General features: G+C 36.2%; 12 protein-coding genes, 1 long non-coding RNA gene, 1 other non-coding gene and 1 pseudogene across 22 annotated transcripts; 6 read left to right on the forward strand and 9 right to left on the reverse strand.

Annotated features, from left to right (window-relative positions):
* Positions 1-12,565: 12,565 nt before the first annotated feature.
* Positions 12,566-13,135, forward strand: LOC145002303 (uncharacterized). Its single transcript, XM_078961602.1, has one exon. It carries the CDS (start codon positions 12,566-12,568, stop codon positions 13,133-13,135), a length of 570 nt encoding a protein of 189 aa, XP_078817728.1.
* A 4,876-nt stretch (positions 13,136-18,011) lies between these two features.
* ACR3 (ACT domain repeat 3) lies at positions 18,012-21,732 on the forward strand. 8 transcript variants are annotated; one of them, XM_078991894.1, is made up of 8 exons: positions 18,012-18,311; positions 19,569-19,605; positions 19,682-19,831; positions 19,917-20,031; positions 20,125-20,192; positions 20,274-20,891; positions 20,977-21,081; positions 21,151-21,732. In XM_078991894.1, exons 3-8 carry the CDS (start codon positions 19,715-19,717, stop codon positions 21,481-21,483), a joined length of 1,356 nt encoding a protein of 451 aa, XP_078848020.1. In that variant the 5' UTR covers positions 18,012-18,311; positions 19,569-19,605; positions 19,682-19,714; the 3' UTR covers positions 21,484-21,732. The 8 variants fall into 8 exon arrangements, with proteins under 8 accessions (XP_078848020.1, XP_078848225.1, XP_078848095.1 ...); XM_078992099.1 differs by having other exon boundaries at positions 18,012-18,232; XM_078992027.1 differs by lacking the exon at positions 18,012-18,311 and adding an exon at positions 18,318-18,453.
* Positions 21,733-22,595: 863 nt separating this feature from the next.
* LOC145043547 (F-box protein SKP2A-like) lies at positions 22,596-24,874 on the forward strand. 2 transcript variants are annotated; one of them, XM_078992346.1, is made up of 5 exons: positions 22,596-22,919; positions 23,098-23,362; positions 23,519-23,867; positions 24,050-24,191; positions 24,381-24,874. In XM_078992346.1, the coding sequence occupies exons 2-5, from the start codon at positions 23,151-23,153 to the stop codon at positions 24,764-24,766; spliced, it is 1,089 nt and encodes a 362-aa protein (XP_078848472.1). In that variant the 5' UTR covers positions 22,596-22,919; positions 23,098-23,150; the 3' UTR covers positions 24,767-24,874. The 2 variants fall into 2 exon arrangements, with proteins under 2 accessions (XP_078848472.1, XP_078848399.1); XM_078992273.1 differs by having other exon boundaries at positions 22,597-22,975.
* A 3,364-nt stretch (positions 24,875-28,238) lies between these two features.
* LOC145002309 (uncharacterized) lies at positions 28,239-30,105 on the reverse strand. The gene is made up of 2 exons (XM_078961609.1): positions 28,342-30,105; positions 28,239-28,286 (listed from the first exon to the last, which is right to left on the reverse strand). Exons 1-2 carry the CDS (start codon positions 30,103-30,105, stop codon positions 28,239-28,241), a joined length of 1,812 nt encoding a protein of 603 aa, XP_078817735.1.
* Positions 30,106-49,918: 19,813 nt separating this feature from the next.
* LOC145047995 (histone H3.2-like) lies at positions 49,919-50,424 on the forward strand (annotated as a pseudogene).
* A 1,315-nt stretch (positions 50,425-51,739) lies between these two features.
* Positions 51,740-53,631, reverse strand: MEF21 (mitochondrial editing factor 21). The gene has a single exon (XM_078996387.1). It carries the CDS (start codon positions 53,498-53,500, stop codon positions 51,914-51,916), a length of 1,587 nt encoding a protein of 528 aa, XP_078852513.1. The 5' UTR covers positions 53,501-53,631; the 3' UTR covers positions 51,740-51,913.
* Positions 53,632-57,644: 4,013 nt separating this feature from the next.
* LOC145043689 (Protein phosphatase 2C family protein) lies at positions 57,645-61,307 on the reverse strand. Its single transcript, XM_078992447.1, has 9 exons — positions 60,888-61,307; positions 60,199-60,341; positions 60,004-60,102; positions 59,760-59,918; positions 58,766-58,852; positions 58,469-58,560; positions 58,281-58,352; positions 57,838-57,990; positions 57,645-57,791 (listed from the first exon to the last, which is right to left on the reverse strand). The coding sequence occupies exons 1-8, from the start codon at positions 61,121-61,123 to the stop codon at positions 57,862-57,864; spliced, it is 1,017 nt and encodes a 338-aa protein (XP_078848573.1). The 5' UTR covers positions 61,124-61,307; the 3' UTR covers positions 57,645-57,791; positions 57,838-57,861.
* Positions 61,308-70,446: 9,139 nt separating this feature from the next.
* On the forward strand, positions 70,447-71,459 carry LOC145043770 (uncharacterized). Its single transcript, XR_013681149.1, has 3 exons — positions 70,447-70,623; positions 70,717-70,871; positions 71,069-71,459. It is a non-coding gene; the product is annotated as an uncharacterized LOC145043770 (long non-coding RNA).
* A 1,563-nt stretch (positions 71,460-73,022) lies between these two features.
* On the reverse strand, positions 73,023-76,059 carry LOC145002316 (uncharacterized). The gene is made up of 6 exons (XM_078961615.1): positions 75,708-76,059; positions 75,273-75,611; positions 74,577-74,918; positions 73,887-73,981; positions 73,592-73,790; positions 73,023-73,411 (listed from the first exon to the last, which is right to left on the reverse strand). Exons 1-6 carry the CDS (start codon positions 76,057-76,059, stop codon positions 73,023-73,025), a joined length of 1,716 nt encoding a protein of 571 aa, XP_078817741.1.
* Positions 76,060-77,542: 1,483 nt separating this feature from the next.
* Positions 77,543-80,113, forward strand: LOC145043826 (proteasome subunit beta type-4-like). The gene is made up of 8 exons (XM_078992624.1): positions 77,543-77,683; positions 78,057-78,104; positions 78,691-78,737; positions 78,845-78,921; positions 79,043-79,172; positions 79,274-79,433; positions 79,523-79,708; positions 79,805-80,113. The coding sequence occupies exons 3-8, from the start codon at positions 78,694-78,696 to the stop codon at positions 79,916-79,918; spliced, it is 711 nt and encodes a 236-aa protein (XP_078848750.1). The 5' UTR covers positions 77,543-77,683; positions 78,057-78,104; positions 78,691-78,693; the 3' UTR covers positions 79,919-80,113.
* A 609-nt stretch (positions 80,114-80,722) lies between these two features.
* Positions 80,723-81,739, reverse strand: LOC145002322 (uncharacterized). Its single transcript, XM_078961622.1, has one exon. The coding sequence runs from the start codon at positions 81,737-81,739 to the stop codon at positions 80,723-80,725; it is 1,017 nt and encodes a 338-aa protein (XP_078817748.1).
* A 638-nt stretch (positions 81,740-82,377) lies between these two features.
* On the reverse strand, positions 82,378-82,462 carry TRNAY-GUA (transfer RNA tyrosine (anticodon GUA)). Its single transcript is given in 2 exon segments — positions 82,378-82,413; positions 82,426-82,462. It is a non-coding gene; the product is annotated as a tRNA-Tyr (tRNA).
* Positions 82,463-82,600: 138 nt separating this feature from the next.
* On the reverse strand, positions 82,601-83,116 carry LOC145002329 (basic blue protein-like). Its single transcript, XM_078961627.1, has 2 exons — positions 82,924-83,116; positions 82,601-82,803 (listed from the first exon to the last, which is right to left on the reverse strand). Exons 1-2 carry the CDS (start codon positions 83,114-83,116, stop codon positions 82,601-82,603), a joined length of 396 nt encoding a protein of 131 aa, XP_078817753.1.
* Positions 83,117-83,937: 821 nt separating this feature from the next.
* On the reverse strand, positions 83,938-85,841 carry LOC145043920 (Ubiquitin carboxyl-terminal hydrolase family protein). Its single transcript, XM_078992731.1, has one exon. It carries the CDS (start codon positions 85,794-85,796, stop codon positions 84,093-84,095), a length of 1,704 nt encoding a protein of 567 aa, XP_078848857.1. The 5' UTR covers positions 85,797-85,841; the 3' UTR covers positions 83,938-84,092.
* A 15,392-nt stretch (positions 85,842-101,233) lies between these two features.
* Positions 101,234-103,297, reverse strand: LOC145044003 (uncharacterized). Its single transcript, XM_078992838.1, has 2 exons — positions 102,907-103,297; positions 101,234-102,184 (listed from the first exon to the last, which is right to left on the reverse strand). The coding sequence occupies exons 1-2, from the start codon at positions 103,061-103,063 to the stop codon at positions 101,361-101,363; spliced, it is 981 nt and encodes a 326-aa protein (XP_078848964.1). The 5' UTR covers positions 103,064-103,297; the 3' UTR covers positions 101,234-101,360.
* Between the last annotated feature and the right edge of the window lie 40,882 nt (positions 103,298-144,179).

Below are 144,179 nucleotides of genomic sequence, written 5' to 3' on the forward strand. Positions count from 1 at the left end.
AAAAAAACAGATTTTCACATAAAAATCTTATTTTTTCTATATAAAAACTTTTTTGTATATGAAATATCTAATTATAAAAATAGGTTTGGATTATTTGTGTGATTTCTCTTAAAAAATCAATTAAGAAATTAAAAGTAACCCTAAATTATACTATTAAAATATAGTTTGTTAAAAACTAGTTACACTCATTTTAATATTATTTATTTGTTCTTTAATCACATTTATAGGAAAAGTTTAAATAATAGAAGATGCTACATATTGAAAACTTTATATTTTTTGTTTCTCACTGAATACATGTTCATACATATAGTTCATCATCACTTTGGATTTCTTTATTTAAACTTCTTTGTAAAATCGGATTCATGTGTGAATTTTGTTTGTTGTAATAACAAAAAATAACTATCTAGAATGGAGCAATTGTCATTTGTCGATAAGGAGGTTTTTGACAGAAAATAGCATTTAACAAATGTAAAAAAATATTACAAACGTTGATAGTTACAACTCCTACTGAAATCAATATGGATTGTCATATATGAGGTTAGAACAACTTTACATACCTTTTGTCATGTATATGTGATCGAAGGTATGATTTAATTTACGAAGATGCAATAGATTGAAAAATACATATAAACAACTATATTAAAATCTCATAGAAAAAAGAATACACACTAAATAGAACACATATTAAAATATCTATATTAATAGTATAACTTAGGGTTACTTTTAATTTAGAGTAACTAGTGTAACTAGTTTTTGACAAACTATAATTTAATAGTATAATTTAGGGTTACTTTTAATTTCTTAATTGATTTTTTTAGAGAAATCACACAAATAATCTAAACCTATTTTTATAATTAGATATTTCATATAAAAAAAGTTTTTAAAAAAAGTTTTTATATAAAAAAAAATAAGAGTTTTATGGGAAAATATGTTTTTTTTATATAAATATGAGTTTTAAAGAAAGAAAACATAATAGAAACAAACTTTAGAGAAAAAAGTTGTAAAAAGACTAAAGTTAGGATGAATTCATAATAAAATTCTAAATTTTGGGCAAAAATGGTAAATTTTGGACCAAATTTATAAAAAAAAATTTAAAATTTGGGTCAAAAATGTAAAATTTGGACCAAATTTGTAATAAATTTTGAAATCTGGACCGAAAATGTAATTTTTGAAAGTTGGATGACCTGTTGACCGGGTCAAAGGGTTAAATTGAATACGATTACCGGTATTTGGGACTTAATTGAATAAAAAAATATAATTACTAAATCGATTATGAGGTCAATATATAAGGACTTTATTGTAGTTTTTCCTTAAATTTATTACCAAAATGTGCAATATTTTAATCGGAACTACTTTTTTTCATTATATCATGTGAATGCATAAGTTAAGAAATGTTGTTCAATAATAAATGGTAGGTAATATCGTTTTAAGTATATGTGCAACTAAAGAGGCTTGAGTTTAATTATATAGTCATATTTCATGGGGTTAAATATTTGAGCATATAGTTAAGAAAAGAGTAAATTACACAAATGGTCCCTATAGTTTAGTGTAATTTGAGCGTTTGGTCCTTAACTTATTTTTTTTAATTCGGAAGGTCCCATTGTTTGTTTTTGTTACGCGTTTGGTCACTGTCTTATCTAAAAAGACAATTTTATCCTTTATTTTTTAATTTATTTAAATAAACACACCTCCAACCTCACCCTTTCACCTTACCTTACATACCCCACAATTTTTTTCCTATTTAAATAATAGTCTTTTTAGGTAAGACAAGGACCAAGCGTTTAACAAAAACAAACAATGGGGACCTAGCGTTTAACAAAAACAAACAGTAAGAACCTTTCGAGTTAAAAATATAAGTTAGGGGCCAAATGTGCAAAGTATCTCAAATAATAGGGACCATTCGTGTAATTTACTCTTAAGAAAATCCAAATATATGGCAGAAGAAGTTAAAAGCAAGTCACTATTTCATCCCTTTTTCGATAAAACAACACTTATAAGAGCATACGATGTGGGTCGTGTTGTTTCTTGTTGTGGTTGAGTTGGCAGCCCATAATGCCGTTATAACATCAAAAACATTGCCCCCCCCCCCTTCTTTGTTGCATCTTGTTATGGTGCTTCTTGTTGTCTTCATGACAAGAAGAAACGTGATCACTTATTAGCTGTCAAATTATCTCTCTCTATCTCTCTCCTCTTAACATGGTGTTATAACACCATGAACACTATCCCCTCATCTTATTGCTTCTTGTTATAACACCACTTCAAGTTGCCCATACCATATGCTCTAATGTAAAAATTACTAGTATAAGATAAATTTGAGAAAACTTAGAGATCATAATTAAATTCATTATAACTTCATATACTTTTTCGTTCGAGAAAAAAAAAAACAGTGTACGACTTAGAACATATTTTGATAAGTGTATATAAATGAATATAACTTACATTAGATTCATGTTAATTCACCAAAAAAAACATATTAGATTCATATATGGTATCTTTCTATTCTAATAAAAAAAATAGTTTTATTCTCTTTTTATCATGTTGTCGTGTTTGTAAATATGTAATGTCTCATTTTTCATAACCAAAACTTTTCATTTTTATTAAGATAAAACTTCTCTGTTTATAAATCCATTATTAAGAAAATCGTTTATTCCAAATTACATTTATTAAAAATCAGAGTATCATAGAAAACGCGGAATCCTCAATGCTGCTGATGAGTGTGTACAATATTGTCTTCGCCTTCCCATAGCTATTAATGATACCTGAAACAATAAATAATTGGGCAAGCATAAAGCTTAGTGAGTTTCCCCCAAAATATCTTATATGATAAACATACAAGCATGCATAATGACCCACAACCTCCAGGTTGGAATGTCTAGGCCCAATCAGTCCCTTAGACTGAAATTCCAACATGTAACAGATCTAATCAGCCATCGGGCTGGAATATTTAGGGTTTGTTGGCCTACCGCCTCAACCCAACTACTTTTCTAGAGTCTCCGTGCCTATGACTTACAGCCGGACCGCACCGGGTATCTTGGCCTACAGCACACATCAGTACTGCCTCAACCCACCACTACCATATGTCGACATATAAACAAACAAGGATCAAGTAGGTACATAATACGGTCAAACATCAAACATACAGCTCACTACCGCCTACAAGACCTCTCACAGCATACAATCCTGTTACCAGCCATCCTCCATGAAATGTGTAACCATAAGTAACCATAGGTGAGATAGCCACCCGAACAGATGATCCTATTCTAGAGCCACAACCAAAAAAATAACAGGCAAGAAAGCCTAGATCAAGAGTTCTCATGCTATCCTACATGACCACAAGCAGTCCCTAGGGAACTCCACCAGAGGATAACCAATAAGTATAAATAACACACGGTTCTATAGATCATTATGGCAATGCAACATACTCGATACCAGGATACATATCTAACAGATCACTATAGGATATCAGCATACTCGATACCAGGATACCGATCTAACGGATCACTACAGTATAACAACATACTCGATACCAGTATACAAATCTAACAAATCACTACAGCATAGCAACATACTCGATACCGGGATACAAATCTAATAAATCACTACAGCATAACAACATACTTAATACCAAGATACAGATCTAACAAATCACTACAACATAGCAATATACTAAATATCAAAATCCAAGGAATGCATGACCGTATATATCATAGGGTGAGACAGCCACCCAGATAGGTGGTCCTACTTTAGAACCACAACCAAACAAGGAACAGGTAAGAGAGCATAGACCAAGATTCCTCATTCTATCCTACATGACTATGTACAGTGCGTAAGACATCCTTCTAATAACAGATAACCAAAACTAGAGGGTCGGCATTGGTGCCTTCGATCCACGGTACAATGAGGCGAAACTCACCTGAAATGAAGAAACCTGAAAGCATCGCGATACGCTCCCTACTATAATGCTTGCTCCTATGGATCCACTAACATCAGAAGCAATAAAATCTTAATCACCAGTCAAAACCCTCAAGTTTGACATAAAGTCAAACTTGGTCAAAAAGTCAATACTCAACGGAGTCAACAAAAGTCGAAGTCCAAGGTTGATTGAGTACGCCCCTCTACAGGTCACCTATACAACGGATAGAGACCACAACTTAATTATGGATCAAAATAACCAAAATGCTCTCAAGTCAAGCTTAATCAAAAGTCACACTTGGTTAACGTTGCTGAGTACACACAACGTACTCAACTCGTACACGAGTGTTGACCGAAATTACGGGTTGGTTGACTCAGTACCCCCGGTGTGCTCGAGTTACGCCCAGTGTACGCTGCTTGTACTCATTCATCCATTAATAGCTTATTCCTTAAGCCTTTTGCTCACATTCCAGATCCAACCTTAAACTGACGCCCTTATGTAACACCCTAATTTGGTATGTCTTGGATACCCTCAAGATTTCATTTATGAGCGTATTTGGTCCCTAGAGTACGCTGGGTGTACCTAGGTGTACGCTTAGCATACTCTGCATGATTGATCGCGGAGGAGCCTCACGTACGTTGGGCGTACGTAAGGGTACGACGAGCGTACGTGTCAGAGAGCCAAAACCCTAATCTTCGGACATGAGGCCTATTTAAACGATCTTAAGTCCCTTGGAATTAACCCTATAGAGCCTCCATAGCCTTAGAGCGTCCTTGTACCCCCATAGAACCTTGTGAGATCATTCTTGAGATTACAAGAGTGCATTTGTGACCTTTTAGTCTTCATTGCAAGAAGAAGAAGTGGTCAAACAAGATTGGATCGTATAGGTGCTTCAAGATCCTGCACCAAACTCACCTTACAAAGCTTCTGGAGGTAAAAAGCTTGCACCTTTCCATCTAAATCCTTAGATCTAGCTAGGGATTTCTACTTTTGCCCATTTGGTTGGTTTTGGACCTCTTTTGGTGAGTTAAGCTACTCCATAAGATGAGGATGACATATCTGAGGTCCCTTGGTCGTTTAGAAGCATAAAAATGGGATCTTGATGGATGTTTAGGCCTCATATATGCAAGGATTAAGAACCTTGAAAAGGTCTTAATGGAAGTTTTGGACGATTTTGAGGCATGCAAGGGCATAAACTTTGCAACTTTATGCCTTAGGACGTTTTAACAGACATATATCTGACTTTTGGTCGTAAGGAAGCCAAGCATTAAGCACTTAATGGAGAAAGTGTTTAAACTAGGTGTACGTTGGGCATAACCACTTGTACGCGGCGCGTAGCCCCAAACCCTCAATACGCTGCACGTACTAAGATGGTACGTTGGGCGTACACAGCAATAGTTGGGCCTTAATCTGTTTTGAGCCTTTAAGACTGTAGACCTCATTTGGGTATATGGATTAGTTGTATTCTGTGAATTATGGAATTCTTCATCTGTATGGGCCGTGGATGCAATGGTTAGGCCTTATTGGGCCAGGAGGCCCATGAAGGATATTGGACTTAGACTTTGGGACCCATTAGTAAGAAAAGGGTATTTGGGCCTTGGGGAGGGATTTGGAGGTTGGTTTCCCCTTGGTTAATTTAAAGTTCTAATATTGATTATATTTCCTATTATTGTCCAGCCCGGGGGATTGTGGACTGTTAGGAGGGCAGTGTTTGTATTCAGTGGATTGAGGTGAGTCTCCTCACCATACCAATGGGTCTAAGGCACCAAGGTCGGCCCATCCCGTGATAATGATGCATATGTTAGACATTTTGTGATTGGGTGTGCTATGTGATTTTGTTTGTGGGTAAGACCTCGGGGGGGTTCCCGAGGCACTTAGGTGTAAGACCCTAGAAGGTTTCCTTGCATCCTAGGTCAAAGACCTTGGGGGGGTTCCCGAGGAACTAGACTAAGACCATGTGGGGGTTCCCATGGCACCCGGAGTAAGACCATGAAAATTTGCTTTGTAAAAATTTGGGTTGTTACAAGTTGGTATCAGAGCCTTGGTTTGAGGGATTGGGGCACACTTTCGGGTGTGTCAGGACTCAAACTGAGGAAATGGTAAAAATTGTTTTCAAAAGTAACTTAAAAGAGTTTTCAAAAGGAAGATAAATATGAGAGTGCAACGTGCGTGATCATCCGCGCCAAGTAAGTAGTTCCTTAATATGTCCTAATATGTTAAGCCATGTTATACTGATAATTGAGCCTTATTGATTATATAGAACATGTTATGTGTATGTTTTTAAAATTGTATACGGTCAGGAGCTTATAGCCTCAGAATGATTGATTTGGCCTTATTTCTTGTTCGTTGTTTGGTTGTGGTTCTAAGGTAGAGTCTCTTATTCGAAAGCCTATTTGATCCTTTTCTGTGTACAATTTGCATGCATAAGAGCAACCTGTTATGATTGGTCTAGTTGATATGAATACAAAAAATCTTAGGTCAGCCTGAGATGAGTATGCGGGGTAGTTGTGGAATATGGTTTGGTGGAGGGACGAATTGGAGTTATTGGGTAGAGCAGTAGGGAAAGGTACAGGTAGGTGTGGAAGGTAGTATTGGTCTCGTAGTACTGGAAGCACAGGACCTACCTGAACCAATGTTGGATCTGATGACTTCAAGGAGGAACAGCGTGGGAAGACCCCTTATATAGTAATCCTGATCACCTCAATTTATTATTATTTTTTTCAGTTTAGCATGGTGGTGACACGATTTGGAGCTAGGGGATCAGGATCGGGATCTAGATCCGGGACAGGATCAGGAGACACTACTGATGTCATTTATGAGAGGCTGCATGAGCTCATTATTGCCGAGGTTACCAGGGGCATCCTTGACGCGAACCCAATCATCTTCGGGATGGTCAAGGAGGGTATTATGGATCTCAAGGAGGAGAGATTCTGATCATTAAGGGCTGAGATTAGTGCGGGCCAGGTCAGGCCCAAACTCCCTCGTTCCGGAGTTCAAGACATGCGTGGCGCCAGAGTTTTTCGGGGTCAGAGACCCCATATTCAGTCGGTGTTGGATAGTGGATATCGAGAATGCCCAGCACACGAGTTCCTGCTCGGATGCGGCAAAGGTTGGGTTTGCTTCTTGTATGCTGAGGGATAGGGCCCGATATTGGTGGGGCGAGCTTCCTAGTCAGGAGAGGCTAGCTGAAGTGGCCGAGATGTCATGGGTCGAGTTTGTACGACGATTTGATTTGGAGTTTACACCACCCATTGAGGTGCAACGATTGGTGCGGGAGTTTCATGGGTTCCAGCAGACCACCGAGACTGTGGCGGAGATCACCGCCAAGTTTCGGGAGCGAGTTTTATTGATTCCACAGTATGCTACCAATGAGGAGATGAGGCGGACCCGATATCATTCCATGTTGAGGGATGATATTTGGGAGTTCGTGAGCTTTACAGGGTGCAAAACCTTGAATGATATGGTGGAGAAGGCCTGTAAGAGGGAGATGGAGTTGGAGTCTCGCACGAAGCGGAAGACTGAGCAGGTACAGGCAGTAGGGGCTCAGGATAAGAAGCCTAAAATCTCTAATTCTTCGGGTATGGACCAGCAAGGTCGGGGCTGGTGTTCCAAGTGTGGGAGATCACATGGAGGAGTATGTAAGGGTCAGGACACGGTATGTTATACATGTGGTCAGTCAGGCCACGTGAGCAGGGACTGTCCCAAAAGGGCTTGATATGTTTTCATTGCAACCAGACCGGCCACAAGCGGGCCAAATGTCCTAGGTTGCAGGGAGGAGGAGGAGCAGTGGCGGCACCCACGCCCGCCACACTGAGGATCATTGATGGCCGTCCTACTAAGGCAGAAGCTCCAGCGGTGAAGAGCCACGCATTTCAGCTGACTACCGAGGAGGTTTGGGCGGTGAGGGTATATCGGGGTTGTGTTTTGAATGTGTTGGGCGAGAGGTTTCGTGTATATCTAGTTCTGATACCGTTACGAGGACTGAAGGTGATTGTCGTAATGGACTGGTTGGGGGCCAATGGGACCATGATTGATTGTGAGCGCCAACTAGTCAGGGTTCGAACCCCAAGTGGGGGAGAGCTAGTTATTCATGGTGAGAGGGCCTCGCAGGGACCAACCTTCTATTCGGCTGCGAGGGCAATGAGGTTTCTACAGCAAGGTTGCTCAGGATTTTTGGCTTATGTTTCAAATACGAGAACGGAGATTGTGTCGAATGTGGATAGTGTACCAGTTGTATGGGATTATCGGGATGTTTTTCCCTAAGAGTTACCGAGACTGCCTCCGGAGAGGCAGGTGGAGTTTTGCGTTAATTTAGTGCCATCTGCGACTCTGATAGCCAAGACATCGTATCGGTTGGCACCACCTGAGATGCAGGAGTTATCCATGCAGCTCCAGGAACTACTAGACCAAGGGTTTATCCGTCCGAGCAACTCTCCATGGGGAGCACCATCCTTTTCGTGAAAAAGAAGGATGGATCGCACGGGATGTGCATTGATTATAGGTAACTAAACAAAGTGACGGTGAAGAACCATTATCCCTTGCCAATGATCAATGACCTATTCGACCAGCTTCAGGGTGCCTCTTGGTTCTCCAAGATTGATCTTCGGTTCGGGTATCATCAGATGAGGATTTGGGAGGAGGATATACAGAAGACGACTTTCAAGACTAGATATGGGCATTATGAGTTTGTGGTGATGCCGTTTGGGCTCACCAATGCCCCAACAACCTTCATGGATCTCATGAACCGTATATGTAGATCGATGTTGGATCAGTCAGTGATCGTTTTTATTGATGATATACCGGTCTACTCTAAGACCAGGGAGCAACATGAGCAGCATTGGAGGGAGGTATTGAAGACCCTAAGGGCGGAGAAACTTTATGCAAAGTTCTCCAAATGTGATTTTTGGCTACAGGAAGTACAATTTTTGGGGCATGTCATTAATCAGGAGGGAATTTCGGTCGACCCAGCCAAGGTGGAGGCGGTGATGCGATAGGAGGTACCGAGGAATACCTTAAAAATTCGTAGTTTCTTGGGTTTAGCAGGCTACTATCGGAGATTTATCTAGGATTTCTCCAAGATCGTTGTGCCATTGACCCGCTTAACCAAGAAGAATGTGACCTTTCGGTGGGGTGAGGATCAACAGATGGCGTTTGAGACCCTGAGACGGAGGTTATGCAAGCCTCCAATTCTAGTACTACCTGATGGGTTGGATGATTTAGTGGTGTACTGTGATGCATCAATTTCAGGGTTGGGTGCGGTATTGATGCAGAGGGGGTATGTGATTGTTTATTCCTCAAGGTATTTGAATCCTTACGAGGCGAATTACCCCACACATGACTTGGAGTTGGGGGCGGTAGTGTTTGCCCTCAAGACCTGGAGGCACTATTTGTATGGCGTGCAGTTCACAATTTATACGGATCACAAGAGTCTCAAGTATTTAATGGATCAACAGACCTCAATATGCGGTAGAGGAGATGGTTGGTTGTTCTGAAGGATTATGACTGCGAGATCTTATACCATCCAGGGAAGGCCAACGTGGTGGCCTATGCTTTGAGCCGAAAGATGGGGGGTCCCCGATTAAGGACATTTGTATGAGGATGATTGTGATTTCGCATTTATTAGATATGATCAAGGGGGCTCAGGTTGAGGGGTGAAGAGGGAAAATTGGAAAATAGAGAAAATTTGGGGACAGTATCTTTGTTTGTCAAGGATAGTCGCGACCTTTTAACTCAGTGTGGCCAAGTGTGGGTGTAACGACCCAAAATTTAAGACCAAAAATTTCTTTAATAAATCATTACTTAAAGTAACATCATCATCCAAAACATAATATGAGTATAAGTTTTCAAAACATATGTTCGTTATCAGAGTAAACATCCCCAGGCTGTCTAATCTATGGTGTGTGCCATGCGATCACCCCGAGCTCTTCCCTCCGCTACCGGAAGTACCTGAAACCAAAACTGAAAACCGTAAGCACGAAGCTTAGTGAGTTCCCCACCCTACCACATACCATGCATAACCACATACTGCACATACTGGGCCACGCCCCCTATCTTGGGCCTCGCCCCTTACCACGGGCCTCGCCCGCTACAACGGCCCCGCCGCTCCAGGCCCCGCCTGGCTTCGAGCCCCGCTCGGATACAGATCTGTTTTACTTAGGCCTCGCCTGTCACAGGGCCTCGCCCGTCAACAAATAATAACACATAAACATTCATAACACATAACTAACACATGCAACTGGTTCTGTCCTAAGGCCTCGCCTTCCCTGGGCCTCGCCCATGTCCTGCTACTGAGGAGTCATGGAACCCTATCCATGCTCCTAATGGTAGTGAGGTACGGGCCTAGCCCACTCCCACTCCTGTTCTAATTCGGGCCTCGCCCCTAATCTGCTACTAGTGAGATATGGAACCCCATCCACACTCTGCTATTGGTGAGATACGGGACCTCGCCCACACTCACCTCCCTACCAGGTACATACATGTATCACACAGACAACAAGTATAAACTATCATATATAAACAATTCCTTGGGCGCCCGCCCGCTATTACTGGACCTCGTACTGCAAACAATGCTAGCATACTGTGCCTAGGGCTAACCCCCAGGTCTTCTACTCATAACTACATGGGCCGGAATTATGGCCTTAGACCCATTCACACAAAAGGGAAACTCACCTGAACTGGCTGAACATGCTGATGATCTCACTAGCTGCTTCCCGACAACTCACGGAACTCCTGTTCCCCTTGCTCCCCGAACTACCAATATCAATGCAACAATGAGTCTAACTGACCCCCGAAAGACAATCAAGTCCACCCTGGTCCAAAGTCAAAGTCCTGGTCAAAGTCAACCTTCCAGGTCAACCCTACTCGCCGAGTCACCCTACTGACTCGCCGAGTTCAAAATGATTAGATTCCTTTCATTCGCGACTCGACTCGCCGAGTCAGTCCATGACTCGCCGAGTCTACCGATTTCTGAGTCCAGACCTGCTCAACTCACTGAGTCTCCACCCGACTCACTGATTCGAGTCACGACTCGAAGGGTTTGGGGTTTTGCGACCTGACTCGCCGAGTCCAAGAACAGACTCGCCGAGTCCAAGGCAATCTTCATACGACTCGACGAGTTGTTCATCCCACTCGTCGAGTTTCTCCAAAACTTCATGCTACTCGCCGAGTCCACTCAAAGGACTCGTCGAGTCCCTTCAGATCTCCTTACATGCAGAGGATTTTTGAGTCATGCATGGACTCCAAACTATAGATCCACCCTTCCCAAGCCCATTCCACACATAAAGTTGCAAACTTTACGTGTAGAGAAGGAGATCTAGGCAAGATACGCCATTAACTAGGGTGTAAGGCCAAGGGACTTCAAAATCGACTCAATGGCTGATACTTTATGCTCCTCCAGGCCCTAAAACACTTGAATCTGAAGTAGCAACTCCAGATCCGGCTTCTAATCCAAAATAATAACATTATGGCAAAAGAGCCCCAACAACCACACATAGATCTAGGTGCAAAAAGAGTCCAGGAACTAGTTTATTACCTCCAAGTGCTCAGAATGAACTCACAATCCCAGATCTATAGCTCCTTCTTGCTCCTCCAAGTTCCTTCTTCCTTTTCCCAAGCTTAAATGCACCTTCCAAGGCTCAACTAGGAGATATGACGGCTAGGGTTTGATATCCAGGGCTAAAGAGGCAGTAAGGGACCCTAGGAAGAAGATTAAGACATTTATATAGGACCCAAGTCCCGAATTTAGGGTTTTCCACGCACAGACCAGACTCGCCGAGTCGGTCGCTTACACCTCGACCCGGATCCCGCTCGGACTCGCCGAGTCCCTCCTTGGACTCGCCGAGTCGGCCCTTTAATTAGGGCTTTTCTTTCCTTTCATGGCTTTTGAAACTTTGGGTGTTACAGTGGGTACCAATCGCAAGGGGAGTGAGGCAGAAGTTATTAGATGACGCGCACAAGTCCAAGTTCTCTATTCACCCGGGAGCTACAAAAATGTATAAAGACTTGAGACTGAGTTATTGACGGCCCTGCATGAAGCGGGAGATTGCCTGGTTTGTGGAGCGGTGCTTGACCTGCAGGAAGGTCAAGGCCGAGCATCAGCGACATCATGGCAAGTTTCAGCCACTACCTATTCCATTGTGGAAGTGGGAGGAGATCACTATGGACTTCGTTACAAATCTTCCGAGGACGGAAAGGGGTATGGATGTCATATGGGTTATCGTGGACAGACTGTCAAAGAGTGCCCATTTCATTCCAATTTTTGAGAGTATATCCGTAGAGAAATTGACAGACATTTATGTTTGTGAAGTGGTGGCTAGACACGGGGTGCCCGTGTCTGTGGTCTCCGATAAGGATGTCCGGTTTACCTCTAGGTTTTGGAAGAAGTTCCAAGAGGAATTAGGCACACAACTACATTTCAGTACAGCATATCACCCTCAGACTGACGGTTAGAGTGAGAGGACGATCCATAAATTGGAAGACATGCTCCATGCATGCATTTTGGATTTTGGAGGAAGTTGGGACACATACCTCCCACTGGCAGAGTTTTCGTACAATAACAGTTATCACGCCAGTATTGACCGTGCTCCATTCGAAATGTTATATGGGCGAAGGTGCAGGACCCCGTTGTGTTGGGACGAGGTTGGGCATTGGATCATGGGGAGCACTGAGGTAGTGCTCAAGACTATCGGGTCGATTCAGCAGGTGCGCGACCGGTTTCGAGTCATGCAGAGCCGCCAGAAGAGCTATGTTGATCAACGACAATCAGCTCTCAAGTTTCAAGTGGGGGATTTTGTCTTATTGAAAGTGTCGCCCTGGAAAGGGATTATCAGGTTTCGCAAGAAAGGCAAGTTAAGGCCTCGGTTCATAGGCCCGTTTAGGATCACGGCCCCGGTGGGCAAGGTAGCCTATCGTTTAGAGTTTCCCGAGGAGCTTAGTCAAATTCACAATACATTCCATGTGTCTCAGCTTCGGAAGTGTATTGCTGAAAAGACCACAGTTGTTTCCTTGGACGACATTCAGGTGGATGGGAGTCTGAATTATGTCGAGAAGCCGGTTACCATCCTAGATAGGAAGACAAAGGGTCATCGCAACAAAGAATTGAAGTTGGTAAAGGTGCAATGGCAGCACCGGAAGGGCTCCGAATGGACGTGTGAGCTGGAAGAGGAAATGCGGGAGCATTACCCTGATCTGTTAACCGCTACGGATTTCGGGGACGAAGTCTAATCCGAGTGGGGGAGAGTTGTAACACGCTAATCTGGTATGTCTTGGAAACCTTCAAGATTTCATTTATGATCGTATTTGGTCCCTCGAGTACGTTGGCGTACCTAGGTGTACGCTTAGCGTACTCTGCATGATTGATCACGGAGGTAACTCACATACGTTGGGCGTACGTAAGGGTATGTCGGGCGTACGTGTCAGAGATCCAAAACCCTAATCTTCGGACATGAGGCCTATTTAAACGATCTTAAGTCCCTTGGAATTAACCCCAGAGAGCCTCCATAGCCTTAGAGCGTCCTTGTATCCCTAGAGAACCTTGTGGGATCATTCTTGAGCTTAAAAGAGTGCATTTGTGACCTTTTAGTGTTCATTGCAATAAGAAGAAGTGGTCAAGAAAGCTTGGATCATATATGTGCTTCAAGATCCTGCACCAAAATCACCTTACAAAGCTTCTGGAGGTAAAAATCTTGCACCTTTCCATCTAAATCCTTAGATCTAGCTAGGGCTTTCTACTTTTGCCCATTTGGTTGGTTTTGGACCTCTTTTGGTGAGTTAAGCAACTCCATAAGACGAGGATGACAGATCTGAGGTCCCTTGGTCATTTAGAAGCATAAAAATGGGATCTTGATGGATGTTTAGGCCTCATGCATGGATTAAGAACCTTTAAAAGGTCTTAATGGAAGTGTTGGACGATTTTGAGGCATGCAAGTGCATAAAGTTGGCAACTTTATGCCTTATGACGTTTTAACAGACATAGATCTGACTTTTGGTCGTAAGGAAACCAAGCATTAAGCACTTAATGGAGCAAGTGTTTAAACTGGGTGTACGTTGCGTGTAACCACTTGTACACGACGCGTAGCCCCAAACCCTCAGTACGATGTGCGTACCAAGATGGTACGTTGGGCGTACACAGCAACAGTTGGGCCTTAATCTGTTTTGGATTTTTAAGACTGTGTGCCTCATTTGGGTATATGGATTGGTTGTATTCTGTGAATTGTGGGATTCTTCATCTGTATGGGTCATGGATGCAATGGTTTGGCCTTATTGGGCCAAGAGGCCCATGAAGGATATTGGACTTAGACTATGGGACCCATTAGTAAGAAAAGGGTATTTGGGCCTTAGGGAGGGGTTTGGAGGTTGGTTTCCCCTTGGTTAATTTAAAGTTCTAATATTGATTATATTACCTATTATTGTCCAGCCCGGGGGATTGTGGACTGTTAGGAGGGTAGTGTTTGTATTCAGCAGATTGAGGTGAGTCTCTTCACCATACCAATGGGTCTAAAGCACCAAGGTCAGCCCATTCCGTAATAATGATGCATATGTTAGATATTTTGTGATTGGGTGTGCTATGTGATTTTGTTTATGTGTAAGACCTTAGGGGGTTCCCGAGGCACTTAGGTGTAAGACCCTGGAGGGTTTCCTTGGCATCCTAGGTCAAAGACCTCGATGGGGTTCCCGAGGCACTGGACTAAGACCATGTGGGGGTTCCCATGGCACCCGCAGTAAGACCTTGGAGGGTTTACAGGGCTTCCTTATGTGATTTTCATATATGGTTTATGTGTCTTGGATAACTGTTTAGCTAGTATGATATGCTATACGCGATTGTGTGTAGGTGTGCTCTGGGGAACTCACTAAACTTTCAAGCTTACCGTTTGTGAATTTGTTTCAGGTATATCTGAGCCCAAGGGCAAGGGCAAGGCGTTATGACGCAACATGCACTCTATCTCTCCTTTATTAATGTGTTTCGGGACACTCTGATGTTTTAAAAGAAGATAATGATGTATTGAACGTGAATTTGAAAACAAATGTTTTCCGAAATTTATGGTTTATGCAAATGGTTTGATTATTGAAAAATGAAAATTTTTCTTTGTAAAAATTTGGGTTGTTAAACCTTAACCATAAAGTTTCCAACTTTATGGTCTTGCATGGCTAATAAGAGTTTAATGTCCAAAACCCTATGTTCTTAACCCGCTAAGACCCTCTGACACATGCATGTGCTAAATATCACCTTCAATATCACATTTTTATGCTTCAAGGAACCCCCAAACGTCTGAAAGGACAGCTCAAAAGGATTAGAGCACCACATACTCAAAATACCAACCTTATGGGACCAAAATAACCACAAATCTAAGGTTAACAAGATCTAAATGAAATCAACATCAAGTTCATAACTTTATACCTCCAAAGGGTGTCAAAAGATGATGGAATCCTGGATCCAAAGTATTCCACTCTTCAAGGATGATCTTCTCTTCCAACTTGTTCCTTCAAGGACACCAAAACATACACCAAAGCTTAAAAATGCACTAGAGAGGATTGGGGTTGGCTAAGGAATGATTTTCTAGATGGAGGCTGAACGGTGAATGAGAAATGAGAAGTTAATGTTGTATATATCAAACAAACCCTAAAAATTAGGGTTTGAGGATCCACCACATACGCAGAGTATGCCCAGCGTACTAAGCTCCACCCAAATACGACCAACATACATAACGTACGCCCCGCGTACTAAGTCCTTAGCTAAAATCACCAAAACACCACCAAGGGCCAAAATGCAAACAATTATCATACTAAGGGGGTTAAAAGAAAAATACTTGATAATCAGGATGTTATAGTGTCACTTGTCAACCTATTGATTCTTCATTTCAAATTTTAAATTCTAAAATTGTCATTCTAATTACATTAAATTGATAACAATCGAATAAAAAATAAAATAAAATTAATACAAATTATAAGGTAATATAATTTTACGTATTTAATTAAATCAACGATTATAATTTTATATAACTAATAAATATAATTTGTTGATTAATAATTTTGAGTTTTTTTTACTATGAAAATTTAATTAATATTATAACTGTGGTTTCTACAAGTTATAAACTAATATTATTATATATGAAACTTTAAAAGAACCAAATACTCATAACTCATAAATGGATAATAATGACGCTATTACCCACAAATGGATAAGAGTTTCAATATATCAATTTCGGTAGTTACAAACGATTAATGGCCAGTTATGGTCGGTCCACACTTTCAACTTCCTAACATATCATATTCTAGAAGTTAGTCCCAAACTACCAACATTACTTGGTCGGTTTAAATCATAAAGTGACTTGATCGGTTTAAATCATAAATTTAGTTGGTTAGTTTGTAGATGATACGTAGCAAAAAAACTAATTTTTCCATGTTGTATCCAAATTTCCTTGAATTTGTTTGGGTACTACCCTTTAAATCTTAAAGGAATTTTCCCTTTAACCTTGTTAGAATGTGACCTCTCTATCCTTGGTATTTATTGGTTCATGATCTAATTATCCTTGCACAAATATGCACTCCACATAATTTGTGTTAGATCATAATCAACATTTGCAAGATATATGTGGAGCTTTATATTAACTTTTTTAAAAGTCATTATGTAGAAAGAGGAGGCTACAACATATAATACAGACATAAGTGTGTCATAATGATGTGTGATATACTAATATTTTACCTTAGAAATATAAGCTCGATTAGGTTAGACAAGAATGCGTTAAGTCATATGGGTGTAGATGTTGGCTCTCGCATCATATAAAATATGTGTGGAGTCTCATGTTAATTATCACAGAGAGAGAGAGAGAGACTTCAACATGTATAAAAACAAAAGAAAACATCCCATAACTATGTAGATACACTAATGAAATCTAAAAACAAAAGAAAACATCTCATAACTATGTGGATACACTAATAAAATATTTTTTGATCCTTGTAAAAAAACAATTACTTAAAATGACTTGATAATGTTAAAAACATCAACCTACATGAAATACTTTTTTACAAAATAAAAACATATTTTACGATTTTCCTAATTCATCTATGGATATGTACTTAATTTCATTAATTCAGTGCATTTTGCATTAGTTACTACATGGGGAAATTCCTTATCACGAGTCTTTACGACTAAAGACTTATACGGAGCACGAAATGAAATCAAGTGGCATAGTTCTTAGGCTAGTGGGAGTGGTGTTGCGGGTGCCGACTCCTCCTCAGCCTTCTCCCTTGCCAAGTCTTTGTTGATGAGAGAAAACTTTTGGGTGTCGATGATAGAGAAATGAGAGCATTCACATTGATATATTTCTTATCAACTTTCATATTATCTTTGTCATGCTCTTACCGTTCTCATTCCTACTACCCTTACGAGTTTCACATTTTATTTTTATTCAAACTTGGAAGATATCATAAAGTCCAATATACTATAACTATTAAAAAAATTAATTTTGCAAAAAGTTGGAGTATTTTTCATGAGATTATTTTATTTTTACAAACGGTTCTTATCGAAGGAATTTTAGATAAGATTCTATATCGATATAAATTAAAATGAATGTTTGAATGATTTTTTTTTAAAGAACTGATATTGATATGGAATTTTAGATAAGATTCTATATCGATATAAATTAAAATGAATGTTTGAATGATTTTTTTTTAAAGAACTGATATTGATATTTTCATATAACGTATATAACTCATTCTTAATAAGTTATAAATTTCTAACTTATCAAAAGCTTCCAAACATTTCGTTATAATACATTTATAAACCAATAAATTAAAAACTTCTTATAGTTTTAATTAAACACCTAAAATCTTCAAATTTTATAAACAAAATAAAATTTACCGATGAAACATAAAGATACCCTAAATAACATATAAATGTTCAAGACCGTTGAAATATAATTTCATAGAATTAAAAGTAATCCTCAAAAGGATGTTGTAAAATACCTTATTATCTCATAATAATTTTGATCATTCGTTAGCCCTAGTTATTTTGTACCAAAAGATAATAATCATCAAGAAAAATCTTAAAATAAGGTTAACGAAAGCAGGGCTAATATTTCTGTTCTTCATTTTCCTCCAAACTCGCGCCAAGGCCACCTGCAATCGATAAATACGTTACACACATGTGTGTTTGTTTACCTCTCTCTCTATATATACACACATGATATGTATACATATAGAGAGAGAGAAAGAGAAACGCATACATGAGAACCTTCTAGTGAGAGAAAGAGGAGATAGAGAGAGTGGGAGGGGCACTGGTATAAATTAAGTGCTCGTCCGACGTCGAAAGCACAAGAATTTGTGAGTGTCTTTTTCACTTTATCATTACTCTCATGTGCTTCTACTTGATTCTGCTAATGGGGGTGGCCATACAGTAAAGGTTCGTCCTATTTTGATTGATTTTACAGTACACGATAAATTTTTCTGCGCGATTGATTTCGGTTGTGTGCTTCTCGTTGTTTTTTATGCTTTCAATTGAATAACACAATTGGAAATCGTTTGGTTTCTCCAATCTTCTTTCGGTAATAGTTAATTTTGTGTTAGATCAATAGAATGTTTAATAATTTATCGATTTCGTGCTTTGTATTGGTTCACCTTCATGATTTGGTTTGATGAAATTTAAAGGTTGGGCAGTGTTTATGCTTTCTATAATTTATCCAATTAGCGGATTGCATAATTTGTTATCGGTTTGTTCGTTGAGATTAGTACCGAAAGGGTTTCATTGAAGGTACCTCTTAAACTGCTAATGAAACAAGTATGGATGTGTGCTTCAACTGCCATGGTGAAAATTTCAGCAAGAAGTCAAACATATCTTTTAGGCCCTCAAAATTTTACTAGCAAATAGGGGGTATTTACTGCTTAGATGTATATTTAAGCTGATTACTGCATTAAATTACTTAGGTTCAAGGGTTTCAGTCAAATTGATTATGATTCTGGATTTCCTATCATCTAGGGTCAAGAGTTGGAGTGGTAGTTATGAAATTGCTGTAAAAAATTGATAGAGATTGAAATAAAATGTAAAATTACCTACCTATCCCTAGCTGTAAGCAACTACTTATCTGATAGATTGATAGGTTCTGATTCTGATTCTTCAAGTTGCAACAATCGTTTTACTACACATCTAATGTTATGTTTCCGAATTAGGAATGAGCATCTTGATGTTGTATTTCAAGAAATATTTTTAGTTAATCACAAAGATTTCACCAGAAACTACGCATGAGGCAAATTCCAATATTCTCCTTTTATATTCTTATATAGTTAGGTTAAAACTAAAGCTATAAACTCTATGTTTTCATTTCGGGTTGTTCTCCAACTGTAAGTGTGTTTTTAATCTCCATATCTAGTCCTGAAGTTCAGTTCTTGCATGAGAAAGGTCTTTGCTTTGACTTAAGGACAAGTGTTCAGCAAATATGATTATGTTAATATTAGGGTCCTTTTTTTATGTGCATGTCCTATATATCTGTTGTACCATATTCTACTACACTTATCTTTTTCCATTTACGTATATTAACTATTCATGATCTTTTTGACATTTTGTGTTTGGGGTTGCATGCTTTAATAGTTAAACTGTTGATGACATTAATGATAGATACAGATAATTATCATTGTTTATGATACTCCCAAGTCTTTGTCTCAGGGGTGCAAGGGTATTCACAGGGCAACCAAACCATCATGTGATATGCTGTTCATGAAATACCTTATTTCACATATTCAGAAACCAAAACTAATGTAATTATTAAAAATGTACAGAGGGTGACATCTCCTTACATTACACCCTCATCAATGGCCCCAGGTGGATTGCCTTACTTTGACCCTGAGTATGAGAGCTTAAGCATCCGAATAAACCCTCCAAGGGTTTCTGTAGATAACCATAGTTGTGGTGAATGTACTTTAGTCAAGGTAACCTTTCTACCCTTTTATCACATAACAAATATACCAACTTTTCAACAAATAATTGGATTTATTTTTTGTATGTGTTTGATAGGTTGACAGTGTAAACAAACCAGGAATACTACTGGAAGTGGTCCAAATCTTAGCAGACCTGGATCTCATTATTACTAAAGCTTACATCTCCTCTGATGGTGGATGGTTCATGGATGGTATGTTTATATTTATTAATTATTACATGAACATAAATATATTAAATAAAAATACGAGTTTAGTTACTAGTTCTTCCTGTTTTTCTTCTACAGTGTTTCATGTCACTGACCAACAAGGAAACAAAATAACAGACAGAATGACGATTGATTACATAGAAAAGGTATATGTTTTTTTTTTTTTAATAAAAAAAAATTATATATATTTGTATCTAAATGACTAAATCTTGCAAATTTTTGTTTAGGCTCTTGGTCCGAAAGGGCACACGTCAGACGAAAGCAAGACATGGCCCGCAAAGAGAGTCGGGGTCCACTCAATGGGAGACTACACGGCCATTGAGCTTGTTGGTAGGGACCGCCCGGGTCTGTTATCCGAAATCTCAGCCGTAATTGCAAACCTTAAATTTAATGTAGCAGCTGCTGAGGTATGGACCCACAACACAAAAATAGCATGTGTTGTTTATTTAAACGATGATACGACTGCTGGAGGCGTAGATGATCCGACTCGATTGTCAGCCATGGAAGAACAGCTCAAGAACATACTTCGTGTCTGTGGAGATGATGATAAAGTGGCTCATACTAATTTCTCAATGGGTTTGACTCATATTGACCGAAGGTTACACCAGATGTTGTTTGCTGAAATGGATTATGAAGGGAAAGGGTTGAGAGATGAGGCTGATTGTGCTGCGTTTTTGGAGTTGAAGATTTCGGTTGATCGGTGTCTGGAGAAGGGATACTCCGTGGTGACTGTGCGCTGTAGGGATCGGCCTAAACTTATGTTTGATATCGTCTGTACCCTTACAGACATGAAATATGTTGTCTTTCATGCCACAATCTCATCAGATACCCCCTATGCAACACAGGTATTCCATTTACCAATACATAAAAGCCACTAACATTTTTGTTATATTTCATTGACGAAACTGAAGATGGTTTTTAAAAATTCAGGAGTACTATATTCGTCATGCGGATGGCACCCCTGTGAACACTGAAGGAGAGGAGGAAAGGGTTGTTAGGTGTATCAAGGCTGCAATTCTGCGTAGAGTAAGCGAGGTAAGGAAGATTAATTCTAAGGGCATTTTTGGTATTTGAATGTTAAAAAGAGATGTTTTTGTAATGAAGGGTCTTAGCCTAGAGCTGTGTGGAAAAGACCGAATAGGATTGCTTTCGGAAGTGACACGTGTCCTTCGGGAAAACGGGCTTTCAGTGTCGAGAGCGGGTGTGACAACTGTTGGGGAGCAAGCAGTGAACATTTTTTATGTAAGAGATGCTTCTGGTTCTGGGAATCCAGTAGACATGAAAACCATTGAAAGGTTGAGAAAAGAAGTAGGCCAAACAATGATGCTTAATGTTAAAAAACCCCCTTCAACTTTAACGTCAACTTCAAAACAACCACAACCAACAAATAAAACGAGCTTCTCATTTGGGAGCTTGTTGGAACGCTTCTTGCCTTGAGGCTTGAAAACTGTAAGTCAAGTTTGTGTTTGATGTTTGTATAGAATAATTTTGGCGTACGATAGCTTTGTTTGAGCAAGGCCATGTTCACTTTTTTTTTTTTTTTTTTTTTCTTTTTTCGTGAATATTGTGTCTTGTTTTGTTTTATGATTGTAAAATTAAGATGTATGTTTATGTTTAAGAACTAATAAGTCTCTCCTCTTATTGGTAAGTAAATAAGAGACTAGAGCATTGGAGTGCAATTTGACTTGTTTGGTCTCTTTGCTTGTAATATAATTTGTTGTTATTCTTTTATGAAAACAGAAATGTTATAGATTAGTATTTACAATAATCTAGAAAAGGGAACAACAATATGTGATACGTTGATACATGCATTATTATGGTCAAGAGGTGGAAAATGATTGCATAAACATGTATTTGATTTTTTTTTTTTTATCAAACTATATTAACAATCCACCACCAAAAAAAAAAGAATTTTATCACTGGTTGATACATAATTAATCTATTGTTCTGTGGTCACAATTGCATCAAGAAAAACCTTACCCGAGATTTAGTTCTCAAGTGTAAAATGAATTTTTCAAAAATTATGTTTGTCTTCAATTGTTTGACAGTTAATTAACAAAGCAAATTATACTAGAAATCACTTTACGCTGGCTTACTTACATGAAGCGTTTGAAGTGAACTTCGGAAATATTTAATAAGGATTTCCTTATATCTCGTTTTTGGCATGTTTTTGGATATTGGTCTCTCACAGGTTAATGAAATCATTGTGATCTTCACGTTTAATATTTAAGCATAGTTTTAGTTTTTAAAACTCGCAAACACTTGGAAAACGATTGACATAATGTGTTAAACCGATATAATTAATATCTTGTATAATGTGATTAGTAAAATACATAAAATATGAAAATGACAAAATATTTTTACCATAGGAAATGAAAGGGAAATTTTGGTAGCAAGAAAATTTAAAATTTAAAACAGTACCCTTTTGTTAGGCACGTGGGACCATGATCTCTCCCAGGCACACACAACCATCGATCCCTTACACGTGGCTTCGTACGTGTCACCCGTTTCTTTCATTTCGTCACGCTTCCCCTCCTCGATAAACCTCTCCTCGTGATCTTGGAAGGAACAGCTTTTTAGACGAAGAAAATACAACAAAAGTATCTTCATTTACGCCATACACATATCAATAATCCACGATAACTAAAACTACCTTCTCTTTATTCCATCCATACTTGTAATTTAGTGTTCACAGCAGTTGAGCCACTTGTTAAAATCCGGAAAACACCGCTTTCTTGTTACCAATTTTGGAATTACTTGCAATTTTGGAGCACTAGATGCTTCCGCTCGATGTCTAGTTTCATCCGAATCCATATTTCCCTCATTTCTCTTCCGCAAAGAAAACCCAGTTCTTTTTTATTTGAAGAATTAGGGTACGTTTACTTTCTCGTCTCCGTGTTCTGCGCTTCTTCACATTCTCCGTAGTTAGGTATTTCATCTTTACTCAACTTCATGTATCATCAAAGCCTCCTCCCAGCTTCTTGACAGTTGTATTGCTTTAATTCTTGTCTTTCCTACTGTTTCTCATCGCCCTTTTCTTTATGATCACAGAAACAAGGCGTTTTATCTAAGGGTGTCGTTTGGATATTTATCGAATATCAACGATGCAAACCGATGAATTGAACATGTATTTCAATAACATGATGGTCCTTGGGAGTGTGGGTAGGGTTATTACTGAGTGGAAGGACATTCCGATGGAACTTTTGATGAGGATTGTATCTCTGTTGGATGATCGGACGGTCATAGTTGCTTCTGGTGTCTGTAGTGGATGGAGGGATGCTATTTGTTGGGGACTTACTCAATTTTCACTCTCATGGTATCTTCTCCCTTTTCGTTTCACCCTTTACTTTTATGCTTATGTTTTTGGATTAATTTTTGTGGATTCTGCATAAAACACAAGCTTTTCAGTTAAACAGAGTCGTTTTCTTGGATATGGATTTGGTATTGTCTGATTGGTTAATTTTTTATGTAGGTGCAAAAACAACATGAACGACATGGTGCTTTCTCTTGCTCCTAAATTCACAAAATTAAGGGTTTTGACCCTTCGGCAAAGTAAACCACAGCTTGATGATCATGCAGTTGAGACAATTGCTGCAAACTGCCATGAGTTGGAGGATCTTGATCTGAGCAAGAGCTTTAAATTAAGTGATTGGTCCCTTTATGCCTTGGCTCGTGGTTGTCCAGATCTTATCAAGCTCAATATCAGTGGCTGCTCTGCTTTTAGTGATGCAGGTCTTGTGTATCTCAGTGGCTACTGCAGGAAATTGAAGATTTTGAACCTTTGTGGATGTGTAAAAGCTGCATCCGACAATGCCCTCAAGGTAAAAACCAAGATTTTGAACCTTCAGTTGATGTTTAAAAAATATTTGAGAACAAAAAAAAAAAAAAACTATAGCTCTTGTGAATTAAGTCAAAGAAACAGTATGCTACATTTGCGTGATTCAAGTCTTGAAATGTATAAGCGAATCTATTTGAAAATTTTGGAGGGTTGAAATGCATGCAGGCTATAGGGTACAAGTGTCAACAACTTCAGTCGATAAATCTTGGTTGGTGTGAAGGAGTTAGTGATGTTGGAGTAATGAGTTTGGCTTATGGGTGTCCGGATCTTCGTGCTATTGACTTGTGTGGGTGTGTTCTTATAACAGGTAGTAATCGATTTTCTGAATCTCAAACCTAAATAATTTCTTATTCAAATTGTCTTGACTTTTGATGACATTGTTTTGTATTTGAATTTGGATGACATTTTTGTAGGAAGAAATGGTAAAATAGGATGCTACAATATACAAAAAGCATGTTGCTATGTCTTGCATTTAACCCTTAACATTGTTTTGCAGATGAGAGTGTGATAGCTTTAGCAAACAACTGCTTACACCTTCGGTCTCTGGGGCTATACTACTGTCAGAACATAACAGACAGAGCAATTTACGCTTTAGCCCACAGCCGAGTGAAAAACAAGCAGGAAGTATGGGAGTCGGTGAAAAGCAGGTATTATGAAAAAAAGGAGGAAGAAGAAGAAGAAGAAGGGCTCATAAATCTGAACATCAGCCAATGCACCGCCCTAACACCGCCAGCTGTGCAAGCACTTTGTGACTCGTTCCCTGCACTACACACATGTGCGGGCAGGCATTCTCTTATAATAAGCGGTTGTCTGAACCTCACCTCCGTCCACTGTGCTTGTGCCTTTCAATCACACCGTGCCCTTGCATCACTGTCTCATTGACCCGACCCGTTTGTTGTCATATCATGTGATGTGATGTTTGTATAGTTGGTGTTGGTATGTTAATGTTATGTTGGGACTTTTTATATATTCTGGACAATTTTATTCGCATCTTTTGCTTTTTCTGACGAGTCATAAATTAAACCAGATATGAAGACCTATATAATATTTTATATACATCTAATCCGTATTGTGTACCGAGACTGCTTGTGAAATGTTGATTAATGAATGGTGTATATAGAGGATCATTACTCTCATGAATGTTATAGAGTAATGATTATGCAATCAATCATACTTGAGACCAACTTATAATCAGTTGCAAATAATCAAACTTGTAACATTTCAATATTATTAAATAAATTGAATAATAGTGTCCCGAATCCAAACTAATATCAGGTCAAAAGGTTTACTGAGACAGAATCCAAAGTGAAAAGGGTCAAAATGATATTTTGATACAACATAAATATCAAATGATCAATAATCTCAACAATGGTTTTAAGAGCCGAAAAGTCAAAATCAACATCGGAATCAATGACAAGTTCAAAAGGGTTTAGTCATTAATGATTCCAAAGTTAAAAGTTAATCATAATCAAATAAATCAATCGAGTCGGTATAAGCTAACATTAGGTAGCTGACAATATCAATAATATTTAAAAGTTTCAGTAAAATCCAATGGGAATTTAATCGACATATAAAATTTAATCTCACAATAGTCCAAACTCTAAATTGTAACCCATGAAATATCTATATGCAGTTGGAATAACGGCAAAACCTATAAATGAAATATCTCAATCCGGCTGAAGTAATTGCATAACCCGTGAAAGGGATACCTCAAACCCATCGAGGGAATATCTCAAGTTCAAATTGGGTGTTTGGGTCTCTCAGTCTCGAATATCATCCTAAGTAAATGCGCATAAGGATGTTCTAAAACACTTCTAAAAACAAAACATAGGTTTTATCTCTTAATAAGATATAACTCTCAAAGATAATTCGCATGAATGTTATAGTACGCATATAGATTCAAAGATATATCATATCAAAACTAAATCCAAAAACATAACATAGGCATAGGGACATGCATTTCTCATAAACTCACATCAATTAGCATTGTATGTTATTCCACCTTCTTCCAAGTCGTCTTACTTCTTAATCTCCATATATTGATCATAATCAAATGATAACGAAATGACCAAAATAACCTCATAAGTTGCTTAACTCATTTTAGGTCCTAAATACCATCTTTACTCTAACTCGAAGTTATAAAAGCAACTAGAGGTCGTCTGGACAAAGCCAAAATTATATTACAACATTTTTGAATTAGCTCAAAATGTTTGACTCATCTGGTTTTACATCTATTGGGTGTGAACATGCACTAGTTTACTTTAGCCCAATAAGTGCTGAAAAAGTGATTTTTTCTCCTTTATGCCTTGTACTTTTGTGTTTGACCTCTAATCTTTCTAACAACTTAACCAATGATTAATAATGGTTGAATTAAGTCGTACTAACCTTCTTTGATATAAATTATTATATTTCAAATATGACTTAATAGGTTAAGAACTTAATGTCAAAGTTCTTAATATGTTATGGATTTAAGGCTTCCACAAAGATATCAATCGTATATTTTATGTCTTAAAACATTTTTGACTTCAGTGTGTTATTAATCACTTACATATGAACATATCATCATTAAAATCATTCGAACCATAACTTGATCATTATCCAAGATTCATATTCCAATTCAAGATTATAATTCCAACCTTCCGGTGTGATTCCAAACAACAATTATAACGTTGCGATGTTCAAATCCTTTATCATTGTTGTAACCTCATGGAAGCCACTATAAAGTCCTAAAAAATATATAAATCTGGTATGTGCAACTCATTTCCAAGTTTGATTAATATTTAATGAAGTTTAAAGATATTTGAAACCTCTTTATTCAATTCCAAGGGTGAATCACCATTAAAATCTCCAATTCCAATTACAAACTTCATTGGAACAATGGAATCACGTCCATGAATCATAATTTTATTTTATTTCCATATCAGTTAACTTAGATGCTTCGAAGTAGGATCCAATGGTGATTCTATAATCAAGTGTACATGTTAGCATAAACTCATTTCAAATTGTTATGGACTTATTGTTACAATTAACCTAATTCCACCATTTAAGGTGAGATTTGGCCATTCATTAGTTGGGTAACAAACCCCTTGATGATATAGATAATGTATTAAGCACTTGAATCAACTAAACATCATCAGTTTACTAACAAAACTGGATTTGGTGAAATTACCAAACACTAGATTAAGATTTGAGTTAAATATGAGAAGGTTATACCTCAATTGCATTGATAACGATCTGTAGCTTCAACACACCACAAGGAAAAAGGCCATTACCGGCGACAAAAGTCGCCGGTAAAAGTCCCAAATGTCGCCGGTACTGATAATAGCGGCGACGCGTCGCCGGTAATGAGTCGCTGGTACTGCCTCGTCGCTATTGATCAGTTTGTCGCCGCTAAAGATAATAGTCGCCGCTATTAGGATGTCGCCGCTACTGACAATTGTCGCCGCTAATAATGTTGTCGCCGGGAATGACATTTGTCGCCGGTAATAGTGTCGCCGGCAAAAGTGTCGCCGGTAATAGTGTCGCCGGCAAAAGTGTCGCCGGTAATGATAACTGTCGCCGGTAAAAGTGTTGCCGGTAATTTGTTTTCAATTTTTTTTTTAAAATAACGATTTTCGTTGCCGGTGATAATATCGCAGGTAAAAGTGTTGCCGGTGATAATATCGCAGGTAAAAGTATCGCCGGTAATAACAATATTCGATTAAATATCAAAACCAATAGTGTCGACGCTAATTACAAAACAAACATCCTATTAAATATCAAACATAATAGTGTCAAACAAACATCCTATTACAAACAAACATCCAATATACAATTAAATATCAAAAGTCATACTATCCGAGTAGCAAAACAAAATTTTTTTTATATTCTACTAAGTAGCAAAACGAGACAACATATGCAAATAAAACTCATTCTTTACATACCCTCATCGCCGTTCCCATCGTTTCCTTGATTGTTTTGGGATTGAAAAAACGAATAAAGCTCATCCCTACATGCCGGGTCGGCGAGCATTGCACGAAGATTTTCCAACTACATAATTAATAACAATATATATAACATTATAAGTTAGATCGTCAAACATAAACAAAGTACATTGCTATATTTTCCAACTACATAATTAATAACAAAAACTATCAAAATACATTGTTATTTTTAAAGTAAGATAGAAAACCAAAGTACATTGCTATATTTTGCACTTGGGACAAAAACTAAATTACCAAACTTTTTAGCAAATAACCACCACAAAACCAAAACTACCAAATCAACATGCATTTTACGATGCTAAAGTAGATTGCTATTTTACCTGTGATGGTTGTGATGGTGGTTGTGATGGTTGCGAAGGCTGTGGAATCGTTCACTTTCTTACTAATGTTAGAACCAAACCCATCCGGCAGCTTAACCTCTTTTATAAATTGACAAAAGAGTTGTCGACTAGATTTCGTGAAAGAGTATCTTGCCTGGGGTCTATGAAACTTGTCACCATTTTTTTGCAACCATTCATTTCTCTGAATGTTTAGAATTCTCAAGTCCTCTCGTGCATTTGATGTGTCTTTGCTTTTATCGTTCATTAGGAGAGTACCTAACAAACTCTCATCCACATTTTTCTGGACATGCATGACATCTATGTTGTGTTTCAACTGTAGAGAAGACCAATACTCTAGTTCGAAGAAAATGCTTCGCTTCGACCAGTTCAACTCATAATCTTGCCGCTTTGGCTCCCCGCCTCCATGCTCAGGATGTTTACCCGGTTTACGAGTTAGTAGACGACCTAGTTGCTCTTGTATGTCATCATTATTAAAGTGTCTCGGAGCGGGTCTTGTCTCTTCCATCCCATTAAAGTCCAACCTCTTTCTTAACGGATCATTAGCATCTAGGAAACGACGATGACCGATGTATACGACTTTGTTTGTTGCACGGTACGAAGGAGTGTCTTCATTGCAAGTAGCACATGCTCTATACCCTTGCCCACTCCAACCCGATAAACTACTACGAACTGGCCAATCGTTTATTGTCCACAACAACATAGCTCTCATCGTGAAGAATGTGTTTGTCGCCACATCTTTAATACGTACGCCTGAGTTCCACAAATGTTTAAGCTCTTCCACCAACGGTCTAAGGAAAACATCCATATCCTTACCTGGAGCTTTCGGTCCTGGAATCAACAAAGTCAACATGAATGATGACTCTTTCATACAAAGCCAGGGTGGCAGATTGTATGTGGTGAGTATGACCGGCCATGTGCTATGTGGATTACACATGTTTCCAAATGGATTGAAACCGTCAGCTGAAAGACCTAGGCGTACGTTACGGGGTTCACTCGAGAAGTCGGGGTATTTTTTATCAAAATCTTGCCAATGTTCCCCATCAACATGATGAATCATCACACCATCTTCTGAACGTCTGGTACTATGCCAAATCATATTTTTGGCAGTGTGCCTCGAACAATATAAACGTCGTAGTCTAGGGGTCACAGGAAAGTACCGTAACACCTTATGAGGTACTTTCTTACCCTTTGTGTTTTTATCGATCCATCGGCTCTCTTTACAAACGGGACAAACTTGCAATGAATCATGTTCTTTCCAAAAGAGACAACAATCGTTTTTACACACATGTATCGACTCATACCCCAGGCCAATAGACTTTAGTTTCTTCTTGGCTAGATAATGTGAAAGGGGAACCTTGTTGCCTTTGGGAAATGCTAATTGCAAGAGCTCAAGGAGTTGATCAAATGAACTATCAGTCCATTTGTTGTTCACCTTGATATGCATTAACTTTGCTAGAAACTCAAGGGAAGAAAAGATGCAACCAGTATACAATTGAGTTTCCATTTCTTCCAACAACTGTGCAAAATCATCATCCACACCGCTACCCCTTGTATTCGAGGTTCCTTCATCGAGGTTGGTATCATTTTCTCTCGACTCCCACATCACATCGTCGATTAAATCGGCCATTTCGTTACTTGGCAAGACGACGGGAGGAATAAAAGATTCACCATGATAGATCCAAATTTTGTACGCCTTACTGAAACCATTTATAAATATATGGCGTTCAACTACAGTCGGGTACTTGAAGTAACGGTTATCACATTTTTCACACGCACATCTGATTTTACCATTACTATCAACGTGCAACTTCGACTTCTCAATAAAAGCTTTGAGTCCTGCTTGGAACTCGGGATGGTTTCGATATGGATTAGTAGTCCAGCTTTTATCAATAGACATGATGTTGCTGAAACATAATTTTGGGTTTAGAGTTTAGTATACAGAATTAACATTGTTTTTTTTCAATCCACATTTTTTTACATCTAAAATAATACAAAAATTAAGTAATAAAGAAATGAAAAAAATAAATTAAAAATTTTTATTTATGCATTTTTTTAATTAATTTTAATTAAAATTACTTGTAAGTTAGCTTGGCTAAAAACTAGAAGCTTTCTAGTTTTTGTATATAAGTTTTTAAACAATTTTATAGTTTTTTTTTTGTGTTTTTTTTTCAATTTATAAAAATAATGTATTTTTTTTTTCAATTATAGCATCCTACTTATAAGAAAACCACATACTTTTACATACGTATTATGTTGTTGTGTTGTTTTTTTTACCGTCGAGATTAAAATGTATATAAGTTTTTAAAGATTTTTATAATTTTTTTTGTGTTTTTTTTTCCAATTATAAGTTAACTATATAACTTATTGGTTAATTAATTTGGAGTTAGCTTGGGTAAAAACTAGAAGCTTTCTAGTTTTTGTATATAAGTTTTTAAACAATTTTATAGTTTTTTTTTGTGTTTTTTTTTCAATTTATAAAAATAATGTATTTTTTTTTTATTTCAATTATAGCATCCTACTTATACCAAAACCACATAGTTTTTCATAATACATAAGAAGGTGAAATTCACATAGTTTTACATACATATACCACATATACATCAAATACAAATACACACAAAATAACATCCTATTTAAACCAAATACACATAATTTCACATATATACATAATAACATCCTATTTATACCAAATACAAAAGTTTCACAATCATATATCACATTTACAACAAACATACATACATTCACATACACACAATAACATTCTACTTATAACAAATACATATAACTTCTACTAATATACCACATATACATCAAACACACATACATTGGAATATATATACCAAATTCACATATATTCAAACAAATACAAAATATACAATCCAATTTTCACATATGACAATTATCACATAATTTCACATATAAATACAACTTGAAGCTATACAACTAATTGCAATTAAATAACCACAAACAAAAAATTGAATAACTTGCTTCTAATCCAAAACAATACCACCAAAAACAAAAATATGAACAATTTATTATCATTCAATCACTACATAAAGCTACAAATCAAAATTCATACAAAATAAAAAAGAAATCATAAAAAAAAACTTACCTTTCTTCAACAAATGGAGGCACCTACAAATTGATCCCAAAGCTTTAACCACTTGCTTGGAACAATGCTTCTAATCCAAAACAACACCACCAAAAATAAAGAACATGAGCAATTTATTATCATTCATACAACACAAAAATGAAATCATCAAAATAAAACTTACCTTTCTTCAAGAAATGGAGGTAGAAATTGATCCCAAAGCTTTAACCACACCTAGGGACACTTGCTTGGAACAATGAGGGGAGAAATTTGCTTGAAAGAAGCAGATTGAAGAAGAAATCGGAAAAATGGTGAAGGAACTCGAAGCAAACAGAAAGGGAAATGAAGAAGGAACTGTAATCTGCGTGCGTTTTTTTTTTATCTGCGATCATCAATAGCGGCGACACCTTTAGCGGCGACGCGAGGGTCAATACCGGCGACAATTGTTAATAGCGGCGACAAACTGGAGAGAAGGGTACCGCGTCATTTTTAGCAGACAATTAGCGGCGACTTTTTTAGAGTTTTAGCGGCGACATGCGTGTCGCCGGTATTAGGTTAGACCGGATAAGGCACCCCACCCGTTGGATTGGATATCTCATCGAACGGTTGAGATGCAATGTAGGGGGAAAGTGCGGATTCGGGTGACAACCCTTTAGTGGCGACACTATTAGCGGCGACTATTGGCTTTACCGGCGACTCTAGCTAGAGTCGCCGGTAAAACCAATAGTCGCCGCTAATAGTGTCGCCGCTAAAGGATATATTTCTTGTAGTGACATTTGTCTAAACCTTCAAACCTTAGCCTTAGATCTCTATCAAAATATTTGGAATCGCCATTTGGAGTAGCTATGTGAGGGAGAGAGCATTTATTTCTCCTAAAACTTTTTCTTTTTGACAAATATAGTCCTCATGTTTCTTATTGCACAAAATGGGGACCACTTGCTGTGACTATTTAATATAACTTCATACAAAAGCCCCATAATCATATTTTATTGATTAAATTATTATTGACTAAGTTAACTACAGGCACAAAAGTTTGAACAGTTGTCAAGCATAGTATTTCTTTTACAATATTCACTTTTAAGGTTCAATTTAAATATTTTCATTTAAATGTTATAAAACTCTTAAATTTTACTAGCAATTGTATTTATGTGATATTATTATTATTTTACTATTTATTTAATAAAATTTTTATTTTTGTCATAACAATCGCAAATTATAAGCCCAATTTGAAGATGTTTATGAAACCGTCTTGCAAAAGTATTAGAACTGACAAGGTTTTTATTGATCGCAAAAACTCATTGTAATCATTATGTTTTTTTTCAAAATTCTTATAATTTCCTTAGGATAAGTGGGATAATATGTTTGACCATGTGATGAATATTTAATAATTATATAACATCATGTTTTCCGGTATCTTATTATTTCCGTATTTTAATTATTTAATATAATTGTTTTAGTTTTAAAAATGAAGGAAACAATTTACTAACCTAAAATGGTATAGGCATGGAGAGGGGAGGTTGAAAGGGGCACCTATGAAACTTAAAAATGTTGGACTTCTTGGAACTTAGAGACCAGTTGTGTCAAATTTGCCAAAATGAAACCATGTTATGGTTTAAAAACGAGAACGGCCTCTATTTCATCAATATTTTCATTCTAGGGGCAGCCCCAAACCTTAGAGTTGTGATCCTTGAAGAGTTCAGGCCAAAGATAAATTTTCAAAATTTACGTTTTTGAAAACCTTACAGTAGTGTTTGGAAGATCCCTCGAGATCAAACCGTTGGATCTTCACGAAATTTTAAATGAAGGTTCCTAAGATATATATGGAAGTTTTGACCGAATGGATTTCAATTTCAATATCTGGAGTTTGAGTTACAGATCGTCGATCTTGACAAAAGTTTTAGAGTTGTTGTCAAAATCGTTTTAGGTGCAATGTTTGTATGGAGTCTTCAGTCTCAACAACCTAGGTATGATTTCTTCCAATTTGGATATATATATATATATATTAAAAAATTCATTTTTAAACCATCAAACCCTTACAACCATTTTTTTCAAAACCAATCCAATTCGTACAACCGTCAAACCATCTTCAGTCTCACAAACTAAGCAAGTGGATCATGTAACTTCCCAAAAATACCAACAAAAAAAAATCATTTTTAAACCATCAAATCCGTATAACCATTTCTTCAAAACTGTAACGCCCGTAGATCCTAACTAGTCAATTTGGAGACAATGAGCATCAAAAATGAGTTTTTGATGAAAGATTATTTATAAAGATTAATTTTAACCAAGTTGTAGTATATGTTACAACGGTTCCGTACATATAAAGAACGCCGAAATCCGAGTTATAACAAAGAAGTTATGCCTCGTCGAAGTTTTACGGCAACATCGAGATGACACTGGGAGACGGAAATAGTGAATTTACGATAGATACTAGAGGACATTTTAGCTTTAGTGATCTAAACAAAAGTTGTAGTATACGTTAAACTGAGAACATACAAAAAAAGAACGACCAAATCTGACTTGTATGGGGAAGTTTTGAAGTTTCTAAGATTTGGCATAGCAGTGCACATCTGAAACTCGAATTTTAGATCGAGTGGTTTTTAGCCGACACAACCTAAATAAGAATCAAAGATCTCATTAATAGTGGCGCAACGGTAAAAAGACAAAGAAAAACAGACGTAAGATGAAGAAGTTATGAATTTTTAACGGACTATCCATGTCCCGACCTGTTAAAAATATAATTTTAAAAATGAAGTCAAAATTAGCCAACGGAGTCTAAATGAAAGTTGCAGATCATGTTTCCGCCTACGTGTGGATATAAAGAACATCAAAAACGGATCTCGTATGCAAAAGTTACGGATATTAGAAGATAATTAGTTTGTGTAGTAATCTGCGAGTGATACGTGGCGCAATCTAGGCCACAACTTCTTCCCCACGACTTGGAACAAGATGGCGACACGTGGCAACGAACGCGCTGCATTCATCTAGGGAACGTGTTGCGTTCGTACCAAAATCAACCTATAAATAGAGGCGTAAATCACTCCAAACCTCTCCTCCCCAATCCCTAGCAGCTTCCAAGTGCTAGAGGCAAGTCCCGAAGCGCCAGAAGGCTCTGAGAATAAGAGTTTTTTAGCTCGGAAACACTACTCCAGCGAAGTCTGGTTTTGCAAAAAAATTGTTGTAAGTGAGCTACGTCTACCCTATTGTTAGTATATCTTATGTTTTCATATATTAATGTTATTAGGACATTATAATAAGTATTTGGGCTATTAATATGAGTTATATAAGTGTCTTTATACTATCTTTTAACCACTCGCGGTACGGGGAATCTGGTTTAAAGGGTCGCATAGGGTTGTTGGATTTTAGAAGTGATATATGCCAAAATGGCCCTGCCCCCCGGTGTTTTATGTCTGGCCCCTGTCTGTATATAGTGGTTGAGAAATATTGTTTTGTGCTTATATAATACTAATAACAGCAAGACTATTAATTAGTCTCGGTGAATATTAGACTAAACTCTATTGGTAATGATACTAGGTTTTGACAATGGAAAATTGTGTTAAGAGTAACGAAGTGTTGTCCGAGTGCCGAGTCACCACATTTTCAAGTGAGTGCATGGTTGCTTTCATCTTACACATAGATATGAAGTATTTTATATAAACTACGTCCTATGTGTGCATATTATCTGTATACTTGCTATCTATGCTGGATGAACGATTTTATACAAGTTTTATACGATTTAAATTGTATATGTATTTATATCTACATAATATGTTGGGTAAAACATGGGTAGATTAAATATGAGTTGGATGATGAGTTGAGAGGTGATATAGACCACGAGGTAAGGGTGAGAGGTGGACGATGTGAGAAGTCGTGTTCCCAAATGTTGGCCCCATCATCTAGCAGAGTATGGATGACAATCACGAACTATTTTAGGCATTCCAGTGGAACACTAGCAGGCTCGCAACATGTAGGTGTTGTGAACGATGTGTTCATCGGTGTTCTAGAAAATCATTGACATGTATTGCTAGTGGACTCTCGAAAATAATATTGTCAATAAACAAGATAATCGTAGCAGTTGTGCCTGAAGGACAATATCGACAGTTGCGCCTCATAGAGAATGTCACAATTCTGGCAATTGCGCCTAAGTGATAGAACTAGCAGTTGTGTCATTGACAACGATGGAATTCGTACATATTCCTTACGATAATCTTTAGGAATGAATGAATGAGATATAGTTGATTCTTAGGTTAGATCCTTAAGAGTAAAGAAGATAATGGGGATGGGTAATTGGGTTAACTGTTTGATGATTAAACATAATAATTATATTGTTGTGGGTTGAAAACCTTATGTGCTCACCAGGTTTCCCAACCTGACCCACTAAATTTATTTATATCACGGGTGTTGATATGAAGTCACATTATACAAAGAGATTAAGGAGATATAAATCACTAGTGATAATGGATGTAAGTTTTGTTTATGTTTATGTTTCTGTATTGACGATGACATCCCAAATGTTTTAAAATGAATAAAAATAATTTTCTTCAGAAATGCTTTGATAACGTATTTATCATGTTTTACTGGGAACAAATTCCGCAATATTTTTATTAAAAGAGGTACTTTGATTTTTATAAAGCATAAACAAAATCAGTCTTTTCTGGTCGTGGAAATGGGGATGTCGCAAAAACCAATCAAAGTAAAATTTATTTTTCCAAACATCGTAGTAATATAATAACTATCAATGCCGAAAAGCCATCAGTGGGTGTTATGCAGTCAAGTCGAGCTCTTCCCTTTGAAACTGGAAGTACCTGAAATGTTAAACCACAAAACTGTAAGCACAAAGTGTAACATCTTGTATTGAGAAGTTTTTTATTTTGGGATTGTGGACAATAAATTGATCAAGTAAAGACCTTGTGCTTCAAGGAAATAGGGTTTAGACCCTATTTGAAGTTAATAATATTGGTTATGTGCTCTAAACCCTTGGTTTGTGTTTTGGAGTCAAATGGTAAAATGGGAAAAGTTATATGTTAGGTTTCTTGCATCTATTATGGTTTTTGTTTCGACATATGTTAAGGCAAAATTAACTAGATAAAAATATGGAGTTCGTCAATACCTTTCCGTGGATATAAAGATTGTCGAAAACGGTGTTGAAATGAAAAAATTATGGTTGTTTGAAGTTGAGGTGGATTTGGTTGAAAGTCATGACAACGGAGTGGGATAAGAGCCCACGACGTGGCAGTCTGTCAGGCCCAAGCCAATAATTTTTAGGGTTTTCAAAGTAATTAAGCATAGCGTTCTGACTTTTTGGTCATTTTATCAGCCTCCATCACCTCTAGAACCCCTTGGGAGAAACCCTAGCCTCCACCTTTAAGATTTGAGCTTCTCCTCTCTCATCTTTTGGATGTCTTTATGTTATTTTAATGAAGTTTGAAGATCAAGAAGGTTATTTTGGTTGCAAGGAATGATGCTTCTAGTTTGGATCCATCAAAAACACCACATTTTTAGACTATTGTAAGTATAAAGTTCCAATCTTGCTATCTAGTTCTTTAGATTTTGTCATTTGGTATTTTTGGCACTTTTGTTCCCTTTCGCTACTACTGCTCTCTACGCTAATCTCATCCTAGGCTTGCCCTAGGGTAATCTCTTACCCACTCTCCGCCATCTGGTGTATAAGAAGTCCCTGCTATCTCCCCCTAACTAGCTCGCAAATACCATTACATATCACTTGTAACGACCCAAAAATCAAGGGTAAAAATTTCATTTTATTATAGTCAAAACACGTATATCTTTTAAATCAAAGCATTTCAAAAACATTGTTAATCAAAATATTTATTAGAGTTCGTCCCAAAATCACATAATGCGGAAAACACAGGTGTGTGTGTGTGTGTGTATGTGTGTTGCGATCAAACTGAGTCCTTCCTTTCCAAAACAATGATACCTAAAACCATAAACAAAAATGTAAGCATGAAGCTTAGTGATTTCCCCAAAGCATACCCCACATAATCACATAAACCATATCAATCACATAATTCATGCGTATAAATATATAAGGATGCCTTGGAAACCCTCCAGGGTCTTACTCCGGGTGCCCTGGAAACACTCCAAGGTCTTAGCCCACTACCATGGGAACCCCTACATGGTCTTCACTAACTACCAATCAAACCATACATACAAACATATGAGCTAAACATGCAAACAGATAATGATGCCCCAAAAACCCTCCAAGGTCTTACATCGGGTGCCATGGGAACCCCCACATGGTCTTAGCACAATGTCATGGGAACCCCACACAAGGTCTTAACTAATGATTCCATGGAAACCTTCAAAGGTCTTAAACCCTAGTTCCTCGGGACCCCCCCCGCGGTCTTTATTTAGGATGTCGTGGGAACCCTCCAAGGTCTTACACCTAAGTGCCCCGGGAACCCCTGAGGTCTTCCATGTGAGTATCACAAAAAAACTAGCATATCACATATCACATAATCAATTAGCATACCACATAGCACAAAATCAAATAGCATATCACATAATACATAATGGGATAGCCTTGGAGCCTTCGACTTATTGGTATGGTGAGGAGACTCACCTTGAATGCCGAAGCTTCCTAAAAGAAATCCTTAGTTGGTGTCCTGTCCACTTCCTGAGCTATTAATATTGATCAATATACCCAATTATAAATTAGGTGCTATACCATAATCCTTAATCCATGCATGGGGTGAAATGACCATTCTACCCCTAGCCCACTATAATCCAAAACTAAGGGCCAACACTATAAAGTCCATAAATCCATAAATAGCCCAATTTTCCAAATTAGGCCCAAACCTCTACATGGGTCTTGCCATGAGGCTTGATTATTCTTTTTAATCTAATAGACTTAGCATTCCAATGGTCCAATAATAATTCTCTGATGGCCCAAGGACCAAGCCCATTGGGCCTACTAAAGATAAACACCCCTATAATTCCCAATATATGGCCTAATTTTCAATGGAGCCCAATACCTTCAAATGGGCCTCAACATATGGCCCAATAATGCTTCTCTATCCATAATCATGTTTCCAATTGACCCACGAAGGCCACAACAACCCAATCCAAGAATTGGCCCAAAACCATTAGGGCCCAAAGGTCTGAAGTCCACTAAGGCCCAAGTTCTCCTAAGAGCGTACGCCCAACATACATATTCTGTACGCTTAGAGTACTAGGCGGATAGGTTGTAAGTGTAGCATACTACATAATACGCCCAACATACAACCAGCTTATGCACAAAATCCATTAAGTGCTTAATACTTGAAGACTTTACATCCCAAACTCAAATCTAGGTTGTTTGATGAGTCCCGAGGCATAAAGTTGTCAACTTTATGCCTTTGCATGCTCCAAAAAGACCAAATAGCATTCTACTTCCATAAAAATGGTCTTAAATCTTGCATGAACCCATTAAGACCTTCAAGATAGCAAATTTATGTCTTGTAGACTCAAATAACACCAAGGATGGCAACCCTAAGCCTAAGAATCGGATTTCAACCATAAAGCTTCATCCTTGGGACCAAAATGAACTAAAACTCACAAATGAGAGATCTAAGATATCAATGGTCAAGTTCAGAGCTTTATACTGTTGGATAAGGTGTCTAACTCCATAACTATTTCTGGTATGTACTTGACCCGACCCGGTATGGTCCATTTGGGTTGCATGGCACCATGCAATTGGATAGACTAAATGAGAGAAATAACACTTGGAGATTATTAGTATATTATAAGTTCTAATATATTAATAATATTATTTGATTAGTTTGATCAAGAATTAATTTAGAATTAATTAAGTGATCAAAGGATAACTAATTAAATATATGGGTTGATTATGTAAATCATCCATATCTTGAATAGTGGGCTAAGAGGCTCCATGGATTATCAAGTTGGGTTCCACCCATAGGATGCTCCATGGATGCTCCATGGGAGTTACAAACCCATGGGTCATGGAAATGAAGAGTCATGACACATTAGGGTTTACATGGTGTAACCCTAGATGTGTCAACACTATATAAGAATCATATTCTCCACCAAAATCGGCTACACTAAGGAAATAAGAGGGCTAGGTCGATTTCAAGAAGTGTGTATTCTCTCAAAAGTCTTTCCAAGAGCATTTGGTGTTGTGTGAAGCATTTGAGGCATCAAACTTGGGGTGCTAGGCTCATAAGGTTTCAAGGAACATAAGCAACAACAAGGTAAGTTATTCTATCTATCATTCAAGTTAAAATTGTTCCCCATGTATGCTAGATAGGAATATAGCCTTGGAATTCAACTTTGCATGATAATTAGACAAACATAGATCCAAGGTTATTAGGGTTGCATGTACTCTTAGGAAGTGTTAGAATGCTCAAAACCCAACAGTGGTATCACTATCAGAGCCTAGGCTTGTTAGTTTGTTATTTGTGCTAAAAAGTTGAAGAAAGTCGAAAAACTTGCTGTCTGACTGTTGGACTCATCGAGTCCATGGGGGGACTCATCGAGTTCACTTGTATCTTCAACCTACTCGTCGAGTAGGTTAATGCACTCGGCGAGTAGGGTCGACAGAGTGCAGATTTTCGACTTTAGTTGCTGGAAATGGATTAGAAACATTACCCTAAACTGTTTTGGTACTTGAAAACTTGTTTTAGATGGTGTAATGTCTTTGCTAATTCATTTACAACAACTAGGTATCAAAATTACAAAGTTTTAAGTGTAATTTTGATTTATGAATGTGTTCATATTCATGTTCTTGTTCTTATGATGTTTTAGATGATCATAGGAATTATTTGTAACCTATGTGGTAGATTAATTCTTGATCATAATGTGTTTTAATGGAGTCCATAACTTGTCCTCAAGTTATGGAAAACCAAGAGTCACACTTGAATTAAAACCATTAAAAGAACACAAGAGTTAGAAAAATGAAGAGTCTTCATTTTATTACTCTATTAAACTCATAAGTTACAAGAAATGAAAAGTTTTGAAAGTTACAAAACTTGCCCTCAAGTTTTGAAACAAGTAAAGTCTTATTAAAACTTTAGTTCCAACCCTTAGAATTTTAAAAGTTAAAATTCAACCCTTATACTTATATTATTATAATTTAATAATTATATATATATATATATATATATATATATGTATAAGAACAAAGTCGTCTTACCGCTAGTACGCCTCATTCACGAAGCCGGTCTATAAGGTGGGTATAAGGTTGTTGCCTATAAAAATGGCAACTTAATGGGTGTCCATTCTCACCCACCGCTCGCTTGATTGGTGGAGGGTCGTTAGCCGAACGGGTAGGAGAAGGACTTATAAATTCTCATTAAAAGTATGATGAATATTGTAAAGTAACTAAATGTTTTATTAAATTCCCAATCTTAGTTACTTTAGGAAAATGTGAATAAGGTGCTAATCCATGAAATTACACTTTACACTTTGTCTAAGTCGTTGGTGGAGCGTGTGTGGTTAACCAGCACACTAACTTGGACTTAACAAGGTAGGTAAAGGGTGACTTAAGGTTTATTATAGTATCGGTGGAGCGTGTGTGGTTTACCGGCACATCGATTGAGTGATAAACTTTAAGGGTACCAAGTGATTTGCATGGTTACTTCACACCTCGTTTTGTGATCCTCGGTATCCCAGTCACAAAACTTGGAGGGCACACTCGAGATTGAAACATGTCTTTGAAAAGTTCATTGAATCTCAAAGAATCTAGGAATTTCTAAGAACCAATCAAAAACCTAATATCTAATATTTCGGTTTTCGTGGTGGAAATTGGTGAATCGTCATTCATATACCTTTCAAATATGTTATAGCTTGGATTACGACATACCTCTTCTAAGTTATAATATATTGTGATTGGATCCTAGCCTTAATATTACATTTGGGTGTTTTATTAATGACTCTCTTAATATCTAAACTAATATTGTCCTCTTCCTTCAGATGTCTTCAAACAATGCTGCTTCTGACTCTAATCCTAATGGCTCCTTTACCCTTATGAACCTGTGTGGGAAAGTCACTTTTGATGGATCCAACTTCAATGAGTGGATCAGAAACATCAGGATGATTACCCGCTACGAGGACAAAGAATATGTCCTTGACAAGGAGCTTAAGGATATTGATGAGACCATTGCAACTCCTCAGGAGATCGCTGGCTTTCAGGCACATGAAAGGGATGCTACGAAAGTAGCATGCATCATGATGGCCACGATGACAACGGAACTCCAAAAGTCCTATGAGGATTTCTACCCTTATGAAATGCACCAAGATTTGATGGAAAGATACCATCAAAGTGCACGACAAGAGAGGTACGAAATCATCTGCTCCATGATAACAACCATGATGAAGGACAGGGATTCCGTCACGAGCCACAAATGCAGAAAATGCAAAGGTATGTGGATCGATTGCTGAAGCTTAATGTGAACTTCCCTGAGGAGCTTGCAATAGATATAATTTTGCGCTCCTTACCATCGTGCTATGATCAATTCCGCATGACATATCACATGAATAAGGAAGAGGTCACACTCAGCAAACTTCAGGAACTTCTCAAGACCACAGAATCAGGTCTTAAGGGGAAGTCGGTTGTTAACACTCCTACTCCAAACTCCACTCCGGTTTTGGCAATCGGGAAAAGTCGAGGGAAGAAGAGAAAGAGTTCTTCGAAGGGTACCAAGGTTAGGACCATTGATGGCTCTTCTTCAAGTGGAACCAAGAAATTTCGTCACTCCTTCTTCTGATCCAAAAAAAGAGGCTAAATGCTTCTATTGCCATGACAAATCACATTGGAAGCGGAACTGCCTAAAATACCAGCAAGATGTGAAGGATGGGAAAGTTAAACCCAACCATGCATGTATTTACACTATCATTTCTAATAACTCACCCCATTCTAAATCTTGGGTCCTTAATATCGGTTGTGGTATTCACATTTTTTGTGACTTGAAGGGACTAAGAAGAAGTGAGAATGTGGAGTAAGGAAGAATAAACTTAATCATGGGGAATAGGAAAGTTACACCTGTCACCAAGATTGGAGTTTATACTTTATCGCTAAGTAGTGGTTTAAATTTAGATTTGAATAAATGTTGTTATTCGCCAAAAATGGCAAGAAATATTATTTCATTTCATGCATTGTATAAACAAGGTTTCACCTTTTTCATTTGATAATGAAGTTGGTTCGATTAATGTTTTCTTTAATAATGTTCTTTATTTTAAAGCATTACCTTGTGATGGTGTGTATGAAGCTGTATCTGTTGTAGATAACTTAGGAAATAATGTTTTGTGTATTGATTCTCCTAATAATAATAACTTGGATAAAGCATCATTATGGCATTGTCATCTTGGACATATAAGCAAGAAAGGCATAGGTCAACTCCAAAAGGATGGAGTCTTGGAGTCGTTTGACCTAAAATCAAATGATAGTTGTGAATCATGCTTACTTGGAAAAATGACGAAGTCACCCTTCACAGGCTCGTGTGAGAGGGGTGAAGGTTTGTTGGACCTTGTACACATGGATGTGTGTGGACCATTCAAACATGCCACAAGGGATGCTAATCGTTATTATTTGACTTTTATTGATGATTACAATAGATATGGATATGTCTACTTAATCAAGCATAAGTTAGAGACTTTCGAAAGGTTTAAGGAATTTAAACAAGAGTCGAGAATCAATTGGGCAGGAACATTAAGATGCTTCGATCCGATCGAGGTGGTGAGTATCTTAGTTCAGAGTTCCTCAACTATCTAAGGGAATGTGGGATTGTCTCACAATTGACACCTCCCACAACACCACAGTCGAATGGTGTGGCTGAGAGGCGTAATCGAACCTTGTTAGACATGGTTCGTTCCATGATGAGTCAAGCTTCGCTACCAATCTCATTCTGGGGGTATGCCTTAGAGACTGCCTCCCATATCCTTAATCTAGTCCCTACAAAGAAAGTTGCCAAAACTCCTCATGAGATGTGGACTGGTAAAGTACCCAAACTAGACCACATCAAGATTTAGGGTTGTGAGGCTTTCGTGAGACGCGAGACTCATGATAAGCTCGAACCTCGAAGCGAGAGGTGTATTTTCATCGGCTACCCACATCAATCCTTTGGTTACCTCTTCTACAGACCTAGTGATAATGTGGTCTTTGTAGCAAGAAGAGGATTCTTTCGAGAAAGAGAGTTTATAAGCCAAGGAGATAGTAGGAGGCAAATTGATCTTGAAGAAATTCAAGAGTCAAGTGGTGAAGGAACTTCAAACTCTAGCCCTCAACTTGAGGAGGAAACTCCTGTTGAGCCAATTGACGAATCTGTACCTCTGAGGCATTCCACGAGAGTTAGGAGTGCACCTGAGCATTACTATGGATTCCATATTACTGCAGAAGGTGAGACACTTATTAGTGATGGGACACTAGTAAGTCAAGATGACCCTAACAGCTACGAGGAAGCCATGGCAGGCCCCGAGTCTGCTAAATGGAAAGAGGCTATGGATAGCGAGATACAATCCATGTATGACAATCAGGTTTGGAACTTGGTTGAGAATGTACCAGGTCATAAGACAGTAGGGTGCAAATGGATCTTCAAGAAGAATACCGACATGGATGGTAATGTACACACTTATAAGGCTCGACTGGTCGCAAAGGGTTTCTCTCAAATTCCTGGAGTGGATTATGATGAGACCTTTTCTCCAGTAGCCAAGATTAAGTCTATTGGGGTTATGTTAGCCATAGCCGCATTTCATGACTATGAAATTTGGCATATGGATATCAAAACTGTTTTCCTTAATGGAAAGTTGACTGAAGATGTTTACATGAGTAAGCCAGAAGGTTTTGTCAGCAGCGACTACCCTAATAGAGTGTGTAAGCTTGAGAAATCCATCTATGGATTAAAGCAAGCACCTCGCAGATGGAATCTTTGCTTTGATGAAAAGGTCAAGGAATTTGGCTTTTCTAGGAGTGAAGATGAATCTTGTATGTATGTCAAGGCTAGTGGGAGTATAGTTAGCTTTTTGGTATTGTATGTGGATGACATACTACTCATAGGAAACGACATTCCAACCCTGCAGGAAGTAAAGTCCTGGCTTGGGAAGTGTTTCGCTATGAAGGAACTTGGTGAAGCTGCCTATATTTTAGGGATAAGGATATTGAGAGATCAGAGTAAAAGACTAATTGGACTTAGTCAGAGTACCTACTTGGATAAGGTGCTGAAAAGATTCAGCATGCAGGACTCCAAGAAAGGAGAGTTACCCATCCAGAGTAACGCCAAATTGAGTAAGGCACAAAGCCCTAGCACTGAGGCTGAGATAGCAGAAATGAGTCGAATACCTTATGCTTCGGCTGTAGGATCGATCATGTATGTTATGACGTGTACTCGACCTGATGTAGCCTTTGCCCTGAGCATGGTTAGCAGGTTTCAGGGGAACCCTGGCAAGGCATACTGGACTGCGGTAAAGAATATTCTCAAGTACCTACGAAGGACTAAGGACTGGGTCCTTACCCTCGGTGGGAGTGATGACTTGAGAGTTGTAGGGTATAGTGATGCTAGCTTCCAGACTAATAGGGATAATTTCCGCTCTCAGTCGGGCTGGGTCTTTACCCTAAACGGAGGATCAATTTCTTGGAAGAGTTCCAAGCAAGAGACAATGGCTGATTCAACTTGCGAATCAGAGTATATTGCAGCGAGCGAGGCGGCAAAGGAGGCTATATGGCTAAAGAACTTCATCGGAGACCTTGGAGTTGTACCAGCTATTAAAAACCCAATGGAAATTTTTTGTGATAGTGAAAGCGCTGCTGCCTTAGCCAAAGAACCAAGGGATCACGGGATATCCAGACACATCGACAGAAAATACCATTTTATTAGACATCGAATAGAAGAAGGACTCCTCGTGGCAAAGAGGGTATCATCGGATGAGATCCCCTCACGAAGGGACTGACTCGGGTTAAGCATCTCCAGCATGCTTGGAGCATAGGGCTGAAGGATGATATTAGATTTAGTAGTTAGATAACCTCGAAATTTGTAAAGTGAAATTGACATTAGGTGATGAATAAAAGGTGTTTTATTTATGAGTAAAGTGTTGCTATCTCTTGTCAATCGTTTACTATATTTCTTTTGCATGTTTTGACTTCCAGAATAATTTTGTTTGGTATAACATATTATTCAAACCTCCACAGTCGGTAATATGTCGGAAGTAGGTATGAATCAAGACTGTTATGATTGGTTGCAGAGGTCTAATGTGTTAGACAAGGCTACAACAATCATGAGTGCTCATAAGTTCTGAGCATTGGACTCAACCCACACTCACTGGAATCACTTCATGGAATTTTATCTCGAGTGATCGTGAGACGGTAATATCATATAAGTCTTCAAACCTAGAGATTTGATTTGTTACTTACAAGTTGGTTATGCATTGATTGTACGAAAATGCATTGGTAACTCGATGTTATAAATCGTGCTTTCGTGTGTAATTCAATGAGTGGTAGAACAAACATATGAGTCGAAGTTTATCTGTTCCTTCTTGGATTAGAAGCTGATATCTGGGCCCCTCGATGATTTTATTTTGACCTATGTACCCGGCCCGATCAGAACTAAGTTGATGTGTTCAATTAAGTTCTTTGTCAAACAAATCGGAAATCGGGAAACAAACTGTTGGACAATAAGTAAGACATTGTTCCATGTATTTATCCGACTGATATCTAGAACAGAGGATTATATGATCACTTATCTTAAATGGCGTACCATCATCTTCTTAGTTCCGAGAAACCTTGAAAAGAGCTACGATTGTCGATAGGTTCCTGAAGTCATACTTGTAGTAATAGTTATTATACTTATCCAAGTGGGAGACTGTTGGATAAGGTGTCTAAGTCCATAACTATTTATGGTATGTACTTGACCCGACCCGACATGGTCCATTTGGGTTGCATGGCACCATGCAATTGGATAGACTAAATGAGAGAAATAACACTTGGAGATTATTAATATATTATAAGTTCTAATATATTAATAATATTATTGGATTAGTTTGATCAAGTATTAACTTAGAATTAATTAAGTGATCAAAAGATAACTAATTAAATATATGGGTTGATTATGTAAATCATCCATATATTGTATAGTGGGCTAAGAGGCTCCATGGATTATCAAGTTGGGTTCCACCCATAGGATGCTCCATGGGAGTTACAAACCCATGGGTCATGGAAATGAAGAGTCATGACACATTAGGGTTTACATGGTGTAACCCTAGATGTGTCAACACTATATAAGAATCATATTCTCCACCAAAATCGGCTACACTAAGGAAACAAGAGGGCTAGGCCGATTTCAAGAAGTGTGTATTCTCTCAAAAGTCTTTCCAAGAGCATTTGGTGTTGTGTGAAGCATTTGAGGCATCACACTTGGGGTGCTAGGCTCATAAGGTTTCAAGGAACATAAGCAACAACAAGGTAAGTTATTCTATCTATCATTCAAGTTAAAATTGTTCCCCATGTATGCTAGATAGGAATATAGCCTTGGAATTCAACTTTGCATGATAATTAGACAAACATAGATCCAAGGTTATTAGGGTTGCATGTACACTTAGGAAGTGTTAGAATGCTCAAAATCCAACATATACCTTCATCAAGCTAACAATGAGTCACAAAATCTAGATCCATAAGATCCCCATCTTTGCATCAAACTCCACCTTCTTGAAAATGGGTCAAACACTCCAAAAATGGTCTCCATAAACTCAAAATGCCACCATGAATGGTTAATGATGATTTCTACGGTTTAGAGGGATGGAGGTTGAAGATATTAGGGTTAGGTTATGAGATAAGGAGTTTAAATAAGGTCCAAGACCATAAAATAGGGTTCTGATCTGACTGGCGTACGCCGAACGTAAATATGCTACACCCAACATACTACGAAGAACATTCACGACCATCCTGGTCAGTACACTTAGCGTACTCCAAGGCATCCCCCCTTGCCCCCGTGTACTGCCTTCTTCACTAGTATGCCCCGCGTACCCTTTGTGTACGCCCTGTGTACTCGGCTAAGCCTGAAAACCACGAAACTTCTGAAGGTCATAACTTCTTCGTTATAAGTCTGATTCTGACGATCCTTATATCCATAGAAAGGTAACGAGAAACCCTACACTTTTATCAACTCATACATTTCTTAAAACCTTCCAAAAAAAAATCCATTTTCCACAAAAGCCCGAACTAACACTTTACCAAAATACCCTTAGGCTCCAAAACACGAACCGAACAACGTATCACTTTGAATACATCACCCAAACCCAAACAGGCCTAGATCTTACCTTTCCAAAAGCCCTAATCCTTATGATGACCGCTCTTCGGGCCACATCCTGAAATTAGGAATTGATTCGGAACAGGGCGTTACATAACTAAGACCTGATAATTCTCCGAATGAGAGGTCCTACCCTAAAACAGTTAGACTCAAACAAGAGTTGTGAAATAGAGCTAGACCTAACCTTATGAAATTATATATTCCTCGTAATATGTAACTTAACATATTCGTTTACTAGTTAGTTAAAGATAACTAGGACTCCTAAAAGCACAAAGCAAACAACATTCGAGCATTGAGTAACCATAATCAAGCATATCCTAATTAGGCCATCATATCACTGATTAATCAATACTAGCATGCCATTCATAAAGCCCATACTGTAGGCATACATGACATCCTTCCTAGATCCTTAAGCCCTAATCTAGCATACAATTCACATACACATACAACAGACATGCAAGGCATCCTTCCTAGATCCTTATCCCCTAATCTAACATGCAGTTCTCATAAGTGATGTGTTTTATACAAAAGAACATCTTATGTGCTCATACAAACCCTACTGCTTGGATTTAGGTTTCTCTATTTTACATGTAATTCATCCAAGACTCAAGAACCCTAATCTAGCATATGCATTTAGAAATTATCACATAAGAGCAGATCTAGATGATTACCTCTTTGTGGAATGGCTTGAATCTTCTTTTCTTTGGAGCTTAGAGTCATAAGTGTCACTCGTCTAATGGCTTACAAACACCACAAGCAAGAGGATGAATAAAGAGAAAGTAGAGAAGCATCAGAACCATCCTAGGGTTCTTCCAAAAGAGTTCCACACATTTTTGGGGCTATAGGGGTCCTTATATAGTGAGATAATTAGGGTTATCATCTAGGAAACCCTAATTTGATTGCTTAGACCCTAAGCAACCTATTAACTCCCTTTAGAACAACCCTTAGACGAATTCCTTATGGGCTTCCCATAAAATTCGTCCAACCTATGTTCCAAGGTGATCCATAACTCAACTGCAACTATCTTATAATTACAACTCTAGTCCCCTAAGTTTAATTAATGTCTTTTAGTCACAAAACTAATTCTTAATTAATTATTGACTAATATTAATATGATTTCTCCTTTAATATATTATTCATATAATATATTAATAAATCATAATTAATCATCTTTATTCATAAATCATCCTATCAAGTTGTTTTGGTGAAGGCAACCAAAAAGGACCAAAGTCCATTTCTTATGATCGGATTTAGATCGCCTTGTCCAAGCTACGCTTTTCCTATTAGCTTATTTAATACCATCAGAATGTGATCATCACATAATTATTAAAAGTTTATAAGTAGAAAAAACAATGAAGTCAAATAATGGATGTACCTGAAATAGAGTCATTCAAATCGACTTTACCATCTTTGAGATATTTCAAGTACTTTGGAAAGCTTGCCAACCAATGTCCATTCAATTGACAATAAAAACAAATGAATTTTGTAACACCCATAAAAATCATGTCAATTTAAAATTTTTTAAATCATTCATAAACCAATAATTATTACAAATTTGTTTTCAAAATGGTTTCATCTCAAAGTATCAAAGAATCAAATCATAAAAATAAAATGGTTACAAAATAACTCCCAAAATTACACTTTAACCCCCGATATTGTAATGGGTACCTAAAAAACTTTAAAAATTACACTTTAACCCCCGATATTGTAATGGGCACCTAAAAAACTTTAGTGGCATACCACATACGATTAAAAAACGATTAACCTAAAAACAAACTATATACTATCAGGTGTCATGACCTTAAAATTTATAACAAAGTAAAATATTGCAAACAAAAGAAACATAGGGGCGTGGTTTGATGTACAAGCCCAAACAAAGGAGAGAAAAGATAATAGAATTTTATTTACAATAGTTATGGCATGAGCTTATATATACATTGTTTTTTGCTCCAATATTTTTTCACAAAACCTAAATTTATTACTTAGAGATATTAATATCAACAATGCATTTGTATATGTATACAGTGAGTGGTAAGATGTGCATATAAATTGATTATTTTAATATTAAATAAAAAATATAATTTATTTATTTATTTATCAAATACCAATACATAAATAATATTTTCCATTTGTTTTTTCCGTCTTCACTCGGTCAGACAAGAAGAGGAAGCAAAGGCATCCAAAACTCACTCACACGGATAGCGATCCGCATTCTCTCTTTGAATCTAATCGTGTTCGTCCGATCTATACCAAACAGATCCACCGGTTTATATATACTGGCGGATCTTTTTCCCCAATATTTCAAAATTTCCCACATTCCACGTATCCCTATAAAAAGCCATCTCCTTCCCACTCTTATCAAACATCAATCTCTCATTCCTGCAATTTTCAAACTCTCAATTTTTTATTTGATAGAGATGGCAAGAACCAAGCAAACTGCCCGGAAATCAACCGGTGGTAAAGCACCAAGGAAGCAGCTTGCAACAAAGGCGGCAAGGAAATCGGCGCCGGCAACCGGGGGAGTGAAGAAGCCACACAGATTCAGGAACGATCGCGCTCAGGGAAATCCGTAAGTACCAGAAGAGCACCGAGTTGTTGATCCGTAAGCTTCCCTTTCAGAGGCTTGTGAGAGAAATTGCTCAGGATTTCAAGACAGATCTGAGGTTTCAAAGCAGTGTTGTGGCTGCGCTTCAGGAGACGTCTGAGGCTTATTTGGTAGGGTTGTTCGAGGATACTAATTTGTGTGCGATTCATGCCAAGAGGGTTACGATTATGCCCAAAGACATGCAATTGGCAAGGAGGATTAGAGGTGAAAGGGCTTAGATTTTATGCAAATGGTCTTCTGGTTGTTCATAAAAGTTGCACTTTGATCCAAGTTGTTTCCAAAATGTATCACTACTAATGATATTGATATTGTTTTTGAAGAATTATCTTTTACCTTCTACTATTCCTTATGCAATAATGTGTACTAACAAATTTCAAATATTTTAAGCGCTTTGCTTTAAAGAAAAAGTATGTTGATATTGCTACTATTTATTGGTTAAAAATGATCACAATCAAAAAAGGAAATATGGTTTGTAGCCATGATCTTCACATGGCCTTGCAACTATTTATGTACAATCATAACCATCTTTGAGGAGATGTGATGGATGTCCCAACTTTTGCTTTCTTTTGAAAGCATTATGTTAATCACAATGCAATTGCATTTTTTATAGATGCATTTTAAATCAACCCCTATCCTTTTGCTCATCTTTAGATGTTTTTTTGACCCATTGAAAATGCATTTATAAAAATGATAATATTAGTATTTAAGTAAAATTATAATATCAAAGTATTTGAAGAAAACCTTACCAATTTCAATATCCGTCCATGTCAAATCTTATGTATAAATAAAAAGCTTCTAAGGTTTTAGTGCGAAGTGTACTTCTATACTTATCAATAAACCTACAACCTTGTAGATACTAAATGCCAACTCCATGTTTAACATTGATAAGACATAGTTAGCTAGTATAGAAAATATAAGGAACTTCACTGAAATTTGCTTTCTAACAGCCTAAAATATCAAATCTTTTATCACTTTTCTCCTTTCCATCATCAAAATAAATCTCCACCTCACTCTTACATTCTTTTTCTTAGACTAGAGGGTGTGGGTGCGGTTTCAACCGCGGTTTCGCCACATCATCACCCAAAACACCACTCCCACCCTGCGGTTTCTACCGCACATTCTCTCTCTTCACCCAATTTCTACCGCACTCCCATTCTCATCTCTCCTTCTTTATTTGCTTTCTCTCTCCTCTCTCTACCAATCATTTTCTTTCTTTTTTTTCTTTTTTTCTCTCTCTTAACCATCCCCCACTCCCTTGCTGTGGTTTAAAACTGATGAAATAAAAAAAAAAAAAATATGAGGTGGCATCTATGTGGCATAGAAGGGAGTGCAGTTTCAGTGGCACCACTCCCTCCAGCCTTAGTCTTCTTCATCAGATTTGTGGAATTCACACTCAAATCAATATTTGTGTCAATCAAACTAGTAGAAATATCACAAGAACCATTTTGTGTGTTTTGCATATTTGTTTTCTCACATTGCTTCTTGTAGTGGCTGAACAAATCTTTTATTTTGGTGAACAAAGCCAATCCAAAATCCAAAATGATAATTCTGTTTTGTTGCAAACCAAAAACTCAAAATATCCGAACCATACAGTCCAATCATGTTGTACATCTAAGCAATTCAAGTTTATCCGAATAGTAAACAACCCTAACTCAAGATATTCACAATTTTCCTCAATAGCAACATGAAGTTCACAATTTAGCAAACACCTTTCTGAATATATACAAATGGAATACTTAAAATTTAAATTCGTAAAACGTTACAAAAAAACATCTTTCGTTTGGTTATGCAAAGCCAATAAGTCAAGCATCTGATAAACTTCTCCAGAAAATGGTTTGGAGTCATCACATGACACAAACTCTTGAACCACATTATCAACCTGAATCGAACTACACCCCGGTGTTCTTTTACTCATTATCTTACCTCTTATCAACTTCCTCACTCTTGAAACACCATCCCATCTTCCAAGATCCGCATATATGTTTGAAAGCATCACATAGTTTCCAATATCTTCTGGTTCAAGCTCCAAGAGATGCTCCATTGCAATAACCGCAAGTTCAAGATTACCTTTTGTTCTACACGAGCTCAACAATGAACCCCAAATTGCAGAGTCTGGTTTCATGGGCATGTTGTTTACCAATTCAAAAGCTCGATTAAGATATCCGGTTCTTCCAAGTAGATCCACCAAACATCCGTAATGCTCGATTCCAGGGTTTAGATTGTATTCCTTTTCCATGGAATCAAAGTATTTCATTCCAATTTCAAGGAATCCAGCATGGGCACAAGCGGATAAAAGACCAACGAATGTGATCTTATTTGGTTTGATTGTTGTCTTTTGCATGTCTTGAAACAGTTTTATGGCTTCAGGAGCTTTACCATGGTTGGCTAGACCTCCAATCATTGTGCTCCATGAAATCACATCTCTTTGAAGCATTTTGTCAAACACTTGGCGTGCTTGGTCGATGTTTCCGCTTTTTGAGTACATTTCAATCAGAGCATTGCATACACTGATCTTTTCCAAGAAACCATTTTTCTCTGCGTAAAAATGGATCCATTTTCCTAGCTCAAGAGCACCCAATTGGGTACAAGCTGGCAACACCGAGAGTAAGCTGATCCAATCTGGTTTAACACCTGTTAATTGCATCATGCGGAAAATATGCAACGCATCTTCATGACTCCCGATTCTCGTGTACCCAGAAATCATGGCAGTCCATGAAGCAATTGACTTCTCTGGCATCCCTTCGAAGATATCTCTAGCTCGTTTCATCTGTCCCAGCTTTATATGCCCGTATATGAGACTATTCCAAGATATCACATCTCTGTCAGTCATTTCAACAAACACCTTATGTCCATCAGTAATACCATCGCATTTTATATACATATCCAAGATTGAATTTTCTATAACAATATTTGATTCAACTCCAGATTGTAAGACATGCCCATGAACTTGCTTGGCTAAATAAATATCGGAAAGCCCTCCACACGACCTTATAACAAAGGGGTATGTGAAGTTGTCAGGAAAAATTGGTTCTTTAAGCATTTGCTTGTATATATCAATGGTGAACAAATACAAGTGGCAATGTGTATGGGCCCTAATTATAGCATTGTACAAGTAAATATTCGGCTCGGATACCTCTTTAAATAACAATCTTGCATATTCTACTTGTTGATTTTGCTCACATACATTCACCATTTTCGTGACCAAGTAACTGCTCTGTGATAATGAAAATTTCACAATTTGGGCATGGATTTTCTTCAATTTCCTAAAGTTTTTACAATTCTGCAATATGGGCGTGAACATGTTCTCCAAGATCTTTAGAGACAGTATATTGGTAGTTGCCGCCATTGATACTCCAAAAAATTTGAAAGGTTTCGGATAGGAAGGAAGTTTACTTAGGCCTTGGCTGACTACGTTAAGACGCTGGTCGACTCAATCTCCCATATATGGGGTGTTTATTAAACTTATTTATCACTTATTTTTGGAGCTCGAGTTTATTTTTTATAAGTTCACTTTTACTAAATTATTTTTCTAACTTTTGAGCTTATTATCACTTGTACTGAGAAAATAAGCCTTATTCATGAAAAAGAAGTCAGAAAAAATAAGCTTAGAAAATAAACTATAAATAATCTTAGCCAAACACCCTCTATAGATACCCGCTGCATTCAGGTTTAAACACTTTTACACCCACCCGAGCAAATTTGCTTTGCTGTTTGAGAGTGGTAATCCCAAGGATTTTCAGTTACTTCATTAAGCTAATGGGTGTTTGGATAGGAAAAATGATGTTTTTTTGTTTATTCTCACCCCAACAAGTTAAGTTTAAATGTTTGGATAAAATTCTTAAAAATCAGCTTATTGCATTAGAAATAAACTAGATAAGCTAATTTTAATAAGCATCCCCTTATTTATTGCGTATTGCTCCACTACAAATAAAATAACAAAGAATAAGCTAATAAGCTAATCCAAAAACCTACTAATATGTATTTAATTCTTAGAAATTTTATGGTTTCATAGCAATTTTGTTTTTTCGTCTATATTTTTTATACAACATGTTAAGTTTTTTTTTCCCCCGAGTTTCCTCTTTTCCTTTGCCGATTGGGATGTTGATTAGGCATTTTTATTGCTCATTTGGCATGATATTCAACGTCCTATAAAAGAAAATGAAAAAGATTGTTTAAGGGACTTGAATTCAAGAGCTCTTGGGTGTTTACCCGACATTGATGCATCTATGGATTTCCAAACAATGAGATCATGAGAGCAAAACATCTTTTACACAACTTGAATTGCGAGCTTGAGTGTGGATACACTATGGATGCCCAGAAACCTACAATCAGCCGACGAAGAAGACGATACATTGCTTAGTTTACCATTTTAAAACCCTAAAAACATGCTTAAGGGAAGTGAAGGAAGCTGGAAAAAGGGAAAAGGGTAAAACTAATTAGTTGCATGACAAAAAGACTAACACGATGGTCATTCCCACCAATTAGTTGTAATGCTCATTCACACACTTGCCAACACGAGCCCTTTGTTTTTCCATGCTTTTGGCTTACTTATATCTCTTTTCCCTTATCGACTAGTCAAATTCTTCTTGGATTTTTGGGGGTTCTTTCATTGACTCGTAAGATGCTTCTAGGTCTTGTGTACTGCCAAACATGCTTCTAGGTCTTATGGGTTTGGATGAAATTTAATTTTTTTTTATCAGGTAGACAAAAATCATAGTATGGATGTTTTATAGAGTATTATGGATACTATGAATATGAGGAAAATTGGTTTTGATATTGCGGGAATTGTTGAAACTGAGTTTCGGGAATTGAGAGTCGAGATTACTTGGATTTTGTGAACTCAAACCACAACTTGGGTTTCAGTTCGTAGTCATAGTTTTGTCTTTGGCATGTTTTGGATCCATTAGGCATAATATGATAAAATGAAAGTTAGAAGAAGGTTGTGGTGTGATAAAATGAGATATTTAGTGTGATACTTATAATGTTTTAAAAAATTTCAAATTATAGCCTATTAATATATATAGTCGTTGTAGTATGTGATTTTTTTTAATAATCTGCCATATATATAAAAAATCTAGCCAGAAGCTAGAGAAATAAACTAATTACAAAGAGTTCATCGGTTTTTTAACCAATTAACCCAAGAAACATAACATTTACTATCTCTATTTGAATACTAAAGAAAAGAGAACTCTTTGATGGAATCCATGATGCCATTATTCTTTAATTTTTCCGATGCAAACAAAAGATCGTCCCAATACTTCCAAATTACCAAATGGTAGTACAAACCATCACATCCACCATACATATATATATATATATATATATATATATATATATATATATATATATATATATATATATATATATATATATATTAATCGACATATTGTCGATTAATTGAAAATGATTTGTAACTGAAACAAAGTCCATTCGAGCGATCTCCATCCATTTGCATATGACATCCCAAGTCCTTATAGCCACTTAGACATCTTACAAATAAGTGATCCAAGTGTTCTACTTCAAGATCACAAATAGGGAATAAAATGGAAAGAACTTCTATATCCTGATTTTCTAAATTCATTCTAGCTGGAATTTTATCTAAACAACTACACTATATCATTATGGTTTGCATTTCTAGGTAAAAGAAGTTCCATCTAGTATCTATATTTACATAGGAAGAATACTCTCGTCAATCTAATTCTAGTCACATCCACAAAAAAACCCCATTACCTTCAATATCCCACCACCACCTATCATTTTAGTTTGATAAGTCGACTTGTGTTCAAGACAATCAATAAGATCCATAAATTGAGAAACTTCTTCACCACCCATCGGTTGATGTCTCCACTTTCAACACCAAACCCCATCAATATTTTGATGCGCTATATAACAGTTTTGTTCATTTTCAAGTTCAAAGAGTATAGGAAATTTAACCTATAAACGATGGTTACCATACCAAACATCTTTCCAAAATCTAATGTTTTTACCATTCCCCACTTTTTTCTTTAATACTGAATCTATTAGAACACCTTGATTTAGAAGCTGAGAATTTGAAACAATAATTCTAATCCATGACCCTGCTCCCAACCGAGAATGGGAAGTGTGTAAACCACCAATAAGTAATAGGTGGATTTTTTCAATGGTTGAATCAAAGTTAGGAAAGAGAAGTCGTAAGCCGCCATTCTCACATCACCATGGGCGGTGTTCCCGTTGTTACCACTGTTGCCGTATGTCTCCTCCAGTCTTTCCCATGCCCACACTCTCCCTCTCATTTGTTGTTTTCTGTTAGAGAACAGAAAACACCAAAACACAATGATTGATAAAGTCAAAATCAACATTGAAAAACTCGCATCATCAAAATTAATCAATTATTTATCCATATTACCAAAAACATTATATGTGAAATCATTTATCCTACAACGCTTCAATTTTTTCCTTCTTCATAGAGGGAGGTGTTTGGGATTGCTAATTTAACTAAAATAAACACTTTTTGATCAAAAGGTTTATTTTCTTTTATGGTTACAAAAAATCATAATTTAAAAAGTATTTGGATTGCTTATTTGTTCACAAAAAATTATAAGTTAAAAAGGGTTTGGATTTCTTATTTGCTTTTATAAGGTGTTATCCATACAAAAAGTTAGAGAGGTTATAAGTCAATAAGTTAGGAGTGTCTCATTTCTGAAAAACTCTGAGGGTTCTAAATGGTCATTTTTTTTTTCAATCAATTTTTTGAAATTATTGGCTTTTCCAATCAAACCAATAAATCAATAAATCATTTAGAAACTCAATCCCAACATCTTTAAATAAAACTAAGCAAGAAAAACGAACCAATTATGGATAATAGTTTTTTAATATTAACCATTTATAAAACTATCTAGTTGTGATCTAATTTACTTATTTCCTAAAATATAAAAAAGCACAGATTTTTGTTTAAAAATCTTAATGTCAAATCATAGATAACAATCTTTATCCCTGAAAATAAAGATTATAATTAATATGTAGTTATGTACATTTCACATCCCTTCATGGAATTTCTGACCCTACCATCAAATGCACCCTTGAAATCAAAAGCTGAAAAGAAAGTACGGATTCGATTCCAATCAGTTAGGTTATTCAAATAATTGAGATATGTAAATGATAACCCAAACATCATAATCACATCATAGGTTTAAATTTCATCATAAAATATGTCAGAATACCAATGGACGCATATCCTCTTCATTGCTTTCTAGAACATAAACATCCTAGATTTAATAAATCAAACATGTTGATCAAGAATAACACAGTAACACAATCTCACAAAGACGTAAATACCCTCTCCATATTTTAATCATTAAAAACAACCCTACAAAGCTTATCCAATTCCATCATGACATTGTGCGACTCTAGAATGGTGTTTATCCATTTTACATGTACAACAACAATAATACCCAAATCACAGAAAAATTCTTTTTTACATATAAATAAACACCAAAAAACAAACAGGCAGATGATTAAAATCATTCACTATTATATATAAACATTAAATAACATAGAACAAACAAAAGCTTAATTCCATTTAGGATTACTAGCTACAAACTTGCAACAACAAATTAACTGGGATTTGTAGTACTATTACATCAACAACAAGCATGAGGTATATATATATATATATATATATATATATATATATATATATATATATATATATATATATATATATATATATTAATGGTCCTCAAAACGTACAACAATGCAAGTAATATTGTCAGAACTGCCCCTTGCATATGATTCTTGAACAAGTTTCCTACATGCGGCTTCTGCATCACTTATTTCCTGCACAATACCCACAGCATCCTGCAACAAACATCACTTATAAATCTAGATGAGAAGAACCAAAATTTTTTAGTTTTTTTGATCATACAATACTATAAAATATAAAGAATCAACCGTATTACTTATTGAACATTAACTTAACAATTCAATACCTTGATTCATAAAAACATAAAATGTACTTACAAAAGCACAATACCATAACTACTAACTATACTTGTAGACAACAATAACTTGATGATGAGTGTGTGAAAAATGAAAATAAAGAAATTAAGAATATTGGGTTTAACCTAATTTAATGATGAGTGGCTAACCTTATTTGATAGTACATTCCAAAGCCCATCACTTGCAATAATTATAAACTCTACACCATCGATTAATTCCTCCTGAGATTCAACAATAAATCAACCACAATGAACAACATTCTCCCATGATCATTAAAGCCTCAAAAAGATTTACAATTTATTAAAAAAAAAAAAAAAAAAAACAGTTATTAAAGCACCTGAATTTCTGGTTCAGCTACAACATAGGGCTTGAGTAGTTTGTCTCCAAAGGCACGAGAAACAGCAAGAACTCCACCAACACGCCATGTTCCTGAAATTCACAATCTATTAAGCCCTAACTATTTACAAATTTGCCCTCCATCTCCCCAAGTGTGCTGTCGTTTTCTCATATATTTTGTGAACAACATTTAATGGGAAAGATTAACCAAATAAACAAGAACAACAAAAAGAGATATTAAATCCATGGGGGTTAAAAATAGAAATTAATTTAGCATCTTTATATAGAAATTTACTACCTGCCCAAATGATGAAGCCACCAGCCTGTTCAATACGCTCACGTTCATCACTTCTGTCAGGCTTATGATCATTTGATAAAGGGATAGCTGCAAACAAAACATACGTCATGTTTGGATACATAACTATCCAAGGGTATATTGGTAAATTAAATACTCTTTCCATTCCATATTAAGCATCTTGCTTACCATTTTCGGATTCGTTCTACAACCATATAACCAAAATACCAAATTAGTAGTCGTTCTATTACCAAAAATGATAAGTTTCTTTTTTTTTTTTTTGAAAATATTTTCTCATGGTCTTATTTGAGGTTTCCTTAATATCTTCTGTTAGTAAGTCTTAACAATTAACAAAGTTCCATATGATAGTGGTGAATAAATAGGTATAAAGTATAAGCAATTTAGAAAGAGACTTGACAATAGACATGACAACAAGGGTACTAGGAATTGCACATGGAAGTATGTTAATGTCGCATTCAAGAGGAAGCAAAAAATAAAATATTGATTTATTATTATTTTTGACCAAAATGAAGCACACAGTACTACACTTCCCTGGTTAAGGCATGTTTACTTTGATGTATTAAGGGTACAACTTCACATGGAGAAAAAAGTAAAAGTACCAAAACAAGATGAGAGGACATGAGAGAGAGAAAAGGTATTATGTTATATATGTATATATGAAAGCACATAAAGATAATAATAATAATAAAAGATACTATTAATTATCCTAACTCAATTTTCCCTTTCAAGATTCCCGATGATTTCCATCGTGTTACCCTTGTCTGATTGCATTTGTGGAAAACGAGTGCATGTGCAATGAAGATGACATAAGCACATGCTACACAATCAATGCAACCCCACAAGGGACCAACATAGAGCTAACATGATAATCTTTACATGGAAAAACACACTAATAACATGGAAACAAAGATGCTAATTAACAAACATACCTACATTCTTGTTGAAAGTTGAAACCTAATATTGTTGTTAATTGTACCTGATCCTGCCCTTGAAGCAACAACTCTTGAATCTCCTACATTTGCTACCAGAATCCGATCACCAACCATTACAGCAGTTGATGCAGTAGAACCAGCATCTCTTTGCTGTGGATTTTCTCCACTTAGGTAATCAGCATCTGTCCTTCTAAATGCTTCAACTGTAATCAAAAACCATTGATTGATTATTCACTTACTCACCAATCAAATAACATATTAACACTTTGACACAGACACTGTTCATACCTATGGCTGTCTTTGTGTCTTTCATAAAACCTGGATGACCACTTAGGTTCTTGAAAAGATTGTTCTTAAGATATTCTGCTGTTCTTGAACCACCATGACCTATTTAGTATATACATTGTGAGATCAGAAGCAAGAATTTTCAGAAAAGATGATTGATTATACAAGGTCTTGTTATCTTGTAATGGAATTACTGACCATCAAAAACACCAAAAAAGGCAACTGTTTGACCATCAACTTCTGATATTGTTGTTTCAAAGTAATCCTCCATTGATGCTCTTTTACCCTTGAAACTGGCATACCCATACTTAAATCTTGCAGTTTTGCTTCCACTCACAAAGCTAGCAGGATAAAGATAGATTTAGTTTTTGAAATCTTATCTTAATAGCCAACAATCATTAAAAGGGTTATAACTGTAACTTTACAATCACTTAAGTCATCTCATTATCTCAGATAACTGTGTATATCCGTGCATAATTTTATGTTTATGTAACTTTATTCTTTTTAGATTATCGTGCGCTATTTGCCTTTTAAGTAGTAAAGGTAAAAGAACTGCCGAATTGATAATGATAAGGATATTGGCAATCGATTATAAACTAAAAAAGAAGGAATTTTAATTACTCCCCTCATCCAAACCTAGTTCAACCTGTTAAAATACAAAAAATCACATCAAGCTTTGCAATTTAATTTAAACACCAGGATGTTTCAATCGTAAACATGCTTTATCTTTAATTTAGTTATCAAAAATTTCGTTTATGACCAAATAGATTCTCCTCAATGCTCAAAATCCAAAAAAAAAAAAAAAAAAAAAAAAGACTTCAAAATTTTTAAGGAAGAGGATAAAAGGTTAATGAAATGAAAGCTGAAATATTAGGTCCGTTTTGTACCTTATTCCACCACCACTATCCAAGGCATCAGGGTCCTTAGAGGGAACCGCAATGGCGGATTGGTGTTGTTGTTCCTTTTCATGTTTCGGTTCGGACAAAGGTTCTGGCTTTTGAGCGGTAATAGGTGGCGGATTCCCCGGTTTAACGTCGTCGGAATCGTCTGTAAGGCGAGGAGGTCGGCGGTACTGTGGAGGAGCGGCGGTGGCGGAGGCGGTGGTGGAATCTTTGACGTCCATGATCAGTAGCAATTCATTCAAAGGTGGAATTTTGGGGGATGATCTGTCGTTGCTTCTGTTCTATTCAAACATTGTTTGTATCAATTCATCTTTTTCCATGGTTTTCAGTGCTTTCGGTTCGTTGTTATATGGCGGATGACGCTACCCAATTTTGGTAATTTTTGTTCTCTTGCGATTTACACCCTGTACTTTCTCTCCTCTGATCACTTTGACTCTTCTAACTTTTTAACTTTTATTTTATTTTAGACAAAACTTCATAAACGCTCCATGTGGTTTTATAAAATCTGAATTTTCGTTTTATAAAATCTGAATTTTCGTTTTTAATTTAAAAAAATCTCTGTGGTTTCAAAACTTTTAATGTTTAATCCTTATGATTAACTTTGTTAGTATTTATCTATTAAACAAAAGATATTTTCGTTATTTCACTACACAGGAACCATTTATAAGGGTTTCTATTATTATTTTTTTAAAAAGAAAAATAAAATTTAATCTCTCTCTCTCTCTCTAAAAACCCATCATCTGCAAACCAATCATCTAAGATTCAATCCAAATTCTTAAAAACCCATATCAATCCAAATTCTTAAAAAACCAAATCAAGAATGTCATTTTTGATCTTACCGGTGTTTTACTTCGTCATCGTCATCAATCTAATCAGATCTCTCTCGCAATACTCATCGATCTAATCAATCTCATCGGATCTTTCTTGCATCTCTTTAAAAACCAGTTCATGGAGGGACTCACTTGGGAGAAACGACTCAAATCAACCGCTGGGATTTGATCAAGAAACAGGTTCTCCATTTTATTCACTAGAGCAGTGTTGAAACCCATGTCAACGTTGCCTTGAAATGTCGTAAGGATAACGTTTTATGTCCATAGCCACATTGTTGCAATTGTTAATCTCCTTGAAGTTTGTAAAAGTGCAAATATACAAGTCAAGATGTCAGAATAAACCCTTTTAATCTATTTCAATTCATCAGGTAACAACCGTTTGAGCATCATCAAATCGAGGCGGATTTCTTGTTAAAGTTGTTGTCGGCGACAGAATAGACAATAAGTGTTATCGTGCTTGGATTCGATGAGCTGTTATCGAATAGTTTGTTATAGTTGTTTCCAATTTCTTGTTAAAGATCTTATATTCTCTGCCAGATTTTTGGTTAAAGTTATTGCTGATAAGTTTAACAGTAGTTTTTTCCGAGTTTAACATAACAAAACGGTAGAATGAGGGTATTTATATGATGATTTGTGTGTATAAGGTGTGTATGTGTGTTTAAGTGGTGGAAAGAACATGTAAAAAAAAATTAGAGTGTGGGTGTTGTTCTTGATTTTTTGGGATTTTTCAGATTTTTGTTGTTGCTTTCTTTCTCATTTTATGCATGTTACCAAAAGAGTATACTTTTAAGGAAATCATCGGGAAAATGGAACCCATTCCATATTCTTATTATGTAGTTCATCTTCCTATAAATCTTGAAAATGCTAGTAATTACAGATTTTTGTTGCCTGGGAATTTCTTGAGAAAAAGTGGGTGAAACAAAGTTAATGGAGAGAGAGAGAGAGAGAGAGAGAGAGAGAGAGAGAGAGAGAGAGAAAGAGATTAATTTTTATTTGTTTAAAAAAAATAATAGAAAACCTCATAAATGGTCCATCGGTAATGAAATGATGAAAATGCCTCTTAACGGATAAATAATGACGGAGTTAGTCATAAGGACTAAACATTAAAAGTTTTGAAACAATAAGGACCATCCGTGAGATTTTTTTAAATTATAGATGAAACTTTAGATTTTATGAAACCGCAGTGACTATTTATGAAGTTTTGTCTTTATTTTATTTTGTTTTGAAGAGACTTGAAAGTTAAAACGGTAACTAAAAATGAAATATATAATTTTTAATTGTTAAAAATAAAAAGATTTTAAAATATATAAAATTATTTAGAAGACGTGTAGAAAAATTAAAATTGAAACATAATGATAACATGATTATTTAAACTATGGTTTATAATATTTATAAATATAACTATTTTAATTTATTCAAAGGTGGGTTTATATTGATTTTTATGTCTAGTTATATAGAAATATTGGTCTCTCACAAATCCATTATATCTATAATACATGAACTTACACAAAGAAATAAAAGACATTACAATCATCAATAAACTAACATGTGGTTTCGTAATGTTTTTGTTTTCGTGTTTATGTTATTAAAAAACATGAAATGATGCAACCTTATAGACAATACATGTTATGTTTTTTTTCCCTTCTAATTCGTGAATATATAAAATAATAACATTCAGAAAAACATCAAAGAGTTAAATGAAAGTTTGAAAGAAAAAGAAAAAGGAAAAACCAACAAGAAAATATGAAGAGATAATTTTTTAAGACAAAACTGGAAGATTAATCCCTATGAGATTCAAAAAAACTTTGGATGAGATCTAAAAACTTTTCAACTTGCATTAAAGGTCCAAAATCAAGATTTTTAATTTATGTTTGTCCAAAAAAACTTGAAAAGTCGATTGTATCTTTTTAATTTCCTTTTTTTTCCATTTTCTATAACTATTTTAATGTTATAACACCACCCCTATCGTAGTTCCTCTCTCCCTCTCTGACTCTTTCTTTCTATCTCTTTCTCTCTGTCTCATACATACACACACTTCGTTTTCTTCCCTGTTGAAACACAGTGAAGCTTAAACAATCACTTCACAGATACATACACCCACATGGCCTTGATGAATCCAACTAATTTGGTCCCAGCCACCATCCCTCATCATCTTCATTCCTCTAAAGCTTCATTTTTCTGGAAACACCACAACCACCACAATTTATCATATCCTGTCGATTTCCTCTCTCTCTAGCCTCTCATGTGTTCTCAATCCCATCCCCATATCGATTTAGGTTTGAATCGTGTTTTAGTTGTCGACATACACACATACTGAATCAGGTGTGTTTTCTCTCTGATTTGCATCTCCGGTTTAAGATTATGATGTTGGATTGTGGGAATGGTGATGTGAAGGGAGTGTTGGTTATCGATGAACTGTAACAAAGGTGTGATGTATCCACCCCTCCTTCCAACTGTAACAAAGATAGATCGAGTTTTAGATGTCGATACACACACCTATAGGAAGAAGATGATGGAGTAGAGATGAAGGTGTGACATCCCCATTTTCACGGCCAGAAAAGACCGATTTTGTTTATGTTTTATAAAAATCAGAGTACCTCTTTTAATAAAAATGTTGCGGAATTTGTTCCGAGTAAAACATGATAAATACGTTATCAAAGCATTTCCGAAGAAAAATATTCTTAATTCGTTTTAAAACATTTTGGATGTCATTGTCTATACGGAAACATAAGCATAAACGAACTTACATTTATTTACACTAGTGATCTATATCTCTTTAATCTCTCAGTATAATGTAACTTCATCTCAACACCTGTAATATAAATAAACTGAGTGGGTCAAGTTGGAAAACCTGGTGAGTACATAGGGTTTTCAAGCCACAATAATATAATTATTATGTTTAAACAATCAAACAATCGACCCAATTACCCATCTCCATTATCTTCTTTACTCTTAAGGATCTATCCTAAGAGTCATCTATCCCACATTCGTTCATTCTGAAGTCCTTTGCTTCCAGAGTTATAAGACTGGCACTAAATCCATAGCTGCCAATGCTCGTTCGTAAAACACTAATTCCATAGCTGTTGGGTACTAAATCCATAGCTACCAGTGTTTATCTAATAGGTACTAAGTCCATAGCTACCAGTGTTTGTCCAATAGGCATTAAGTCCATAGTTTCCGATGTTAATTGTTAGACACTAAGTCTATAGCTGTCAATGTTTACTCACATCATCTTTTATCTCTCATCATTCATCTACCCATCTCATACCCAACATACATGTATATTTAAAATACGTATACTGTTCAAAGCATTTAAAACATGTATAAAAAAAAAACGTTCATCCAGCATAGACAACAAGTATTCAGATAATATGCACACATAACACGTAGTCTATATAAAATACTTCATATCTATGTGTAAGATGAAAGTAACTATGCACTCACTTGTTAAAGTGATGATTACAAACTCGGGCAGCGCTTCGCTTTTAACGATTTTATTTTCCTTTGACGAAACCTAGTATTATTACCACTAGAGTTTAGTCTATTATTCGCCGAGACTAATTAATAGTCTAGCTATTATTCCTATTATATAAGCGTTAAACAATACTTATATAACCCATAATAATAGCCAAATTACTTAGTATTAGTTCTTAATAACGTTACTATAATTAAATAAAAGCTATATTAAATATAGTGTAGTCGTAGCTCACTTACAATGGGTTTTATAGAAAATCGGGCTTTTGCTTGGAGTAGCATTCCCGTGCGGAAAAGCTCTTCTTCTCGGAGCCTTCGAGCACTCTGGGGCTTCCACCTTGTGTTAGGGATGTTCCCTAGGCTTTTCGGGGGGTTTCGGGGCTAGAGAAAGGTTCTAGAGAGAGTAAAAAGAAGAAATAATAGGAAATGTGTGAAGAAAATGAGGGTGAGAGAGGTTCTATTTATAGGGTGAAAATGGTTGAACTTGGTGCTACATGTCACCATCTAGTGGCAAGACTTCGGGAGAAAGCAATGGCCAAGATTGTGTCACACCCATTTTCGCATAGCACATTTCCGACTTCTAAAATCCGTAACTTTCACATACGAATTCCATTTTTGACGTTATTTATACCCACGCATGGGTAAAAATAATATCTACAACTTTCATTTTGACTCCGTCAGTTAATTCTCGACCGATCTTAAGTTTAACAGTACGAGGAGATTATATTGTTAAATGTCCGCGTAAAATTCATAACTTCTACATACGGACTCCGTTTTCGTTTGTCTTTTTACCGCTGAGTTCCTATTAATGAGATCTTCAACTTTTATTTAGGTCGTGTAGGCCAAAAACCACTCGAACTAAAATTCGAGTTTCGGGTCGTGCACCACTATGCTAAATCTTAGAAAAATCATAACTTCCTCATACGAAGTCAGATTTTGGTGTTCTTTTTATGGACGCTCTCAGATTATCATATTCTACGAATTTTGTTTAGATTACTAAGGCTAAAAATTCCTTTATCAAAAATTCACTATTTACGTCTCCCGGTGTCGTGCCGGTTCCGTCGCGAAACTTCGACGAGTCATAACTTCTTCGTTATAACTCGGATTTCGGCATTGTTTATATGCACATAAACCTTTTAACGTATCCTACAACTTGATTAAGATTATTTATTCTAAATAATCTTTTGCCGAAAAGTCGTTTTCGACCCTTATTATCTCCAAATTGACCAGCCCGGATCCACGGGCGTTACAGAAGGTCCCCACGCCTCTCCCTCATCGAAAAAATATGTTGAACAACCAGGGGCAACGAAGGTGGTTTCAGACACTGGTAGAACAGAGGGGGGGGGGGTCATTTTCTTACCTGATGTGTTAGAGAGAGATAAAGAGAGAGACTATGAGCAGGTGGAGTCAACATATTATATATATATATATATATATATATATATATATATATATATATATATATATATATATATATATATATATAAACAAGGTATTAAAACAAATATAAAATTATAAAAAAGAAATAAGAATGACAAAATAGTACTTTCAACTTTTTTTTTTTTTTGACAAAACCAATATAAAACCTTGATTTTGAATATTCTATGCAAGTCTGTTCATTATTTGGATAAAACCGAATTTTCCAATTAGATAATTTGGTTCGGGTATTTGGATATTTGGATTGATTTTCAACAAAACTGAATTATTATTTTGGATTTTAGATTTGTTTTAGTTTACAAAATACGAACGGAATAGTCCAAAAAAAACTGAATAATAAATTATTATTTATTTATTTTTAATATATCTATAATTATTTATTAAATCAAAACTAAATAATTTATTTTTGATTCTTTTTTAACATTGTATAATATTATAACTATAAATCGTTTTAAAATGTTTCAGTTTTTTAAAACCAAAGTGTAAAAACCAATCCAACCGAATTGTAATTGGATTGGATTGGAATTGAGTTTAGACCATTTGGATATATGTTTTGAAAATTGAAATCAATTTGTATTTACTTGATTGGATTTGATCGAACCGATCCATCCAAACGAACACTCCTATGCAAGTGAAAAAGTTTTTGGACCCCATCCAAAAATTTTAAATACCACAATGACCAATCTTGCAGTTTTGTCTTTTTATAAGGATAGTTTAGTCATTTTCTTAATTTATATTTGAGATTTTTGTTAATCCAAAAGCCTTAATATCATGTTGTTGGACACTTTTTTTTTTGTTGCTGAGTTTTTTTTTTCCTATAAACTAAAAGTTAAAAATCAATATTTAACCATTTAACTCGTTTTAAATTTTAAAACGTTGTTGAACTTTTTAATTAAACAAAATTTCATAATTGTTTGCAAAATATCTCATTTTGAGGACTTTCAAGGAAAACGTCACGCCACTGGTACTATGATTTGCAAAATTACATTAAAGGTTTTCCTGCTGTTAAATCTAATTTTTCAGCTGTTAGATTTTAATAAAAAAACTATTTTACCCTTGTACCAAATTTACAATATACTACAAACCTCAAGGATCATTCGTGTAGTTTTTTTAAATTTGAAATTACATATATATATATATATATATATATATATATATATATATATATATATATATATATATATATATATAAGTATGAGGCTCGTGCTAAGAACGAGGACTTTCAAGGAAAATGTCACGTTGTAACATCCATAAAATTCGAGCCAATTTAAAACTTTTTAAATCATTTAAAATCATTCAGTCGTTACAATTTGTTTTCAAAATAGTTTAAACATCAGAGTTCCCAGAAACCATAATCATCAGTCGAGGAAGGGTACGGTCATGCTTTCGTCTTCCCGTGGTCATCCGCTGAACCTGAAACAATAAACTGAAACTGTAAGCCCGAAAGCTTAGTGAGTTACCCCGAAAATACTAACGCCATAATGATAAGCATATCATATAAACATATAAGCAACAGAACAGCCATGCATCTCGAGTCTACAAATGTGACTAGTCCGCCCACATTGGGCCTTCAATCCACCTGGTCCACTTTCTGAGTCTACAGTATGACTGGACCGCCCGCATCAGACCTTCAGTCTATCTAGCCCACTCTCCGAGCCTCGGCACGTCTGGACCGCTCTCTTGGGGCCTTCAGTCTATCTGGACCGCTTGTCGGGCCTTCGGCCTAACTAGGTGCCCTCCTGAGCCTACAGTGTATCCGGTCCGCCCTGGGTATGTTGGCCTACAGCACGAAACATAACCCGCCTCAACCCAACCCCCATACCAATCAACAATCATGTGCACATAAATATCATATGCTAGCATGTATATATCAGATAGTCATACCGATCTAACAGATCACTAACACAACAACCATCCTATAACTAGAATACCGACCTAACCGGTCACTAACATAACATCATCCTATATACCAGGATACCAACCTAAACCAGATCACTAACATAATACCATCCTAACTACCAGGATGCAGATCTAGCAGATCAATAAACATATCAAGCAATACCCGGATACAAATATGATAAATGGTCGACCTTGGTGCCTTAGACCATGTTGATATAGTAAAGATAACTCACCTCGCAACTGCCGACTCGAAGGATAAGCTAAAAACTCTCGAATCACCGACACAAACTCCACCACCTATAATCACCATAGAACCATGTTGTAAATTTCCAATCTCCCAAAATATCCCCAGAAGACAACTGGTCAACCCTTGGTCAAAGTCAAAGTCAACTTTCAAGGTCAACAGTCCATGTTGACCTCAACTCGTCGAGTACCCTCAACTACTCGCCAAGTTCCTTGCATAACTCGCCAACTCACCGAGTCACTAGAGTGACTCGTTGAGTTCCTAAGGTTTGCGGCTGTAAACTCCTTGGCCGACTCGTCGAGTTTCCCCTTGCAACTTTCCAAGTTCATACATGTACAAAGGTTGGGAAAACGCTAGTCGACTTGCTGAGTCACTCATCTGACTCGCCAAGCCCACGACAATCTTCATCGGACTCGTCGAGTTGACCATGCGACTCGCCGAGTCCCTTTAGTCCTTCATCCATACAGAGGCTTTTTAAGCCATACTAAGGCTCCAAATTGTAGATCCAGCTTCCCAATGCATGTTTATCTTGTAAAGTTGCAAACTTTAGGTGCATGCAAAGCTCTAAAGTCTTAAAATGACAAAACTAAGCTTGTAAAGGATTCTTACACATGAGGGGAGGTTTATACTTGCTAAAGTTGACAACTTTATAGACTTAGAGACCCAAGAGAGTTCAGATCTGAAGTTGCAACTTCAGATATTAGCTCAAACACAAGAAAAGCTTCCTAAAATCCACCCAAAAGAGATCTAGAATGAAATGAGGCCAAGCTAACAGCTTAATACCTTCCAAAGGATGCAGACTGAGGTAGATCTCTGATTCCCACGCGTTCCTTGCTTCTAGTTGTTGGTTCCCCAAGCTTTTCTCACCAAAAATCCTTCTTCAAAGCTTAAGACACACAAATGGAGCATACTCACACGAGTTAGGGCTATGGGGTATCAAGAGGTTGTGAAAGGGAGGCTGGGGAGGCCAATGATCCTTTAAATAGGGTGCAAAACCCCGAAAATTAGGGTTTCATCCTCCATCTCATACTCGTCAAGTTCTTTCTTAGACTCGGCGAGTAGATCACTTAAACACGTGGACCAACCCGTTGCTACACGACGAGTCAAGGCAGCCAACTTGTCGAGTAGACCTTGAAATCATGAAAATTTAAAACCATAATTTAATATTTGAGAATCGGGGCGTTACACACGCCCTGGTCCTGTGGTTTGAAAAATTACATGAATGGTTCTCCTGTTGTTAAATCTAACTTTTCAGCTGTTGGATTTTAATGAAAAAAACTATTTTACCCTTGTACCAAATTTGCAATATACTACAACCTCAAGGACTACTCGTGCGATTTTGTTAATTTGAAATTATATATATATATATATATATATATATATATATATATATAGAGAGAGAGAGAGAGAGAGAGAGAGAGAGAGAGGGGTTCAAATATTCAAAGTAATTATTGTGTGGTTGTAAGAATCATTGTGGACCAATCATTTCAAATTTAATTAATTTGATTTTTTATTAAAATATAAAGGTATAATAGTAATCTTGTATATTCATTAAATAATATCCTTAATTATAATCCCATTTTTTATGGTAAGAATTAAATTCAAATAAAAAAATCCAACTTTTAATCTTTTATAGATATTATCTCTTAAGCTGATATCTTTTCAACTAGTTATATCGTCAAAGTCGATATCTACCACATGCCCTTCGATGTCAAGTTCTTCATTCTTTACGCCGATGTTGGTGTTCTTGTGGTGATCAGAAGATATCCGCAGTCGATTACCACATGATGATGCCGATTACATCTGTGGCGTTGATCCAAGGAGGAAGACGAGGTAGGTAAAACTTCTCGGTTCTCTTTTTCTTTCTTCATTTCCTTCTATCTTCCTTCTTCTCGATTTTTTTTCTCTAACCGAGAACCACCTTGGCCAGTGATTGCATAAATATTGAAAATTTTCCATCTGGGTGTTGAAGATCAAAACAATTAGTGACTCAAAACTGGCGATTGAGTCATCTTTGACTCGAGAAATTGGGGAAAAGAAGAAACCCTATCGGAATGCCCTTCGCTCGAATCATCTTTGACACAGGTTAGCAATTCGCGTTGATTCAGTTTCTTTGTTTCTTTTTCCATGATCAAATTATTTGAAGATCTGAATTTCTAAATGGGTTTGAACCCCGTTTTGTTGAATTATCTAAAAATTCCATTAGAGAAGAGATTTATAGCATTAAATTGGTGTCACACACGTTCTTGTTGACTTGTTCTATCATGTTGTGAAAACTGTAGCTACTTCAAGATGGAGGAGGATCATGAACATGTCAAGGATGCACTACCCCTAATATTATCAAGTATTGATTTATACCCTAAAATACATAGGATACATGAAAGGTTATACCTATTTTGTATAGGACTGTGGGTTTAGTTAAAGAATATACATTTGTTTTAAAACATGATATGTGATATCATTTTTGACTTGTACAAACATTAATTAATTAGGAAAGGATGAAAGTGAAGGCCATAGCTCACATTGATCCAATAAAGCTTGTAGTTTTAAGATAATCTAGCAGTGTATCTTCCATTATGATTTTGGACAAAATCGAATGTTGTGCAAGACTATCCATTGTGTGGGTTCCTAGAAAGACATATTGAAATAGATGGATTTGATTTTTTATTTTAATTGGTTGAATTTGAAAATGTTTGCAAGCATTGAAAACGAGGCTAATGAGGTAATTTCAATTTGTTTTACTTGCTAAATGCAAGTTGAAAGCTAGGGATTTGTTTTTTTTTTTTTTTTTTTTTTTTTTTCTTTTTTCATATAATGATCAGGTTAAGTAAAACTTATGAGGTAATTCCAACATAATGCATACGATAATTAAATCTTGAATTCTAATTTTATTGGAATGAAATCACGAATTTTAATCTTGTTGGAATAGAATATGAATATTTTATCACTTGTTTATGCATGGTCTACAATTATTGATTATTGGTTTTGGTTTTTTATTTTTCATTTGCTAATGCAATATTGGATTTTAAACTACAATTTGGTTTTGTTTTCATAGAAGTTGATGTTTGATGAATGAACCACAAAATTGAAAGTGATTCTAAGCAACATTATTCTTTTAGAATGTATTATTGTCTTTGTTAGATTTTGATGTTTTCTTTCCCGATTTTAAAGTTTTTTTAGTTTTATTCTTTAACAATAATATAATTCTTAGCAATTGTGTACCGGTATTCTATAAAAATTAATGTAATTTTTGTTTTTATTCTTCAATTGATGGTTTGATAATTTGTTATTCTACAAGAAGTTTTTAAAGTCATGATCAAGAAATAGGTTCAAGAATATTTTTATTTGGTTCAAGAATATTTTTATTTTTAAATATACTCATAAACATATTATGTCATAATGTCCGAACTAAAAGAATTATAATTCGTAAAATCGGATTTTTAAATTAATAGAGTATATGATCCCTTAAAATATGCAATTTTCCTGTATTAAATCTATATTAATTGACTAAAATACCCTTGCAATTAAATTAGACGATATTTTTCAATTATATTTAATTCAATAATATGTATTAATCATTTTCTAAAAATAAGTAAAATGATTGGCCCACAATCATTCCTACATCTACACAATAACTAGTTAGAATAAAATAACCTAGACCTATATATATATACACACACACACACACACTAGAAAAGTATGATGCCCGTGCCAAGCACGACCCAATTATGGTAAGTTAGGTAGTTAGTATAAATGTATGTATCATTGAAAATTAGCTTAAGAGTGAAACATTTTGAATCTCTACCAATCTAATTCAAGTTAGATAGTGTACATAAAATGTGAAATGTATGCTATATGAAATGATGAATTGGTTAATGTGGTTGTTTGATATGATTTGGTATAATTGAAGATTGAAGGGAACATATTGTATTTAAGAAACTGATGTTATAAACGATATACGCATCCTCAATTAAATCACCATACAAAAAAGCATTATTCATATCAAATTGATAACGGGGCCAAGAATTATTAATAGCAACACATATTACAATTCTAACTATAACGATTTTAGCAACAAGAGAAAAGGTCTCCTCATAATTTATACCCTTTAGCAACAAGTCTAGCTTTATATCTCTCAACATCACCATTTGATTTATGTTTAATCTTGTAAATCCAACGAAAACCAATAGGCTTTCTACCTTGAGGTAGATCAACTATATCCCAAGTATGATTTCTCTATAATGCTTCCATTTCTTTATTCATAGCTTTGATCCAATTAGGATCAGTTGAAGCTTCAGAATAAGATTTAGGTTCGGAGGTTTTGTTAAGATTACACACAAAACACCTACTTTCATTAGTTAAACAAGAATAATTCACAGACTTTTCAAGACCATATTTATGTGAGCTTTCTACAAAAAGATCATTAAATCTAGCCGATAAACACACATTTCTACCAGAACGAGTGACTCCTAACACATGATCACTAGAAGGATTATTAGGTTCTACACTACTATCCTCAACCACAGTAGATGATCCAGGAACATCCACCTCAACATGAGGCACATGTGCCTTGTCACTCTGGTTGCTGTCCTCATTGGATGAAGACTCAGCCAGATTGTGGAATGCTTTAGCATCATCAGATCATGGGGTTATTCCTAAATCACCTACATTAATGCTTTCTTGTATAACACTATCTCATCATAGGAAAATGGGTCACTTGGGTTTTCAAACAAACCAGATTTATCTCCAAAAGATGATTTAAGGTTGAAAGGAAATACTGACTCATGGGGTTATTCCTAAATCACCTACATTAATGCTTTCTTGTAGAACACTATATACTAATGGCTCATCATAGGAAAATGGGTCACTTGGGTTTTCAAACAAACCAGATTTATCTCCAAAAGATGATTTAAGGTTGAAAGGAAATACTGACTCATAAAATTCCACATCTCTGGAAACAAAAACAAGATTTGTGTCAAGACTCAAAACTCTGTAGCCCTTTTGCTAAGATGAATATCCAAGTAAAACACATTTTTCTGCACGTTTATAAAACTTATCTAAATTGTTTAGTTTTGTTGCAAAACAAAGACAACCAAATACTCGAAGCTTATCAAAATTAGGAACAGTTTTATACAGAAGTTCATATGTAAATGCTCCATTTAAAACTGAAGTGGGTGTTCTATTAATCAAAAACACTGAAGTTAAAACAACATCACCCCAAAATTTTATAGACAATCTAGACTGAAACATCAAGGACCTTGCAACATTCAAAATGTGTGTATGTTTTCTTTCAACAACCCCATTTTGTTGGGGAGTGTAAACACATGAGGTCTGATGAATTGCACATTTATTAAAGAAAAAAAGATTTCAAATTATACCTCACCTTTTTTATTTTAACATCAAATTGATTGAGCAAAATATTAAAAAATGCAGTAACACAAGCAAAGACTTCACTTTTAGATTTTAACAAGTAAACCCAATTTGCCCTAGCGAAATCATCCACTATAGTAAGAAAAAACCTAAATCACTCTGAAGTGATCACTTTATAAGGACCCCACACATCAAGGTGAATCAGTTCACATAAACTAGATGACTTGTGAAAACTAGAAGGAAATGAATTCCTTGTTTGTTTAGCCTTATGACAAACTTCACAAGGTGGCAAGGACTTGATACTAAAGTTAAGCTTGGACTTTAAAGAATTTAAGGCTTGATCAGATGGATGACTAAGTCTACAATGCCATGTCAACTTAGAAAAATAGCATACAACATAATTAGAACTAAAAGAATTACCTGAAGGTACACTATCTACATAATAGAGACCTCCATACTCACTACCATTCCCCACCATTTCCTTGGATTGTAAATCTTGAATTTTACAGCTATGTTCATTAAACACAACCTCACACTTACTCTCTTTATAGACTTTGTGAACTGATAGTAAATTAACATTGAACTCAGGAACAACAAAAACATCAAAAAGAGTTAAGGAACTAGAAACATTAAGAGTTCCAATTTTCTCAATTTTAGCACTAGTTCCATTAGGATGACTAACATAAAGATTAAGTTTAGACACATCCACCGTATCATATAAAAGAGACTCAGAAGCTATCATATGTTGATTGGCTCCTGAATCTACAATCCATTTGTTACAATTAAAAGTTGAACTGCAAGCATTGAATAAGTAAGTACCTGCCATATTAGCACTGACATATGCTTCCTCATTGTATTGCTTCTCACCAATCAGATTGAGAAATTTAACATACTAATCCTTAGTTAGTTGATGGAACTCAGACTCTCTAGATCCAGATGATCCAGAAGGTACAACAAATGAATTAGCAGTAAAGTTTTTACTTAAATTGTTATGACCTAATTCATTCCTTGGTTTAAAATCTTTAGGATAGCCAATTATTTTATAACATTTTTCAATATAATGTTCTTTTATCCCACAATTTTTACATTGAACAACCTGACCTTTAGTTTTAATACCAGTATTACCAGAAGAAAACCTATTATTAAATTTACTGTTAAAAGTTGTAGGTTGACTTTTGGAACTAGGTTGAGAGTCATTAGACAAAGACCCATTTCTTTGAAGTGACTCTTCACAAGATATTAAAGAAAAAACAGTTTTGACACTAGAAAGGGGATCCATAAGAAGTATATGAATTTTAACCTGATCATAAGACTCATCTAGACCACTAAGGAACTGCATAAGTTTCATCAATTTAGCATGATCATTTAGTTTAACAACAGCCTCACAAGTACATTTAGTGAGACTGGTTAAACCATCAAACTCTTTCCATAACGCATCTAGTTTATCAAAATAATCTGAAACATAAATACCACTTTGTTTTAAAGAATTAATTATTTGATGTATATTAAAAACAACTGACCCATCTGCCTCATTATATGTTTCAAACAAACTATCCCATATTTCTTGAGCATTATCAGAATAAGCATGACTTGCATATATAGAGTCACTAATGGAAGATAAAAGCCATGAACAAACTATAACATTAGCTCTCTCCCATTTAGAGACTTCATTAGTCTCAACAAAACTTTTTTTGAAAGTACCATCAACAAATCCTAATTTGTTTCTGGCCTTAAGAGCCCTAGACATAGAACTCCTCCATATACAAAAATTCTCATTGCCAGTTAGTTTAACAGTAACAATGGTTGTAGTAGCATTATCAGATGGATGTATGTAGAGAGGATCATCAAAATTAATTGCATCATCCTTTCCACTTCCTCCTGGAGGATCATTAGAACCAGCCATGTAAACAGAATCAAAGAATCAAACCAATGAAACACTATACTGAAGTCCAAATGGTCACCACGTTTATTGGGGCCCAAGACAACAAATATAGAGTTAAGAGATCAATCAACAAGAATCAACAACTTCAACCAATCAAAACAAGACAAACAAATATGTAACTGGTGTATACAAGACACCAGAATCTCTCACAACTAAGCTAAGAATAGATGAGAAAGGAACAAAAAACTCTCACAATGATCTAAGGCATTTTTTCGTAATCCAGAATTGACCGCTCACCTCCCTTAGGGTTGTTTCCTGACAAAGTTATTTTAGACTAAAATCCATTCTCTGTCAGAGTTACTTTGACCCGATAATGGGATTGAGTGAGCATACCAGATGACGGAGTGCTTAAGCCAAGACCACGAGCCAACCACAGATCCTTCAGAATCGAAAGAGTTTCACCAGATCTGCAAGACCAAACCAAAAAACTCATAGTAACCAATTTCTTATGAAGAAATAGACACAAACAAACAAAAGAACAGAGGATCTAACAAGATCGATTTCAAAAAACAACAAAAAAACAATATAATAAACGATGAACAAAAAACGTGAACGGACATGTATGAAATCTTTAATAGATGAAGAGCGATTGATGCCACACGGTGGCTCTGATACCATGTAACAAAGTATAAACTCAAAAGACAAACAAAAGAACACGTAACTTTCCCAACATCAACATTTCATTTATTATGAAACAGTTGGTTTTCATCATACAAATACAAAATAAAACCTCGCTACAATCACACTATGACACCCAGATATAAACAAGAAATCAAAATACACATACAAATGTGTGTTTACAGAAACCCTAAAACTGAAACTCTCTCACAAAGAAGAAGAGAACAAAACGAGTGTCTATAGTAGAAAAAATATATTGTGCAGGACAACAAATGAACTTAGATCACACTTTAAATACTTGGAGCATCTTATAACCCACAAACTACCCATGGATCTGGATTGATCTTACAACCCGCGAACACACACACCATAGAGAAATATAAAGAAACAACCCCTACACTATTTATAAATTAACACAATATACACATCATATTCAAATGATAAGTTTGCTAAATGTTATAATACTTTCAACAGACCTTATTTCATTTTTAAGATTATAGATTTCTAATATATTGCCTTTATACCGCTTGTTGGAAAACGATGGATCAACCCAAAAAAAAAAGCTTCAATCATTCTTTTTATCCTACATAATAGAAACTTTCAATATATGATGACTTTCCATCTTATAACCTAAAACATAAGCTAGTAAGCACTTGTGCATATACCTAATACCTTGTTACCACTCTCAAAAAATCATATTTTGGAGACTTTTTGAAAGGCTTATAACTTATAAAAAGACTAAAACTAACCCTTATAAAATAGTTTGTTAACACTAGATGGACGTTTTAGAAGAAAAAATCTGTTGAAGCACCGAGTGCAAACTTATAAACTTTGGGGGCTATTTTTGTATTTCTTCTTTTCTTGGAGAGAACGATACATTTGAACATCCTCTTCAATTGAAGAAGACCTAAACACCCGGCTGGGTTTTCATCTTCACTGGAGCAGTTGTTTGGAGTCGACATTGCAGGTATGGAGACCTTCTTCCTCTATCGTGCTTTGTATATCTTCGTACCTCTCACTCTTCTCTTTTTCCTTTTATCTTTTTCTTTTCACCGATACACGGCTTCTAACACTTGAAGATCCCTAATTATTAAATTCTTCTTCAGTACGTCGCCTTCAAAATTTCTCTTTGCTTATACAAACTTTGTTTTTGATCAATTTTGTTATTGTTTTCCATGAACGTTTCCGTTTGATCTTAGGTTCACGATCTTTTTGAAGCAAAAATCGAGTGCCGTATACACTTGATTTAATGATTCTGTCTTTGGTTGATTGCTTTTAACTGTTTCTTAATTCCTTTCTTATTTGTATCCCCGAATTTCTAATTTCATTTGTTTTAACAGGAAGAAGATAAAGAGCAGAAGAACGTGTTTCAGGTTAATAAATTTTAGGTATATCTTTTGGACTTGATTTCCATACTTCAATATCATCTAAATATATCGGATCTCATGTTTATGAGTTTTGCTATGTTTAGATCTCTTCAGGATACGTTTAGTCTCTTGAAACTTGAGCATTCCTCTAATACTCTCTGTTCTGAAATTATACCTTGCGTGATAGTTACAACATGCTTATAAACGAGAGAACTGTAGATGAGTGTAGTATTAGAACTAGCTGCATTGAGTCTGGATATCTTGCTGTCCAAGTATCTCATCTTAAGTATAAGATTAGAGGTTGCAATTTCTACCCATCACACTATGAATCAGTCGGTTTGGGTTTAGGTAAATATAAGTTTTTTTAGCTAAATGTAAGCATGTCATATGGGTCAACTCCAAGATGGGATTATGACTCCTCTTAGTCACTTCCTTATAGTCATCTCTTCATCACTTCCTATAATGTTGTCATCACCATTTTTCATGATATTTTAGTGTTTCAAAGCTTAAATCCTATTGTTACATTTGACTTACATGAGGCATCCAAAAAGGAATCTGTCTTGTATTACTTTATCTGATTATTTTTCTCCGATTTGTACCTGTGCAGGTGATGGATTCTTTATTGAGCTCTGAAGGAGATTCACAGAGGACACAGTATGCACTCTTTTAGCTTTATCATCTAAAATATGTGGTGTAACATGTAGTAGGATTTCAGATCCAAAGTTAGTCAACCATTTGTTGATTGTTGGTTTTTGAAACAGGTACCCATACGTAACAGGTACATCTGTGATTGGAATCAAATACAAGGATGGTGTTCTCATGGCTGCTGACATGGGAGGTTAGATGATTTCTCTGACCTTTGACTATTTTTAAAATTTTAAAGTGTTGATTTTTTCAAAGACCATTGGTATAATAATTGGTAATATTTACATATATATATATATATATACATTTGACAGGGTCATATGGATCCACCATTCGCTATAAGAGTGTGGAGCGGATAAAGCAAATTGGCAAACATTCTCTTCTTGGTGCAAGCGGAGAAATCAGTGATTTCCAGGAAATTCTAAAATACCTTGATGATCTCATGTAAGCACAACAGTACTTGAAACAAAAGTGTCTGTTGTGAATATTATTAGTAAGATAAGATAAGATGTAAGTTTTTAACTATACATAATAATGCATTACAGATTGAATGACAAGATGTGGGATGATGGGAACTCACTTGGACCTAAAGAGGTCCACAATTATCTAACTCGGGTCATGTACAATCGCCGCAACAAGTTTGACCCTTTATGGAATTCCCTTATAATCGGTGGAGTCAAAAATGGCCATAAATATCTAGGATCGGTATATACCTTTTTGCAACATTTAAAAAAAAAAAAATCTTTACCGATATAAATCCGTAAAAGTATTATGTATTATTTATATGTTGGCAGGTGAGCATGATTGGTGTACATTTTGAGGATGATCATGTAGCAACTGGATTTGGGAATCACCTGGCGCGTCCAATTCTTCGTGAGGAATGGAGGGAGGATTTGAGTTTTGAGGAGGGTGTTAAATTGTTGGAGAAATGCATGCGTAATCTTCTATATCGTGACAGATCTGCTGTCAACAAGCTTCAGGTTTATTATTGTTTTATTTTTTGATAAATAAGTTTGTGTAAGTAGAAAAAAATGGTTTCTGTCTCTGATTGGGAGTTGATATTTTTGAAAACACAGATAGCGAAGATTACGGATGAAGGTATGACCATCTCCCAGCCCTACTCTTTGAAGACTTTCTGGAATTTTGCTGCTTTTGAGAATCCTACTGTTGGAGCTGAGGGGTCATGGTAGGCATTTGAATTTTCAAATTCCAACTACTACCCAAAAAACATGTGTTACCTTGGCTTGATGGATGTTTTTTTTTTTTTTTTTTTTAATTAAATGTTCTCAAATATTGTTATGTGAAGTTCCGGTAGATGGACTTGATCCTTGTGTTTAACTTTAGTTTTAATCTGTTTGGATCTCTGATTGCCTGTTTGCATTAAATGCTATCTAGATAAATGATATGTCTGTCCAAACATATTTGATTGGCTAATACTTATTATTGGCAAATTATATAAAAACAGTTATAATTTCTCAGTTTAAACACAAAACTTTGCATTTCTTTTTCAAAATACAATCCTACATGGTATATAAGTTTAACAGGTAACCATAACATTTTGAATTATAGTGTAATTCTTAACGATCAAATCGAAAAGCAACTAATACAATGGTTTTCTTTTTATAATTTTTGTATAACTTCTATTTTTATATGAATCAAAATAAGTTTTAGCTTTTCATTAACTTTCAACAAGTTGATAACACTTGTGGAAGGTTAATTCCATATGTATTTCCTCAATTGCTTTGAGAACGGCCTCTATGAGCAGGTGAATGTGTGTATTCCATGATTTGATAATAATTTAAATGAGAGGTGTATATATAATAGAATCCTTGTAGAATTCCACCAAACAAGTTCCATCCAATACTGTATAGCGTATAGACATCAACTACCTCGAGATGATGAATTACAGAAAGAAATAAAGAATGTTGCAACTCATAAGGGGGAAAACAATACTTTTTCCAATTATATGATAATAGAAACATTGATTTTTCGGATCAAACATTTGCCTGTTCTAGTTGAACTTGAACATTGTCGTCTCCATTCAAAGCCTCATAATCACCAAGATAGTTTTCAAGGAAATCAGCCAAGCTTGATTTATCAATACTCTCATGGTGATAGGACTTACAGACAAGATAAAGTATCGTCTGGACAACAAGCCCAAAAAGAAACAACATCAAAACCGCCACCAAACACAAAACCCCAAACCCTAATCTCCTCCAAACTCCCACTCCCAACTCTCCACCATTCACAACAAATACTTCAAACACAATTTGCATTGCAAAAAAAGATAAAACCAACTTCGAAACAACAATAATCGCCACCCATCGTTTCCCTTTAATCAAGTCCATGCTTTTCATCATAGCTCTAACCCCATAACAACTTTCCAAAACCGAAACAACACATGCCATTTGCCAGATAATGCTCATGTAAGCAAACCCAACAAAGTATAAAACCAACATAACATGAAACACCACCACACCAAATGTGTTATCAGGAAAATGAACCATGTAGAAAACTAGTATCAAAATAGCAATCATGTTATAAACAAAGAAAATCACAAACGCACATAAGAAAGTGACAACAAGTCTCTTCCAAACCTTCGGGACAATGCCAATGACAGTGTTGAATGTCAGATTATTAGTTGAAGTGTAAATGGAAGCAACTGTGTAGACAACTGCTGAAGTCGAGAGGAGTGAAAAGATAATGAAAAAGGTGAAGTAGGTGGCTTTAAGTAGCCAGTATGTGATCCATTCAGATCTTAATGCGTCAGAAAGTTTATTATACCTTAGGGTTCCGGGTCGGGTTATGTGTTTTTGGAAATCTGTGTGGATTATTTTTCTTGAAATGAGATTAGAGACTTCCATGTGAGCTAGAAAGATAAAAGCTAAGGGGAGGATGAAGGTTAGGGTGATTTGAGTGAAGATTTTTCTCCATGAGACGATGGTTTTAATGGTTTCTTTGTAGATGCCTAAGAGACCTAAGAACTGCATTTCTTCTTGTGGTTTATCCATGTTAATTATGTTGGCTATAGATTTCTTGAATGAGAAAGTGGAGATGGATCGAGAGGAGTTTGGTTTCAAATGTAAGTGATATGTATGATTATTTTCAGACGTGTTTTGCTTATTTAATTATAGAGACTATGTGATAATATTTTTGTTTGTTTTATAAAAACTATGTTTGTATCTTAGGTAATGGTGTTGGAAAGCCATGTCTTTTTATTTTATTAAACGTATCTATTATCGAAGGGAATATATATGCATGCCTGCACGGCTACAAGAGTGAATTTACCGTTTGCTAACTTTGTTACTAGAATATTTATTATATTTGTATTATTTAAAAAACTATTGTAGTAAAAAGAAGTGAGAAAACATCTTGTATTTTTGTAACCATGTTATGTTTTTGTTTTTGTTTTTCAAGCATATATTTTTTTATGGAGTTTTACGTACAAAATATCAAATCCATTCTAAAAAAGTAAAATATCAAATACACACAAACAATATGAATTTTTTTTATCTCCACACGTTCGAGGAAGCCATTTGAACACAAAGGTCTCGTTTTGAGGGAAAGAATAATAATCACTTTTTAATAAATCACCGTTTCTTCCCATCAAATTTGAATATCAACAGCATAAAAAAAATAGGGTAAGAAATCCGACCTGCCGGATTCGAACCAGCGACCTAAGGATAACAGCCAACAACTACAGTCCTCCGCTCTACCAACTGAGCTAAGGTCGGTTACATTTACATGTTCGTCAAAATATTTATTATTTAATAAGTTCTACACGCATTTCGTCAAAACAAATTAATTTTTTCCATGGTTAACACACAATAACAAGTTTTATTTATTAATAAACCGAAGAGATAACATTAACATTAAGCAGCAGCGGTTACGGCGATATTCATCCCAGACTGACAATGACCAGCGATGCTACATATGAAGAAATTTACACCTTTAGAGAGCTTCAAACGATCATTTCCACTGTTGTACACTTTCGCACCTGCCGAAACTGTGCAACCATTGTAACCTCCTTTGTTCACCACCACCACGTTATGGATCGTTGAATCATAGTTAAATACTGCATTATTTATCAAGTTATATTTATGTTCCAATATATACCATATATATACATATAAAATTATTTGTGGTGAATAAAATTGTATTTAAAAGAAACTTTTTCATGGTGGGGGAAACTTACCGAGGGTATCGCCTGCTTTGAACCGCTTTCCTTTGGTCCAAGTGTTGGAGCCGAAGGACCAACCATTAGAGTCTCCAACCGTATAAACCGCACCATCCACTGGTCCAATGGATTGAACCATGAGCCACACCATTGTAACCAAAAGGACCATGGTGGTTCGACTCGCACCGCCTCTTCCCTCACATTGGCCCATTTTTCCTTCACTCAACACAAAGTTGTTCACACAAAACTTATGGGTGAGCGAGTTAAAACTTTTAGGATCCAAAACATGTAGAGGGTATTAAAACACATAATGTTTTTTTCTTTTTTTGAATATATTATTAACTTCTTGTAACTTTATCGATTGAGCGAGCACCATGATAGGATCACTTTTTGGCCTTTTCCAACTTTTTACATCTTTGAGGGAAACATAATCATCCACTAGGTCAGTGTATTGTAACTTTCAACCACCTTTCATTTATTTGTTTATTACTATATTTTGTATTTCATCTTTGTTCCTTCAAGTTTATAATCTGTAAATTTAGTATTTTATATATTTGAATCAAGTAAAATGTTTTGCAAATCCTTGATCCATGTCATAATACCTCATGTTTCAATTTTATTATTGACTAAATCACATTTTTGGGTCCAAATAAAATGACTTTTCTGGTCTCTTCGTAATGGGTATAGCTTAATTTTCCAAAAAATAGACATTTTACTTGGAAGAGGGACAAAAAGCATCACAAAGCCGCAATAAGGACTAAAAATGCAAGAAAAAAATTTACGTGACCAAATTTAAGAAAAAAGCTATACTCTGAGACTAAAAATGTAATTTACTATTTATTATTTTCTATATCTGAATCAAGTATAAAAAATTCCATTTAATACTGGTAATTCCATTTGTGGAAAGCATGATGTCATGTTTATGTGATTAATATCTAGAACCATATATATACTTACAAAATAATTAAATAATTTTTTATAAGAAAATTTCTTAGTCCACAATTAAAAATGATAACAGATAGTCAGATACTGTTTGCTAGAAGTGTATTAACTTCAAAATATATAAATCTTGATGACAAAATTTAGCAAAAAGGAATAATAATACACAGCCAATCTAGTAGCTAAACAAAACAAGAAGTTATTCCGTATGATGCCAAACGATTGATGATGATGATGATGATGATGAATTAGATTCTCTTCTCTCTTGTTCTTGAAACACTGGATCTTGGTGATGATCTGTCATGAGATTTTCGAGCACCTGGAGACTCTGTTCTCAGAAATCGTGTACTCGTTTCCCTTGTGCCTCCTCTTCTATCAGACATCTGAATGTTTCCTGAAACAGTCTTTTTTTCATCAAACACATTCTTCCTACTTCTTCCTCTACCTCTCCTCCTACCATCGTTCTCACTACTCCTTGAATTTGGAGTGTTTCTTCTAGATGAACTCTCGTTGTTAAACTTCATTGTCCTACTTGTTCTTCCCTGAATCTTTGTATCCTTCTCTTCATCATCATCATCATCATCATCATCATCCATGTTTCTATGCCTCTTGTTATCTTTCAAATGGACCAGCCCTTCAACCTTTGTTTTTTTGGTGGGTGTTCGATCATTACCCGAATCAATATTAGTCAACCCTTCAGATTCTGAATCTGACAACAAAGACTCGGTTTCATCATCTTCTTCATGTTCACTTTCAGTATCATCCTCTTCCTCATCTTCATCATCGTCATCATCTTCTTCTTCTTCGTTAGAAACTTGTCTGGCTTTTTGCTTTTTAGATCCAGTTTCTTGATTCTTTGATTTGCTTTGCTCCTTGACAGTGTACATCAAATGAATATAATTAGACCTTAACGTCATCAATGGATGTTGTGGCTTCGAAATAAGCAAATCCCTCTTATAAGCTTCTCTCAAAACGACTGTATGTGTGTGCAGTTTACTTGAAACATAGAAGATCCCAGGGTGTTGAAGCAATGCCTTCTTGAACCTTGATCGAAGACCCAAATATTCACCAAGAAACAGTAGATTATCCTTGTCAGTTTTCTTTGGTACTAAAAGATGAAGAACTTCATGCAATATAGCAACAGTCCATTTATCAGATTCATCACTTTTCGCCTGTAAATGAAATGCATTTTCGTAAGGTGAAATGTATGGCAGCTTCTGCCAATCATCAACCCATTTCTTAAATTTCTTGTCCACCTCGAACCCACGAGAATATTGCAAAGGGAATGAGCTCAGTGAGTTCTTCTCCATGACAGACGATGCTAGTTTATCACTCCAACAAACCAATTCGAGTTCATTTCCACTGCTTGTAACTTGAAAGTAATCAGGAAATTGAGGAACGATGGTGTGGGTGTAATCGTTAGGCAAACCCAGATCCCATTTCAAGCGATCGATCACAGAAAGAGGGATTTTGTTGATCCTGGCTATCATGAGTAGCTTCAGAAGTCGATCCGCTACATCTTGCTTATGAATCTCACTTTCGAAAAGGAGCTGTTCTTCGGTATCAAGGGTGAGGATTTCAGGGGTTAATTTGACGTGAGGGTGGATTCCAATACCACCTGGAAGAAACTCTTCGAATACAGATGGATATTTTCGAATAAAATCAATAGAACGGATGGGTATACCTAGTGAAGCTCTTTTGTCGGAGATGATGGAGAGAGGGAGAGACTTTGAAGGCTCGGAATTTATGAGGTTCTTGACTTCAATCATGGGTTTCAGGTCTCTTTCCTTCTCCACGGCGTGATCGAGTCCTCGGTCGCGAACCCAGTTGATGGATGCAACCACGGAGGATGCGGCGGCGGTGGCTTCATGGAAACTATGGTAACGGCGGCAGTGGTGGTTGCCTCGACGGCTAGGTCGTGGGAGATAGGAGAGTACAAAACGCTGCTGCATATGGGAATTTTGAGGGTTTTGGATTTTGGCAGGAGGGCTTCTGTTTTTTCGAAGGGTTTTACAAGCAAAACAGAAAAGTTTCAATTTTTTTAATAAAGTTTTAAATTTTATTTTTTAATAGAAAATTTTGAATTTTTAACCTTTTGAAAAAAATAACTAAAAAATTGGTTAATTTATTCATTTTAATCATTTTGAACTGTGTAGCAGCGGTTTTCATATTCTTTATCTTTGATATGTGCGGTCCTCAATCGCCGGACAGGCAGCTTTAGCATCAAGCACATCATCATATCGACAGTCATCCGAACGAGAGTCTCCCATTTGAATTCCCTGAGCAAGCTCTCCTCTTCCACGTTGCTGGAAAGGGCTTAGCCGCCTTTGGACAAGGTCATGAGATTAAATCATTAATTTTTCAAAAATAATAAAAATTTTCTATAGATTTCGTCAAAACTTATATGTAATATATAAACGTATTTTTTTACGTATTTATATCTATTTTTACGTATTTATATACTTTTTTTATAAAGTTTTATATGTATATGTTTATGTATTTTCATGTATATTAAATATATCAACGTATTTTTTTACGTATTTATATGTATTTTTAAGTATTTTACATATTTTTTTATGTATATTTATATGCTATTTTTTTTATGTATTATGTATTTATATCTATTTTTACGTATTTATATATTTTTTAAAGTTTTTATATGTATTTGTTGTGTTATGAGCAAAACAACATTCATATGATGTTCATGCAAACTCTAATTGCTTGGATTTAGTTTTTCTAATTGTACATGTATAATTGTCCAAGACTTGCAAACTCTAATCTAACATACAACAAAACTTAAATCATCATAAATAACCAAGTAAAGATGTTACCTTTGATTGTTGCTTGAAGATCTTGAGCTTTTGAGAATTTTAGCACCTCAAATGTTGTGCCTCTAATGAATCACAAACACCAAAGCAATTGGAGAAGACAAGAGAGAGAGAGAGAGAGAGAGAGAGGGGAAGCTAAAACCGGCTCCTAGAACTCTTAGGGTTGAAGTGTAGGCCGAAAATAGGTGCCCAAGGGTCTCTTTATATAGGTGTGAGATTAGGATTTCATCCATAGTCCTTATCTGGTTATTTAGCCACCAAGCAACCCATAAGAATATTCTGGAACCCTACCTTGGACGAAATCTTATGGGCTATCCATAAGGATTTCGTACAACCTATCCTTAAGGTTTCTCAACCTACTTTGCAACTATTCAATAATTACAATATCATTCCCTCAACTTTAATTAATATCTTTTGATCACAAAATTAATTCCTAATTAATTATTGACAAATATTAATTAAACAAATATGATTTCCCCTTTAATATATTATTCATATAATATATTAATAAGCCATAATAACCTCTTTTTCTATTATTCATCCAGTCAAGTTGCTTTGGTGAAGACAACCCAAAAGTACCATGCTACAACCAGGTCAAGTACATACGAAATATAGTTATGGACTTAGAACTAATCCAATAGTCTCCTACTTGGATAAGTCTAATAACTATAGATGCAAATACGAATTCAAAATCCGATTTAGCAACCGTAGCTCTCAAAAACTGCTGTTGAACTCTGACACGTCCTTTAGATAAGGGATCGTACAGTCCTTCGTTCTCAAGATATTGTTTAGACAAATACATGGAACATAGTCATACATATTGTCCAACAGTTTGTCTCTCGATATCTGATCTGTCTGACATAGAACATCATTGAACACATCAATTCAGTCTTGACCGGGCCCGACACATAAGTCAAACCAAATCATCGAGGGCCCAAGATATCGCTTTTAACCTCTTAGGATAAAAGGACCAGATAAACTTTGACTTATATGCATTGACTATTTACTCATCAAATCATACATACCAATGTGTTTTATAACATCAAGTTACTGATGCGTTTAGGCATTATCAATGCAAAACCAACTTGCAAACAATAAACCATATATCCAGGTTCAAAGACTGTATAATATTCTCGTCTCACAATCACTCGTGATCAATTCCATGAAGTGATTCAAGTGAGCACGTGCCTAATCCAATGCTCAAATCATATTTCATAAGCACACATGAACGTTGCATCAAACTTTTGCTATGTCTAATACACTTTAGACAATCTACAACCCAATTCATGACAATCTTCTTTCATATCCACTTCTAACATATGAACGACTGTGGACGGCTTAAATAATCTTATTATTTTAGAAGTCAAAATATGCAAAGTGAAACAATAGTAAATAATAAACACAAGACATTAACTTTACTTATAAATAAAACACCTTTATTTAATCATCAAATGTTAATTACAATTTGCTATTATAAGTTTCTAAAAGCTATCTAATCAAAAACTAATATCGTCCTTCAGCCCAATGCTCCTAGCGTGCTGCAAGTGCTTAACCCTACTCAGTCCCTTCGTGGGGCGATCCACTGGGTTCTCCTCTAATGATACCCTCTTAACTACGAGGAGTCCCTCTTCTACCTGATGTCTAATAAAATGATATTTCCTATTAATATGTCTGGATCTACCATGATCCATCGGTTCCTTGGTCAAGGCAACCGCACCTTCATTATCACAGAAAATCTCCATGGGCTCCTTTATGGCCGGTACAACTCCAAGGTCACCAATGAAGTTCTTCAAACATATCGCCTCCTTTGACGCTTCGCTCGCTGCTATGTACTCTGATTCCCACGTTGAATCATCTACTGTTTCCTGCTTGGAACTTTTCCAAGTCACCGCTCCTCCATTCAGGGTAAAGACCCAGTCCGACTGAGAGCGGAAGTTGTATCGGTCGGTCTAAAAATAGACATCACTATATCCTCACACCCTTAAGTGATCACTCCCACCAAGGATAAGAAACCATTCCTTGTTCCTATGAAGGTACTTAAGAATATTCTTGACTGTGATCCAATGTGCTCTACTAGGGTTCCCTTGATATCTGATGACCATGCTCAAAGCGAATGCCACATCAGGGCGAGTACAATTCATACATACATGATCGAGCCAACTGCGGATGCATAAGGTACTCGACTCATTTTTGCTATCTCAGCTTTAGTATTTGGACTTTGAGTCTTACTCAACTTGGTATTGCTTTGGATTGGTAACTCCCATTTCATGGAATTCCCCATACTAAAACGCTTTAGTACTTTATCCAAGTAAGTACTTTGACTAAGTCCTATTAGTATTTTACTCCTATTTCTCACAATCCTTATCCCAAGAATATAAGCAGCTTCTTCGAGGTCCTTCATAGCGAAGCACTTTCCAAGCCATGACTTAACCTCCTGCAAGGTCGGGACGTTGTTTCCTATGAGCAGTATGTCATCGACTTACAAAACGTGGAAACTAACTATACTCCCACTAGATTCGACATATACACATGACTCATCCTCGCTTCGCAAGAAACCAAACTCTTTGAAGTTCTCATCAAAACAAAGATTCCATCTACGAGACACTTGTTTTAATCCATAAATGGATTTCTCAAGCTTACACACTATATTAGGGTGTTTCACATCGACAAAAACCTCTGGCTGACTCATGTAAACATCCTCAGCCAACATCCCATTAAAGAAAACGGTTTTGACGTCCATCTGCCATATTTCATAATCATGAAACATTGCAATGGCTAGCATAACCCTTATAGACTTTTTCTTCGCAACCGGTGAGAAGGTCTCATCATAGTCAACTCCAAGAGTTTAAGTAAAGCTCTTCGCAACCAATTGCGCCTTATAAGTGTGTACTTTTGTGACAACCCGAAATTTCTTTCTTGTACAAGAGACCAATTGAATCCAAGTTAGACTCATTTTGTTAGCTTTCAACACCGTTTGGGGTCTATTGGAGCATTCTAAACGTAATGTAAATGAGGTAGAAACCGAGAAACAGGATAACACAATGCGTATCAAGCAAAATCGGGCCAAACACTCCAAAACATGGAGTGTGTGGCCACACACTTGAGTGTATGGCCACATACAGGTGTGTGTAGCCGCACACCCGTTTCCAGCCACACACTCACTTCTATATATAGGGGAAGACCCCCTTCATTCATTCTATCCTCGTTTGGCTGCAATATACTTCTCTCTCTACTTTCTCTCTCTAAAAATCTCGTCCAAAGAACACTCTAAGGGCCTCAAGAACGTGAATCACCTCCATCAATCAGCTTGTTTCTGGTAAAACATCTGAATCGAAGCTTAAACTCATAGTGTTCTTAGTTTTCTTCATGTGTTCTTCATCCTTTGAAGGAGTGCGGCCGCACACCTTCATATGGTGGCCGCACACACTTTAAAAACTCTCCAAAGTGAAGAGTTTGGCCTTCAATTACTCATAAGACTTAAGAACACCTCAAAAATCGACGTTTTGGGCTCAAATTAGGAGTGTACGGCTGCACACCCCCACTGTATGGCCGCACACTCATGTGTGCAACCGCACACACGCATTTGTTGTACATTTTGACCATACACTCCCTTGTGTAGTCATATACCACTCATATACAACCTTATATGGTTGTAACACTTCATAATAGGTGATTACTAGTCCCTAAAGAGGTCCCACTACAATAAATAGTTATTCCAAGCACTAATTACACACATATATATGCATTATATGGTTAATAGGATCCGTTTGTGCTCAAGTCCGCAAATAACACTCAACCTCCTAAACTAATACTACCGTCACATCACCCACTACAGGTGAGTTCATACCCCTTAATCAACCTTTTAAATGTTTATATACGTTTTATGGGGGGGGGGGGGGGGGAATACAAGTTGAACCAAACAAGTTATAGTGCTAATCATATGTGATTTACAACTTGTTATCAAAAGGATTTTCTATATTTTCAAATTACCATGCCAGTAAAGTTGTTTTAAACGTTTATCAAACTTATTTTCATGTTTAATTGTAATTACCATGCCAATAAAGTTGTTTTAAACGTTTATCAAACTTATTTTCATTTTAATTGTACTAAAAACTATTTTCCAAGGCTTTCAAAATTGTTTTTGTTTTTAAATCATATTTACACCAATATATTTATATAAGTAAGGATTGAGGGACTGAGAACTGATAGCTCACCTTATTTCCTGTTCTTGTTTGATTGTGGACTTAGGGTATTCCGTTATCTGTTCGAGTGTCGTTGAATTCTTAGTTATATATCATGTATATTTGTGTTGGATATAAAAGTCTTTGTTTCATTTCAAAACCTTTGTGTATCGAAGGCATTCAACTAACATCTTTATTTAACTATAATAGGTATAGTTAAAGATTTCCACTCATTACTAAGTGCTTCTATGATACTCACTATGGTCAGTACAGCTACGAGTCTATACATACTGTACACTATACGAAGAGAACACTATACACTATACGAAGAGAACATTATACACTATACAGAGAGAACATTATACACTATACGATGAGAACACTATATACTGCACAAAGAGAACACTATATACTACATGAAGAGAATACTATATACTATACGAGAGAATATACTAAAATAGAATGTGAAGCACTACTTCTCGATACGACACTTTGCTATGCGATCATCGTGTAACCAGGCCTCCTGGAGGGAGAGAGAACACTAGGATGAGGCCTACTAACGGTAAGACTAGCCATGTTCTTATACATATATAATAATTAATCTTTTAATGTTACTATAGTATAATGGTTGGATTTTAACTTTTAAAACTCTAGGATTTTAGATTTCAAATGTTTCAAATTAAAACCTTTTAATTAAAATTTAAATTCCAAAACTTGAGGGCAAGTTTTGAAACTTTTTCAAAACATTAGATCAAATTTGAAAAATAACTAACTAATCATATAATTAATATTTATCACATAATTTGACCTAATTTATTTCCTTACAAGATAATTCAAATAAAAAATACAAATAATTAAATTTATCTTATGAAACAAGTAATTATCTTATTTATGACAATTATCTTCTATTTGGATTAGGATAATCATACCAATATAATAAAAATAAGATTTTATCAATGAAAAACATTTTTGACAGGCAATTATCCTAATCCAAAAAGAGTCAAAATCCTAAAAAATTAGCCACCAGATGAGCCGACTCGCCGAGTTACAGACCTGGACTCGCAGAGTAGCCCTGACTCGCCGAGTTCATCTGGTGACTCGACGAGTCAAGCAGTCAGAGGCTTGTTTTTTTTGAGTTCTGAGCTTGAACAAGTTATCAATGCATCAAATACAAAAGAGAAACGATCTAGTCACTGATACCACTGTTGGGTTATAAACAAAACAACATTCCTATGGTGTTCATGCAAACCCTAATTGCTTGGATCTAGTTTTTCTAATTGTACATGCATAGTTGTCCAAGACTTGCAAACCCTAATCTAGCATACAACAAAACTTGAATCAACATAAATAACCAAGTAAAGATGTAACCTTTGATTGATTGTTTGAAGATCTTGAACTTTTGAGAATCTTAGCACCCCAAATGTTGTGCCTCTAATGAATCACAAACACCAAAGCAATTTGTAGTGAATTATGAACACTGATTTGGCATGCAGAATTAAAGAATACACAATGAACATGGTGATTTGGGTGGTTAAGAGATGCATTCGATTATGTATGGTGTTATACAAAAAGGGATCTAGATCTAAATCTACATAATTAACACACACACACACACACACACTCAATGTTACATCTCTCAAGCACACCTACATAAGTGGTATGAACCCACCTTATATAAAGGTGTTTACATGTCTCTCTCTCTCTCTCTCACTCTCCATCTCATGTCACAAGGCTAATGCACCACATGCAAGTGAGTCTATAAAAGTCATATCATTACAAAGTCATACATGGATAACTTTGCACCCAACATTCTCCCCCTCAAAGTTAGGAATGGATGACCCACTTCAAATCTTCCATAATCGAGCAACTACGTGATCCAAGCCTCAAGCGTGACACATGTTGAGATGAACTTCAAATCTTCAATTCTTCCATGATTCTTCAATTTGGGTTCTAGGATGTGAGACTATACGAACCGAGCATTAAAGAATGATCAAGAGCTTCTCAAACTCCAAATAATCACCCAAAAGTTGAGCATAAAAACACACCCCAAAAATCTTCAATAAATTCCAAACCCATCTTGAAACGAAATCACTTCTGAATCTCCAATCGAATCATTTCATAAACTTCAAAAACTCAAGGTCACTTCGGTCTTCAAATCCGCGTAATATGAAAAATTCAACTTCGAATTTCCATATAAATTTCTCCCTCTTTTTATAATCAAAATTTAATTATAAAACCAATAAGGAAAGAGAACGTGCTCTATTCGGAATTTCTTGTCAAAACTCCCCCTTAACATGTGGCATAAACTTTTAGCTTCAATTCGGAAAATAGAAAAATCTTCAATTTTTAGCTTCATTCACGGACTGCCTTTGACAAATGTTCTCAAAAATGGGTAGAAATTGTCAATTTCAAAATTCTACAGTAACTCGGTGCGCCCAAAACATCCAAAACGTGAAACTCTCCCCTATTTGTGAAACTTGGTAGAAAGTGTCAATTCGCATTAACTGTAGGGGCATGAAATGCATATTCTTCAATTTCTCAGCAAAATCAGCCAAATTTCGAAAGTGTATTTGCAACTTTCGAAACTGCTGCCACTTTGCTTCAAACTTTCGAAAATGACCCAAAATTTCGAAAGTGGGTAAAATGTGTCAATAAGTCGAAATTTAAAAGACTGATATCGAAAATTTTCCTTTGCTTTCAAAATTTTCGAAAATGAATACATCTTGGCAAATTTTCGAAACTACAGGGTCCAATTTCGAAACTTCTTCCTTTTGTCCCAAAATGTTGAAAATTAACTCCAATTTCGAAAGTGGGTAAAGACTGACAATCATTCGAAACATGAAGGGCTATTTTTAAAACTTTCACTATCATCTTCAAATGTTCGTGAATCCATTTGCGAATGTCACCAAAACCTTCGACATCCAAAACAAACACATCGACTCCAAAAACTTCAAGGCTTCGTCCAATCAACAAACAAAAACCTTCAAAATCAGATATACGATTCCAAACAATTGACCCGTAGCGAAGGTATCCATAAATTGACCAACAAGCAAATCTAATTTTGTCGTCAAATAACACAAGCACCATTCGTTCGATATTCTGAGTGATACACCCAAATCAAAGATATCAACAATCCCAAATCATTCGCTTTTTCATCGACCCTCCTCCTCACCCTTTCTCTCTCTCTCTCTCTCTCTCTCTCTCTCTCTCTCCTTACCATCCCAATCTTTTTTTTTCTCTCTCTTCCTCTAATCGAAAAACACCATCGCCAACTACTCTCATCAGGAAACACTATATCCTTCTCTGCCCTTTTACCTCTTTCACTTCTTTATTTATTTCTTTTTAAACCTAAAGTTTACCCCTTCTGCATCTCCCGTTCTTCTCTTCAATCCAACAACCCTCCATACACAACCTTCATATTGATGTTGCCGTTACATCCCTTGGTCTTTGCTACTACAATACTAGAGTTTTGAAACAACGCAAGCTCTCCATCACAACAACCCTCATCACTTGCCCATTCACCCCTTAATTTAAAATCTATAGCTGCTGTGTGGGCATCCTCACCGCGCCATTACTACTAACAACAAACAAACTGAAGACGACAAGGGTTTCTTTTAGATGGCTCCAGTTGGCCGATTTCCATGTCTGTTTTAACATAGGTATTCATTGATTGCACCTAGTTATTGGGGACGAGTCACATCAAGTTTTATTAATTGCATATGGAAACATAAACATTGATCACCCATCTCCCGTCATCTTTTATGTCCGATTTCACAACCAAATTTATAGTGATAATATCGATATGAATTGTTCTACTTTGGGTGGCAATAATAGATTTACTGGTGGGGTTTTAAGTGAATTTGGGTACGAGTTTTGAATACAATAGAGGATGGTAGTGTATGTTGGAACCAACCTTTATGAACAAACCCAATACAGAAAGAAGAATATAACAAACAAAGTAAAGCATCACTTTTCTATGTGATCTGCTAGAAGGAGAATAGAAAAGAAAATTTACAAGAAGATGGTGCGACTTTCATATCTTATTCTCTGCTTGAAAATGGAAATTACACAAACAAGAATCGACTCCTAAACCTAGCTTTTAAAGAAGAAATAGCCAAGAAAATAGGGGAAAGTAACAAAGAATCCTAAACTCGTGCAACCTACAACCAACATGGTATTAACCTGATCAATTAAAAGAAACAAAATGACTAAACTACCCCTATTCTTTCTTTCTCTCTATCTCTCTTTCTTAGGAAAACAATCGTTCTCGTTTACCTCCTTCGATCTTTGGTCTTTAGTCTTCTTTTGCTGTGTCAGTCTTTTGATACAACACTCTCCTTTGGTCTTGATAACCCTTCTCACTTGCTTTTTTCTTGCTTTCTTTCTTGTCTGCTACTTACTATAGACCACTTGCTTGCTATCTGGTTGATTTTTCTGCTACTTCTTGCTACTTTTCTTTCTTCCTTGATCAAAAGTGATCGCTCTTGCCGCTTGCTTCTTCTTTCTTTCTTGCTAGCATACAACAATATATTGCTCATGTTTCTTTCTTCTAATCAATAAAAATGACTAATCTTGATACTTTCATTCATTCTTGCTGCTTGTTTTCTCCCTCTTGACCTGCTTGCTTGTTTTCTTCCTCAATAGTCACCTGCTACCATCTCCGACATCAAACCACCACATCCGGACCTTCATCTATCAACACTACTATGAACCGTTAATGTAACAACATAACTATAACACACAACATCTGGGAACCACCCTAGTTAGCTATGATACCAAGTGTTGGAACCAGCCTTTTTGAATAAACCCATTACAGAAAGAAGAATATAACAAACATAGTAAAGCAACACTTTGTTGCATGATCTGCTGGAAGGAGAATGTAACGCCTGTGTTTCTAGGCTAGACATTAATGATGATGTAACAGTCTAGGTTAACATTTGTAACTCGTTTTGAAATAATAAGAATGTATTATTTAAGTATTACGTGTTTATTGCTTAATCGTGTGATTTAATTGAATTAAGGATAAAAATAAGTGATAAAATAAAATATTAGCTAAACCCAATATCTATGAAGGAACGTAGTGGTCGTAACAAGGATTCCAGAAATATAATGAATACCGAAATCCGAGTTATAATGAAGAAGTTATGACCTGTCGAAGTTTCGCGACAAATCTGGTACGACATTGTGTGACGAAAATAGTGAATTTACGATAGAGCGATATTTAGCCTTAGTAATCTAAACGAAAGTCGTGGAATACCTTAAACTGAGAGCGTGCATAAAAAGAACGTCTAAATCTGACTTCGTATGAGGAATTTTTGATTTTTCGAAGTTTCAACTTAGCAGTATGCAGTCCAAAGTTCGAATATGAGATCGAGTGATTTCTAGCTGAAACAATCTAAACGAGAATCGAAGATCTCTTCGATAGTAGTGCGACGAAAGAAAGATAGACAGAAATGGACGTCAGATGAGGAAGTTATGAATTTCTAACGGAGTTTTCCTTTCCCGGCCTACTAAAATTAATATAATAAAAATAAAGTCAAAATTAGCCAACGAAGTCTAAATGCGAGTTATAGAGCATAATCTCACCTACGCGTGGATATAAAGAACGTTGAAAACGAAGCTCGTATGCGAAAGATATGAATTTCTGAAGTTCGGGGCACGAACCTCGACACCGTGTTAGAGTTCACAACGTGAACATAGGGTTCACGACGTGAACCTAAAGATGACGGCTCCTGGAGCTTGACAGACCCAAGTTGTGATGACGCACCTGATGATGACTGAACTCACGACGTGAATATTTGAGATTCACAACGTGAGTCCAGAAAATCAGCCTATAAATAGAAATCAAAGGGCAGCCGATTTTGGTTGCTACTTTTTTTCTCTCTCACTTCCGATACCCTCTCTAGCCCTATTGAAGCACCTCCGAAGCCCCAGTATCATCCCGAAATCCGAAGCAAGTCCCGACGCTCTGAAGATCCCGAGAAGAAAAGAGTTTCCAAGCCGAAGCTCTGCCCGCGAGAAGCCCGGTGTGTGAAGATATCCCAGATTCATCGAAGAATTACTACTTGAAGAGGCGTAGTGCTTTCCGCGCATCGTCTTATCAAGTGAGTGCATAGTCTCTTTCATAAACACGATTTTAATACAAGTATTGTTTGAATGTATTAAGTATACATTTTAAGAGAGTGTATAATCCCTTTCTTCTAACACGCAGGTATGAAGTATCTTCTATTGAATATGTGCTATATATATATATATATATATATATATATATATATATATATATATATATATATATATATATATATTATCTGTGTATTTGGAGTGAGTATTAAATGAATATTTTATACAGGTTTTAAGTTGTATATGAATGTATAGGTATATTGTTATCTACTAAAATGTTGGGTAAAACATGTGTAGATAGTTGACGTGTGATAAAATGATGAGAGGCCTCGATGTTGTTGCTGATTCAGTTATTTAGCGGAGTTTAGATGACGACCACAGATTTTTCTAGACAGTCAAGTGGAACGCTGACAGACTTGCCACCTGTATGTGTTAATGAACTTGAGTGTTCATTTGTTGTACTCCATCCCATACATGGTTGCCTTGTTTGACATATATTGTTGAGGAACCTCTGAAGCATGTGTTGTCTCCCCGATGAAAATCCTTAGGCTAGGTCCCTTGTGATAGTTGTTTTAGGGACATAAAGTGAGGATAACGGGAATGGATAATTGAGTTATCATTGGTTGATGAAATTAATATAATTATTTATTGTGGATTGAAATCCCTATATGCTCATCAGGATCCCAAGTCTGACCCACTCAGTTTTTCTTTGTATTACAGGTAGTGGCACCAGAGCGTAAGTTGAATGACTTATCAATATATTTTGGATTATAGGCTAGTAGTTGTAAATAACTGTTGTAAGGCTTATAATGTGTCGTTTATGCTTTTGGTCGGTATCGGAACATGACATCACGAGTTTTGTTATATAATGAAAATACATTTCTTTAATCAATGCTTTGGTAAATCTTATTTTATCATATTTCGTTTTGGGAACAAATTCCACAACTCTTTTAATCAAAGGATTACTCTAAAATTATCTTAAAAACATAAATTAAACCGGTCTTTTTTGGCCGTGAATTTGGAGATGTCACAGAGAAAAAAAAAAAAAGGTACAAGAAGATGGTGCAACTTTCACATCTTATTCTCTGCTTAAAAATGGAGATTACACGTATAAGAATCAATTCCCAAACCTAGCGTATAAAGGAGAACTAGCCAGAAAAAAACAGGGGAAAGTAACAAAGAATTCTAAACTCATGCAACCTACAACCAACATGGTTTTGACCTAATCAATTAAAAGAAACAAAATAAATAAACTACCCCTAAGACAATCATGTGATTTTGACTCAATTTTAACTAACACCAATAATTTAGGTTCAAGATTCGCTAATCTGAGGTTGTTTTGGGTGAAGTTAGGGAGAGAAAGAGGCGGGGTTGGTGAGTGTAGGCCTAATTTTGATTTAATAATTATTATAATATTAAAAAATGTTAAATGCAATGTAAAAAAACAAAGTACTAGGGTATAACATTCATTAGAGGTTTGGTATAGACTACACCCAAAGGAAAACCAAACCATAGAGAGCATCTGATTTAAAAAAAAATTAAAGACCAAACACGCTAACTACCCCAAACAAAATAGAACATTTGTGTAATTTACTCTTGTGAGGATATATCAACACATGTAAAATATGGATGAAAATGGTATGAATAAAGTTTTGTCTATAAAGAAGACTAAGACTTGTTCAAAATACCATTTTGATTAAGAAGTGAGATACAAATTTACTACTCATTTGATTAGGTAAATTGGTTGTGTAAAATCCCGATGGTGAGTTATTTTCAATTTAAACCTTATGTATGAAGCAATATTGCATTTTGACCCTTGTGCATGAAAAAGATTGCAAAATGGCTCATAGTGGTATTTTGGTGATTTTGGCCATAGGCTTACTACGTTGGGCTTACGTTATGTACACTGGATGCACTTGGGCGAACCTTAGTACATTGGATATACACCGCGTACGCAGGGTGTATGTGAAGGATCCTCAAACCCTAATTTTTAATGTTTGGTCCATATATAAACATCATTAACTCCTTATTTCTCATTCACCCTTCAGCCTCCACTTGCCATTTCGTCAATCTAGAACCCTAATCCTCCTTGAGAGTATTCTTGTGCTTTTGTGGGTACTTTTGGTGATTAAGAAGGAAGGAAAGAAGAGAGGACGCTTGGAAGAGTAAGGCACCTTAGATCTAGAATCTCATCACCATTTGACATCATTTTAAGGTAAAAAGCTCTGAACTTGATGATGATTTGTTTAAGATATGGTTAGCCTTGAAGTTGTGAACATTTTGGTCCCATTAGCATAACATTATGAGTATGGGTTACTTTAAGTCATTTGATCCGTATTTTTAGACATTTTAGAGTGTTGTGATACATAAAAATATGATCTTCATTGTTGTATGTAACCCATGCATGTGTTAGATGGTCTTATTGGGTTAAGAACTTAGGGTTTTGGACATTAAGCACTTTATAGCCATGAAAAGTCATAAAGTTGGAAACTTTATGACTTATGGACATTATTTTGGGCTCGGATCTGAGTTTTAGATGTAAGGGCTTACTGGAACAAGCTCTTAATGGAGTTTTAGGACTGGGTTGCATATGTTGGGTGTAATTGGTGGTAGGCTGTGCTTATGTGGTCAACACTCTGTTTTTGGTCAACATCAGAGTACGCTTGGCGTACTATCTTGTATGCAAGATGTACTCCATTGGGAAAGGATTTTGACTTTTGGACATTAACCAGGGTTAACCAAGTTTGACTTAAGGGTATTTTGGGTATTTCGAGCTTTAGTTAAGCCTTGGTATCTATCTGTTGGATAGGACACATGTAGAGCCGGTATTCGGAGCAATGTATTATTCAACTTTTCGTCATACTGCAAGGTGTGTTTTCCTCACTGTACCGTGGGTTGAAGGCACCAATGCCGGTCCACTAGATTATGTATCCTAGTTATAGGATAATGATATGCTGGTAGATGACTGATTGGTAGAGCTGTATGGTTATCTATATTTGCTAGTTCTATGTTTATGTTTATCTATTACATATGCTGATATATTGTGTTGGGTTGTGGCGGTCATGCTTTGTGCTATAGGCCAAGACACCCGAGGATGACCGGATAGACTGTAGGCCCTGCGAGGCGGTTCAGTTAGGCTGACGGCCTGTAAAGCGGTCTATATAGGCTGTAGGCCCTGCGAGGCGGTCTAGTCATGCCAAAGGCTCGTAGAGTGGTCCAGATAGGTTGTAGGCCCTGCGAGGTGGTCCAGTCAGGCTGACTGTTCATATTTATATGTTTGTTTGTTATGTAGTGTGTTGGTACTTTGGGGAAATACACTAAACTTTGACTTACAATTTTAATTTATGGTTTCAAATACTTCATAGGATCGTGGGAAAACAAAAGTGTGATTGTGCATAGCTTCCTGATTTGATGGCTTTGGTTTTTGGGAAAACTCTGATTTTGAAATAATTAATGTTTTTGAAAACAATAACTCTTTTATAAACAATGATGTTAAATGGTTGATTTTAAAATTTTAATTTTTTTTTTTTTTGATTTTTGGAGTGGTACCGCTAGGAAAAGTGGACAAATGTCATGCTTTCTCATCATTTGCTTTTAGTAATCTAGAGCTCAACCTTAAAGGCTTAAATCCAGCTCCTAGCATATCCAGCGAAAGTGTCAATGAATGGACAGCCCACGTTTTACCCTTCAAGTTCAGTTTCACGAGCCTAATTCTATCAGAAAGATTTAGGCAAAAAGATCATGCTTCGAGAGGCAAGATGAGATTACTTACGAAAGAAATAATAAATAATTGATAACATAATTAGTTGGTTTTCAAGGTTAGTTTAAACCTATTGACGTCTTGCGCATTGAACTCCCATGTATCTCATAAAAGCATGTTCTGTTCAAATTTCAGCATCATGCTGATGACAGTTTATTTTCCTTAATAAAAAATAAGTAACACTGACATTTTTCTGAGTGATGTCCTCTTCAAGGCAGTTACATTCTAACTAGCTATCTAGGTATAATGATATGAGATATCCAAATAATAGTGTAAGGTAGGAACCTATAAATGGACTGTTCGGAAAATCATATTAGCGATGATTTATGAAACATTAATATATCGTCTTGTTGACCACTCAATCATGAAGAAAGGAGATCCGATATATAACTCATTTTTGTGGATTTCTTACCAGGGACCATACTGTGATCATGCTATGGCGAAAGATCTTTTTAGATTAGTTTACTCTGCGGGCGCAGTGTAATTAAAGCAAAGATATATATAGAAATGAAAACCATCAATTAAGTTAAAAGAAAGTTCTAACCATATTTATATATACACACATATATAGATATATGGTGCACATATACAAGAAACCCTATATATTAATTATAAAAATGTTGATAATCAAGACGAAATACCCACGCCAAGAAAATCTATGAAGGGTACATGATCATCCTTGCATTCGGTTGTTTGTTCTTCTTCTTTATGTTTCTCCAAAGTCGCTATCGCCTTAACCTGTGTCTGCATGTTGTTCTTGGAACTTACCAATAAATCCCTCTTAAGCACAGCATCATGCGTAGTGCTTTGAAAGGGACTCGAAAATATAACCCTATGGTGACATTGCTGCCCGTATGCACGAGTGTCTCTATGGCCTCCATTAGAACATGATAAATAGTTTTGGAAAGCAGTATGCTGCTCTGATAAGCTATTATGATGATGTAATCTAGAACTGCAAAAATCTGTATCCTCTCGTCGTGCAGTTAAACTTAAATCTATTGAAGACAAAGATCTATTATGGGTGGCTATCATGGTGGACGTAGGACTCGTAAAACTCCATGAAGACTTCCTCTCTTTGTTTAAACTCTGGAATTGCTTAAACTGACTATAGCTAGTAGAGAAAGAGATCGAAGCAGAATACTTTGTCGAGTTTGCGTCTCTTTGATGTATTCCTTGCTCAGTAGTATTTAGATTACGACTATGTAAATCATCGTGGCATCCTTCCTTTTCGCAAATTTTCGATTTTTCCCTTTGCTTTCTTGCCATGATAACATGCCAATGATTCTTGACAGCATTATCAGTTCTCCCGGGAAATAACCTTGATATGAGAGCCCATCGGTTTCCATGTACACGATGAGCTGCCAAAAGCCTTTCTTCTTCTTCTTCTGTAAATGGCCTTCTGTTAATTCTGGGGTCAAGTTGATTGAACCACCTTAGTCTGCAACTCTTTCCTAAACAACAGCAATAGATGAAATTGATTAATTTCAACATCAGACATGATAATTAGTATACAAATGAATTGGCATAATTAATGATTGGTGATTCCTTTATTTACTCTTGAATGAAAACATATATTGTTACTGATAGTAATCTTCATCCGGTTCAGAATATATATAACCCTTGTTTTGTTTTATTTTTGATTTAGATAAATGAAAATTTTGTTTCCTAAAAAAAAATTCGTATGAAGACGACCATTTCTAGTGGATTGGTCATGGGTCATCTATTTTATTATACGTGTACTTTGGGAAAGGATTGAATCAGTTTTGTATAAGCGAATTCAGATAAGAAATCGATAAAATAGATCATCTCTTCGTTAAAATATATAACCTATAGATAGTATAGAAATGATAAAATAAATTAGGTTTCGAAAAAACTATGCAAAAAAATCATGCCTTGTGAATATCAATACCTTAAAATTAAGTAAAACAAATTAAAGACACTCATTTTTATTACCAAAACACCTTTCTATCCCCTCCCAAGAAAAATTACAATTCTTGTAAAATTAATTTATAAATAAATTGTTGAAATTGAAATAACATAATCCGCTGATCGATCAGAAGTTCCCTGGAAATCAATCACATGTATATATATATATCCGATCTTCTTTGATTGATAAACAAATAAATAAAGAAGAAGAAGATGTTCCCACAAACATGATATATCTATACAACACCTGATCGTCCTTGAAGCTTCTCAGCAATCGAGTTCCAGTTCTGCGGACCATACCGTTCAACAAGCTGCCGGAGTTTTTCATCTTCGGCGGGTCTCCAGTGTCCTCTAGGACACGTCCTTGCATCATCGCTACAGCCACCACCCCCAGTTTCCTCCATAAATTAATAACTAAAATCTTCGATAAAAGATAAAAACTTTAATTGTGCTCTAATAAGGATTGAAGTGGTAGTTTTACTGGTTTTTAATAATCACCATGAACAATATTTACGCAAGCTGAAGAAGATGTAGATGAGGATTTTATAAGAGGAAAAAAGAGAAGTGTTGAGATGAAAATAAAGTAGGTTGGTTTAGGGTTGTGGATGGGAAGTCACTTTTGTTGGTTTTGCACGACACTGTCTCTCAGCTGTTTTTATGGGATCATATATAGAGAGAATTACGTATATAAGTATACACTAACCCCTCTCTTGTTTTATTTCGGTCTTTACTTTCTATTTCTCCAATCAATTCAGTTCCTAACTATCTTTCATTCTCTTTCTCAACTACAATTTTATGGTACTATTAAACTTTATTGCAAGAATACCGGAACCAAAAATATGGTTACATGTTATGTCGATATCGAGTATTCTAAAGTCAAGAGATCTACAGACACATCTCTGTATTTCTACCTTTTTGGTTATAAATATGAATCTAAAACCAAAACATGTCTGTGATTTCTCGATGGTTAATTCAAAAACGTAAAAGTAATACTTTGTATAGGTGAACATAAATAATTCAAGTTTATAATTTGTATAGTGCGCGAAAAAAAAATCACCTGATAATTTGCAGAAATACTAAAAAAACTTTCATGCGTATAAATATGTAGAAATAATAACCAAACAGACGACACATAAACGTACGTAAGTAGAAGAGAAACCTGTAGAATAGTTAGTTTATCGAATTAAATGAGTAACGATCTACATAAATTGTCCACTTTTTAAAGTGATATGTTTACCTTCTCTCCACACTTTGGGTGGCAATATATATAGAATCAAGTGGTTACAACACACTGATATAGAATCAGCTTGTTACAGCATACTTATTGATATTCAAGTTCACATATTTATTTATTTTTATTTTTGAACAACAAACAAGAAAATTCAATAAAATGAAAAGTTAGCGAGAAGCTAGAGTTACAAGTTGTATGGCCATTACACAATGTAGGCCAACATAAACTATCACATCTACTCGCCCTATTTTTCAACCAAAAGAGAGCTAAAAATTGCACCTCACAATTACGATCATGAGTGCTCTTGACCTTATTTGTAAAAACATTAATGTCATTTCGGTAGCTCCAAATCACCCATATTCTGACAAGAGTGATAACGTTTATGATGTTACCTCTATTAATCAACAATGGTACCTGATGAAATTTGAAACATGCTATCGATCGTGTTATGGACGGGTAAAACCATAGCTTGCTACCGTCTAAGGAAAGAATCGACAACATTCTTGTCTTCGGACAATCCCTCATTAAATCTGGAACATGCTCTTGATCGTGTTATGGATGGGCAAGTTCAAAGATCTAAAAGAATGTTTATAACCTAGGATTTGTTATTGAACTCATGAAATATTGATAATATAGAAAAGGTAAATACCACCACCCGACGTTGCTATATATCACTACAATAAAATGGACTTTCACACACGAAAATTCGTCGCAAATACGTGGGTGAAGCCAATTGGAAAAAAATAATGATAGGCAACAAGTTTTCATGTATCGTGTGGTGGCTAATATCAACGGAGTACACTTCTGAGTCAAAGATGCAAGCATTATGTTCCGTTGCTAATACATAACATTTTTGTTCCACGAACAACGAAGCCAACATTTAAATAACCATTACAACATATTTGCTATGGATTGCCGACGGTTTTAGTGATGACAATATTTTGAGACAAATTGGATATGAAATAGTTAGTACGAGTGTAGGTTGGGTTGAGTGACGGATTAATTTCGGACAAATGGTCGTCGCTAAACCGTTGCTATTTAATTTTATAGTTTTTAAATAGAAAATTGCACTCAGATTTTCATGTAACACACAAAATACTACAAGAAAAAACCTAAGTCTCATGTCAATGTCTATATATATATATATATATATATATATATATATATATATATATATATATATATATATATATATATATATATATATATATATATATATATATATATATATATATATATATATATATATATATATATATATATATATATATATAATCATTATAACATATCAAAGCATCCTATAATATAACACTCCAAAGTCAAACTATTGAGATTTTTATTCATCTCGGCTAATTTCTTTATTTAATTTGTACGGTTATAGAAAATTTATATGAATTATACACCTATAACTAGGCAAATGGGTTCATTATTACTTTCTTCATCCGTGTAGTTAAATCGTTTATTAATTTTAAGGAAATTTTCAGTCAAAGACTTCATATATCCTTCTTGGTTATGTCTTGACAAGAGCCTAATAATTTTTATATCCTTTGTCACTATGTTTCGTTTGCTAGAGCTTTTCTAGAGAGCAGTACCTTAATTACTAGTCATATGTCAACTATATGGAATAATTATGTTCCTATCAAGTTGAACATCTTGCTTTGAAGAGTTACCCTAAATCGACTTCCTTTTTCTAGCCAAGTTTACAGAAAAAGGTATTGATTTGGACTCTATGATTTGTGTTATTTGTGATCAAGCCATTGAGTCTGCAAACCATTTTTTCCATTTCTTGCCCATGGATTATGGATATTTGGCATCTTATCAATAGACGGTAGGATGTTCAATGACATACCACTTTTTCGGTCGATAACTAGATCAACTGGATTTACAATGTGCATCACAGTGGAGGGAAAAGAAAAAGCTTCAAATTTTTTTTGGGTAGTGTGGAAATTTTGAAACATTGTTTTTGGAACGATGAAACCCAAAAAATCGGCTATCTACAATGATATTTTGATTATTTTCTCTTACTCTTTCTTTTAAATTGGGAATACGCAATAAGACTTGTAGTTTGAATTGATTGGGTGACTTTAAAATTCTTGTAGTGTCTATGATTTTATAATTTGTTTTTGTGTCTTGCTAGTTTTTAATATAATGTTTTACGTTCCAAAAGAAAGAAAGAAAAACAAAAGGAAGTTTTTGTTAATTGCAGGTTGATGGAGATAATCCTTTTCAATTCGTCCTAGAAATCATTTTCAATTTGTCCATATATCATATGATTTTTGGGAATTCTTTTAGAAGTATGGATCGTTTACTCTCCTTTTTAAACCTACTATTGAAATTCTTCTTAGTGACAATTGCCGATGATTCTTACATATAAAAGTCATCATTAATTACTTTTTGTAAATTGTATTTATGAGAAACCTTAAAATGATATTAATATTACTTTAATTATTTAATTCTAACGAGGTTGATTTGATGTTTAAGTCGAAAGAAGAAGAAGTATCATCTATTGTTATGGTTTAGACAATGATTTTATACCAACCCTTGGAGAAGCCTTGTTTTCTTCATAAATGGGCGATGTTAATGGATAAACTCTAATAATACTCAACTTTATACGTTAGGTCTAGGTAAGCCATTGGTTCTTTTTTTTTTTTTTTTTTGGTACCTGTGGTATAGGGTAAAATACACATTTGGACCTTAACTTTTTTGGTTCTTTTTTTGGTCCCCGTGGTATTGGGTAATATACACATTTGAACCTTAATTTTTTTTAGTCCGGACCATTTTGTAATTTATTTTTATTATATTTTGGTCTTTTTATTGAATTGAAATGAGAATTATGATTTCACATGAATTTCTATGATATTTATCATTAGTATTTTAAAAAGAAAATTTGGCCCATCCAACGCCACCCCTTTGAAATCATCTTCCTTCCCCCGATTCAAGTTGTCGTCAACCCAACTCCAACCACCATCCTTATAACGTTGTTATTCCAACAACATTTAAAGGAAATCATAAGAGCGGTGACAAAATCATACTAACGACACCAAATATTTCTTCGAAATCTGTATATAAGGTGGGCAATTGGGCATCGTTAGTTCAAAGTGATGTTCATGTCTTTCTTATGAAGAAGATGACGACGTTCATCTTTTAATCTTATAAAATTGATAGTTTCTGCATCAGGTTGAAGTATAGAAAATCCAAAATTGATGGTTTCCAAGGGGGCTCAGATGGTGTTTAGGGAATTATTGATAAGCATTGATTTCGAGGTTGGGCATCGTGTGTCGACTCATGTTGAAGGAAGTAGGCTTGCAAAACCCACAAGGGGGTTTAGAGGGTGTTTAAGGAATTATCGATAAGGATTGATTTCGATGATGAAACCTAATTTAAGTGGGGGAGAGTTGTAACATTCGTTTCCTAGAATGGATCAGTAGTTGGTATCAAGGAGTCAAAGACATGTTTTTTGAGGAAAACCATGTGCCACGACATGACACATAGGGTGTCACGATGTGGCATGCAAGTTAGTGAATGCACATTTTGGGAAGGTGCCACAACGTGGCAGTATAGTGGCCACAACGGGGAGAGCGAGGCAACCTAATCCCATGAGTTTTTAGGGGTTTCTCCATATTTAAGCACCATAACTTCAAGTTATGACATCCTTTTCAGCTTTCAACCCCTCCATTTCAAAAAACCTAGCCCATTTGAGTGTTCTTGATGTTCTTGGCCATTTGAAGGCTCATTTCTCATATTTTGGTGTGGATCTTGAAGACCAAGTTTCTTGCAAAGTGTTTTGGTGAAGAGTTCAAGCATATATCTATAAAAACGACATCATTTATGGACCATTGTGTGTAAAAAGTTTCCATATTGATCTCTCTATTGTTAGATCTTGTATTTTGATCATTTATGTCCCATTTTGGTCCTTGTGAGCTTCTGCTTGGAGTTGAGTGAACTCTAGCACCTCTTGAGCTTATTTTATCATCTCATGATCTTGTTGGATTGGGAAAGTTTGCATCTTGATATTGTTCTTGAATCCATGCATGTTTTGGGAAAGGGTTTTATGCTTTTAAGCAAGGTTGTAGAACTCCCTACTCGGTACCAGTTCGACTAAATACCGAGTAGCGAGTACTCGGGAGTACACGAAAAACACTCGGGGTGTACTTGGATTCGGTAATTCATGTAAAGATATTTTAAAGGAAATTATATATGTCAAAATCATAAGTGGATTGAAATATATAACAAAATTAGATACATGTGAATATACAAAAACTGAAAAACACACAGTGGTCTCATTTCGTGAATAATTACTGAAAATTTACAGTATATATATAGTAATAATCACATGTGTGTGTGTGTTAAATGATAAATTATTAATTATATTATACATGTGTTATATAATCACCAAGTTGGCCGAGTTTTACAACACTGCTCGTTTTAGTAAGGGGCCGATCGTAGACTACTCGAATTCAGTAACTTGCCTCAGTAAGGGGCTGAGTAGGGAGTATTCGGCCGATAGAGGTACTGTTAGAGTACAAGCATACTAGTGGCTAGTATAACTCCTTTATTATGTATGTGTAGTTTAGGATACTTGGTGTTCGAGTATGATAGACTGGTACGATCTTGCATGTTGACCGTTTGATACTGTTAGGAGTTCTGTTTGGATAGGGCAACGGTGTAAGACCAGTTATTAGGATTATGTGTGGTTGACTAACGAAGGACCTAATTGAGAAGTGGTCATTGGCAGGGTAACTAGGAAAGGCTAGTTGCTAAGGGTATGGATATACTAGTATTTGATATTTTTTTATCTTTTGAGTTTATGCTATACAATTATGTGGTAGTGATAACTTGGGTTTCCATATAGTCTAAGTTGGATAACCCAGGAATTCTCGGTCTAATGCTTGATTATGATGTTCTCATTTGATTGTTCGCTCTTGGGTGGATCATCTGTTTAATTATCTCTTTGATCCATGACTAGATGTGACTTTATGCATTACAAGGGAAAGACCATATAAGTAGCTCATGGCACTTGCTTGTAAGACCATGGTGGTAGCCCATGATATTGCAGGGAAAAACCTTGGGGGGTAGCCCATATTGCAAGAGAAGGATCATAAAGGTAGCTCATGATACTTGCGTATAAGACCATGAGGGTAGCCCATGGCATTACAAGGGAAGGATCACGAGGGTAGCCCATGGCAAGATGTAAGACTATGATTTGAACCATAACATTCACCCATGGTTGGATCCGACCCGTTATTTTATGTATGATTGTTGTGTGTGTGTTTATGGGGACAGGAGATTTGGATGGATACATTATATATATAATGGAATATGTGGTATATTGGGGAACTCAATAAGCTTTATGCTTACAGTTGCGGATTAAACATGTTGCACGTCGTTCGCAAGAAGAGCTCGATGAGATTGTACACACGCGTCAAACATGTTTGTTAAAGGGGGGTTTTGCAAATTTAACTTTGATAATGTATGTTTTAATCAATCGAATGTTACTGAATGAATTCTGATATAATGGTTTTAATAGCTTTACTTAATTTGAAAATGAAAATTATCTTTATAATATTTGGGATGTTACAAGTTAGTATCAAATCCTTGGTTTGAGGGATTCTGGCGCACCTTGCAGTGTGTCTAGACTCAAACTGAGGTCTGGGAGATTTTCTAAATAGTTTTTTGAAAAAAAATGCTTTTATTCGAGGAAAACGATTTTCTAAAAAGGTTTTTTTCAATAGTTGGAGGATGTGATGCCTACAGTCGACCAAAGATCAAGAAGTAAGTAATTCCTAGTATACCCATATGATCTTGAATTTGTGTTATGAATTGTTATGTATGCTAGAATATAGGTTGTGGATCCCATCAAGAATTGAATGATAGAATTACCCGACTTCTGTGATGCTTTATAGCCTAGAGAATTGTTTGTTATTTGCTAAAGTGTATGTTCCAGAGTTGTATACGATCAAAATTGCATGGCCTTAGAATGGTTGATTTAGCCTTATTTATTGTTCCTCGTCTGGTTGTGGGCTTAGGGTAGAATCACTTATTCGACGGTCTAATTTATCTTGTATTGTATATAACTTGCATGCACGAGGCAACTAGCGTTCTTGATAGGGGTTCTAACAGCGTGGAAGTGAGTGAGAGGAGGAATCCTATATGGAGAGTCTAGGAAATGTGGTATTATGCATATGACTATACATATGCATGCACGTGAGGAGTTTGGTAGAGTGATGCGAAGTGACTTGGAAGTCTTGGAATATTTATTGGAACGAGTTTGGATAGGTGTGAAAGGTAGTATTGGTCTCTTACCGCTAAAATCACAGGATCCATACTTGGGTCAGGGAGTGTCTCAGGATTTCCGAGGAACTTGTAGATGGGTATGCATAATGTGGATTGCAATGTGCATTGATTTTAATGTGTTTCCATTATCTTTTAGATTCAGGATGACTATCTTCCGTGTTGGTGATTCTGAGATGAGTGAGGAGGTTGTTCGCGACTTCATAGCTGTAAAGAATTTGAGCTTCAAGAGAGAGGATTTGTCTGGTTTGATCAACCCACTCGGGGATGAGTTGATTTTAGTGATGGATGAGCAACTTAGTGTTATTCGTGCTAACTTGGAGAACGGTAGTCTCAGGGGTCGGGAGATTTCGTTCAGGGAGTTTGATGCTTGTAGAGCCCCATATTTCTTAGGGAGCAGCGATTCGATCATCAGTATGCATTGGGTTGCTAATGTGGGGAGTGCTTTTCATGCCGGTTTCTTTCTGGTGGAGGCCAACGACATAGATATGGATTGGTGGTGCGAGGTGGTCCAAAGCCGTGAATAAAATGCAATTGAGTCTATGTCATGGGAGAATTTTGTCACCAGGTTCAAGAGGGAGTTTCTGTTGGAGATTGAGGTTCTACAGTTATCATGTGATTTTTTGGCACTTGAGTAGACTACAAAGTTGGTGGCTGAGATCACCGCCAAGTTTAGAGAGAAAGAGAGAGGGAGAGAGAGAGAGAGAGAGAGCGAAGTTTTTACATTGACATGCGATTTCGGAGGAAATAAGGATGACTTGCTACCATGACATGCTGAGGACGGAGATCTGGGAGGATGTGAGTATCTGAGGCTGAAGAATCTCTCCAGTGTGGTGGAGGCAGCTAGTGAGAGAGAGCTAGAGTTGGAGACTCAACAACAGAATGAGAGGCAGGATCAGGTTTAAGTATTTGCATCAAAAACCAAGAACGCTTGGGTGGCACGCTTTTGGCAAGAAGATCGAGATACCCGTTGTAGGGTTGGGTCTTTTAGTTGAAAGATTATTTAAGTTGTGTTGCATGTAATTGTATTCATGAAGTAGTTTTCTGCCATTAATAGGAGTATTTTACCAGCTGATGGTAGGGTGAGGTGGGGATCCTAGGAAAGCCTAGGAAGTGCATTAGTGCTGGTGCTACGTTGTTTAGCGACTATTAGGAGTATTCAATGAGTAGGTGACTTAGAGGACTTGGGATTATTCTTGAGGAAACTATAGATAGGTGTGGAAGGTAGTATTGGGACCGCACTACTGGAAGCACAAGATCCATACTTGAATCGATGAAAGTCACAAGGATTATAAGGATCTGGTTAAGGGTAGATGGTATGGTTTGATAACCATGATTTGTGGCAGTGTTTCCATATCTATTGATCTTTTGGTTATGATTGTTCAGGCTGAGGATATGTTTGGTGATTGTTTGAGCCTCAGTGGCCATGTCAGGTTGGGATTGAATGGTGAAGACCTTGGTGAGTTAATTGATTTTGAGGTCTCGAGGGTCTTACTCGAGGTAGTGTCAGTAGAGTCGCATGACTTAAAAAGGAAGCAGTTGCTGTGATCGACTCGAGGATTGCAGCCAGTGGCTAAGCGATTGGAAAATGGATTGGAATGTTGCTATCTATAGTGGGGTTATATCCTTTTCGGTTTTCCATGTTTAGAGGAAAGAGTGAGCATGCATGAGACTTTCAAAGTTGAGATGTGAACCCAACATAAGGCTAGATGGTTGCGGTTTTGATGACATTATGGCAATGTGGGAATGCACCAGGGTATTTTTGTGATATGGTTGCCTTGAGATGAGATCAATGGTCTGCTTTCTTGTGATATAGGCAGGTCAAGTGCTAGTTGGTGGTTTCAGGTGATCATGGAAGGGAATCGAGAGCAACAACTTTTTTTTGTCTCCGATGTATCTCGAATATGAGAATGATGCCTTTTGCATTCATGAATGATACTCGCAATGAATTGATGATTTTGGATTTTCATCAAATGATTGTGGTAGTTCATTTGTTTCTAGATAGGAAGTTGGTGATATGAATGGACTATCAAAATTATTGCTTGTGCATCTGCATGGGATTCTTGATGTTAGAGGCAGTCATGATTGGGGAGTTCTTGAGGTCTCCATCTTAGATTCAGAATCTCTTGGAGTTTGCTTGGTCTTTATTCAGAAGATCATCTTGTGTTGTGTTATACATTCCAAGAGTCAAGGATGTTATTCATATGGTTGAGCCGATTTACGTTTTGGTCAGTTTGCAATGCCAGTTAGTGGTTGTTCGAACCCCAAGTAGGGAGAACTGGGTATTCTGCTTAGAGGATCATCAATCTGTTCGAGTTTATGGTATCGGAAGAATGGTTCGTATGGGTCTGGAGTTTGGGTATATGAGACTTTGGTTCAATCTATGGTCAAATCGGGGGAGCAAAGCAAGTTGCTATCAGATGTATGTGCTCAGGAAATGCACGAGTTGTCTCGCGACAAGAAGTTGTTGGTCAAGGAGATCATTGTAGCTAGTGGTCCCTTCGGGATGTTGGTGAATAGATCAAGAGGTATTTGGGTCACCCAGGTTGAGTAATGGTTGTGGAGGGATTCATCAGCTCGTTGTATATATTGATATCTATTGTCTAGGATGGGTAGTTGTTAATCGGTCAATAAGTTTCAGAGTTTGTATGTTTAGTCCCTCATAGGCTTTGTCCAATAGTGTATTGGACCAATGGATTAGTTATCCATGCAATCTTGATCGTTAGTCTCTACATTCATCATCAATATCTGAGGTTCTTCGGAAGTTTAGAGCTGTATCAGTTGGAGCTCAATGGATGCATCAACCTATTGTCAAATATGTACATTGTATAATTTTATTTCTGGGTATAGGTACCCTCAATGGTTGGTTGTGAAATTATTGTTCATATCAGGCTCAGGTTCGACATATGTCCTTGGTTATTGGATGTTCGGATGTTGGGACAACATCATTTAGTTTTTAGGTATAGCTTTGGATTTTTGCATAGTCCAATTTTGGCATGTCGAGTCGGCAGGGTTGGTATCTAGATTGACCTGACCAGGGTTTTGATAGCATTTTTGATGGATTTAGAAGTTTTATCAAGCTAGTTGCGCTTTGGTAGAATTTGTTCAGTTTCAATCAAGGTGTGGGATCTTAGTTTCGTCCATTTAGGAGGATGTTTTGTTAGCAGTTGATGTTCGTCATTTCGGTTGAATCTACTGGTACCACAACTTATAGGTAGGGTTGTGAGAAAGAAGGAGTGTAGTAGATATAGGGTTGGTTATGTGTTTCCCTAGGGGATATATGTTGGTCGAGTATTATAGCATCAGAACACTTGGCTCAAGTTATTGGCATGGTTCTTAATTTGAGTTGTAGCCTTTGAATTGGAACAAGAGTGCAACCGTCAATCTCATTCTCTGGTTTTGTGCGACCATGTTTTCATCAGATTTTGCATTGGTAGTAGCATGTACTGTGAAAGGAAATGTGTGTGATAGAAGGGTATGGCACGTGTTGCGTCCGGATAGCTCTGAGAGGGATGCCAATTCTGTTCCTGTAAGTCGGTGGATTGATGGTTGATTATCTTTAGGCACCTATGGTGCTGGTTGCGAGTCTTCAGGCCAATGATGGGAGACGGAAAGATTACATAGGAACATGAGTTTATCGTATAGTGGCTAGAAGGTGTTATGATGTATTATGAACCAGTAGTTGTACAATTCATATGGGTGGGACCTAGTAGTCATTTGATTGAAACTCTTAGGTATCAGATCGTTAGTTTTCTTGGCTAGAAGGTGTTATGATACACGTGGATCCCTACAAAATCAAGGCAATCGAAAACTGGGCGACCCCAAGAGCACCAAATGAAATTTGTCAATTCTTTGGCCTCACTGGCTACTATAGAAGGTTCATACAAAACTTCTCCAAGATCGCAAAGCCACTCACCGCCTTGACTCAGAAGGGTGTAACCTTCAACTGGGAGGAGAAACAAGAAACTACGTTCCAAAAACTAAAGCGATCCCTATAGAGTGACCCTATCTTGTCCCTCCCAGAAGGGATGGAAGATTTTGTGGTTTACTGCAAAGCTTCCAAACAAGGGCTAGGCTGTGTACTTATGCAACGAGGAAAGGTCGTTTTCTATGCCTCGAGACAACTTAAGAATCACAAGGTCAACTACACCACACACGACCTCGAACCGGGAGCAATAATATTTGCTCTGAAGATCTGGAGGTACTACCTTTATGGTACAAAGTGCACAATCTTCATAGACCATAAGAGTCTCCAACACATCTTCGATTAAAAGGAACTCAACATGAGGAAATGAAGATGGGTAGAACTACTAAATGATTATGAATGCGAGATTCGCTATCATCCAGGCAAGGCCAATGTAGTAGCAGATGCCCTTAGTCGAAAAGAATACTCGATCCGCTGAGTAAAATCATTAACCATGACCATCAATTCACATCTGTCCATGCAGATCAAAGATTCTTAGCTAGAAGCCTTGAAACCTAAGAATGTGGCAGGTGAAGCCTTAGGAGGAATGGATAAAAACCTAGAAGTTGAGGGTGATAGAGTTCGTTAGCTCATGAATCAAATCTGGACACCAAAGTTTAGTGGGTACAGAGATGTTGTCATGAACAAAGCTCACAAGACCAGATACTGCATTCATCCCGGTTGAGACAAGATGTACCTTGAACTCAAGAAACTTTATTGGTGGCCAAAAATGAAGGCAAAAATCGCTACATATGTGGGTAAGTGCCTGACTTGCGCCAAGGTTAAGGTAGAATACCAGAAGCCCTCGGTTTTAATCCAACAACTAGATATACCCGAGTGGAAGTGGGAGCAGATAACCATGGATTTCATAACCAAGTTTCCTAAGACAACAGGTGATCTTGACACCATTTGGGTGTCATTTGGTCAATCATTGACAGGTTAACCAAATCCTCGCACTTCCTACCAATAAAAGAGACCGACAAGATGTAGAAGTTAACCAGATGTACATTAAAGAGATCGTACGATTACATGGTATGCAAATATCCATTATCTATGACAGAGATAGTATATGTACCTCACGGTTTTGGCAATCACTAGAAAAGTCCTTGGGAGCCAAACTCGACATGAGTACAGCGTACCATCCTCAAAATGACAGGCAAAGTGAGAGAACCATTCAGATGCTGGAAGACATGTTGAGAGCTTGTGTGATAGATTTTGGTAAAGCTTGGGATACCCATTTACCACTCATCGAATTCTCATACAATTATAACTATCACACTAGCATCTAGGTCGCGCCATTCGAAGCCCTCTACGAACGCAAGTGCAGATCACCTCTATGCTGGGATGAAGTGGGTGACACACAACTAGCAAAGAGGAAAGTTCTTGACAACACTCTCATCGGCCCTAAGATCATAAGTGAGACAATAGAGAAGATCGTCCAAATTCAGGAACAAATGAAAGCCCTTGGAGTTCCAGTTTGGTGACTGCGTTCTATTAAAGGTCTCACCCTGGAAAGGAATGATACGTTTCAAAAAACATGGAAAACTAAATCCAACGTACATCGGATTATTCGAGATTCTTGCTAGAATTGGTCCGATGGCTTACAAACTTTAATTACCATATGATCTCAGGAACATACACCCCACTTTCCACGTGTCCAATCTAAAGAAGTGTTTGTCCGACGAGACTCTTGTAATCCCACTCGATGAAATCAAGATTAACGAGAGTCTATACTTCGTAGAGGAACCTGTGGAAATCATGGATAGGGAGATCAAGAGAACGAGATCACGACAATGATTCAAAATATGCTTAATGATTATAAGCCACTGCCTCGGAAGAAGTCGATTAAGAATTGCTACTGTAAAGGCGTGTTTAGGGTTACAAGAATAATCGCCAAAGTTATGAAACACGGTGCATGTAAGCGCCTTAAATACTCTAGCCCTAATAAATGAGGGGTGGACAAGCCCAATCTCATTTACATAAATTAACTATTAAAATAAGACTTAATGATGCAACTTAAATTCCCAACAATCTCCCCCTTTGCGTCCGTTGAGGCGAGAGGCTCTTCACTGTTGTGTCTTCTCTATAGTCTTGGAGAGTTTGGGAATAACTATGATAAGATGCATGCGAAAAGCAATGTACCACGTTATCATATTAGAGTAAACCTCCTTCGCAGCTTCATCATTCAGTTTACATTGGTGGGTGATATCCACAATAAGTTCCAAGAAAACTATAGAGAACAGATACTTATCAGGCAATGTGAAGAGGCACTTCTGCAAAATTGCTCCTGAACCACGATGAAAAATTACGGTCCAGTTCTCTTTTCATTCTTCCCTTCTGCATTATGTTGATATCTTTTGTTTTGCCGGTAAGGGGAGCAGTAGGTTTCCTCTTTAGAATTGAAGTAATTTCAATGTCACATTTTGCCACATCATAAATGTACGAAATTAACATTCGTTTTAAATGCCCCAGAATAGGTTCGTACTTCTTTTCATCCTTCAAAAGGAAGTGTAATAAAATGATCCAATCATAGGTATTAATACATGGCAGATCTGATGGGTTTTAGCCATAAGAACTTTCCTATGTGCGCATGCAAAACCCTAATGCTTGGATCTAGGCTTTCTAATTAAACATGCTTTGAATCCAAGACTTCTAATGGCTAATTAGGTTAAATAACAACATTGAAACAGATCTAGAATCATACCTTTGAGTTCCTTGTTGATCTTGTTGTCTTGGAGCTTCTAGAGTCACAAATGTCACTCCTCTAATGGCTTACAAACACCAATAGCAAGCAAGATGATTTAGGAGAGAGGAGAGGGGAGGAATTCGGCCAGAGTATCTCTACTTTAGATGGTGTGTCGAATTCCCTCACCCCTAGGGTCTATTTATACTTGTAGACTCCTTAAGGGTTACAACCTAAGCCCTAATTGGATAATCTTCTCTTAAGGCTATCCAAATCCATTCCATAGATAAGCCTTTGGACGATTTTAGCTATCCTATATCTCATAGAATTCGTCCAAAGCATATCCCAATGGATTTATAGTCTAAAGTTTAACTATCAAACAATTGACAGTTTATACCCCTTTATTTAATTAATCTCTTTAAGTCACCAAATTAATTCCAATTAATCTATGACTTATATTAATCAAATAACCATATATTATTTACTCTCTCTTAACAAATCATCCATCAAGTTGCTATGGTGAAGGCAACCCAAAAGGACCATGCACAACCGGATCAAATACTTGCCTAATATAGTTGCAGCCTTAGACACTATTCCAACAGAATGATCCAATCATAGGTATTAATACATGGCAAATCAACCAAGGAAAACTCGTGAACAATAGTTGTCCCTGTGGGTCTGAAAGCTGGCGTCACTATACCCTCGCACCTTCAAGTCATCACTCCCTCCAAGGACTAAGAACCATTCTTTCGTCCTCTGAAGGTACTTAAGGATGTTCTTCACCGCAATCCAATGTGCTTTGCCAGGGTTCCCTTGATATCTGCTAACCATGCTCAAGGCGAATGCCACATCAGGGCGAGTACAAGTCATAGCGTACATGATTGAGTCAACTGCGGAAGCGTATGGTACTCGGCTCATTTCTGCTATCTCAGCTTCGGTACTCGGACTTTGAGTCTTACTCAACTTGGCATTTCCTTGTATCGGTAATTCTCCCTTCTTTGAGTTTTCCATACTAAAACATTTTAGTACCTTCTCTAAGTAAGTATTCTGACTAAGTCCAATTAGTCTCTTACTTCTTTCTCTTACTATCCTTATTCCCAAAATGTAAGAAGCCTCTCCGAGGTCCTTCATAGCGAAACACTTCCCGAGGCAGGACTTGACCTCCTGCAGAGTTGGGATGTTGTTCCCTATGAGTAATATGTCATCGACATATAGAACGAGAAAGCTTACTATACTCCCACTAGCTTTGACATATACACAAGATTCGTCTTCGCTTCGTACAAATCCAAACTCTTTGACTTTCTCATCGAAGCAAAGATTCCATCTACGAGACGCTTGCTTAAGTCCATAAATGGACTTCTCAAGCTTACACACTCTATTCGGATGCTTCGGATCCACAAACCCCTCTGGCTGAGCCATGTAAACATCCTCAGCCAACTTTCCGTTAAGGAAAGCGATCTTGACATCCATTTGCCAAATCTCATAATCATGAAATGCGTCAATTGCTAGCATCACTCTAATAGATTTAATCTTCGCAACTGGTGAGAAGGTCTCATCATAGTCAACTCCGGGAGTTTGAGTAAAGCCCTTCGCGACCAATCGCGCCTTATATGTGTGTACGTTCCCATCCACGTCGGTCTTCTTTTTGAAGATCCATTTGCACCCAACGGTCTTCCGTTCGGGCACATAATCAACCAAATTCCAAACTTGGTTATCGTACATGGATTGGATCTCGCTATCCATTGCCTCTTTCCATTTCGCAGACTCCGGGCCTGCCATGGCTTCCTTATAGCTATTAGGTTCATCAAGATTTACTAGTGTACCATCACTAATATACATGTCCCCTTCGGTAGTAATATGAAAACCATAAAACTGGGGTTGAACTCTAAATCTATCGGAACGTCTGAGAGGTAAGGATTCGTCAATCGGTTCAACCGGAGTTTCCTCCTCGGGTTGAATGCCAGCGGTAGAGGTTCCTTCATCTATCGACTCTTGAATCTCTTCAAGTTCGATTTGCCTCCCACTGTCTCCTTGGCTTATGAGTTCTCGCTCTCGGAAAACTCCTCTCCTCGCAACAAAGACAACATTGTCTTTCGGTCTATAGAAGAGATATCCAAAGGATGTTTGCAGGTAGCCGATGAAAATACATCGCTCACTTCGAGGTTCAAGCTTGTCGTGAGTATCTCGTCTTACGAAAGTCTCGCAACCCCAAACCTTGATATGTGCCAACGAGGGAGCTTTCCCTGTCCACATCTCGTGAGGTGTTTTGGCAACCTTCTTAGTAGGGACTCGGTTAAGGATATGGGCGGCAGTCTCTAAGGCATACCCCCAAAAGAAGATAGGTAGTGAAGCATGACTCATCATAGAGCGAACCATATCCAATAAGGTTCGATTTCACCTTTCTGCCACACCATTCAACTGCGGTGTCCTAGGAGGCGTCAATTGCGAAACTATTCCACACTCCTTGAGATAATCGTGGAATTCAAGACTTAGGTACTCTCCTCCTCGATCGGATCGAAGCATCTTGATTTTCCTGCCCAATTGATTCTCCACTTCATTCTTGAACTCTTTGAACTTTTCAAAGGTGTCTGACTTTTGCTTGATTAAGTAGATATACCCATATCTACTATAGTCATCGGTAAAAGTCAAATAGAAGCGGTTCCCATCCTTCGTGGTTGATCTAAAGGGTCCACATACATCGGTATGTATTAGGTCCAATAGCCCCTCACCCCTTTCACAAGTACTCGTGAAGGGTGACTTAGTCATCTTTCCAAGTAAACAAGACTCGCATGTGTCATCTTCCCTAAGGTCGAATGACTCCAACACTCCATCCTTTTGGAGTTGTGCTATGCGTTTCTTGTTGACATGTCCAAGACGACAATGCCACAAGGATGCTTTATCCATACTAGTGGAAGAATCAATATTCAAAACATCATTTCCTAAGTTATCAACAATCATAACAGTTTCATATACTCCATTACATGGTATAGCTTCAAAGTAAAAGATACCATTTAGATAAGCCAAAATAGAACCATTCTCATTATTAAAAGAAAATCTAAATCCTTGTCTATATAAACCATAAAATGAAATGATGTTTCTAGCCATTTCTGGCGAATAGAAACAATTGTTCAAATCTAAAACCAAACTATTCCTAAGCACTAAAGAATACACTCCAATCTTGGTCACAGGCGACGATCTTCTGTTCCCCATGATTAGATTGATCCTTCCTTGCTCTACATCCCTACTTCTTCTTAGTCCCTGCACATTAGAACAAATGTGATAACCACAACCAGTATCAAGCACCCAAGAAATAACATGATTAGAATCGTTAGATTTGATTGTGTATATACCTGCGAAAGATGGCTTGATCTTTCCTTCTTTGATCGCTTGCAGGTAATCCGGGCAGCTTCTCTTCCAATGTCCTATCTTGTGGCAGTGGTGGCACTCTGTCTCCTTTGGGTTGGAGCAGGGCTTAGCGGGATCAACTTTGGTCCCACTAGAAGAGGCACCATCTCGGGCTTTCACCTTGCGATAGTTATTCGATGAAGCTTTCCTCTTCTTTCCCTTCCCTTGACCAATAGCCAAGACAGGAGCAGCGGACGGATTGGGAGTTGGTGCAACAGACTTGTCCTTGAAGTTGCTCTCAGCGACCCTCAAGAGACCTTGGAGTTTGCTTAGGGTGACCTCTTCTTTGTTCATGTGGTAGGTCATCCTAAATTGGTTGTACATCGGAGGCAAAGAGTGAAGCACCATATCGATCGCCAAGTCTTCACCGAAGTCAACATTTAACTTGCGAAGTCGGTCGACATACCTTTGCATCTTTTGCAGGTGCATGGTAAGAGATTCTCCATGACCCATCTTAGCGGAGATCATGTTAGTGAAAATCTCGTAATGCTCTTGTCTCGCGTTTTGGTGGTATCTCTCCAGCAAGTCTTGATGTATCTCGTATGGATACATGTCCTCGTAGGACTTTTGGAATTCGGAGTTCATGGTGGCGATCATGATGCAATGTACCTTCGTTGCATCTCGCTCATGAGTTTCAAAGGCGGTGATTTCTTCGGGAGTAGCAACTTCGGGGTTGATTTTCTCGAGCTTCTCATCGAGGACATACTCTTTATCCTCATAGCGAGCAATGGTGCGAATGTATCTTATCCATTCGCTAAAGTTCGTTCCATCGAAGGTGACCTTTTGGCAAAGGCTCATCAACGTGAAAGAACTAGCAGCAGCGTTGTTTGCGTTCGACATTTATAGAAAGGACAAAGATAGATTAGAATAAGAATCCCTAATTATCACCCAATAAGAAAATTAGGGCTAGGATCCAACAATAAGATTTACATACTAGAAAAGGGATGCCGTAATCTAACATGCAAATAAATTGAAGGTAAGTGAATGACGATTCACTAATTCTCCATCACAAAACTTAAACTATTAGTCCTAAGTGTTTTTTTTTGAGAATTCCTAGGTTCGGATGAGATTCATTGAAACTATTCAATGGCATGTTTAAATCTCGATATGCCCCTCTCGTTTGTGACTGGGATGCCGAGGATCACAAAGCGGGTGTGAATTACCATGCAAATTCACATGGTGCCTTCATTGTAACGATCACCTATTTGATGTGCTGATAAACCACACACGCTCCATCGAACTATGATAAACAATGAATCACCCTTTGCCACCTTCGCTTAGAACCAATTAGTGTGCCGGTAAACCACACACGCTCCACTAACTTCTTAGCAAGGTGCAAAGTGTAATTTCATGGGATTGCATCAATTCACTTTTCCTAAAGTAACTAAGATTGGGAAATTTTTAAAACGTGTAGTTACTTTGTATTTCTTATTATACTTTTAATGAGAAGATGAGGTTGCCCTATCCTACCCGTTCGGCTAACGACCCTCCACCAATCAAGCAAGCGGTGGGTGTGAGTGTACACCCATTAAGCGCCATTTTATAGGCCGCAACCTTATACCCACCTTATAGATCGGCTTCGTGAATGAGGCCTACTAACGGTAAGACTAGCATTTAGTTATACATATATATATTATTCTAGTAATATCATATTAGTATAGGGTTGTATTTTAAAACCTTTTAAAATCCAGGGTTTGAAATTTAAGTTGTCTAAATTAAAACTTTTAATCACAAATATAAATTTCAAAACTTTAGGGTAGGTTTTAAACATTTAAAACATGAAGGATCAAATAACAAATAATTCCAATTAACAATTAATATCTTAATTATCTTTATTTGATTTATCCAAGATTTCTTTTAAGATAATTATCAAAATAATTAATTATTTATCACATAAGGAAATTAAATATTTTATTAGATGATAAATATCTTTAATTAGATCAAGATAATAGTCATATATATCAAAAAATCAGATTAGGGTTGATCTAATATGATTAAGGTAAGTTTCCATAAGATAAACATGAAAAAATCCCGGTTTTGCCTAATCCAGACGCTCGGACTCGCCGAGTACAGGCCTACTTGCCGAGTCCACTTTGGAACTCGCCGAGTACATGACTCATAAACCCAAAATCGAATTTTGCAGGTTTGTTTCAGTTAATCAAGCAACAATTTAAAGAAAACCAAGCTAGGCTCTGATACCACTGATGGGTTTTAGCCATAAGAACTTTCCTATGTGCGCATGCAAAACCCTAATGCTTGGATCTAGGCTTTCTAATTAAACATGCTTTGAATCCAAGACTTCTAATGGCTAATTAGGTTAAATAACAACATTGAAACAGATATAGAATCATACCTTTGAGTTCCTTGTTGATCTTGTTGTCTTGGAGCTTCTAGAGTCACAAATGTCACTCCTCTAATGGCTTACAAACACCAATAGCAAGCAAGATGATTTAGGAGAGAGGAGAGGGGAGGAATTCGGCCAGAGTATCTCTACTTTAGATGGTGTGTCGAATTCCCTCACCCCTAGGGTCTATTTATACTTGTAGACTCCTTAAGGGTTACAACCTAAACCCTAATTGGATAATCTTCTCTTAAGGCTATCCAAATCCATTCCATAGATAAGCCTTTGGACGATTTTAGCTATCCTATATCTCATAGAATTCGTCCAAAGCATATCCCAATGGATTTATAGTCTAAAGTTTAACTATCAAACAATTGACAGTTTATACCCCTTTATTTAATTAATCTCTTTAAGTCACCAAATTAATTCCAATTAATCTATGACTTATATTAATCAAATAACCATATATTATTTACTCTCTCTTAACAAATCATCCATCAAGTTGCTATGGTGAAGGCAACCCAAAAGGACCATGCACAACCGGATCAAATACTTGCCTAATATAGTTGCAGCCTTAGACACTATTCCAACAAAATGATCCAATCATAGGTATTAATACATGGCAAATCAACCAAGGAAAACTCGTGAACAATGCTTTCAGATCCTCTTGTTGTTTTGAACTTGATGTTCACGAAGCTCCCTGTTTCAATTGGCCCTATGACCTTCACCACTATAATCTTTTGTGCACTCCAAGTGAGGTACTGAGGCTTGGCTTGTGAAACATAAACTCCATTAAATAATTATCAACCTTCTAGCCTATTGTAGGAGCATTCATAATTACAGCAAAACTGCGAAACAGGAATGCTCTCGGAGTGATAGGCATGTCGAATTGAGAATCCTACGAATTCTCTAGATTAAACGAAGTTACAGGCTCCAACCAATTTATGCTTGGATTATCAACCGACTCATTAAGGATTCTCTCCAAGGTCCATGGTGGAAACAAAGTCTTTCGACTTTCCAAAGTGACCTGAGCTTCGCGTTCTGCTCGTTCATTCGCTTCAGCTTCTCGGATGATTCGTTGATGTTCATCCATTTCAGCATCTCGAGCCTTTCATCTTTTAAGCTCATTTTCAACAGGATCTTCCTAGTCACTATCCACCAGTTTGTCTTTTCCTTTGGAACCCGAAGCTACATTAACCTTCGGTTCATTGGAGACTTTCGGTTTTTGCTAATTAGTCTTCGGAGGTTGCTGAGGTTCTTTTGATGATTCTACCCCTTGTTTTGGAAGGACGGGGGACTCTAAAACACCCTCTATCTGATTAAGCATGGCAAGAGCAGGACAAATTTTTTTAGCCAAATGCCTTCGAATAGAGATTGGAAGTATTGGATCATGAGCATCAAGAATATTGGAGAGCAAGGCATTAACATCTCCAACAACACTTTTAACAACAACTCGTTCGGACTTAAGCTCCTTGATCTCTTTTTTTTTTCTTGAGCGAGTTTGGCAGCTTAAACTTGGACTTTCGTTGTTTTGGCAGCAAGTTCGTCCATAATGCCACTTTCAACTGCCAGATCTTCACGAAGCTTATCAGTTTTTGAGAAAATTGATGTCTGAAGCTTAGTGTTATCCGTTTGAATACCAGTGTGAACATGCACTAGTGTTTCTTTTTCATTTTGAAGTGAGGTGTGAAGACCCACTATTTCCTCATTCGCTTTAGAGGTGTTAGTCTCAGCGGTTGTTTGTAAAGTCATCATGAAAGTCTAAGCATTAGAGACAAGTTTTTCAACTTTGTCAAGCACCCCTTAGCACATATCAGTCGAATCAGAAACCACATGATTCACTTTATCCAAATTAGCCTGACGTTCTTTCGTCATTGACTGGAAAAATGACTCAATTGATTCCTTAGAGTAAGCATCACTTGATGAAGCTTCAAAAGAATTGATCAACGAATCTAGCTTCTCGGTGATACTTTGAACTGCCTTTGAGTAATAGGGGCATCATCATCACTGTCCTCCTGAACACTGAATGAACTAAACTGAAAAGATCTAAACTCAAACCCATCTCCTTCGAAAAAGGTATCTGAATCATCTTGTCTCAGAGGAGAAATTGGATGTGTTAAATGACCAGTAGTTAAACCTAAAGCTCCTACCCCCGCATCAGATGCATTGATACTAATAGGAGGTTCATTAGTCATGTCTGTAGTTAAGGTGGTGGGAGTAGAGTCAGTGAACATAGGAGTGAAAGAAGCAATAGTGGTTTGAACTTGCGAACTAACTGGTGGTGGACATGATCAATGGTAATCGGGGTAGAAACGGTACCAGTAGGAGAAAGAATAGATGTATTCTCAAATAAGTCATCAGTAATTGGACTAAGACTGGAATGAAAAATATTATCTCTGGGTTTGTAGAAATCAGCTGCGAAACCTCAGGATTTGGAGTTGTAGCAGTGTCTTCAGTTTGAACAGGATCAATCACTTCAATGCGAATGTCTGACTGAATGTTAGACTGTGAATGTTTGTTTTCACTGGGAGTGGAAAATATGGTCATGCGAGCGGATTTCTTGACCTTTCGCTTCTTGGTTGGAGGAGGAGCTGGTGCAGATGAGCCATCTTTTTCCTTCTCTTTCGTAGCTTTCTTCTTTCCTCATTTTTGATGCTTATCAACCTCTGCTAATATCGCTCACATCTCATCAATCAAAGGAGGAAAGCTTGAGACTGGAAGTTTCCTGTAAGCCTCAAGTATCTTTCTAGCAACAGGAACATAAAAAACATGGCTTAAGGAATGGAACCCACGAATGAAAATTTGGAGTTGTCAGCAGTGATGAAATTTATAGTGTGGAAGATAGAGATAGCAGACATGAACGGATCTCGCATCACTGGAAGTTTAAGCTTCTCAATGGCCCATTGAACAACAATCGTCCAGAATCGAGCACGGTAAATTTCACTGTGTCGATTTGAAGAATGTGTACTTTGGACTAATTGAGCCCAAAGAACTACCCCAAAGTTGACGTTTTCCCTTGTGTAGATACCATACATGATGGTCATGAAGAATTTGCTGGCGCAGTCAGACCCATTCACACGCTCAGAGAAGCTTTTGAATAGTAAAGCAAAAAGCCCATTCCATTGAGGCGGCAGATTAGGTTTTCTGAACTTGGAGATGGAGGTTAGGATTTCTTTGTAACCCATTTGGTAGAACATCTCCATAATGGCAACGATATTGATGGAATATGGGTCTACCATATCAGCGGTCAATTCAAGCCCTAGTAGAGAACAAAATCGATACTTAGTGATAGAGGTTTTCTTGTCGAGAACTTCGAACTTGATTTTATGTTCTTCTTTGATGTAGCAAGCAGATGAGTACGCCTTGGATAGAAGATACATTGGAACAATCTCACATGTTGTCAGATCTTTGACCAGTGGTGATTATTTCAGGTATTCAACGATCGGTAACATGAATCTTTTGTACTTGAGAGGATCTAGATCAAGAATCAGGTTTTGGTTCTGTTTAATGGCGAAAAGAGATGACTGCCCTGAGTGTTCTTGAACAGAAGGAGTTTCAGAAGATCCTGCCATTGATGATTGCTTGAAGATGAAGATGATAAACAGTAGAGGATGATGATCGCCAAAATTCTTTGAAAGTATTTGTGAGTGGTAAGGAGATATGTAATGTCAAAAACCCTTTATACCGTTTGTTTGGTGAGAGAAATTTGGAGAGAGATTGTATTGGGCACTAAAAAGTCGCCTACAAAAGCCTGATTTGACAACTGTAACGTCAGAAGCGTGTGTCAGGCGGCGGTAAAGAAAACGTCGGTTCAAATTTTCACGCGCCCATTTGAATCCTTATCCACTTGAGTGTCACATTAATTTCTCGCTTTCGCATTTAAGTGTATACCACCTTTTGCATTGAAAACGAATTTTTGCCTTTACGTAAACTTGAGTTGAACTGCGAAACTGAAAATGAGTGCAAGTACCACGGACTAGACTTTTGGAAAATCACAAGGATCTTCATGCTAGAGTGTGCCAAAGATAAAGAAATAGAGAAATGTATATGTGTGGGATTTCAGTGATGTCTATATTAAGACACGAAACTGTGGATCCCGGGCAAAGATCTCTTCCATCAAAGTCAAGAGAGACTAAGAAGTGTCTGTGTGGTTCCCTGTTAAATTACATTCACTTGTTTATTAAGAAACAGTGAAAGGCATCTTCTCTTTAAGCTTTCAGGGTGGTTTGAGCTTTAACCAAACTCCAAAAGTTGATATAAGTATGAACGTTCGGATGAAGTACTCATGTGACCAGTGTAGTCAGTTGAACGAGTAGCTTTGGAATTATTTTAGTAACTTGGATAAATGTAGAAATCTCAAGCAAATAAAAATTGGATCTATTCGGAAGAAATGTCTTAGGTCTAGAGCACTTCATTAGGATCTCGCAAAATAGAAAGAGATTTATTGGTACATTCCACGAAAGTGAAGTATCATTAATTCCTTGGTGAAATATCTAGAACATATAATTGTTCATCGTCAATCCATAAAAGTATGTTGAATTTTGTGTTTCACTCAGTTCGTGGTTGAATGAAACTAAGATCGTGTTATGAAACTAAGATCATTAACACAGATGTTGTGTAACCATAGACCTCAGTGGTAATTTCTGAGAGTCTCAAGGGTTACGATCATGAAAGAGAAAGTGATGGAGAAATGTATAAGGTGGTTCAAAAGAAACGAACGTACCTCTTCTATGCGAAAGTGACCAAGCCGACAACTCTTTACTCAATGTGAGAAGAGTAAGGTAGCTCATGACTTATGTGAAGTGACATCCCCATTTTCACGGCCAGAAAAGACCGATTTTGTTTATGCTTTATAAAAATCAGAGTACATCTTTTAATAAAAATGTTGCGAAATTTGTTCCCAGTAAAACATGGTAAATACGTTATCAAGGCATTTCCGAAGAAAAGTATTTTTATTCATTTAAAAACATTTGGGATGTCATCGTCAATACAGAAACATAAGCATAAACAAAACTTACATTCATTATCACTAGTGATTTATATCTCCTTAATCTCTCAGTGTAATGTGACTTCATATCAACACATGTGATATAAATAAACTGAGTGGGTGAGGTTGGGAAACCTGGTGAGTACATAGGGTTTTCAACCCACAACAATATAATTATTATGTTTAATCATCAAACAATTAACCCACATACCCATCCCTATTATCTTCTAAACTCTTAAGGATCTACCCTTAAGAATCAACTATTCCTCGCTCATTTATTCCTAAGGATCATCCTAAGGATTTGGCACGAAGTCCATCGTTACCAAGGTTTATAGATTACAACTGGTGAACACGTAGTCCAAAACATTTGGTAACACTTAGTTCAAAAATACCTAGTGAACACACTCAACTCAAAATACCTAGTGACCACACTTGGTTCAAAAATACCTAGTGAACACACTTCGTTCAAAAATACCTAGTGAACACACTCAGTTCAAAAATGCATAGTGAACACACACAGTTGAAAAATACCTAATGAGCACCTAGTTCAAAAACACCTACAGGTTACGATCCTGCTAGCGTTCCACTGGACTGTCTAGGATAGTCCGTGGTCGTCATCTATACTCCACTAGATGACTGGATCACTGCCAACATTGATGTCTTTCATCATGTTATCACACAAAAACTATTTCATCTACCCATGTTTTATCCAACACATTTTGTAGATATAAAATACATATACATTTTAAATCATTTAAAACATGTATAAAAATCTTTCACCCAGCATAGACAACAACTATTCAGAAAATATGCACACATAGCACGTAATTTATATTAAAATACTTCATAACTATGTGTAAGATGAAAGGTAATATGCACTCACACCTACTCTACGTTTCCCGGTGCCCTGCCGGTTTTGTCGTAAAACTTCGACGGGCCATAACTTCTTCGTTATAACTCAGATTTCGGCGTTCTTTATATGTACGAAACCCTTATAACATATACTAAAACTTGGTTAAGTTTACTCATCCTAAAGAATCTTCCATCAAAAACTCATTTTTGATGCTCCTTGTCTCTAAATTGACTAGCCCGGATCTACGGGCGTTAGAAATTTGTAGCATAATTGGGAAGAAACGATTGGTATTATCGATTCATTAAGGCTTCAGCATAAAGTTGTCGAGGCTTCAGAAAACATGCAACAACATGCTTCTAGGGACACTTAGCTAGTACATAGATAAATAAATTTATACATCCTCCATCATTCGTGTTTAAAGGTACAAATTTTGCCTTCAAATCTGCACAAATATTTAATGAAAGAAACCAAAAAGTATATATTTGAATTTTAAGTTTTTCTGAACAAGAAATAATAATAATAATAATAATAATAATAATAATAATAATAATAATAATAATAAAATAAAATGTTATTCTATTTTTAAAATTTTGAATTAAGTAAAATAATAGAGTAGAAAAAATAAAAATAAAAATAAAGAAAATGTTTTTGTAGTTTTGATTTTCTTAAGAAAAAATTAAAATAAAGGAATAGAATAAAAAAATAAAAATAAATAAAATAGAGAGAACACAAAAATAAACGAAAATAAAAATATACATAATATACAAAAGGATATAAAATGCTCCAAACCACGTACGAAAAGTTGATCATGAGATATGTAGAACTTTCGCATGAAGTCGTAGGATAAAAAAGGGTTGCGAATTACTGTGAGCGTTCGCACCAATTCACATGACAAAAGATGACTGCGAATTATTGTGTGCATTCGCACTAATTCGCTTGACATGCTCTATGTAACAATCCGTTACTTTCAAGTCAAGAAAAGTCAAATCCTTTAAATAAAATATCGAGTTTTATTTGTTTCATTAAATTTATGAGGGTTATAACATGATTTAAATTATATAAATGATGTTTTTATATAAGTGTTTAGAAGAAAATACACTTAAAAATCAACATTTTTCCCTTTGGAACCGAGAACCCTCGCACCAAAAATCCTTCTCGGCCGCAAACTCCTCGGACCAAAACAGATTTCGGCCAAGAACCCCCTTTTCGGTCGAAAACCCAACCGATATATATATATATATATATATATATATATATATATATATATATATATATATATATATAGAGAGAGAGAGAGAGAGAGAGAGAGACAGAGAGAGAGAGAGAGAGAGAGAGAGAGGGTCAAGATCAAATTAGAAGGAAATTTATATATATATATATACACACACACACACACACACAGAGACTTGAAAATTCAGCTATTTTCTCACATTTCAAACTGAAAATATGCTCATTTTGCTCTCAAACATCATCCAAGAACCTACCAATCTTCAAGAAAAATCCTTCAAAACTTCATATTTTTCATCAAGAACACCTAGAACACCAAAAGCAACCTTCAAATCTTCAAATCTTCAAGCTGACTGAAAACACTTGGACTGAGAACTTGTTTACTACCGAAAACACCATAACACCGAGAACCTGGTTCTCAGTTGAGGTTTTATGACCGAAATCAAGGATTTCGGTGAAGGCTAGATCGAAAACTCACTTCTAACACTCAAAATAATTATCGGTAATTATTTCTTACATAGATTAAGTGTTGTTTAACACTTTAAATAATTATTTCGCTAATTTAAATCTGAATACATGTATAAATAATATTAGGATACCGTTATCCCTATGTACGCTAGCCTGAGGATCGTTACTACAAGTTCACTATCCAAGATCGAACACACTAGAGGTGAGTTCATACCCCTACGTTTTTACTATTTTCACTATTATTAGGGGGAGAATACAAGTAAAACACAAGGTATCTTGTGAAAATATTCAAATAATTTCAAACCATTGCAATTACTTCAAACTAAATACTACTACATTTTTAACAAAATATACTCATATATATATATATATATATGTGTGTGTGTGTGTGTGTGTGTGTGGAAAACGAAATATATGGCTGTTAGGGATCTAATTTTAGGTGTGGAACTCTAAACCCTACATCGTTTTGAGTTGAATACAATTATACAAATCCCGTATATTGGCCTTCCTTTCGTTCTAGATTATCACGATCTCCTTGAAGATAACTCCCACCTTATTTTAGGTTTCCACTAAACAACTTCAATTATCCAGATTACCAGGCTTCCATTTTTATTGATCATAATCACTTTATTCCAGGTTCTCATTGTCGCGTTCTTGATGTCCATGTTTGGCATTCATAGCTTTAAAAAAATATTTTCAACTGATATGTTTACTGATTATTTTTTTAATTCTTATTGCTTTTTTAAGATGTACCATGTGGATCTTGAAAATAGAAAAAAATATGCTCTCAAATTCGGAAATATAAGTTCATATATGTATAACTTCTTCCGTCGATTTCAAAGTTGCTTCATACAGTGAAATTACATTTTTATTCAACATGTTGGGTTTTTCTAAATCGATGTTAAATTCTTGATGCATAAAGTCAAATGACATATTGATAATATTAATATGTTCAATCTTATAGATCATATATTTGACAAAATGTCATGCGATATTCATGTCAATTTGAAGTGATATTGTATTTAGACATTTGTTATTCTCTTGACCCATTCTATTCCTTAATGCCAAGAATACACAACACATATATTATTTATATTGATAGTACGATTATGGATGGTTGCTGAGGGAGAGAAAACTTTATAGTTTTTGTTTATTAGTTGAAATATGTTAATACAATATTAAGTCTAGGTGGCGTTGAAGTTGGCTCATTCATGCTAATCATCTTAGGGCTATGAGTGAGAACAATGTTATAATCTCATAGATGGTTGTTTTGTGTTAGAAAAGTAGAAGTTCATCAATTGAAGTATTGATATAAGCTAATTAAATGGAAACTATATGTACTTGATGAAGTACTGACATGAGCTAATTTTATGGAAACTATATGTACTCCATGAGCTTTAGTTTAGTTACTTTAATTTAGATTGTGAAATCCAGAGCATCATTGATACGTGAGTTAAGGAACATATCTAACTCACATGAAAGGGATGAAGTCAGGCCAAAAAACCATTTTTGTAATATAAGCATAAATTCTTTTCAAGAAGAGGATCTTTGAGTGTCATCTAGTACTCGATCAAAATTAATACCAGCTAAGATATCTACAAGTGATTAACGAGGTTCTAATTGCAGACAAATATTCCATTCAAGAGGAAAAACAAATTGAGACTAAACACAAAGACTAGAATGAGCCTTCCTAAATGTTGCTGAACCTAATGGTGAAGAAAGCTAGTTGAAGGAAGACACCTCAGAAAACATTGATGATATGACTGAGAACAAAGAGGATGTGTTATTCAATGATATAGAGAAGGACGGAGAGCGGTTTCAATCGAGCCGAAGTTCAAGTGATTAGCCAAGGATAGTGACACTAGCATATAATTATATTGATGTTAATTATATTTATTTGGCGTGATGTTATATCATCTTTTCCAGTGTATCCTTAATGAATTACTTATGTTAAGATGACATCGTGAATATCTAATATTTACAGTTTTTGGAAATTTTAATTTATATATAGATCTTAGTTTTTCACATTTATATAAGCATTGTTGGCAATATGCACACACGAAGAGTGAACCATCTATTTTTTGTTATTCATGCATGTAAAGATACGATGAAGAAAATTTTGAAACAATAATGTATGACAATGTCGTAAATAGCTGCTCAAAAGTAAAAGAAAACATTTATACACTGAAAATTACAAGATAACTAACTGATTACAAACTGTCAAATATGTTATATATGTAGTTCATAGATAATCGACCAAGATTTATATCATTTGAATAGGCAATTTGCTTCTAATTAACATTGTAATGAATTTCAGAATACTACATACTATGCTGCGAATAACCCTACAAGTAGAATCGATTTTTTAAAATTAGCCTATATGTACAGGTCTATATATCTGTGATGTGAATAAAAGTTTAAGGTAGCTTTTTGTCAAACGTATGGTGTGCACCAGTGAATAAATAAATTTCTTTGAGTTGGTATATGTATATACTGAAAAACATACAAGTTCTACTACAATATAATATGACAGGTAGTTGCACGAATTTTGGTTACATGGTTTTGTAAATGAAAGAAATATTTTGTAGTAACAGAGAGTAGATGACATATGTGCGGTATATTATAAAATTGCAATGTGATTTTAAGTCCTTACAGACAAAAATTAAAATATAATTTGATTATAACTCCTTATCTTAACAAAGAATAATTAAATTATATAATTTGATTTTCTGGAAGAAAGGCACCAATCGCAGTGGTTTGAATCATATTAAATAACAGTAAAGATAGTTTAGATTTTGGAAAAGCATTGGTTTGAATTGCACTGGAGTGGAAAGAATAGCAGCGTCATCTTCCGACAGTTTTAGAGATTTTTAATGAATTTAATTAGGAGAAGTGGCAGTCCATCGGTGAATTTAATTTAGCTAAAAATGACGTGGTTTTGAATGGTCTACACCTAATACTACATACCTAACAGCCTCATATTCCGTATCCCCATATATATATATATATATATATATATATATATATATATATATATATATATAAAGAAGATTCAATAGACTTAGAATTGGAAATTCCATCCCAAATCCTGTTCCTTGTTTGGTTGTGAGTTTAGGATAGTATTCTTATTCGACTACCTTTTCATTCTTGATTATATATTAGGAATATATGTGAGTATAAAACATATGGTTTACCTTTTTGTAACATGCATAGCGAAAGAAAATTTTATACAAATATTTTATTATTGTTTCTCATTTACTGATAAATTGCAAAGGTTCTTAGTTCATTACAGAGTATACATTTAAACTATAATAGTTATAGTTTGTGAATCGCTACACTATTTTACAAATTCAAAAGCGCTACAAAAACAAGTATATAAACAATAATATGTGTAGTTTATGGAACATTACTCTAATTCACTAATTCAAGGGTACACTATTAAATAACTATTTCAGTATAATTATTTACATTACAAAATACACTACTACAAGGTAACACATACAATTTCAAGTACAAGAGAACATTACTACACTACATATAAACTAGTTAATACAAGGTTATGAGGCACTACTTCATGGTACCGTACTAAGTACTATAAATTATTACTAGAGTCTCCTGGATGGAGAGCATGAATTTGTGTATAGATCTATATGGGACAGACAATCTCGCACTTGAGCTGCTTGCAACAGCTAGGTCGACAGACCTGGGGTGACAAATGTCATAACATTCTAACACATGAAGAACGTCGTAGAGGCAACTAGTCATATCAATCATGGTTATATGAAACTCACAATAGTATCAACTAAAGTATTAGTTTATGAGATTTACACTACTTCAAAGGTTTTATTTTAATTAATGAAACTACAGTACACTACTTTACACTACAATGCACTACTTTACACTACAACTGGTGGATTCCAGACATTCATACAAAAGGTTTTTCATACAAACACTACTACTACGATACACTACCTGTCTAAGCACAAGATACACTAGTACAACATACAAATTAAAGAAACATTCACGACATAGTTTTATTTATTAATAAGACTACATTTTACTAATACAAACTATGGTTTACTACTTCAAAGTACAACTCACTATTTCAAACTACAGTTCACTATTTCAGAATACATTTTAGTTCTTAATGTCTAAGACTACATTTCATTCACAAAAGAAAATAAGGGATTTTCTTGAGGAACACTATAACATTTTCAAGGAACCAAGACAAGTTTTCCGTCTCATAAACATACTTATGAACTAACCAACTTGGATGTTGATACACTTTAAAAATCACTTGTATTCTCAGGGAACCATTAGATAGGTACACCACAGGATTTTGAGAAGACGGAGCTTTTAGAGTCGTGTCTTTTCTACTTTTGTTATACATTTTGATGTCATACAAACTATGTATTGAACAGATGTAAATACTATATTTTATCAATGTAATGGTTGTGTTTGCTTTGATTGCTATTATGCAATTGTTGTGATATTGTACATGACGTCCTACGCCCCCAAACGTTTCCGCTGTTTCGATTTGGGGGTGTGACAGATTGGTATCAGAGCATTGTTTATAGTGAACTAAGTATATCAAACCTTACAAGACATACAACTATGAACACTATGGGGCTGAAGCGCTCTAAACTAAAAGTATGCTTTTAAAAATATAAGTATTTTACAAGAAGTATATGAATATGTATACACACTAGAAACAGTATCACAGTAAGAACTACATAAAGGTACTTAGGATGAGTTGGACACTATGGTTAAACCTGAATAGTTATGTAATCATATTTGGAATAAATATAAGCTGATCAACTGTATTTATTCGAGATACGACCAACATGTGTTTGGGAGTGACCGTGGTGTTGCGACAAGTCTAAAACTTACCAACACTATATAAAAAGAGAAACTCTAGAACCAAACATAAAGTTAAAATACTATAGGAGTATTTTATGGCACTCTAACCCTATACAGATTCGTTACAAGTATTACTAATTCTCACAATTGAAAATTTTGCGATTATCTTCTTATTTTAGTAAATCTCTATTGTAAATCTATGATAGAGCACTATAAAAGTCAGGTTATGATGCATTCAGGACTAAGATATCTCTTGTTCAATATCACCTGACTCATGACCACTATAGAGGACTTATCGTTATTTCCTCTTGAATCCATTTAGAAAAAGATGCCTCCGAGGAAGTCCAACAAGAAGAAAAACAACACTCCAACAAATCCACCGCCGCCGCTGCCTCCTCAATATGACCTTGCTGTCTACTAAGCAACAGTAATAGCTGCCATGGCTGGCGCTATGTCACAAATCAATGTAAGTGGCGCTAGCGGGGCGGGTAGTGGTGCCAACCCTTTTCATCACGGGGTTAGCCATAGACACCCGAGGGAGTGTTCATACAAGGACTTCACGAATGCTAAACCAAATTCCTTCTATTGCACTTCAGGTATCATTGCTTTAACGTGTTGGTTCGAGAAGACCAAATCAATATTCGAAATCTGTGTGTGCCTCGAGACTAGCAAGGTGAAATTTGCAGCATGCCCTTTTACAGACCGATCCCTTACTTGGTGGAACAGCCAAGTCAAGTCCCTAACTCTCCTGATACCCAATGCTATGAGTTGGGATGATTTGAAAGAACTAATGCTAGCAGAGTGTTGCCCAAGGGGTGAGATGCAGAAATAGAGCAGGAGCTCTGGATTCTGAAGATGAAGGGATCCGATATCGCTGCTTACACAACTAGTTTTAGTGACCCTGCTCTTTTGTGTCCTGGTATGATCACCCTGGAGAGTAAAAAGGTGGAAAGATACATATGGGGATTGACACCCCCAACCCATGGGAATGTTTTAGCTGCGAATCCACTTACTTTTGACAGTGCAAAGCATTTGGCACATACACTAATAGATCACGGGGATCGATAAGACACCATGATAGTTATCCCTGAGCATCCCAAGGAAATAGTGGCAAGAAGAAATCCTGGAACAAAAGAAAAGGGCAGTCATCTCAAGAGCCCTCGAAGAAACAACAAATTGTGGCAGTTCGTGCTGCTATGGTTCCTGCTACTCAAACACCTTTACAAGCTTAGGAAATAATTTGCTATCACTTTCCTGTTTCTCTTCTGCATTCTAGGGTTTTCGGGGTCATGGTTGTGAGAGATTAGAGGCATCATACTTTTGATGCTTGCTTTCTAAAAATACAAAGGAAAGGATTAAAGTTTTATTTGCTATAATAAGTCTAAATGTATGTAACCCTAATTCTTGTATTGTATTTTGATTATATTTGGGTTCATTTAAATTTTGTTGTTCACAGTATGTTACATTCAAATTGTATAACATAGATCCTTTAGATTGCATGTGTCCTTAAATGTTAAGTGAAATTTCGCAAGCACATAGTTTTGTAACCTATAAAACCCATCAAAATAATCTTCACGATCACATAATCATTAAATTATAAAATATATTTAATTAATAAACATATAGATAATTAAAACCTGGTCTAAACTAGTTAGAACTGTAAGTTAAATAAATTGCTAATCATATGAAATAATATTTGTAAAAAACATGAAAACAGTTAACGGATTTTTAAGGTATAGTGTTGGTATTAAAAATTCCAAGAGAAATGTATATTAAAAAAATTGCTTTGTGTTGTTCTCTGTTCACAAGTAATATGTCTCATTTATATTTGACAATAAGTGTTCATCCTAATTTAATAATATATTGCATTAAAAAAATTCTATATTTAGGGATGTCCATGAACACTCTTAAGATCAACATAGAGATGCTTTTGGGTATGGCCCATTAGAACATTATTGCAAGTACTTTTTTTCATTGTAGACTGAAGGTATGTCATAGCACGGACACATGAGTCTTAGGGGTGAATAGGATGGAATCAAGGGTTCGATATGGTAGGGGACGGGTATGATAGTAAGGATACTAGGTTAAGATTATGCACCATGAATTCAGGTTCCTTGAATATGGATTTTTGGATCTGACAAATATTTGAAGGAAAATAAAAGTAAACATAGCTTGTATCCAATAAACTATGTGGAGGGGGAATCCATTGAGTATAATGTATATAAGCTATGGTATTCGGGAGTCGAGAGTGGTAGGAATGAGGTAGGGGTTTTGTTATCCTCGGTGCTTAAGGATAATGTAATAGAAGTTAGAAGATTTCGTGATAATATCTTAAGGATTAAAGTTGTAATAGGGCATGGTGAATGTAGTGTGTGTGCTTACGTGCCACATATCAAGTTAGGTGAAGCAGAGAAGATGAGTTTTTGGGAAGCCTTGGAAAATATTTTGAGAAGCATTGTAGGATCAATATATGGTTTTAGGGGGTGACTTTAGCAGTCATATTGGAATAGCCTAATGGGTATCTAGGTGCATATAGGGGATTCGTTTTTGTTACTAAAAACGATGATGAATGCTCCGTTATTAAGGTTGCAACAAACATAATTTTATGGTATGAAATTAACTCATTATTTAGAAAAAGGGACACCCATTTAATTACTTTTCAAAGTGGGGGACATAACACCCAAATCAACTACCTGTTGTTGCAGAGACAGTGTCTTAAATCATGTAAAGACTGCAAGGAAATTTCGGGCACGTATGTGCATCGCAACACAAATTGTTATATGTGGATCACCAATTAGGAACGAGAGTTAAAGGAATGATCAAGGATATTAGACCAATGATATTTTGTAAAAACTTAAACGGGGCTATAATCGAGACATTTAGGGGTAGGTGGTCATAGAGAAGGAAGTTAGTCTTGGCCTTATGAGAAATGAAGACCAGTTATGGACGAATGTAGCAAAAACTACCAGAGAGGTAACTAAAGAAATTATTGGGATGTTATTAGGGGACGTCAATGATTATATAGAATTTCGGTGGTGAGACAAGGAAATCTAGACGTTAAGGTAAACGATGCTCATTTTAAAGAGTTTTCATGTTCTTGTGGGGAAAAAGATAAAGGTAGGGCGAAAGAAAGATACAAGGAAGCCAGACGTGTAACATCCCAAATACTTCAACATTTAAACTGTTCATAATGATCCTTTTACTCGTAAAATGTTTACACAATAGTGTTCACAAAACATTATTTGAAAATTAGTGCCTCCCAAGATCACTAACACAAAAATCAGGATGTGTACGGTCACCCCTTCGCCTTGCCACGAATATGTGAAACACCTGAAACCATAAACCAAAAACTATAAGCACAAAGCTTAGTGAGTTTCCCCCAAAGTACCAACACACAAAAGATAACATATACAACAAGCAACATGCATACAGAGCCTTCGATCTGACTGGAACTCCCCACTAGCCTATAGACTATCTGGACCGCTCATAGCACCTTCAACATGATTGGACCTCCTCACCTTGCCTTCACAATATCTGGACCATTCTCTAGGCCTTCGGCCTGACTGGTATTCCCCACTGGTCTTCAACCTATTCGGTCCGCCCTGGGTCTGTTGGCCTTCAACATTAAGTAGGACCGCCTCAACCGAACCACACACAAACCATGTCGAAATATACATAACATATAAGCATACATATAACATATCAGTATAAATATTACTTGGTTTGTGGTCTGGCAGCAAAAAGCAGTACAGTCTCAACCCAACCACACTACATCAACACATGCAACTGGTAAATGTATAGCCAGAATAGATGAAACACCCCAAAAATCATGACCAAAAATTTATTTTTTATTTATTAAATAAACCATAGTTATCGAAATCATTCCATCCAAAAAATAAGTCATGTTAGCAAATCAGAGTATCATATCAAATCATCAAAGTGAACATCCCAGGCTAAACATCATGGTGTGTGCAACGCAGTCATCCCGAGCTCTTCCCCTTGCTATCGGAAGTACCTGAAACCAAAACTGAAAACTATAAGCACGGAACTTAGTGAATTCCCCCCCCCCCCCAAACTACCACATACCATAAACATAATCATGCTACTAGGAGATACGGGCCCTACCCACACTCAAGGAGATACGGGACCCACCAACAATCGGCTAACTAGGAGAGACGGACCTCGCCCACACTCCGCTAACTCTAAGATACGAGCCTGGCCCACACTCAACTATCTATAAAGCACATACAAGTATCACACAGACAACAAGTAGAATCAAATCTATCAAACCATATCTATACTCAAATAATGCTATTAGTTACGGGCCTTGCCCACACTCAACTATCTATGAGATACGGGCATCGCATACACTCAGCTACTACTCAACACACATAACATACATAGGTTGGCCTTGGTGCCTTCGACCAGTTCAAACCCTGAGGAAACTCACCTTGTAAAGTTGAATGCAGAATTTCACGGTAAGGAATCTCTAATAGCTGCTCCAATAACTCCCCGACTATCCTTATCACAATAATGCTTAGTCAAAATCCAATAACCTTTCTTAGGGTAAAATGACCATTTTACCCACTGATCTAATTTGGACCACAACCTAGTCTCAAGTCCATAACATCCATGGTCCAATTCTATTTAACCTTTCCAAGCCCACTAATGGCTCATTAATGGCCCAATTTTCTAAATTCGGCCCAACTCCTCAAATAGGACTTCCCTTAAGCCCAAACATGTCCTTAGCCTAATAACTAACTTCTAGTGGCCCACTAAGGCCCAATAGCTAAGAAGTCCAAAGGTTGGCCCAAACCGAGGCCCAAACGACGAAGAATCTGAATCCAGTGAGTACGCGGGGCGTACTCCTCTGTACGCTAAGTGTACATGATGCGTGGCTTGTACGCCTAACGTACTACCCTTTTAAGCCATAAACTCCAAAATGGCTTATTCCCTTAAGACCTTAAGCTCCAAACACATATTTGAGTCCACTAAAGTGTCTTAATCCATAAAATCGATTACTTGGTGGCTTGAAACCCACCAAATGGACCCAAACTTGAATCATGACAACTATCTTCCCTGGAAATGACTAGAACTCATGCATAGTCACAAAAGGACCTTCCAGATTGAAACTTTTCTATTCATGGGACTCATATAGCACTAAGGGTGCCAACCCTAAGCCTAGAAATAGATTTGGACCATAAAAATCCATTCTTGGGACCAAAAACGTCCCAAAACACCATTATCATAGATTTAAGCATTCATGAGGCAAGTTGTGAGCTTTTTACCTCAAATGAGTGCTAAATGGTGATGTTATCTCAGATCCTTGAGCTAAAGCTACTCAAGTTCTCCTTCTTTGACTTATTCTTTCTCCTTCCAAGCTCCAAATCACCAAAATGAGCTTCACAAGACGAAAAATCATGCAAAGATGAAGAATGAAAGGTTTCTAGGGTTTTTGAGGTTGAGGGGCTGGTAAGGAGGCTAGGGTTTGGAACATAATGTGGTATTTATGTTGGATTAGTGTCTAAGTCCATAACTATTTTGGTATGTACTTGACCCGATGGTGCATGGTCCTTTTGGGTTGCCTTCACCAAAGCAACTTGATTGGAGAAATGAATAAAGAGAGAGAGGATAATATGATTTATTAATATGTTATAAGAATAATATATTAAAGGAGAAATCATATTTGTTTAATTAATATTGGTCAATAATTAATTAAGAATTTGTTTTGTGATCAAATGTAATTAATTAAACTAGAGGGGCTGAATTGTAATTATGTGATAGTTACAAAATAAGGTAAGGATTATCTTATATATATGGTGAACGAATTTGAGGTGTAAATCCCTTAGAATTCGAGTATGATAAGGATTCAAGGATTATCTTATTGGTTGCTTAATGGATAATCAACTAGATAAGGATAATGACTGAAACCCTATCTCTACACCTATATAAACATCCCTAGGGCTATGAATTCGTGTATGCCTTCCCAAGAGGTTCTAGATACGAATTCTAGCCTCTCACTTCTCTCTTTATACCTTCTCCATTTGCTTATGGTGTTTGTGAGCCATTAGAGGAGTGACACTTGTGACTCTATGCATTCCAAAGTCAATACAAGGAGGAATTGGGATTGTTATTACTACATAACAATCAAGGTATGTTCTTAAACCTAATTACATGTTAATATGATTACTTGCATGCTAGAATTAGGGTTTATAGTCTTGGATTCAAAGCATGTACAATAGAGAAACCTAGATCCAAGCATTAGGGTTTGTATGAGCACATAGGATATCTTATGACCAAAACCCATCAGTGGTATCAGAGCCTTGATTGGTTTCAATTGTATTGATGCTTGACATAACTGAAAAATTCGATTTTTGATGTTTTGGAGGCTGGACTCGCCGAGTCCATGGCTGAACTCGCCGAGTCCATGCAGACTCGACGAGTCCATGCCTGACTCGACGAGTCAACTCGTCAGATAATGCTTATCTCGGGATTTCTTGCTGTTTTTGCATATGGATAGTTACCTTATCATGTTAGATCAATATAAATCCGATTTTATGATATATATATGACTATATTCTTGATCTAATTAAAGATAATTATCAATTAACAAGATAATTGTTTCCTTATAAGATAATTGATTAATTATTTTGAGTAAATTGATAAATTGTTTTGCAAGAAATCATTAAACAAATCAAATATGGATAATTATGTAACTAAATGTTAGTTTAGATTATTTATTATTTGATCCTTGTTGTTATGAAAAGTTTCATATTTTCCCTTTAGGTTTTATAGTTTAAATTTGAACCCAAAAAGTTTTGTTGTTTTGAAATTTAAATAGTTAAAACCCTAATGTTTTGAAAAATGTTTCAAAACTTGCCCTCAAGGTTTGGAATTTAAGAGTTGATTAAAAGGTTTAATTAGAAATGTTAAATTCTAAAACTCTAGTAATGTTTTGAAAAGTTCAAATCACACCCTTATGGTTTTATTAATTAATTAAGGAGTATAATTAAAAGAGGTTTAATAAATCCATAAAAATTTAGGTTAACCTTTTAATTGAATTAAAAGTGTAATTGTTAAAGTTAACCATATAGTATTTTAAAAGTATAAAGTACACCCTATACTATATATAACATTAAAAGTCTAACATTATATATATGTATAAGTAAAAGTCAGTCTTACCGTTAGTAGGCCTCATTCACGAAGCTGGTCTATAAGGGGTGTTTAAGGAAATTGCCTATAAAATGGCGATTGAATGGGTATCCACTCTTACCCACCACACTCTTGACTAGTGGAGGGTCGTTAGCCGAACAGGTAGGATAGGACGAGACCTTCCATTATAAAATACAGAGTAACTAAATGTTTCGCAAATTCCCAATCTTAGTTACTTAGGCAAAAGTGAATTGATGCAATTCCATGAAATTACACTTTGTGCCCTTGCGAAGACGTTAGTGGAGCGTGTGTGGTTTACCGGCACACTAAATGGTTCTAAGCAAAGGTAGCAAAGGGTGACTCAATGTTTGTCATAGTTCGGTGGAGCGTGTGTGGTTTACCGGCACATCGAATAGGTGATTGTAACATGTGAGGGCACCATGTAGTTTGCATGGTTATTCACACCCGCTTTGTGATCCTTGGCATCCCAGTCACAAACAAGAGGGGCATATCGAGATTTAAACATGCCATTGAAATGTTCAATGAATCTCAAAGGATCTAGGAGTTTTCATAGATTTAAAACTTAAATTTCTTTTTCGTTTCTCATGGTGGAAACTAGTGAATCGTCATTCACTTACCTTCAAATGTTCTGCGATTTGGGTTACGGCATCCCTCTCCCGAGTTGTAGGATATTGTGTTGGGTCCTAGCCTTGGAATTTCATTTGGGTGGTTTACCAAGGACTCAATCAATCAACTAACTTGAATTCGTTTTTCTCCCGATGTCAAAGTTCGACAACTATGGTCTTCTCAAATCCCGTGGAACAAGCATTCCACATGAAGATGATATTCCACGATTCGATCGAGGAACAAGAAATCATGCTTCACTTCCTCCTCCTCCTTCAATTATTCTCCCTAACCCACAAGATTGTAAAATTGAAAAGTTCAATATCACTCAAGCCCTTTTGGCAAGTAAACATAAAGAAGGAAAGTCGGTGTGTGCACACGTCCTAGGGATGAAGTCGCACATTGATAGACTAAGAATGATAGGATCCATTGTCGGTGAAGAGATGGCTGTTGATTTGGTTCTTCAATCACTTCCTAACTCATATAGTGAGTTCGTAAGAGAGTACTATATGATGAACCGCAACGTGACCCTTATAGATCTCACCTATATGCTTATTGCTGCTGAATTAGCAATGGTTTGGCGCAATAGAAAAGCAAAGTTGATTGGTGAATCTGCCTTCGAGACCTCTATGGATATAGACAATGGTAATGAAAGACATGCAATGATCGAAAAGTTTGATCATAAGAGAAAGGCGATGTCTGAAGTAGTTCCATGTGTTGTTCCAAAAAGAGTCAATTTGCTTTTATTGCCAAGAGAAGGGGCATTGGAGACGAAGCTGCCCTATTTACCTAAGAGATCTAAGAGATGGGAGAGTCGAAACGTATGGCTCTAATTTAGGTAAAATCCATTGACTAACTCTTTTAAGCTTCATTCTAGGTTCTGAATACATAATGTGATAAGATTACAATTGATGTTTAGAAGGATCAAAGAAAAGAAAAGAAGCTTAAGGGAAGAAGTGAGCAGAATCTAACCGTGAAGGAATGGATTTCGATTGCGTTTCTCGAAGATTAGATTCTTAAGCTACTACTTAGAGTTAGAATTAGATTGCTAAGAAAGATGTATTCGCATAAGTTTTTCAATGAGTTGCATTGTGAAGGACAAATTTTTCCGCAATAAAATAAAATTTGATTTATTTATCCTTACAATGGCGTGTATGAAAAATTGATGTTAAAATTATTAGCAATAATGGATTTGTTTCTTATTGTGTTATGGAAAGTCAAGAATTTACCAAATAGGGAGAGTTTCTCATCGCCCAAGTTTCAATTGGACAGAAACTTGGAATCATGCAACTTGGTTGCATGATGAATGAGAAATTTCATATTTGATAATTAGACTAATTCGTTGACAAAGCGTCAAGTGAAGGACTAGGAGATCGAGTACACAAAGTTGTGTGTTGATCAAGTTCACCATAAGAGTAACAAAGATATTCGTCA

This window comes from Lactuca saligna, chromosome 1 (assembly GCF_052625555.1).
Source record: "Lactuca saligna cultivar CGN05327 chromosome 1, ASM5262555v1, whole genome shotgun sequence".
NCBI lineage: Eukaryota > Viridiplantae > Streptophyta > Magnoliopsida > Asterales > Asteraceae > Lactuca > Lactuca saligna.

Bases quoted from the DNA above. Each gene is read 5' to 3' on its own strand.
- MEF21 (XM_078996387.1), bottom strand. From the start codon at position 53,500: ATGGCGGCAACTACCAATATACTGTCTCTAAAGATCTTGGAGAACATG.
- LOC145043826 (XM_078992624.1), top strand. From the start codon at position 78,694: ATGGATTCTTTATTGAGCTCTGAAGGAGATTCACAGAGGACACA. The intron at 78,922-79,042 runs GTTAGATGATTT...TACATTTGACAG, and splicing joins CATGGCTGCTGACATGGGAG to GGTCATATGGATCCACCATT. The intron at 79,709-79,804 runs GTTTATTATTGT...TTGAAAACACAG, and splicing joins CTGCTGTCAACAAGCTTCAG to ATAGCGAAGATTACGGATGA.
- LOC145043689 (XM_078992447.1), bottom strand. From the start codon at position 61,123: ATGGACGTCAAAGATTCCACCACCGCCTCCGCCACCGCCGCTCCTCCA. The intron at 58,353-58,468 runs GTGCTTTAATAA...GTTGAATCTCAG, and splicing joins TAGCTGAACCAGAAATTCAG to GAGGAATTAATCGATGGTGT. The intron at 57,991-58,280 runs GTTAGCCACTCA...TGTTTGTTGCAG, and splicing joins GGAATGTACTATCAAATAAG to GATGCTGTGGGTATTGTGCA.
- LOC145002309 (XM_078961609.1), bottom strand. From the start codon at position 30,105: ATGTCTATTGATAAAAGCTGGACTACTAATCCATATCGAAACCATCCC. The intron at 28,287-28,341 runs GCAAGATACTCT...AATTTATAAAAG, and splicing joins ACAAGTTTCATAGACCCCAG to AGGTTAAGCTGCCGGATGGG.
- LOC145002322 (XM_078961622.1), bottom strand. From the start codon at position 81,739: ATGGATAAACCACAAGAAGAAATGCAGTTCTTAGGTCTCTTAGGCATC.
- LOC145002303 (XM_078961602.1), top strand. From the start codon at position 12,566: ATGGGGAGCACTGAGGTAGTGCTCAAGACTATCGGGTCGATTCAGCAG.
- LOC145043920 (XM_078992731.1), bottom strand. From the start codon at position 85,796: ATGCAGCAGCGTTTTGTACTCTCCTATCTCCCACGACCTAGCCGTCGA.
- LOC145043547 (XM_078992346.1), top strand. From the start codon at position 23,151: ATGCAAACCGATGAATTGAACATGTATTTCAATAACATGATGGTCCTT. The intron at 23,868-24,049 runs GTAAAAACCAAG...AAATGCATGCAG, and splicing joins CATCCGACAATGCCCTCAAG to GCTATAGGGTACAAGTGTCA. The intron at 24,192-24,380 runs GTAGTAATCGAT...ATTGTTTTGCAG, and splicing joins TGGGTGTGTTCTTATAACAG to ATGAGAGTGTGATAGCTTTA.
- LOC145002329 (XM_078961627.1), bottom strand. From the start codon at position 83,116: ATGGGCCAATGTGAGGGAAGAGGCGGTGCGAGTCGAACCACCATGGTC. The intron at 82,804-82,923 runs GTAAGTTTCCCC...TAAATAATGCAG, and splicing joins CAAAGCAGGCGATACCCTCG to TATTTAACTATGATTCAACG.
- LOC145002316 (XM_078961615.1), bottom strand. From the start codon at position 76,059: ATGGCTGGTTCTAATGATCCTCCAGGAGGAAGTGGAAAGGATGATGCA. The intron at 75,612-75,707 runs GTTTGTTTGAAA...TTTATGTTTCAG, and splicing joins TGCTCAAGAAATATGGGATA to ATTATTTTGATAAACTAGAT. The intron at 73,982-74,576 runs GTAATTCTTTTA...TTTTAACTTCAG, and splicing joins TGTAGATAGTGTACCTTCAG to TGTTTTTGATTAATAGAACA.
- LOC145044003 (XM_078992838.1), bottom strand. From the start codon at position 103,063: ATGGAGGAAACTGGGGGTGGTGGCTGTAGCGATGATGCAAGGACGTGT. The intron at 102,185-102,906 runs GTGTTGTATAGA...GCTGTTGTTTAG, and splicing joins GAAGCTTCAAGGACGATCAG to GAAAGAGTTGCAGACTAAGG.
- ACR3 (XM_078991894.1), top strand. From the start codon at position 19,715: ATGGCCCCAGGTGGATTGCCTTACTTTGACCCTGAGTATGAGAGCTTA. The intron at 20,193-20,273 runs GTATATGTTTTT...ATTTTTGTTTAG, and splicing joins CGATTGATTACATAGAAAAG to GCTCTTGGTCCGAAAGGGCA. The intron at 20,892-20,976 runs GTATTCCATTTA...TTAAAAATTCAG, and splicing joins ATACCCCCTATGCAACACAG to GAGTACTATATTCGTCATGC.